Below are 144,179 nucleotides of genomic sequence, written 5' to 3'. Positions count from 1 at the left end.
CCTGGTTCATGCAGTGAGTGCTCCATGCGCTAAACTTCCTCTCACTGATGGGTCTCCCACCCTTTGGACACGCAGCCACGTTAGCCTTTGAGTATGACAATCACTAGTTTGCACAGCCTTGGCCCCATTGGCTACAGTGAGGTACGTCTGAAACCTTCTGAGGAGTGTTGCGTCACCCCGGCCCCCCAGTTCCACTTCAGCTCCTGGAGAGGCTTTGGGGGCCACTCCAGGTCATCTCCTGTGGCACCTGCCCATCAGACTTTCTCTTTTTCCTTGGTTGCGGCAGTCACTAAGCACCTGTTTCCCTTGCTAGATCACAAGTCCTTTAAGAGTGGGAGCAGGTCCTATACCATGGCCACCTGAGCCAGTGCTTGCCCACGGCTCAGCAGATGCCAGGGGGGCCTAGAGAAGGAATCCTGAGTCCTGCTTAGGGTTATAACAAGGCTATGATAGTCACTGGGTTCTGACCTCTCTTTAAGTGGATTTGGATTCGGTCGGTCACACAGCACTGCCTGGCAGTCCAGAGACCCAGGGCTATCGGGTGCATCCTACTGAGCAGAAAGGGGGATGGGGGAAAGAGACACCCTTCCCTTTCCCAGTGGCGACCCCAGGCTTTCTGCAGGCGGGTCGGCTGGGGACAGTTGAGTAGAGTCTAGGCCAGTATACACTGGCAATGGGGATTTGGGCTATTGCCTTTGTCAGGACAACAGTGAGACGGCTAGATCTATATGGGAGGACCTAGACACTGGGCAGGGTAGCACTGTCCACATTCCCACTCAACCTCCATCAACTGCCTGACTCCTCTCTGGATCGCTCTAGCTGAGTCAGCAGTCCACGAACCCAGATAGAGACCAGCGTCTGTGCAGGCTGGGGTCTTGAGAAATTCTTCATTTCTGCTCCAGGTGCCACCAGCTCTCAGGTCTCTGAGATGTCATCTGTGTGGGCAGCTTCCCCAGCCCTCACCTCTGTGCTTTTCTATAGTTAATCTAGTAGCTCCCTGGGGGCAGGGAGGGCCCACCTGGTTCCTGCTGTGTCCTAAGGCTACTTGCAGGACCACACAGGTGGGTCTCAGGGAGAGGAGGGACTGTTGAGGGACACTTCCTGCAGATCCCTTCCTTAGCACTCAGCTCACCATGAGTCTCTTCGAGTCTCCCAGAGGATACGACAGGGGCTGAGAGTTTTTGCAACATGTGACTCACGATCTGGAAGCTGACGGAACTTCAATCCCTGCTGTGGTCCCTCGCTGTGCAATGTTGAGGAAGTTATGCAACCTCTCTGTGCAATGGCCCCTTAGAGACGGTAGCAACTCCTTCATCAGTGCTAAGGATGTGGGATTACACAAATTAAAGACCACAATGAGTATGGCTGCAATTGCTATTGCTGGAAACGAGTCAAAATGTCCCTCTTTCCAATTAATATCTTTGTCCTTTAGCAGACAGAGCCAAGGTCTTGCTCAGAGAATTGGAAAGGACTGGGAGGTAAGCCAGCGGCCAAGACTGCAGCTCAGAGGACACTGGGTCATGTGACCTGAAGGAAGTCACTCTATCTCAACTGCCAGGCAGATGAACAGTAGCAGCAGCAACCACGTTTCCTGATTTACTACCTGTCAGGGCTGTGGGGGAGAGGAGAGGATTGGAGGAGGACTGTCCCCCACAAGCAGTTGCTGAGTACCTACTATGTTCTGGGGTTTGGAGGGAGCCAAGGCAAGCAAGGACTTGATGGCACAAGCTCTCTTCCAGCACCACATCTGTAGGGCCAGGCGTCGCTGCAACTCAGGTCTATCCCTGTTGGGCCTTCTTCCCACCACGTGACCTGGGGAGCTCCCCTGAGCTCAGTGCCTGAGTCTGTGACTGAGATGGATTTTGCTGTGGACAGAGAAGTGCACCTTCCTCCTGGCTCTGGTGTGAGGATGAAGTGAGTTCATTTGCGTAAAGGCTCAGCACTAAGCCAAACAAAAACAAGGTCACGCCTACTCCAACAAGGCCATGCCTCCTAATAGTGCCACTCCTTATGTGCCAAGCATTCACACACATGAGTCTATGGGGTCTGTTCTTATTCAAACACCACATCCCACTTCCTGGCCGCACAGGTTTGTAGCTATACTATAATGCTAAATGCATTTAGTCTAATTTCAAAAGTCCCTATAGTTGCCGGGTTTGATGGCACATGCCTTTAATTCCAATACTCTGGAGGCAGAGGCAGGCTGATCTCCGTGAGTTCGAGGCCAACCTGTTCTAAAAGTGAGTTCCAAGACAGCCAGAGTTGTTACACAGAGAAACCCTGTCTTGAAAAACAAAACAAACAAAAATAAAAGTCCCCATAGTCTATCATGATCTTAACAATGTTTAAGAGTTCAAAGTCTCTTCTAAGATTTATGCAATATCTTAACTGTAATCCCCTGTAAAATCAAAATTAAAAAGCAGATCACATACTTCCAGAATATGATGACACAAGGTGAACATTACCATTCCAAAATAGAGGAAAGGGAGCATAGTAAGGAAATATTGGACCAAAGCAAGACCAAAACTCAGATGGACAAACTCTAAACTCTGCATCTCCATGTCTGATGTCAAAGAGTTCTTCAGACCTCCAACTCCTTTCAGCTCTGTTGACTGCAACACACTTCCCTCTTGGGCTGACGTCCCACAATGCTGACAGCTCCAACAACTTGGGGTTTCCAAGATAACCCATCTTTCACCTTCACAGATTCACACAATGGCCTCCCTAGGCCTCCATGCAGGGACACCCCTGACACATGCCTGGCCTCAGCAGCTTTCCTTAGATAGAGTGAGATTTCATAGCCCCTTTCTTCTATACTTGATTCTTTTATTTTTCTGTTTTTCGAGACAGGGTTTCTCTGTAGCTTTGGAGCCTGTCCTGGAACTAGTTCTTGTAGATCAGGTTGGCCTCGAACTCACAGAGATCCGCCTGCCTCTGTCTCCCGAGTACTGGGATTAAAGGCATGTGCCACTATTGCCCAACTTGATTCTAAAGCCAGAGCCATATGGCCAAAGCTGCTAAATTCTGATGCTTGTTAGGACTGGAACATGGCTTCTGTAATGCTCTGTCCTGTCTCTTTAAGAGACTAGCCATGCCCACTCCCCCCTCAGCTGAGGTGGGCAGATCTTCCTTCCTGCTGGTGGAAGCCTGAGTCTCTTCCTTTTCTATCTCCCTCTCCAAAAGGCAGCTCTGTCTCTCCCTTCTCTCTTTCTCTCTCCTCTCCCTTCTCTCTGTCTCTTTCTCTCCCTTCTCTCTCTCTCTCTGCTCTTCTCCTCTTCTTCCTTACCCCTCCATAACACACTAAATAAATATCCAACCTCACTCTGCATGGCGTGCCTATCCATGTCTCTGTCTCTTGCCCACTGGCACCACATGGCTTGCCTGGGACCAGCCACCTTTGGAGACCTGCAGCATGGTCTCGTGCACCATCCCTGCCTGGGACTGGCTGCTTTCAGGACCTGCTGCCCCCTGCCTGCCACCACATAGCCCTCTGCCTGCTGCTGCTTGGGGACCTGCAGCGTTTCTGCCACTGCAGCTACTGGGAGATCTGCAGCAGTTTTTATTAATCCATTACAGCCTCCTCATTCAATTACATCTTCACTAGTTTTTTTGTTTTCAATGGTTTCCTTCACTGCCTAAGCTTGGCTGTCCTGGAACTTGTTCTATAGAGCAGGCTGGCCTTGAACTCAGAGATATGCTTGCCTGTGTTTCCTGAATGCTGGGATTAAAGGCATATACCATAATGCCTGGACCTAAGCTGTTCTCTAATTCATTTTCACAAGTTAGAAGTTTAACTGGGTGATGTCTTGCTCTGAGGTCACCACTCCCTTTATTCCAGTTCTTAATCTGTTTATCTCCTTGAATTTAGCTCCATTCTACTTCCTGGTGCCCCTTTTCTCCTCAGTCTGTACATATTGTATTTTTCCTTGCTTAGCTTGCTCCTTTTCATTATAGATATTCATGAGAGTAACCACTAATAACCACACAACAGAGTGAACACTAGGCTGGTTTGGGATTTCCTCTGCCAAAGGAATTAATCCAAATCTCTTCACTTTAGCCTCAGGCAGACTCTTTAGACAGGGCAATAAGCGGCCACATTCTTTGTGAAAATATCACAAGAACAGTCTGTAGGCTACATAGTAAAATTCTTCTCTTCTGAAACCTCTTGAGCCAGGCCCCCACAGTTGAAAATCACCCTCAGCACCAGTGTCTTCCATGCTCCTACTGGTATGACCCATTATGCAGCATTTAAAGCATCCCACTGCTCTCCCAAGCCAAATTTCCAAAGTTCAAATTCCTCCAAACAAAAGCATAGTTAGGCCTATCACAGCAATACCTCAGTCCCTAGTACCGACTTCTGTCTTAGTTGGGGTTTCTATTGCTGTGAAGAGACACCATGACCACAGCTCAAATATTTAATTGGGGCTAGTTTACAGTTGCAGAGTTTTAGCCCATTATTATTATAGCAGAACGCTGCGGCATGCAGGCAGACATAGTGCTGCAGAAGGAGATGAGAGTTCTATGTCTTGATTCACAGGCAGCAGAAGGAGACTGTGTCCATACTGGGTGTATTTTGAGCATAGGAGACCTCAAAGTCCACCCTCACAGTGACACACTTCCTCCAACAAAGCCACACCTCCTAATAGTGTCACTCCCTATAGGCCAAGCATTCAAACACATGAGTCTATGGGCCGTACTATTCAAACCACCACAACATGTGTGCCTGCATGGGTTTCTATATACCCTAGGAGGCCAGCAGGTATTGTGCCCCTGGAACCAGAGTTATGGGCAGTTGTGAGCCAGCTGATACTGGTGCTCAGCATCAAACCTGGGTCCTCTACGAAGGTAGCAAGCACTCCTAACTGCTGAGCCAACTCTCCAACCCTCCACCTTAGTTTCTGAGACAGTTTTTTGACTCTCTCGGGCTTTCAGCTAGACTGGCTGGTGACCAAACCTTAGGGATCCTCCTGCATCTGCACTCCCAGCACTGGGATTCTAGGGGTGCTCTGCCATGCCACGCTTTATGTGGGTGCTTATGTTTGTGCCTTCTCACCCGAGCTGCCCCCATCCGTGTGATAGTCATTTTTAAGTGTACAGTTTGGATTCATTCACACTCTTCTGTAGCCACTGCCGCCTGCCATCTCTAGGACTTCCTCATCTTCTCCAGCTGACACCCAACACTGAGTACTATTCTCCTAGTCCCAGGGAACATTCATTCCTTCTACCTTGGGCTATGCAGGGTGCTTCACATAAACAGGACCATACAGTGTGTGTCCTTTTGTGTCTGGCCTTAGATTGGTGCCCTCAAGTTCATAAATCTAACAACCTGTGCCTGAATTTTATTCTTTGTAGAGCGTGAATAATATTCAATACATTACTCTTGCAAAAGATGATTGGGGGAAAGCAATCCACTGAATGCCTTTGAGAATCTGCCCCGTTGAGGGCAAGGAGGAGGTGGAGGACTCCCTGGAGTGGCTAGAACTTGTGGCTTTGTGATGGGAGCCACAGCTGAAGAGCTGACATGGAGGCAGGTGCCTGTAATCCAGTCCGGGATCTCGTCAGACTTCCCACTAGAGTTCCAGCCTCCCTGTGCCGTGACCTGCGGACAAAGAACCTCAGCCGAGGGCTGTGACTCACAGGTGACCGAAGCCAGACAGGGCCCCCGCACTTGGTCCTCGTGGCCCCTGCCATTCAACCTGGGTAGTGACCAGTTGTCTTGCCTTCTCCAGCTTGGGTCCCCAGGCTCTAGGGATGACCCAGTTGGCCCAGTGAGTAAGGCCCCTGACAATTCCTCCTTTCATAAGCTTCCTGCTGACTAATGCCTCTCAGCTGGGCTCATACTGGGCCCTTCCACTTTAAAACCAGGCCTGCCCTGGAGCTGACCCTGGAGGTTTCTCCCCTGGTGCTCCCCTCCTCCCGAGTTCCTCTTGTCAACCTTGACCTCTGTAGAACTCTCTCCTCTCTGGACCTTGCTGCCAAGCTTTGGGCTGTCCCAGTGGTAAGAACTCCTTGCTGAGGGGCTCCATGGGCCCCGCCTTCCCAGTTGGTCATCCTTAGGGCATGATGGCCAGCTGTTCACATCTGACTCCATTGAGGGGACCTCAGGCACTAGGCCAACAGGGGAACTCTTTCTGAGCTACACCCTAAGTTCCTTTTGGAAAGACATAGGCTCTGGAACGAGAGGACGGGGTGAGGGTGGGAATGATTCTTCTCTACCAGAATGGATGCAAAGCACCTCCGGAGAGCAAGCCATCCAGGCCTTGAGTGGAGGGTGACAGCCAACAGGGGAGCTCAGAAGCGGACCCGGGAAAGGCCATGCTGGTCAGGAAGGGTTGATCTGGACTTGTGGAACTGGGAAGGCTGCGGGTCCGAAGCTGAACTGGGACAGTTGGTCCCATGGAAGGAAGGCAAATGGCAATTCTGAGGGCCCATGTCTGTCTTCCTGGAGCACAGACAGTATAAGACATCCAATGGTGGAGAAGATGGCTTGGGATAGACTCCAGTGACCGCCATGGCCTCTTGCTCTCACTATTAGATGACTTTGGTAATAACTTGGTATGTTCTGAGCGGTGGCGGGGGGGGGGGGGGGGGGCTGCAAAGCTCCAGCCTGGGAGGCCGAGGCTATGATCTGGTCCCAGCTGGCTCTTGCACTGGCTGTGTGGCCACAGCTGAGTCACAGTCTCTGAGTGACGCGTCCTTATCTACAAAGGATGGTAGTAAGTCGTGAAGCCTTTGGCGAAACCCCCCCTCCCCCCCAGCTCTGAGAGTCTGTAACTGCAGCCATCTTTAAAGATGAAAATCAGGGATGGTGAGCTGCAGACAGAGGCAGATGGTCGGGCCAGACATTTTTCTCTCCAGTGTCCCATGTCAACAAGGTCTTAGGTGAATTCTGGCATTTGTTCATTTTGGTAGGTAGTCAGGGCAACTTCTGTGGGCTGGTGTTTCCAGCCTGCTCAAACAGTTCCCACCTCCAGCTCTAGTTTCTTCGGGGACAGCCTGGTTGCCACAGGACCTTCAAATCCACAGGTTCCCTGATACTCAGCGGTCTCTTCCCCCATCCTCCCACGCTCACCCAGGGTCTGGGGTTGTCATGCCTCACATGTGTCTTCCAAGGGACTGGCACGGAAGCACGCTTTGGGAGACGCGTTTCCTGGCAGTGAGATGACATCAGCTAAGATGGCCGGGCAGACACATGATGTGCTCTGTGGGTGAGAGGTGACAGCTGCAGCCAGCAGGTAGCCCTACAGGTTTAATCTCATTCTAGAGCAGCCCCTCCCCCAGCTCCCCAGCACAGCCCTGGTTTGTTTCACCAAGCTGGTCACCTAGCCTCAAAAGTACACCGATGTACCTTTGGAAACCCCCTCTCCCCAAGACAAACGCCTTTTCCCTCGCCACTCTGCTCAGAGCCTGGACAAAGTCCTGTGCAGAGAAGGTTCTGGAGATCCATGTGTGGTGCCTAAGGTGTTTGAGAGGCAGCACAAAGCTACGCTTCAGAGAGGGTCGCAAGGCTCAGTGGCAGTCACACAGAGTCAACAGCTCCACTTTTTAAGAGCCTGGGATGTGTTTTTCAGCTGTGACTGTCTAATCAATGGCTCTTTGCCCGTCACTGGCGCCCAGGGCTCCAAGCATCTGGACCTGGAACACGGATCTGTGTGGGTGGGATGGGAAGCTGCGCAGGCTGCCTGGGAGAATCAGTCTTTGTCTTCATTTCATATGCACCTGTCATCCCCAAACCTTCGGAAAACATTGTGACTTTTACCTTCCAAACTTCTCTGGGCCTGGGGGGATGGGGGTGCAGGCGGGAGCCCACAGAGCTGCATTCCAGCCATTCCAGCCTCCTGACAGCTCCTGGTACTGTAGCCACTTGAGCCTTCAATGTCCAAAAATTCCAGCTGACTCATGCGTGGGTGAGCAAGGCCAATTCAGGGGGCGGGTGGAACTCGTGGGGCTATCTCTGTCGAGGTCCCCAATTCAAAGTGAGAGCCGGGCATGGGGTGATAACCTGGATCTGAGTCATTTCTGTATGAATGACATTCAGGTGTCATTTGAGACGGAAACATGTGAAGCGTGACTGTGACCTCAGATCCCTGGATGGTTACCGCTCTTGTGGCCCCCTGCGAAGATGGTTGTGAGGAGAGGTTCCCAAGCAATAGCAGTGGGGAGATGAAGCAAGAGTATGCAAATGAGCACTTTCCCTGACACCCTGGAGTTGCTCAGCAGTGATGACCTGGATTGGGATGTCACCCCTTTGATGCAATGACGTGAGACCTGCTTCCGGGTGGGCAGGCGGGTGTGTAATCATAGCTCACTTGGTCCCATGGGATGAAAGCCTGCCAAATTACATGGTGGTGGGAAGTCCCCGCCTGTTTTGGGATTCAGAATGGCATTTCTCTTTGAATTTCCCCATCAGACCAGAGTAGGGCAGCTGAGCCTCCCGTGCACAGAGGGCTGTGACCACAGACAGGGAACAGGGCTGAGGGGAAAGGGCAGTGGCTTTTCTAGTATCCACAACTCCAGATGGTTTTTCTAGCGTTCCTCCAGATGGCTGATAACCAGATCCCTGCCAAGTTCCTCTTGCCTCTCCCCAGACTTGTCCGATGCCAAAGTGTTTCTCAAAGCGGGAAATACAGGGCTTTCGTCACTGCCTCGCCATGGCCTCACCAAGCCCCCAGTTTAGCCCTGCCTTCCAGTTGTCTCCCCAGGGAAGGTCTCAGGAGGTTTACTGGGACCGTGGTGGGAGCCCAAGGCTTGGAAACGGGAGAGGATATGGAGGGTGAAATGTTACTGGGGTTTTCTTTCCCTGCCTACAGAAGACTCTCAAGAGGCCAACACAAAGGGACAGTAGCCTTTCCCAGCAGGCTAGCACTGGGCTAGAGAAACAACCAGTTCTGGGTTCACACTCTCACCCTGTCCCCAGACCTAGGCCTTGTCCTCTCTCATTCTCTTAGGCAAAGTGGCCGTGACAATTGCCATCTCTGCGTTGTCTTTAAGCACTGAGACGGCAGCATGGTGTCACACACTCAGAGAATGACACCTTAATTTTGTCCTACAGATGAGGGCTTGTTTAACTTTGCTGAACTTGTCACCTTCCAGACAGAGAACCTGAGGTCCAGAGGCAGTTGGTGGGAAGAGAACTCAGACATTGTTTCCATGCCTCAGCCAGTGTACCAAGTTAGCTCCAGAAGGAAGCCCGATAACTCAGGGAAGACGTCTGGCCGTCTGCTTCAGACCCCTCGGGCGGCTCTCAGGGCTCCGGCCAAGAGCTGGTTTGGCTGCTGCTCTTCTTCTTTGTACCCACCAGCCTCGGTCCAAATGTTAAGGCAGCAGCCCTGGGAGCACTTCCAGGTTTTGCCTCTATGGGTCTCCTTCCCCAGAGCCTGCCTCTCTTTCCGGTTTTCCCCCAGTGGTCTCTGTAGCTTTGAACATGAAAACCTACAGTTCCAGTGGCATTAGCAATCTACCAAACATAGTTTCTTTTTCAGGTCTTCAGAAGTGTCTCAGTTAGCCAGACTTTGCAAACGGAGAGGGCTGGAGTGTCTGGATAACTTGTAGCATGCACCTCGGAACAGCTACAACTGCCCTTAGTGTTTTCTGCTTTGATCTCATTAGCTCCCAATCCCAGCATGCCCAGCATTCTGCAAACTGGGAGCCTGGGAAATTCTGGTGATAGCTCTCTTCTGAGCACTGCTGGTGTGTGCCGCTTCCTTCATCGACTGATCCCATCTTCCTGACTCCATGAGACAGGTGCCCTCACCTCTTTTTCTGCTTGAGAAATGGAGACTCGGAAGGCCATGTGACTCACAGTGGCCACTGAGCTAATGTGCTTTCTCCACGATGGGTGGCTGGAGCGGCTCTGTGACCAGAGGCTGCTGATCTGTGCCCAGCTTGTGAGTTCAACTGTCACCTTGAAATGGAAACCCAGTCCTGTGAGAAGCCCTGGGCTCTGTGTTGTCATTAAAGAGAGGGCCAGGTCCTTCACTTACATATAGCCTTGTAAGGAGCACAGAGAGACTGCCGACACCGTACATCTAACATAGCGGAACCAGAAGGGATGTTACTAGTGAGGGTGAACTGTGTTTCCAGGGGGGAATGTAAGGACGAGCCCTTACAGTTGCGTCAGGGGGTATGCAGGTACACGTGTGCCTAGGGGTATGAGGGTGAATGTGTGCACACTGATGGATGTGTGTAGGTGTAAACACATGGGCGTGACAAAGCGTGCATCTGGGTTAGACAACATACATGTGCGCTGGGTGGAGAGAAGGCAGGCAGACGATGGACAACGTGGCTAAGGCGGGCAGGACACTATCATCTCAAGAGATTCATCTTTGACTTTTGAGATCTCCGTGGTGTAGAGCACCAGGGATCTGTTTCCCAGCACCAGCTGTGGGTTTAGTTTTGTTTTGTTTGAGACAGGGTCTTGTGTAGCCCAGGCTGGCTCTTGGCTTTGAATTGGCTATGTAGCCAATGATGACGTTGAACTTCTGATCCTTTTGCCTCTATCTCCTACAGGCTGGGATTACAGGCAAGGGCCATCTAGAGCTTTGAGGATACTGGGCAAGTGCTTTACCATGTGAGCCTCGTCTTCCGTCCCAACCATACCGACCCAACCACAACGACTATCCTGGAACTATCTACCTAGACCAGGCTGGCCTTGAAACTCAGAGATCCACCCGCTTCTTTTTCCGCATTTAAATACAGGGATTAATGGTGTATGCCACCACAGTGGGCCTCCATAGATCTTTTAAAACACATTAATTTATCTCTACAGACGATCGATCAATCAAGAGGCAGCAATCAAGCACCCAGTTCCCTTCCTCGGTAACTAGCCACTCCCTCTTGGGCCCTGTGGCTTCATCAGGCCCAGGAAACTGGGCCTGGGTGCCCTGAGCCCACAGCTGGCTCTGTACCTCAGGGAGTGGCCCTTCTCTATCCAGGGCAGATTAACTTCCCTGGGACTGGCTTTGTCTTGGCTCACAAAGTAACAGCATGGGCTGAGAGTTGAAAGCAGAGGCCTCTCCCTCCCACCCCAGGGCCTGGTTCTGCTGAAAACATTTGATTTAGGCTTCTCAATTTGCTTTCCCTGGCTGGGTATCCTGGGTCGAGGGGAAACACCTAGGGCTTCAGCTATTAAGTCGGCTGCAATTTGGGAGAGTGATTTGATATCCTCGTGGAGGAGGTTCCAGCCCCAGCAGCGGGTTTGGGCTGTTTGTTTGTTGAGTACAGGGTGGGTGGGGTAAGGCTGTAATTGGAAGCAGGAGAGTCCATGCTGACACTTGTGCAGATAAAAATTCTCTGCTGAGGGTCGTTTGTGTGATAGCGTGAGGGAGCCTGCTAGTGTGCCTGCGTCCTGCCAAAGCATGCTTGGATTCATTTAAATCTGGTGTTTAAAGCTCCCTCCCACGCTCCACCCCAAACCTTTCCTTCATTTACATATTGCTTCTTAAGGATCATAAAGACCTTGTACTTCAACCCTGAAATCCCGGAGCACGTGCCCAGCCATCTGCCTAAAACCTTTCAGGGCCCACCGGCAGGCTTCCTGAAGGGCAGGCCTGCAGCTCTTAGGTGTCTGTCATTGTCCTGTTCCCTGGCACATAGCAGTTCTTGTACATATTTGTCAGATGAGTGAAGGATGAGCTAATTCACTGAGGCTCTGGGTACACGGCCTTGGTAGACAGTCGTATTTCAAGGAGCCTTTGGATCTTCGAGCCAAGCTCAACTTCCCTGGGAGTGCCATCCCTGGAGCGCTACTGATTCCGTGTGCCAGGAAAGCCCTGTGATTGCATGACGGTGGACACTATGCTCCCTCAGGGTCCTCCAGCCGCGCTGGAAACAGTCCTCACAACCACTTCCTGAGGGAGACGGCCCTTTATGACGTCGCCCCTGTCTGTCATCAGAACACCAGCAGATTTTTCGATACTGAAATGCAGTCCCCAGATTATAGTCTGGGCAGAGATAAGAGCACTGGAAACCATGAGACTGTGCACCTTCCGGCACCATGGGTTGACATCCTAATTCCCAGGCGCTGAGAAGGACAGAAAGACAGAGAAAATTATGGCAACATGGGACGAGAAAGGGCCCCTCACCAGTTTTAAGCTTCTTGTGAACGAAGGCTCAGAAATCCCAATACGATTAGTAACATCTGCTTCAGGCCATGTTTCTTTCCCAGCCATAAACCTACAATTTTCTAGGAATCTCAACAGAAGCCTCATTTACAGTAAAAGACACGTCCTAAATCCCTTGTGCAACCCTAGTGGCTTCTGGTTTTACCTTATCAGATTATAATCCCACCCTATAATCTCACTTAGCAAAAAGGAAAAAAAAAGTTTCTTAGCACCCTTTCGAGATGTACTGAGAGCTGCCAAAACAGAGTTTATGGCAAATGCCAACACCTGATTTGTATATGGCAAATGCCAACACCTGATTTGTAATGGCAAATGCCGACACCTGGTTTGACTCTCCCTTAAGCCACACTCACTCTTGAGTGCACTTTATTCTTCCTTTACATGCCTTTCTATTTTTAATAAACCCAACTGCACCTCGTCCTTGTTCCTCCTGAGAGACTGAAGGCACTCCTCAGGTGTGGCGGGGGTCAGTATGGAGTTGTGCACTGTCCCAGCAATGGCTGGCGGTATCTGTGACTACGACCTTGTTTGTTAAGTGGAGTTTTGCGAGATGTAGTCAAGCCAAGATGAGGCCATAAAAATCAAGGCCTGACAGCCTTATGAGGGAGAGATTTGGAGATAGACACCTGGGAAAAGAGCCATGTGAAGATAGAGGCAGAGCTGAAGTGATACATCCACGAGAGACTAGCGTGACTGCCAAGGATTACCAGCAGCTCCTGCCAGCCCAGAGGGAGGCACCCAGTAGACCTGCGCTCAGAGCTTTCAGGAGGAATTAGCCTGCTGGCATGTTGACTTCTGGCCTCCCGAACCAAGAAGGAACATACATTTGGTTGGAACTTTTTTTTTTTTGCTTGTTGAATTTGAGATAGGCTCAAGTTCTGTGCCCCACACCGAGTTTGAATCCACAATCCTCCTGCTTTAGCCTGGTGAGTGCTGGGGTTACAGGTGTCTGACCACACTTGCCCTACTTATGGTGCTTTAGACTACCTTGTTTGTGGACCGTTGTTACAGCAGTCCTGGGACATGAATACTTGGATCACTACCTGCCTTGACTTTCTATCAACATAAAACTTGGTTCTTTGCAATCACGTGGTTGCAGCCTTAAAAAATTTCATGAAACCCAAACGCTCCCAAGTAAACACAAAGGCTAGAAAAATGATTGGCTGTAAGATGGACAAGAGATAAACAAGCTGGGGCATTCAGCGAGTCCATAACCACAGTACTCTGACTACAATAGCATCCGAGACCGTGAATCTCCTAGCAACCAACTTCTGTAGGATCTTGATAAAGAATGAAAGGCAGAGTGAAGGGAGGGGACACTGTAACCAGGATATTTTATGTGAGAGGGGGAAAAAAACTATTTTCAATAATAGGAGATTTAAAGAAAATGGGTATTGTAAAATAAGAAAATTAAATTTATAAATTGTCCTCAGCTCCAAATTTCAATAAAAACCACCACAGAATTTGCTGATTTAAAAATCCATATTTAGCTGGGTGGTGGCGGCGCACGCCTTTAATCCCAGCACTCAAAAGGCAGAGGCAGGAGGATGTCTGTGAGTTTGAGGCCAGTCTGGTCTGCAGAGTGAATTCCAGGCTACACTGAGAAAGGCCGTCTCAAAAAACAAAAATAAAAAACCAATCAACCAACCAAACAAACAAAAAAAAATCCATATTTAATGATCCAGAGAAAGTGACAAAAACAATTCTGAAAAACGGGGAGAGGCCAGTTCTATAAATCATCAGAACATGCTAGCCAAAGTACTGACAGTGCCCACCCAGAGGGTGCTATCCCCTTTCAGAAACAGACCTGAGTGTGGTGGAGAATGTGGAGAATTGGGGCTTATATAGGTTGAAGAAACCCCCTTCCTATGTGCTTGATAGACCACATCTCAGAGTGCTATCTCTGTAACTGCCCCAGCTAAATTTTCTCTGCCACTTGCCATATTACCTGAGTGAAGTTTCATAATCAAATCACCAGGGCAACTTTTTCTTAGCCCAGTCATTTAAATTTCTGGAACCATTTTAACTCAGGGAGATACCCCAAATTTACAGACTTTATATTCTCAGTTTTATTAAAAGTTTGCTGAATGTCTAGAATAAGCAAAGCTCTACCCTAGGCCCTGAACACTCTCGAAGATTAGGGACACATATTTATTTCTACAAGATGGATTCCTAAAATGATTCTTAGGAAGCCAGCACACAGATTTGCCAAGCAAGCAGTCACGTGCCACTGAACCAACTTGGCTTTTCTCGCTTTGCTACATGAGAAAGACTAGATGTGGTACAGACGCAATGAAGTTTGGTGAGAACGAAGGAGCGGCTAGAATGCTACCACACCTGAAAGCATTTTATAGGGGTGTAGTAATAGGAGCGGCGGCGGGGCTGCGTTCCCAGCACCCCGGCCGCCTGCTCGGCTAGCTTATGCTCCGAAATAACAACACACAAACTGTATTCATTTAAACACTGCTTGGCCCATTCTCTTCTAGGCTAATTCTCACATATTAATTTAGCCCATTTCTAATCATCTGTGTGTAGCACCCCAAGGTGCGCTTACCGGGAAGATTCTAGCCTAGTCCATCCCGGGTCGGAGCTTCATCCCAGGAGCGGGGCATGGCGTCTCTCTCAGGCGTCTGCTCCCGAGAGGAGAGCTGTCGAGACTGACTTCACTTCCTCTTCCTCCCAGCGTCCTGTTCTGCCTACTCCTCCCACCTATCTTTCAACCAATAAAATGGGCCAAGGCAGTTCCTTTATTAGCCAATGACCTTCCTCCATCATTCCCCCTTTTTCGGTTTAAACAAAAAAAAGGCTTTAACTTTAACATAGCAAAATTACATATAACAAAACAGTTATCAAGTAAAAGTTACAATAATCTTTATCATAACTAAGGAAAACTATAACTATAACTAACTATTCTTAACTCCATCAAAGACTCCAGAAAGATACAATACTACCTAAGCAAACAAGAAAAAAGCAACTTTTAAAACTCTAGAAATGACAGAGACATCTCACTGCCTGGACAGTCACCCAAAGTTCCTCTGTACCATTGGGGCATCCATCTTCAGCCTTCAGGCCCATGGTATCCAGCAGACATTTCCATAAAGCAGGAAAATTCAAAGTCAATTCAGTCACTATCTGTTGTGTCCTGCAGAATGTCTCACAGACTCTTTCATGAATCAGGAACCCCGAAAGGCCATCTCACCTTTAGGCAAGTTTAGCAGTCCTCTCTCTGCGGGTTCTTTGTGTCCAGTTCATGCATCAGTCCAGGCAAGAGCAGTTTCTTGCCCAAATGGCTATCAAACTCCATAAGGATCCTCTTCGATGCCCATCTTCCTCTTGAAGTAGATTGGTGCTGCCAGGAGCAGAGTGTCTCATTGTCATGAAAAGTCCTCAGTTATTAAAACATTAAATGTCCTATTCTGTAATCTTTGAAAGACATGAAGAATGTCTATCTAAAATATATCTCTATATATCTAGAAAATCTAATTAACATGACTACAAGCTTTATTATTATCGATGATTATCCATTAACAACCTATATTTCTTAATTATACAGTACATATTTAAATGAACTACACAATCACAATACCTTAATCAAAATCAGAAACACTTATACATATAACAAAATTGACCTTAAATTTAAATCACTAAAACAAAATGCATATCAATGTAAATTATTCATATCTCTATCATATCCCCCTTTAAATGTAAAAGAACATTTATAAACCATATTTGGGAACATGGGCGCAGTTTTTTTCTCTCCAAACTGCTTCCTGCTGAATGGGGGCGTCGTTAATTAGGTCTTTCATGGTATAACCTGTGTGCTAGTTTCATCTCAGTTGGCAGTTGAGCAAAGCAATTTTCTGAAGATGTTCACAACAACCTTTCAGGAGGGCGTGGTCCATCATACCATATCGGGATAAATGCAATCCACAAGGTCTGATCCTCTGTGAAAACAAAAGAAGAATCTCTTTTCCAAAGTATCATATCCTTAGATCCAAAATCAAAATATCTATGTTGGATTAGTTCAGCAGCATTTATAAACAAATATCTTTTAGCAGCCGTTGCTCCTTCCTCAGCATTCAAATAATTCAAAGAGAGCATAATAGCATACAGTATCAAAATTCTCTGTGTATTTTCCATCTTTGTGCAGCTTTGTTTTAACCTCTATTTTGTTTATTTTTACTTTTAACTCTTTGCTTTTTGAGATAGGTTCTCTGTATCTTTGACCTGAAGTAACTCTGTAGACCAGGCTGTCCTTGAACTCTCAGAGATCTGCCTGTCTCTGCCTCCCAGGCATTGTGATTAAAGGCGTGTGCTACCACACCTTGAAGTCACAGAGGTCTATCTCCCTCTGCCTACCAAGTGTTGGGATTAAAGGTGTGTACCACACACAACAACTCTCTTCCTTTTTTTTTTTTACTTTAAGAACTTCAACTTTTAGCTTGCATATATTTTTAACACACAGTAAACCATTTAGAAATTTTCTTTGTCTTTGAATCTCTCTTTACTGTATATCTCTCTTTTTCTGACCACATGAGCCTTTAAATTACTGAGCAATATGGGTAGGATGAAAGGCGTGGCTTTGCCGGCTAGATGTAGCCCATTCCTTAGCTTTCCAGCCTCATGGCTGAGGTACTAGCTGTAGCCATGTTTACTGCCCCAACTCTATGGCATTTCAAGGTCCCTGCCAGCAAGCGAGCTTCAGCAGCCTGTGCTTGCAAACCGCACGAACCGCCTGAGTAAAAGAGTCAGAGTTTGCCCTGGCAGGACAGCCCAGAAAGCTGGCATTTTTAAACGGCGCAGCTTTTTTTCTGCTAAGGCTGAATACCGAAAAGCATGCGTTCAGCTTTTCGTCAACACCATTTAAGTGTTTCGTGGCAGGACCTCTTAATGAGCTGCAGGCTTTGCAGCTAAAGCTGAGTCAGGAAGCCTCTCTTAGATGAGGCGCTTGCTTGCCTCTGGCAAGCAGAGCAGACCCGAGAACACAGCGAGTCTAGTTGCCATCAAACAAATCGTAGCACTTTACTCCAAATGCTCTATTCAAAAGCTCTGTCTCCTGTAGGAGCCAAACAGAGATCGCAATGGCGGCACAGTCCCAGGAAGTCGCGCTTTAAATTGACACAGCGTTTTTTCTGCTACTGTTGCCGAATCAGGAAATCTCTCTACAGCATGCCACCAACAAACAGCAAAAATCTGTGTTAAACTCTCTCTCCCTTATTTTTAAGCATTCTCAGGTTTTTTAAGTGGGTTTAGTCCATCACGTGGGGTGCCAACTGTAGTAATAGGAGCGGCGGCGGGGCTGCGTTCCCAGCACCCCGGCCGCCTGCTCGGCTAGCTTATGCTCCGAAATAACAACACACAAACTGTATTCATTTAAACACTGCTTGGCCCATTCTCTTCTAGGCTAATTCTCACATATTAATTTAGCCCATTTCTAATCATCTGTGTGTAGCACCCCAAGGTGCGCTTACCGGGAAGATTCTAGCCTAGTCCATCCCGGGTCGGAGCTTCATCCCGGGAGCGGGGCATGGCGTCTCTCTCAGGCGTCTGCTCCCGAGAGGAGAGCTGTCGAGACTGACTTCACTTCCTCTTCCTCCCAGCGTCCTGTTCTGCCTACTCCTCCCACCTATCTTTCAACCAATAAAATGGGCCAAGGCAGTTCCTTTATTAGCCAATGACCTTCCTCCATCAAGGGGGTTTGTTTTCCACAGTATGGACACAGAGGCCTCATCCCAGATGCTGATATTTAGGGTAGAACTAGGGTTAGGAACAGGAAGGCGACACACTAGTACCCGCTTACAACTCTGGAAAGAAAGGCTGGAAAGATGGCTCAACAGTTAAGAGCACTGGTTGCTCTTCCAGAGAACCCAGGTTTAATTTCCAGCACCAACATAGTGGCTCACAACTGTCTATAACTCTAGTCCTAAGGGATCTAATACTCTCATCTGGCCTCTTTGGGCAGTGCATGACCACGGTGCACAGACATACATGCAGGCAAAATAACTACACACATAAAATAAATAAACAAAAAAAAAAAGATGATGGAGAGAACTGGCATGTGTGGCTTAGTTTTGTGGACTGACAAAGGGTAGTTAAATCATAGGATAGGCCTAACTCAGAGGTTATGGCCAGAGATCTAGACTCAGACTAGAACCACCTAGACACAGACTGTAACCACCTGGATGCATATTATAACCACCTGGACACAGATTATAACCACCTAGACTCAGACTATAACCACCTAGACACAGACTGTAACCACCTAGACATGGACTGTAACCACCTGGACACAGACTGTAACCACCTGGATGCATATTATAACCACCTGGATGGACACAGATTATAACCACCTAGACTCAGATTATAACCACCTAGACACAGACTGTAACCACCTAGACACAGACTGTAACCACCTAGATACGGACTGTAACCACCTGGACACGGACTGTAACCACCTGGACACAGACTGTAACCACCTGGACACGGACTGTAACCACCTGGACACGGACTGTAACCACCTGGACACGGACTGTAACCACCTGGACACGGACTGTAACCACCTGGACACGGACAGTAACCACCTGGAGACAGACTGTAACCACCTGGACACGGACTGTAACTACCTGGACACAGACTGTAACCACCTGGACACAGACTATAACCACCTGGACACAGATTGTAATCACCTGGACACAGACTATAACCACCTGGACACAGACTGTAACCATCTGGACACAGACTATAACCACCTGGACACAGACTGTAACCACCTGGACACAGACTGTAACTACCTGGACACAGACTGTAACCACCTGGACACAGACTATAACCACCTGGACACAGACTATAACCACCTGGACACAGACTGTAACCACCTGGACACAGACTATAACCACCTGGACACGGACTGTAACCACCTGGACACGGACTGTAACCACCTGGACACGGACTGTAACCACCTGGACACGGACTGTAACCACCTGGACACGGACAGTAACCACCTGGAGACAGACTGTAACCACCTGGACACAGACTGTAACTACCTGGACACAGACTGTAACCACTTGGACACAGACTATAACCACCTGGACACAGATTGTAATCACCTGGGCACAGACTATAACCACCTGGACACAGACTGTAACCACCTGGACACAGACTGTAACCACCTGGACACAGACTGTAACCACCTGGACACAGACTGTAACCACCTGGACACAGACTGTAACCACCTGGACACAGACTGTAACCACCTGGACACAGACTATAACCACCTGGACACAGACTGTAACCACCTGGACACAGACTATAACCACCTGGACACAGACTATAACCACTCAGTGGACTTTAAAATGGAGGGTAGGGCCAGACTCCAGGCCAGCTTAGCTCAACCAGAATCTTAGAGGAGGCCCTTGCACACTCAGTGTTTGCTGCTGTGTCTAACGCTCTGCAGGTTACATGCTTGTGAAAATGGAGGCTAGAGAGCAGATCTCTGGCCTCTTAATTGCATGTGGGCCGGTACAAGTAAAAAGCACACTCACTGGTGCATGTATACACATATGAATACATCCATAAAATTCTTGTTCAGTTGTAGTAATTTCATGCTTTGAAGAGTCTCATGTAGTCCAGGCTGACTTCAAACTTACTACATAGTTGAGGATGACTTTGAACTCCTGACCTTCCCGTATCTAACCACCCCCTCCTCTGCTGAGATTGCAGGAATGCACCATTCCCAGTACGTGAGGTCCTCAGAATCAAACCCAGGCTTTCTGAATGCTAGGAACTACACCCCAGGCCTACACTACTGTGATTTTAAGGAAACAAACCTCTCGCACATATGCTGCTGAGCACCATGGTGGCTCTTGGGAATGTGTTCATGACTTTTGACTAATTGTTAGGGCCTATGCACAGTTGTTGGCTATTTTCTTTAAACAAAACAAACAAAACATTGCTCCTTCTTTTTGGATATGTTGGAAAAGAGAAAAGAAAGACCCGGAGAAATATACTAAATAAACTGGGGTGTCCTATCCCATCATCCCCTCTGCTGTTCTTCCCTGGTTTCACTTACTAATGATGAATATATTTTTTGTAATTATTTTTATGCATATGTTGTTTTGCCTGCATTTGGGTCTGTACAGCATGTGCCTGCAGCTCATGGAGGCCAGAAGAGGGTGTTCAGTCCCCTGGAACTGGAGTAACAGAGAGTTGGGCGCCTTCATACAGGTGCTGGGATTGAACGAGGTCCTGTACAAGAGCAACAAATGCTCTTTACTGTGGGGCTATCTATCCAGCCCCATGATAGATTTTGAACTTTTTCCTTGTTGAGGGCCTCTCTCAGCAGTTTCTTGGCAGGGGGATCACTGTACTGATACCTTTTGAAACGTTTGTCTGTATGGTGTGGAGATGGGGAGCCATGAGGTTTTCTTTTCTAGAAATTTCTCTTCTCAGACATTTGCTCTATAGCGGTATTATCATGGTTCTGCAGTAGGCTTACACCTGTTGCTTGTTTGGCACCTTTTTTAGAGGCCTTAGCCTGATATGTGAGTGTGAGCTGGGCATTATTGAATAATTCTCAAGGAAGAAAGGGCATCTCCAGGTTCGGGGATGGGTGTGTGTGTGTGAGTGTGTATTAATTTCAATTCAGATTAAAATGAAGAACTTTAGAGGTACCCCACCCTCCACTCCTATGTAGCTCTTGCCAGCCTAGAAACTAACCTGCCTCTCTCTCCCAAGTGCTGGGCTAACAGGTGTGTGCCATGACACCCAGCTGAGAGAGTCCGGGTCCTGTAAGGAGATGTGACCACGTCTTGTCCCTGAGCGGCCCTTACCCCATCACCAGGGGAAGCCTGCCTTAAGGCTTTGGCGCTAAGAAAAAGCCTTAGTCAGAAAGAAACCGAGAGAAGAAGGAGCTAGACTGGAGATAACCAGACACCAGTCCGCCAAGCAGCTAAAGGGTGTGGGGGCGGGGGGGGGGGGGGGAGAGAAGAGTCCTCATTTACATAGAAAATAAACTTCCTGTCCTATTAAACAATGAGGCATTCAAAATCTGCCCGAGTAAAAGTCCCCTGATGCAATGAGAGGGTGAGCAATTTCATGTCAGGCTGTTGTTATGGGATTTAAACATGTCCTAGCTAGGACTTGAGGTGAACGTCGGAGCCAAAGACAATAGCCCTAAACCCCACATGCGCAGGAACCTCATTCCAGGGCAGCTTCCTTAAGAGAGCAGGGTAGACTTTTTACAAACAAAGTGACTTCAAAGGTGGGCCTGAATCACACGCCTCCCTCCTTGACTTTAGCCCAGACCACTGCAGCCCCTTGTTTCTTTGTTTATTTTATGAGATTCTCACACACACCACAATGCAATTATATGAGCTCACGGACCAACAGGAAAGCAGTCCTCACTGAGGACTTTCTTTGTCAAGCCCAGACCCCTGGTCACTGTAAGCCGATAGGCATACTGGACAACTGGGCACCCGGGGGCATGATGCTCCCCCACGTCAGAACACCCAAGGCTCTCGGCTGAATTCCCCGGGGAGGAGGTGGCCAGGGGCTAGAGAACGGGGAAATTTTCTTACATCACTTGACGTGCTTGCTTTCACTCACAGAATCCTGAGTCATGACTGGAGCTGTGTTGCCTCGGGCTCTGGCTGAAATCAGAGGCGATAGATTTGGAAACCTGACTCCTCCGGCTGACTCTTGTCCAATTCATAGGAAATGTGTATTAGCTCAGTCGCCCCTCTTCAGGCTGAAGTGCCTTCTAATTGAGGGGATTATGTGAGGAAGGCGGCCGCGTCCTGGCTTGGTAAACCGATGCCAGCGGAGCCCAGCCGAGCTGGTGAACAATGGCTGACGTTCGGAGGGTTTACAAAAAGGGCAGTCTCTCTATTTGTTTGAACCAAGATTAAGTGAAAGGAAAAGTTTTTCTTTCCCATCCCAAGACAAATGGGAAACACATGTTCTCCCTTCTTGACTTTGTAAGTACAAGGCTCCACACACTTCTCCCCACCCCCTTCAGCCAAGTGTTCTCTCTTCAGTGGCCAAAGCCAATACACTGTGAGCCTTTATATTTCCAGACAGCAGAACTCATGGCGGGGGCCTGATTCCAGGTCACCACACGGGATCTTCCTGAGCCTATGATTTTATGGGCAGATAAGATGATAAAACTTAGTGCCCAGGAGCCCCAGGACCTGCCCACATGACCCCATTAGACGCCACTTTCTTTGTTTGTAAAATCATCCTAAATGTCTAGGTTAATTTCCAGCTCTGGAAAGAATGTTCATATTTAGGTTTTTTGTTTGTTTGTTTTTGTTTTTGAGATAGTGCCTCACTCTGTAGCCTGGCCGACTTGCTAAATATCAGGCTGGCTTTGCACCTACAGAGATCCACCTACCTCTCTGTGTCCTGCCACCAGGAATGGGCTTGAGCCACATGCCCAGCTGCAGTTTTTTCTGGTGGGGATGTATCTGGTCGGAGGCACCCTGAGTATGGTCTCAGGACAGTTCTCAGACCTGAGTGGTGGGAGGCCTCACTCTGGAGCTGCCCTGGCCTGGACTCAGTGTGACCTTGAAGGGTTTACTTCTCCTCTTGTGAGCCTTCTTATCTGAGCTGAGACTGGACAGTTAGCCCTGCTGTGGCAGTTCAGCCGTGTGACAGGCCTCGCTGTGGCCAGAGTGTGCGGCACTTGGAGTCCTTAGAAAGTCATTCATCTTAGAAGATAAGCTTAGAAAAGTAATAGCCCATACACATTTGTATTATCATAAGAACAAAGAAAAATCAATTTTTAAAACGTTTTGTTTTCATTGAGTTGCTACTTGTTCTGCCTAAGTGTTATAATTTATTTAAAATCTGTGGGAAGGAGTCACACCACCCAACAGGCTCACATGGGAGGTTTATCGGAAGAGGAGAGAAAAGGCGCAGAAAAGGGGGCAGAGACTAGAACCTGGGGACAAGAGTGGAGGAAGAGAATGAGAGAGGGGGGAAGGGAGGGACGGATGGGATTGGAGGTGGGCAAGGCCCACCTTTTAAAAAGGAATGTAGTTGTCGGGCAGTGGGGGCACTTGCCTTTAATCCCAGCACTTGGGAGGCAGAGGCAGGTTCTGTGAGTTTGAGGCCAGCATGGTCTATAGCTCCAAAGCTACACAGAGAAACCCTGTCTTGAAAAGACAAAAAACCCAAACCAAAACAAAGCAAAACAAAAGGGAACATAACGAATGTGCACAGGTGGTGCTCTTAGTGGCTGCAGCTGAGGATGTACCTTGTCAGGGCCCCAAGGGCAGGCCAGTACAGATGCCTGAATGCTATCACTCTTGTCAGGACCCCAAGGGCAGGCCAGTACAGATGCCTGAATGCTAACACTCCTCCCTTTTTATTTATTGTAAAAAGGTGAGGAGTTTAAAAGGGTAGCAGGTGAGGCGGAAATGATGACGCCATGTACTCAAGACTACTTCCTGCTGACCTGGAGGGTGTCGGAATCTTGGGGGATCTGAGAAAACTGTGGTACTGACCATGTCCTGGGGTAGCTGGATATTTCACTTCACTGTCCAGGCTCTGTGAAACTGGCAGGCCCTGCTTTGGAGCTGGCAAAATGCTGTTGGAGGTGGATCCAAGTCGACTCCCTGGAGTTCACAAGAACTCTTTGAGTTTGTGAAAAGATGGGCATTGCGTTGAATCTGTTTAACAAGGGTATTTGCTGTTTGTAATCTGTACCGAAATCCACATTGCAGAAATGGTAGTATACTCACAGAGAGGTAGTACGCTGCCAGATTAATAGCCCATCAGAATTCCATTGATTAATGTTGAGACTATGACCTTTTGGAGTCTTAATATCTTTTCCCATCACCATAGCATCACCTGGACACTCTCTAGCCAGTTTACCAGGAGACACAGAAGGTTGATTACTGAGGGCAGTCATTGTAGAGTTAGTACCCATTAAATAAAGGAATGGTAAAGAGTTACATGAGAATCTGTTCTGTGAGTCTCTTTTCTGAATCTGGGGGAGGTGGTTACCTCTGGGGTGCTGTTGGTTCTCACCTCCTGGACATGTGTACTTCCCACTTTCTCTTCTATAAGGTTCAGTGTGGTTGGCTTTATTTTGATTTGAGTTTTGTGCACAGTGATAGATATGGATCTATTTTCATTTTTCTACATGCTGATATCCAGTTATGCCAGCACCACTTGTTAAATATGCTTTCTTTTTTCCATTTGATATTTTTTGCTTCCTTGTCAAAGATCAGATGTTCGAAGATGTGTGGATTGATATCTGGCTCTTCTATTTGGTTCCATTGGTCCTCCTGTCTGTTCTTATGCCAATACCAGGCTGTTTTCAGTACTGTAGCTCTATAGTAGAGTTTGAAGTCAGGGATTGTGATATCTCCAGAAGTTCTTTTATTGTAGAGGACTGTTTGGCTATCCTGGGTTTTTTGCTTTTCCATATGAAGTTGAGTACCATTCTTTCGAGGTCTTTGAAGAATTTTGCTGGGATTTTGATGGGCATTGTGTTGAATCTGTTTAACAAGGGTATTTTTTTAAGGATCAGTTGTTGCTGGGTGGTGGTGGTGCATGCCTTTAATCCCAGCCCTTGGGAGGCAGAGGCAGGTGGATCTCTGTGAGTTTGAGGCCAGCCTGGTCTACAGAGCTAGTTTCAGGACAAGTTCCAAAACTACAGAGAAACCCTGTCTCGAAGCAGTTGTTCTCTTTCCTGAGCATTGCCTCATCTCTGACTCCCATGCTGCAGCAAACCTAGACAGAACATTCAGAGAGGCAGAACAGACAGACACAAGCCGGTTTTGGAGCAATGAAAATGAAAGAAAGTGAAGTGAAAGAATTCTTTCTCAGTTCCCTCAGTTCAAGGAATACTGAGGCCAGATTTGATCTAAAGGAGTGTTCAGTGGGTCTCCAAAAGACATCCCACTGGGAACAAGGAGGTGCATGACACAGCTCCCAGGGATGAGGCAGAGGAAGATTGAGTGGGCACAGCGAGTGAGGTAGAGAAAGATCCAAAGGGCTGAACGCACTGGTGTCCAAGGGAGGATCAGACTGAGTGGGCACAAGCTGTTTCAGTTCGTCATCACGCAAGAACAGGGGCCCAGGGCTCTGAGCCTGAGAGGCACAGTACCCGGACTTTGAGAAAAGCCAGAAATCAAGGAAAGAACTGTGCTCAGGAAAGGGAGCCTCACATCCAGGAGAATGGTCAGAGGCGGGTAACCGCGCCCAGAGACTCAATGTTGGTATTGGATAGCAGGCCAAGCCCTATCAGCAAAGGAGAAAGCAAATTTGTTGCAGGTAGAAAAGGGCTGATCTGTTGAGGGTGGAGCAGGTGGGTAGGATCCCAGGGTGAAGTGGTTGCCTTTTGATGAGCCCTGCTACTAACCAAGCATGCTGCACACAACAGAATTAGTGTAAGAGGCTTATTGGGGGAGGGGGAAAGCAGAAGAGTGAAGGGTAACACCTCCTTCCCTCTATTGGATCGCTGGCAGAATGCTCCAAAGGCCCTGCAAAGCACTGGGATATAGAGTGCTTGGAAGCAGCCATTTGGATTGATATCTAAGGGGTATTGAGACCAGGCCTAACTGCAAAAGTGGACACAGTTCTCATGAGTGAGGCAGAGAAGATCCAAGAGTCTGCAATTCCTAGTGTCCCAGGAATTCAGAGAGGGTCGGATTAAGTAGGCACAGGCTGTCCCATGCATCATCATGCAAAGAACAGGGGCCAAGAACTCCAAGACCAAGAGAGCCATGGTTGCCCAGTACCAGGACTTGACAGGCCAAAAGGCGAGAAACCACACTTGAGAGATGTGTCCTCACTCATGGGAAATGGCCAGAGGTTGAGAAGAGGGGGCTCACCAATCATATAGGTATTGGATGGAGGGGCCCAGTGATCTGTTAGAGAAGTGAGGATGTCGTAAGTGGACCAAGTTCCTGGGTCCTTGTGCACCTCAGGGTGCTGGGAAGGCTTGCTCAGTCTTGATGGGGGAGAGTTTTCTGTTTTGTGTTAATTTCATTGGTTAAATAAAGAGACTGCCTTGGCCCTTTAATTGGACATAAAATTAGGTAGGTGGAGTAAACAGAACAGAATGCTGGGAGAAAGAAGCTGAGTCAAGGAGTCACCATGATTCTCTTACCAGACACAGACGCAGGTTAAGATCTTCTCTGGTAAGACACCAGGGAATATTAGAAATGGGTTAGATTGATATGTAAGAGCTAGCCAATAAGAGGCTGGAACTAATGGGCCAGGCAGTGTTTAAAAGAATACAGTTTCCATGTAATTATTTCAGGTATAAAGCTAGCCGGGTGGCGGGAAGCAGCCCGGTGCTCCTATTACTACAGAGTGGCGCCCAGACGTGATGGACTAAATCCACTTAAAAACCTTAAAAGGCTTAAAAATAAGGGAGAGAGAGTTTAACACAGATTTTTGCTGTTTGTTGATGGTGTGCTGTAGAGAGATTTCCTGATTCGGCAACATGATGCTTTGGAAAAGAGTTTCTTCTTTTGTTTTCACAGAGGATGAGACACTGTGGATTGTGTCTATCCCAATATGGTATGATAGACCACGCCCTCCTGAAAGGTTGTTGTGAACACCCTCAAAAAATTGCTTTGCTCAACTGCCAACTGAGATGAAACTAGCACACAGGTTATACCATGAACGACCTAATTAACAGCGCCCCCATTCAGCAGGAAGCAGTTTGGAGAGAAAAAACTGCGCCCATGTTCCCAAAATATTGTTTATAAATGTTCTTTTACATTTAAAGGGGGAAATGATACAGGTATGAATAATTTGCATTGGTATGGATTTTAAGGTCAATTTTGTTATATGTATATGTATTTCTGATCTTGATTAAGGTATTGTGATTATGTAGTTCACTTTTAAAATGTAATGTATAATTAGGAAATATAGGTTGTTGATGGATAATCATAAATAATAGTCAAGTTTGTAGTCATGTTACTTAGATTTTCTAGATATATAGAGATATATTTCAGATAGGCATTCTTCATATCTCTCAAAGGCTGCAAAATATGGCATTTAAAATATTTTAATAACTTAGGACTTTTCATGACAATGAGACATGTCTGCTCCTGGCGGCACCAATCTACTTCAAGAGGAAGATGGGCATCGAAGAGGATCCTTATGGAGTTTGATAGCCATTTGGGCAAGAAACTGCTCTTGCCTGGACTGATGCATAAAATGGACACAGAGAACCCACACAGAGAGGACTGCTGAACTTGCCTAAAGGTGAGACGGTCTTTTGGGTTTCATGACTCATGAAAGAGTCTGCGAGACATTCTGCAGGACACATCAGATAGTGACTAAACTGTCTTTAAAATTTCCTGCTTCATGGAAATGTCTTCTGAATACTATGGGCCTGAAGGCTGAAGATGGATGCCCCAACGGTACAGAGGACCTTTGGGTAACTGTACAGGCAGCGAGATGTCTCTGTCATTTCTAGAGCTTTGGATTTCTTGTTTGCTTAGGTAATATTATATCCTTTTGGAATCTTTGATGGAGTTGAAGAATGGTTAGTTATAGTTATAGTTTTCCTTGGTTATGATAAAAGATAAAGTAGATATAAATATTGTAACTGTAATTATTGCTTGATATCTGTTTTGTTATATGTAATCTTACTATGTTAAAGTGAAAGCCTTTCTTTTTTGTTTAAACAGAAAAAGGGGAAATGATGGGGGAGAGTCTTCTGTTTTGTGTTAATTTCATTGGTTAAATAAAGAGACTGCCTTGGCCCTTTAATAGGACATAAAATTAGATAGGTGGAGTAAACAGAACAGAATGCTGGGAGAAAGAAGCTGAGTCAAGGAGTCGCCATGATTCTCCTACCGGACACAGACGCAGGTTAATATCTTCCCTGGTAAGACACCAGGGAATATTAGAAATGGGTTAGATTGATATGTAAGAGCTAGCCAATAAGAGGCTGGAACTAATGGGCCAGGCAGTGTTTAAAAGAATACACTTTCTGTGTAATTATTTCGGGTAAAGCTAGCCATGCGGGAGGCCAGGTGCTGGGGACGCAGCCCGCTGCTCCAATCACAACAGAGTCTCATGGATGCTGGGAAGGCTTGCTGAGTCTCATGGGTGCTAGGAAGGCTTGCTGAGTCTCATGGGTGCTGGGAAGGCTTGCTGAGTCTCATGGGTGCTGGGAAGGCTTGCTGAGTCTCATGGGTGCTGGGAAGGCTTGCTGAGTCTCATGGGTGCTGGGAAGGCTTGCTGAGTATAACATTGATGCTATAATTTAAAAATCACCAGGAAGAGAATCATGCCACCAACATGGGAGGTTTATTGGAAGAGGAGAGAGAAGGGGCAGAAAGGAGAGCAGAGCCTGGTACCTGAGGACAAGAATGGTGGGAGGGAGAGAGAGAGAGAGGGAGAGAGGGAGGGAGGGAGGGAGAGAGAGAGAGCAAGAGAGAGAGAGAGAGAGAGAGAGAGAGAGAGAGGAGTGGGCCCACCTTTCGAAAGGGATTGTAGGGAATATGCAGAGGAGGTGCTCTTAGCAGCTGCAGCAGAGGACGAATCCTGAGGATACTAACACTAAGGACCTAAATGCTGAACACAGAATGTAAAGAACCAGAGCCATGACCTTCCATCTGACAGGATGAATTTCTCAACTTTCTCCATGATTCCTGCCTCAAAATTCCACTCAAACCCACCTGACTTCGACTTGCATTATTTCTGCTAATTCAACCCCAGAATCCACTGGGAGCTCAAGGATGCTGGGATTATCCTTATGGCTCTAAAGTTATGGGCCGGGAGGAGGGAGCGGTGTTTCTAGATGTGATAGTAGGAGAAACTTCTGGTACTCAGAGCAAACCAGACTTAGAAAAAATTTTTGCATATGAGCCTGCATGTAGGTATGTGTACTGTGTGCATGCCTAGTGCTCACAGAGGCCAGAAGACGGTGTCAAATCCCTTGGAACTGCAGTTACAGGCACACGTGAACTTCCATATGGGTGCTGAGAATGGAACCTGGGTCGTCTTCAAAAGCAGCAGGTATTTATTTATTTATTGGTTTTTCAAGATAGGGTTTCTCTGTAGCTTTGGAGCCTATCCTGGACCTAGCTCTTGTAGACCAGGCTGACCTTGAACTCAGAGATCTGCCTGCCTCTGCCTCCCAAGTGCTGGTATTAAAGGCATGGCCACCACTGCCTAGTTTATTTATTGAAAAAAAATTTTTTAGTGGTTTATTTATTCTTATTTTTTATGTGCACTGGTGTTTTGCCTGCGTGTATGTCCATGTGAGAGTGTTATATTCCCTGGAACTGGAGTTACAGACAGTTGTGAGCTGCCATGTAGGAGCTGAGAATTGAACCTAGGTCCTCTGGAAGAGCAGCCAGTGTTCTTAACTGCTGAGCCATCTCTCCAGTCCCCTGGGCTTAAATTTATTTTATTACATAAAGTGTGTGCTCACAGTGCATGTGCACATATACCCACATGTATATGCATGCACTTGCCATGGTGCTCCTACGGAGGTCAGAGGATAGCACACAGGAAGGAGCCAGTGCTTACCGCCACTAAGGGGATTGAACCCAGGTCCTCAAGTTTGGCAGCAAGCATCTTTACTCATTGAGCCATTTCACCGGCCTAACCTTTGGGCTTTTTAAAGTCAGTCCTCACAACAGAAACCTCAACTCTACACTGAGTAGAATCTACTTCATCATAAATCCTAACTGTTCACGGGTCCCTGAGTGACCTGAGTTCAGTCTCACTCATCCTGTTTGAAGACAGTAACAGGGAAACCCTTAAGTCATCTCATTTTCAGACTAAATGACCATCTTTTAGCAGGTTTTAACAGACTCAGCTTTCAAATTCCGAAGTTTCATTGTTATGTTTCTCTGGGCACACTTCAAATTGCATGTCAGTGTCTCATAAGGCAAATGACTCTTTGGACTGAGTGTAATGTCCTAAATGTAGAGTGTTTGGTGACACTAGCTCTCTTCCTGTTACTTTTTTAAAACATCAGTTAGATTAGGTAAGAGATAAGACAGTAACTCAGTCTTTTAAAGAACATAACTGCTCATGGTGACTGAGGTTAGCACGTGGCCCTGTTCTTCGCTGTCATTATGTGGACCAGGCCCCTTCCAGCTGGGGCTCTGCTTCTCCATGGGGTTCTCCAGTCCAAGCTAGGTCACTGCCAAGGTCCCGGATGGAAAGGGACTGGGTTTCTTGTTAGCATTCTACTCAGGACATCTTAGGCCCATGCCCAAGTTCAAGTACAAGAGAGTATATAAAATGCAGCTTAGTTTTTAATGCTGGGTCAGGTCAGAACTCCCATTACTAGGGAACTCTTGGAGAAGGGAGAGTGGCCTAACGGGCCAGCTTTACTGTCCGCAGGTCTCTGAGCTACCTAAGTCCAGTTTCATCCATCTTCTTGTCTGCAGACAGTAAGAGGGCAACCCTTAAGCAATCTGTCTGTTTGTCTCTCTTTTTAAGACAGGGTTTCTCTGTGGCCCTGGCTGTCCTGGAACTCACCTTGTAGACCAGGCTGACCTCAAACTCACAAAGATCTGCCTGCCTCTGCCTCCCAAGTGCTGACATTAAGGCATGTGCCACTACTGCCCAGATAAGTAATCTTTTTCCGAGTTTGTACCAAACTTGGCATGTGCTGCTTCCCACATTTCCTGCTCGTTTGTCTGGCCTCAGCTGAAATGTCATTTCCTCAGAGAGGCCTACCTACCTCATGCAAAGGGGCATCTTCAATACCCCCTGTAGCTAGGTTTTTATAGACCCCTGCATGAGGATTCAGTTTTTACGTTTCTCCTCTTCCCCTAACATTTTAAAATTCTTTGTGTATGTATGTGTGTATGCATCTGTGTGGGGAACGTGCATGTGAATGTGTGTCAGAAGAGGACATAACATTCCCCAGAGTGGGAGCTAAAGGGGATTGTGAGTTACAGAACATGGATGCTGGGAACCAAACTGAACCAAATTAAGAGCAGTATACGCTCTTAATTGCTGAGCTGTATCTCCAGCCCCTGTGGAATATTCCTTTACACTGTGTGAATATATGTCATTGTGATCAGTTTAATAAAGAAGCAGACTAGCCTACAGCTAGGCAGGATAAGGTTAGGTGGGAGAACCAGACTAAGAGGATGCTGGGAATAAGAAGGGAGAGGAGTTTCTCAGGATCATAAGGAGATGCAGAGGAAGCAGGAGATGAACTTGCTATACTGAGAAAAGGTTCCAAGTCATGTGGTAGAGGGTCGATAAGCACCATGGGCTAATTTAAAATGTAAAAGTTAGCTGGTAACAAGCCTGAGCTATTGGCTGAACATTTATAATTAATAATAAGTCTCTGTGTGGTTATTTGGGAACTGGCCTGAAGGAGTGAAAAGTCCATCTACAAGCCCCACTTTACCCTGTGGTTGTTTCTGTCTCTCACTAAGCACAGGCTGTGTGAGGGCAGGAATTCTGTCTCATGACTAACACAATGCCCGACACATGCTAAATAAGGACTAAATATGTACTGGTTCAATAAAAAAAAAATGGTGACTAGGCTGGATGTGATGGCACAGGCTTTAATCTCAGCACTCAAGAAGTAGAGGCAGAGGATCTCTGTGAGTTGGGGGCCAGCCTGGTCTACATAATGAGTTCTAGGCCCTCCAGGGCTATGTAGTGAGACTGCATCCCAAAACAAAAACCAGTGCAAGAGACACAATTTGTATACTAAATACAGTCCTGTATGCCAAATGCCTCCCACGGCTGGGGCATACAGTAATCAGCTAAAACCCTGCACCTCTGTTCATTTCAGCTGTGGGAAAGATCAGTTTCTTTAGCTGCTACTGAGAATCTGATCCTAGATATAGTTCCTTACTTTTACACCTATTGGATTTTAGATGCTTGTATTTATCAGTCTGTTCAAAACATTTATTTTTTAAGATTATGTGTATGTTTGAGGGTATGTGCATATGAACGTATGTGGCATGGAGGCCAGATGATGTCAGACCCCCTAGAGCTGGAGTTACAGGCTGTTGTGAGCCACCAGACATGGGTATTAGGAATCAAACCCAGGTCCTCAGTCCCTAAATGATTGCATCTTTTTCTTGCTAACTTTTTTCAACTCAGAGGTCTTTTATTATTTTAACATATATAATGCCATAAGTTCACAACTCAGGCTGTTTTCTATTGGTTCTCCTCAAGTGGGAATCTCTAGCTAGAGCAGACTGGTTCTCAGTATAACCAGAGACCTTTCTCTCAGGTCCCTTTCTTTTTCTTATTGTTCTCCATCTCGACTCAGGGAGCAGTCTTGGGTTTTTGGTGCTTGATATGCTCCATATGCATTTTAGTCCTCTTGACAAAAAATATGCCTTGTTTAAAATGCTGACAGCATGCTGCGTAACTGTGGTGGCTTGAAATGAAAATAGCTCCTAAAGGGAGTGGCACTATTAGGAGGTGTGACCTTGTTAGAGGAAATGTGTTACTGTGGGAGGACTTTGAGGTCTCTTTTGCTCAAGCTTTGTTCAGTGTGACACTCAGATCACTTCCTGTTGCCTGCAAAATATAGGACACAGCTTCACAGAGTTAAGCAAATGCAACATAAAGGAATTCAACACATTAAGCAAACATTCCACAGCATAAACAAACACAACACATCTTTTTTTTAGTGTAATACATCTTAAGATAATATTCTACAGCAGATACCTTTATTAGATCTTGTCTGTTTTAAAGGGATATTGTATAAAGAGTGATGGGTAGGTAGGGTCTTGGAATAAGATCTTAATTGGGGGGGGGGGGGATGATAGGAAGCCACAGAAGAGAGGAGGTGCCCCATACTTTTGAGTCAGTGAGGGAGTCTGGAAGAGAACAGGGTGAAGCGTTAGTGTCAGCTGGTGAACAAGAAGGCTCTTCGGGAGCTGGAAAGAAAGAAAATTCCAGAAGGAGCTGGATGAAAAGGAAAGACAAAGTGTGATTTAGCCATGAAATCAATGTTAAACATGGGGTTGGGCAACCAGGCTTGATGAAGGAGTGAGTCGTTAGGTGGCCCTGGGGGAACAGAGTAGAGCACCTGTAGCCCTAGGAGGGTGGAACTGGCCATCAACACCCATCAGAGGTCAGAAAAGGATAACTTTTACCAGATGAGCAGGAAGTATAGCCCCAGAATCTACTAAAAAGCAACAGAGACTTCATCTCCTCTTGGTTGCTGGAGGCTGAGGTTTCCAGGGCAGCATCAGTCTTTGGCTGCCAGACCCAGAAGATCAGGAAGATTGTGCTGTGGAGGAGGAATCTGGGGACCGGCTCACCTTGGCAAGGCAGAGAGAAGCAGTCAGTCCATGCTTCGGGCAGGGTCCTGATGTGGGTGAGGTGAAGTGCAATTCTTCGTCCAGTGACCAGTGTTGCCAAACTTGAAGAAGGCTTCAGGTCTGTTGGTGCCCCATCACCTCTTGAGATGGCCACAGGAATGCCGCCAGAAGCTGGTATTTCTGTCTATCATGGGCGGCCTTTTTCATTCTTTCCTGCTTCTCCCTTTCATTAAACACCTAAAATACCATATTCAACAGATCTCTGAGGGGATATAACCACATTATAGTCTCTTAAGTTTTCTCTCTGTCTCTCTCTTGACACCAGGTCTCTCTACATTCCTGGTTGTCCTGGAATTCACTACAGAGACTAAGCTGGCCTTGAACTCACAGATCTGCCTACCTCTGCCTACTGAGTGCTGGGAATAAAGGCATGTCCCACCATGCCTGGAAAGTATTTGCTTACCAGACCTGAACTTGAATATTGTTTTATATTAAACAAACTTTTAAGTTTATTTTTAGCTACTTGCTTTATGCTTAACCTTGTTGGTCTCTCCCTCCCTCTAAAGCTTATCCCTGTAAATGAATTACATTTGTACTTAGCATGACTAGAAACATAGTTCTGAGTACATTAAAAAAACTTAGTCAATTATAAGGTGGCTGGCTGACTATTAGCTTCCATGTCTTAACTACCCTTAACAGTTTATAACAAGTTAGTAAGATTAGGATTTTATAATTTTATTCTTGTTAAATTTGAGCCTTAAAATTTATAATTTTGAATTGAAGATTCTTTAGCCAAACAAACTTTAACCCACAAATATAGTCAATAGAGAGGCTGGGAACCACATTTCCTGAGCCTTTCATAGCATACTTTTACAAAATATCAGTTTTTTATATGACTCAGTTTCCTCAAACAGCTAAAGCTTTAAAGATTAGTGAAGGCGTAAGTGATTAGATATATATCCTTTCCGTCAGTTTCTGTTAGCTGGAATAGATAACTGGACCCCGAGGAATTTATAAGCCTTCATCACCAAACATTTGCTGTAAAATCCTATTTTTTATAAACCCTTTACAGGATTTTGTCCTCATCTGTTGTTTTACTCTTAGGACAAAAATCATCATAAAAAATCCACCCTTATCCCAAAATATCTTAGAGGCCTGGTGTTGTCTTCTTGGTCTAGGAAAAATAAAATAAAGCAAACCATTGTCAAACATCTTTATTTTTCTAAACAAGAGTTGAATCCAAATTACACATATGATATGCTGTAGAAAATTAAGATTACCTATACATAGATTTTTAACTATCAACCCTCTTATTTATTTGCTTATTTATTTATTACAAGTTTTAAGGTAACCTTTCCTCTGTTGGGATTTTACACTCCCCCCACCTCTGCCCCTAAGGGTTTCTCTGTGTCCCTGCCTGTCCTGGAACTCAGTCTGTGGACCAGGTTGGCCTTGAACTCACAGAGATTCGCCTACCTCTGTCACCGGAGTACTGGGATTAAAGGCGTGCGCTGTCGCTGCTGGGTATTACACATTTTTAAAAGCACTCGTAAAGGATTTTACAAATCCTGAGATTAAAGAAAGTTTACATTTCAGCAAAAGCTTCAAAGATAGCAAACAGAGCCAAGCCAAAGGGGGTGGCAGCAGTGACTGCATTCACCATAGTAACTTCTGTTGGGAACAGTTTACCTCTTAGTTGTTCTTGGTCTTTTTCTGAGCTCTTCTGTTTTGTTCTCCTTTCACCGCCCCCCACCTCCGTCACAGGGCCAGGTGTCCCACCTGCCCAGAACAAAGGCTTTGGAAGAAACTTTTAAACAAACAAGCTTGGATCTGTAGTGGACAGGTCAAATTCCTCCTCCAGACCTTTTCAGTAGAACAGGACAGCATGTGACAACATTCCAGTATTATCCATACTTAAAAGACATTTAATCCTCTAAATTAGAATCAGTGATCAGAGGGAGGGATGAGAGTGAGCTGTAGAGCAAAGAAGACTTATAGATAAGAGACTTTCAGAGCGGACAGTAGAGAAAACAAGAGATAAAGGGATTTTCAAATCACTTGTGCGATGGCAGAAGTTCTCACAATCTGTAAAAGTCTGGAATCAGGTGTGCCATTTCTGGTCATTGGGACTCATTACTTAGTTTGTACTGAGTTCACGTTGTTTGTAGCAATACAGTGTGGCTCTGAATCTCTGAGGAGGGAAGGAGATTAGAGAAGGCAGGTGACAGGAGTCAGGAGTCTAAAAAGAGCACACGGTTAGTTCAGGCTCCAGAGGCAAGTGAGAGAGACAGCAAGCTTCAGGAGTGGGCAAGAGACAGAGTAGGCAGAAAGATGAGGTACTTGGAAGGGTGGCAGGAAAGAATTTTCGGGAGCAGAGCAAGGAAGAGTTGGGAGAAACTTAGAAATGGATCCTAAGTAGGAAGGAATCCTGCCAGAGGGAGGAAGGAGGATTCCCATAGCAGGAGCCACAGGAAGGCAGCACTGTATGGGGAAAGCATTGTGGGATAGAGTCTCAATTTGAGAGCACCCCAAGCAGACGGAGACTCTTCAGAGAGATGCTCAGGATTAGTGGAGAGGCGTCCCTTCTCTGCATGATAGGCACCCAGGAAGCTGCCTAGTGTGCCAACAAATCCGAGAGAGAGAGAGAGAGAGAGAGAGAGAGAGAGAGAGAGAGAGAGAGAAATTCCAGCAAGTCAACAAAAATTAGAGAGAAACAATGAAGGCAGCTCCAAGAGGATACCTAACCAAGCAGTCAAGAAGAGACAAGAGGTAGACTAGATGGGGAAGAGAAATGCCTGAGGAGATGGAATTATGGAGTTGAATGTGGTGGGAAGCAGAAGCCAGCATAGAGGTGGTGGTTTGTTTCAGTTGGGCAGGACAGGACTGTTTGAAAAGGGGCCCCACCATTCTGCACCAAATTAACTAAGGTGCAGTGAAACAAACTGGACCACTCTGTGGGTGGAAAGATTTATTGGGGATCAAACTGCCAAGGCTATCTGGGGGTGAGGGTGGGAGCAGAGAGGAGTAAAATGGCAGAAAAGCAAGAGGGTTTATATGACAGTCAGCAGGGGTGAGGGGGTGGTCTTTGAGCGGACACAGGCTGTCTGATTGAGAACTAGACGCTCTTGCTAGAAGTAGCTGACCTTTGGGGGCAGATTAAGGGAAGTTCCTGGTAAAAAGAAACCTGCCTTTAGACTTTTTCTTCCCCAATAACAATTCTTTGCCCAGCCAATGACTTTTTGTTTGGACATTATCACCAGCACTGCCATTTTCGTGGCTGTTGTGGACCTAACAATATGTAGTCACAGGAGCAACCCCATGTTTTATGAGAGGTTTAAAGTACACACACACACACACACACACACACACACACACACAATTTCTGAGTGGTTTAAAGAAAAAAAAATGTCCACATATGAACATCTTACCTCACCTCTTTCTCTTCTTGTGTACCTTTGGTAAATTACTAGAAGATGGTAGCTCAGACTGAAAGGAAGTAAAGCCTTCTTCTGATATGTCAACAAATGCATTTATTTATCCCTCTCTCTTTCGTACCATCTGAAACTCTGGTGCACGTATGTATGCCATGTGTGTTTCCTATGCCATTAGCAAACAGCCGTGAAAATGGAAAAAAGAAATGGGCCAAATGGAGTTGTTATTGCACCGGTCCTGCGTCTGTCCTGCCCTCAATCCATCATCAGTCTTTGGGGATGGATGTTTACTTGTACCAGGAATATGGCAGCCTATGGCAGCTGCCCTGCTGAAGTAAGAGTCACAACAGAACTCAAACCATCCTGCTTCCTTCTGCACAGAATTACAGAAACTTTACATAGAAAGACCAGGGATGGCAAGATGACTTAGCATGTGAAGGTACTTATGCCAAGGCCTGAATTTTATCCCCAAGAAGGAGAGAACTGACTCCTGCAAGTTGTCCTCTGACTTCCATATGTGCACCGCCCCCTACTCTCTCACACACACAATATAATTTGAAAATCAGATAAGACCAAATTTATAGTCAAACCCAAGCATCGTTTAATGAAAACAGAAATAACCTTATAAAAGCTAAAGAAATGATGGTTCAGGATATTTGACTGTTTTTTATATTATTCTTATTTATGAGTATTTTATCTGCATGCCTCTATGTGTGCTGTGTTGTGTGACTGGTGCCCAAGAAAGTCACAAGAAGATGCTGGATTCTCTGGAATTGAAGTTACTGATGGTTTGAACCATCATGTGGGTGCTGGAAACTGAAAGCTAGGTCCTCTACAAGAGCAACAAGTGTTCTTAACCTCTGAGCCATCTCGCTACCTCTCCAGCCCTCAGAGTACTTGACTCTTAATACTTATGGTCTCTCACAAATGTTTACAATTCTTAAAAAAACAAAAACAACTTGCTTGCTATTACTGTCATTGTTGTTAGTGTGTGAGGGCAAAGGTCAGAGGACACTGTGGTGTTGGTTCTCTCCTTCCAGATTGAGCTCAGGCCATCAGACTTGACGGCACGGCCTTTCTTGCTGAGCCATCTTGCCAGTCCAGTGTTTGCAAACACTTAACTCATATTTTGTCCTCAAATTTTTCCAGTTCCTTCATTCTGGAAACCCTGCCACACTGGCCCGTTTGTCACCCTTTTTTCATTTCCACATCTCTGAAGCTGCATGCTCCTTTCTTCCTATCCATCATCTGAACCCCTCTTCAGGGCTTGCTGCTGCTTCCTATGGCGGCTGAATAAATGGCACGACCCATGCTGCCCAGCTGGGGCTTTGCCTATAGCATTCTTGCCAACATAAGCTCTCCCTACAACAAACACTGAGCTGACCACTGAAAAATCAGCCTCAACGTATGCGTAAGAGCTTGCCCACAGCTGGGCAGTGGTGGTGAATGACTTTAATCCCAGTACCCAGGAGGTAGAGGCAGGCCGATTTCTGTGAGTTCAAGGCCAGCCTGTTCTACCGAGCGAGTTCCAGGACAGGCACCAAAGCTACAGAGAAACCATGTCTTGGAAAAAAAAAATCTGCCGCCCACATTGAAACTTGCCAAAGCCATGCTCACTCATGTAGTATCTTCTAGTATGTTTGGAAATTGAAAAAACAAATGAACGAAACAACTGCTATGTGAAAAAGTAAAAACTTATGAAGTCCTAAGGAAACCTCAGAATTTTTTTCTAAGTCTAAGGGAATCTACTCTGTTTAATATCAGTTCTTGGAGAATAAAGACAGGAAAGGAAAGACAATTAACCTAAACTACATTACATTTTTTCATATAATGAACGGTCTAGCAGCAGAAGAGAGAAACCAAAATCCAGAGCTCTGAGCACAATGTTTCTAGTCACTTGATAGAACTATACAGCCATCCCTTGATACGTTAGCTGTTTTTGAGTAGCTAGAAGCAGTTCTGAGGAAAGATTTGTTTGGGATTATGGATTCCAAGTGTCCATAGCTGCTTAGCCTGTGAACTTGGCAAGAACAGGACAGGGAACACAGAAAGCATTTTACCTCATGGCAGACAAGAACCAGACAAAGGAACATGTAGGAAGAAGACAGGAAAGACACATCCAAGGATTGCTCTCCACGCACCCAGTTCCTTCAGCCTCTCATTTTCTCCGTTCCACCACCACCTTCCTATAGCAGACTCCATCCATGGGATGATCCATTCACCCATCTCTCTGTGGAAACTCCTTCACAGGTGCTCTCAGAGGCATGCTTTATGAACGTTCTATGCATTCTTCAATCCAGTTGACAAAGTAACCAGCATATTTGGTGTCCATGGAAGATGAATGAAGCCATAACTCCCCTGGGATCTTTAGATGTTAAAGTCAATATGTTTAACTCTCTTGTATAAAACAGCACAATATTTGTCTAAAACACATGTACATTCTTCTGTATAATTTAAATCACCTCTATATTATCATAACTCATGGAGTGCAAAGAGATGAACTGATATAGAAATGATAAAAAAGTAGATTATTAATCTACTTTAATCCAAAAAACAACTGTTAAATTCAAAATACTTTATATTGGTATGGTTTTGGTTTATTGATACAAATTTAAGGTCAATTTTGTTACTGTATATATATTTTTACTTTTGTTTAAGGTATTATATTTATGCAGCTTATTTAAAAATGCAATATATAATTTAAAATACAGATTAATAGTCATCTATAATAGTCAAACTTATAGACAAGCTGGTTAGATTTTCTAAATATGTAGAGATATATTTCAGATGAATAGGTAATCTTTAAACACTTAAAGACCTACAGAATATGGAATTTTTTTTTTTTTTTTGCTTTTTCGAGACAGGGTTTCTCTGTGGTTTTGGAGCCTGTCCTGGAACTAGCTCTTGTAGACCAAGCTGGTCTTGAACTCACAGAGATCCACCTGCCTCTGCCTCCCGAGTGATGGGATTAAAGGTGTACGCCACCACTGCCCGGCCAGAATATGGAATTTAAAATGTTTTAACAACTTAGAATTCTTTGGATGTGAGATGTCTTCTCCTGGCAGCACCAATTACTTCAAGAGGATGATGGACACTGACGAAGCCCCTTATGGTGTTTGCTTTCAGTGTGGCAAGGCTAGGCATTTGGGCAGGAAACTGCTCTTGCTGGACTGCTTGACAATATGCTGGATGGACTGGACATGCAGGACCCACAGGAAAATGACTGCTAAACTTGCCAAAACAAGGTGAGACAGTCCTTCAGTGTTCCTGCTTCATGAAAGAGTCTGCCAGACATTCAGCAGGACACAAAAGAAAGCGACTGTCAAATTTTGCCAAAATTGAAGGGATAGTTCTTCAAATTTTTCTGGCTGAAAAACCTGCCAGATACTTTAAGATTGTAGGCTAAAAATGGATGCCCCAATGTTACAGAAGAACTTGGGTGGCTGTCCAGACAGTCAGATATTTCTGTCATTTCTAGAATTTTTGAAGCTGCTTAGAATGCACTTCCCGTATCAGGTAATATTATATCCTTCTGGGTTCTTTGATGGAGTTGAAGACTAAATAGTTATAGTTTTCCTTAGTTATGATAAAAAATTAGATATGAAACTTTAGACTTACAAAGATAAATAGATGATATTTTCTTTAATTTTGTTGAATACAAATAGACTAAATATTACAACTGTAATTCTTGTTTGCATAACCATTTTGTTGTATGTAATTTTACTATGTTAAAGTTGAAACCTTCCTTCTTGATTACAGAAAAGGGGAAATGATGTGGAATGTTTTTCTGTATGCTGTGAATATGTTTTATTACCATTGGTTAATAAAGAAGCTGATTTGCCAATAGCCAGGCAGAACAGAGCTGGGTGGGAAATCTAAACAGAGATGCAGGAAGAAGAAGGGCGGAGTCAGAGAGACACCAGCAGCCTCTGGAGAAGCAAGATGTGAGGTAACAAACCATGAGCCTTGTGGTAAAATATAGAATAATAGAAATGGGTTAATTTAAGCTGGTTAATAATAAGGCTGAGCTAATAGCCCAAACAATTATAATCACTAGTAAGCCTCATAGTGGTTATTCGGGAACTGGTGAGTGGGAGAGAACCTTCAGTTACACTGAACAGTAAAGTATAGGGAACAATGGAAAGTCAGTATAAAAGCAGCTGTGGGAGTCTACCAGCATCTGTGATCTGGAGTTCCTTGAATATAGACATAGAACCTGTGAATACAGAGGGCTGACTGTTACAAATGACTTCCAGCAGGGCTTCCCTATCTACCTTTGTAGACTTAAAACAATTTAATTTACATATAGACTGTTAGTGTAGTAAAGACCACCATGTAACTGGCAGAGACAGGCCATGTCACCTCACATTAGAGTGGGAAAAGGGAAAGTTAACTATCAAGAGCAAGTGAAAACTACTGGGGGAGGAAGACTAGGAAAGCAGAGGGTGCCCTTTTGGACTGCAGACTTGCAGAGGAAGGCCCGTCTTCCAGGCTGCCTCACTCAGAGAATTTCAGACAGAAATCCCTTTTTCTATCAAAATGCTGATGACTCTCCTTGCAGAAACGTCTCATTATAAAAGCGCTCTCTGCTGCTTGCTTTCTGAGCTTTAATAAATCCTGGATTAGCATGAAAACCACCCAGGCACTGACTCCCCACATTTCCCGACGAGCTGTCTGGAGTTGGCTTCTTCTTATTGAGTAACTTCCCCAAGTTGGAAAACTGCCCAGTGCCTGGAACTAAGGACTACCCACTAAACTCAGAGCAGGGCAGAAACATCCCCCCACGCCAGTCCTGCAAACCCAGACCGGCCTTTCTTCCTTCTTTCTTTTCCCTTGCTTTTTGTTTTCTCACTCATAGCAATTCACACGGTTTTTGTTTTTGTTTAGATGGGTACTGAACCTGGGACCATGGACACGCCAGAGAAGTACTCTACTGCTGAACGACACCTCCATAACCTATGTTGCTGTTCTTTTTAAGGAAGGTGGAATTGAGTTCCTATCCAGCCCTCTGCATTACAACACCTGGGAGTCTAAGCTGACTTCGCTCTGCTCTCTAACGGCTTCTACCACCAGAGAGGAGGCAGCCTCTGCTCCACTCCCTCTTTCAGCATTCCGCTGTCTGCAAACGTGTCCCCAGATCTCTAGGACACTGCAGTGCTACAGCTGTTCTCTGTGGAGGGCCACGCTGATGTTTCCAGCCTTAGCAGTTTTGTTGGCTGGCATATCATGTGACCTCACATATACTCTCAAAGTTTCCAAAATGTCATTCTAGCCTCCACCTGCCTTTCCCCATTTTCTTCTGCTCTTCCTCTCCACTGGCTAAGCTTCTAAAGAGCCAGAGTCCTCAGTCTTACTACATTACCCATCAGCCTCTTAGTAGTTGGCCCATGTCTGTAATCCAAGCACTCAGGAAGTTGAGTCAGAAGGCTAGAAGAGTTTGAGGCTAGCCTGGGCGAGAGTGTCTTTCTACCTACAAAACAATAAATGAAATTTGCTTCATTTTGTTTTTTCTTAATTGTAATTTACACACACACACACACACAATCACCATTTTAGTCAGGGTCAGTGGTCCTGACATCACGACATTATGCAGCAATCACCACCATGCATTTCCAGACTGCTTCATGCTGTAAAATTGAAACCATGTTCATTAAGCACTAGCTCCCCATTTCCCCTCTCCCTGGCTTCTGGCAATCACATTTCTACTTTCTTTGAACTTGCTTCTTGATACTTCATAGGAGTGGGATAATACAATTATCATCCTTGTCTGACTGCCATACCTCGCTAAGCACAATGCTTTCAAGTTTTATCAATATCGTAGTACATATTAGAACTTTATTCCATTTTAAAGGTGAATAGTATTCCAGTGTTTGGACATTTCCTCCTCTGTCTGCCCAGTGCAGATGGATGTCTGTGTTTTGGCTAGTGAAGCTTTGACAGTGAGGGCGGGAAGGAGTCAGCAGAGTTGTGCCTATAAGGCAGAGAAAGAATGGTTTGTATGTGTGGAGAGTACTGAACTGGGGTGGTCTCTGGGGCTGGCCTGTCTCCAGTGACCCTGACCAGATGGCTCCGTCAGAGCACAGAGAGATGAGAAAGTGCATCAGAACCCACTGGGTACCTGGAAGGAATGCAGACTCCTTGACTATTCCCGGAAGTGAGATCTCAGAATTCATATTTCCTTTTTTTCTGGTTTTTCGAGACAGAATTTCTCTGTGTAGCCTTGGCTGTTCTGGAACTCTGTGGACCAGGCTGACCTTGAACTCACAGAGATCCACCTGCCTCTGCTTCCTGAGTGCTGGAATTTTAAAGGCATACACCACCACTTCCCGGCTAAGTTATCAAGTTTTTAAATTATTCTTTAATTTTAAAAATGATTGCTTTCATAAATTTAGTTTGTTAATTCTCTTGCTTTGATTTAAAATAGGTTGTTCTTATTTAATTTTATGCTGTATCAAAGCCTCCCAAAAAACTTTGGGGTGTTCTTCTGCCAAGAACTTTGGAGTGTTCTTCTGCCGAGAACTTTGGGGTGTTCTTCTGCCGAGAACTTTGGGGTGTTCTTCTGCCAAGCTGCTGATAGCACATTTCCAAAGGAGATTCTTTTCAACAGCCGTTATTCTTGAAAAGAATCTAATATTTATGAGTGTGTGTGTGTGAGTGAGTGAGTGTGTGTTCACCAAGGCTAGAAGAGGGCACCAGATCCCATAGAACTGGAGTTATAAATGATTGTGAACCATTCATGGTACTGGAAACTTCAAAAGCAGCAAATGTTCTTAATCACTGAGCTGTTTCTCCAGTACATTTTCACCCAGCAGATATGCACTGTAAAATGCACATTTTAGTCACACGTCAAAACTGTCTATTCTCAATATTTTAGTTCTTGATTGAAAAATATTTTTTGACTTTAGATAGTGAAAGATTCTTAGTCTCTTTAAAAATTTTAAAAGCACTTCACTTGTTTGTTTGTTTATTTATTGCATGTTGTATACATGGGTCAAGGTCAGAGGACAACCCGCAGGAGTTGGATCTCCCCTCCTACCACGTGGGTCCTAGGGATTGAACTCAAGTCCTCAGGTTTGGTAGCACCCCTGCCAGCTGCGCCATCTCACCAGCCCAATTCCTGCCGTCTTTCTTTGCTCTCAGACAAGTCCCTTAACCTTTTCGAGCAGAACCTCTGAGAACCTCCTCCCCTCTCAGCCCCAAACCTATCTCCACATAACAATGAGACTGGGTCTCTGTCACGGTCAGTTCTTACCCCTGCCCTGCCCGCTGTGGACACCTCCCATCTGACACTGACCTAGTTAGCATTAACTGTCAATTTGACAATCTAGAATCACTGAAAACAACAAAACCCCAAAAACATTGGGGAGTGTGTGTGTGTGTGTGGGGGGGGGGTTCGAGACTGGGTTTCTCTGGAGCTTTGGTTCCTGTCCTGGAACTAGTTTTTGTAGACCAGGCTGGCCTCAAACTCACAGAGATCTGCCTGCCTCTGCCTCCCAAGTGCTGGGATTAAAGATGTGCACAGTCTGTGGCTGTCTTAATCGCCTCATTTGATGTAAGAGGGCCCACCCCACCGTGAGTGTCATTTCCTAGGCAGGGAGTCCTGGCCTGGGTAAGGAAGGCCTCAAGCCAGAGAACAAGCCGGTAAGTAGAGTTCTCCCATGGTTTCCGCTTCACTTCCAGTCCCATCTTCCCTCAGTGATAGATTATGTCCTGGAAGTGCAAGCCACATGAGCCCTCTCCAAGTTCTTTCTCACAGCAACCAAAGGAAATGAGAGCAGTGTACCGGAAAAGGAAAAACAAGGTCCAGGAGGGAATGGATGAGACACTTGCTGCCGAGCACAACTACCCGATCCTCAGGACCCATGGTGGAAGGAGAGAACTAACTCCCACAAGTTACCCTCTGACCTCCACACACATGCTATGGCATGTATGATGCCACCCCATAAATAAATAAAAATGTAATGACAATTATAAAAAGAATAAATTCTGTGTGGGGAGAGAAGCAGAAATAAACCTCCCAGAAACCTTGGGTTTCTAAAGCACTAGCCTCTATCCAAAAACCAATTACATGCTTGGACTCTAGGAGATACCTCCATTGTATCTCTATCTTTCTTTTTTCTCTTAAGCTAACTCACAAGGGTTTCTGATGTTTTTAATTTTAGACTTAAAATTAATATACTCAGAAATGTGAGTCCAATCCAGGTCACAGAAGTATTTTAAGAGTCAACTAGGATGCCTATAATATGCCACAGAAGGACGAATGCTAACCATGTGACAATATTATTGCCATTACCAGAGTCTTCCCTTTCCCTTTTTGCATTAAAAAAAATACTGTATTTTTCTTTTCTTTTTTTCTCTTTTGTTTTTTGAGACAGGGTTTCTCTGTGTAACAGCCCTAGCTGTCCTGGAACTCGCTCTGTAGACCATGCTGGCCTCGAACTCACAGAGATCCACGTGCCTCTACTTCCTGAGTGCTGGGATTAAAGGCAGTGACTACCACCAACCAGCTAGAAATACTGTATTTCTTGTTTAAGCTTATTCTTCCAATTATTCTTTTATAGAGAGCAAAGCAATGATGATTGGGTTTTGAAAAGCAAAGAGCATGGGGAATTTGAAATGCAAATATTTTTAAGAGTAACGTGCTTAAAAAATAATTGAGCACTGTCTATGTTCCAGGAAAGGTGCCAGGAATTCATTCACCCCTTCTTCCTCACTTGCCCTGAGGCAGGAGGTAGGGCAAGGACGCCTCTTTAGCTACCTCTTCCCAGGGAGCTTACAGGGCAAGAGGAGGGGCCAGTCAGCCAGAACTATGTTCTAGTTACAAGATGAGGAGATGGGTGGGAGAGGGGCACAAAGGAGGGGATTTCTGGCCCACATCAGAAAGGCTTCCAGAAGGAAATAATGATCAAACTGAGATCTACGAAAATTACTTGACGTTGGAAAGGCCACCAGCAGAGAAGAGTGATGTAGGAAAAGAGCCCAGCCTGCTCCAAACACAGGAGGTAGAAGGGAGCTGACATATATGCCAAGGGTGCAGAGGCCAGAACATACAGTGCTTCAGCAATGCTAACCCGACTCTGGGAGCTGCAACAGATTTTAGGCAGAGAATAAACCTACACGGATTTATACTCTAGAAAGGTCCTATCCAAGCCCTAGCCCAGTCTGGGAAAGGTGTTGATGCCCATGTTTGGAAGCCAAGAGACTGGTTCATAGACTGTGTCAGAAATATGGGCAGAGGGTCCAATACCCTCAAGTTTGCTTTAAGAAAGAATGGGTGTGTGTGGAGAGATCACTCTGTGGTTAAGAGCATTTGCTGCTCTTGTAGAGGAGCTGGGTTCAGTTCCCAGGACCTATACAGCGTCTTACGACCATCCTTAACTCCAGTTCCAGGAGGTCCTACATCCTCTTCTGACCTGTAGGATATAAGGCTTGCATAAAGTGTACACATACAAGCAGGCAGAACATACACCTAAAATAACAAAAAAAAAGTGATTTGGAGGGCAAGAGGAAATTACTTGATATATATGGCATTCCAAATTATTTCACTGTCTCCTAATTTCTGTTCATTCACAGATGACTTTTTAGGGCTAATGGCTTGCTCATGCTTACACAGCTACTAGTGATCCTTAGGGCTTTGGGATATTACAATAGTATGTCATTGCCTGTTTGCAGTCTCTTAGCAGAACTGGCCTCTATGTAGAGAGAAAAGGTGTAGGGCAAATGAATTTAACTGTGGGGAAAAAGTATCTAGGTTCCAGGACAGCAGGCATGGAGGGGTCTTCGGGAGTCCTGGAGGAGTGGAAAGCAAGGTGTGAAGACACAAGGTAGCAGATAACAGTGGGCTTCAGGTCAGAGCTTCTCAGGAGAGGGCAGAGGCCAAAACTAACAACTGGACCCTTTGACTAGACTTTACGGAGGCTACAGTAGAGCTGGCTAGGTGTGGAGGGAGACTCAAGGTGAGAGGAGAGTCAAGCCACAGGACACACACTGCAATATTAGCTTAGGCCCTGCCTCCTCCATAAACCGTGACTGGGGCAGCTGGCTCAGGCTCTCCAGGCTATGGAGTAAGCTGTAGAGTTTCGTGTCACTTAACAGGGAGGCAATCTGAGAAATGTGTGGTTAGGCAATTTCATCATTGTGCAAACACAGAGTGTTCTTACTCTCAGTTGGAAACCATGTGAGAACGCGATACAGTCTCATGGGACCACCACTGTAAATGCAGTGTGTCCTTGGACGAAAGGTTAACATGCAGTGCATCAACCTGTGCTAAACTAACAGAGCCTTGTTACAATCTTCTCTGCAAGGACTATGCTTGACAGTCACTGATCCCCAACACTTTGGCTCTTGCCTGAGAGGAGCAACTTTGGAGTCTGAAGACTGACAGAGTTGTGAACTTCAACAGAAGAAGACTGAGGCAGAATGGCTAATCAGTCCTCTGCCCCAGTGTTTTGTCCCCCCTCCCCCTTCACACACACACACACACACACACACACACACACACACACACACACGAGAAGGGAAGACAAAGACAGAAAGAAGTATGGTTGTTTTCAAAACATTACATGCAAGATTTGGCCTTAGTTTTAGGGCTAAAGATAAATTTCATTTCTCTGCCTGGTCCCACATCTAACCCCCAAATTGCTCCTCTTGCATCACTCCCAGGGTTCCAGGGACTGGGAAGTGGAAAAAGTGTTTTAAAGGGACAAATAATAGGATAAGGGAGGATATACAGCTCCTATTAGTGTTAGTTTCCAAGAAGAAAAAGACTTGACTTAGTAAAATATGCACTGATTTTCTGGTAGCACAATTTAAGTGTGAACATTGGACATGCAGTTAGAAAGAGCAACTCAGTGGATGCAAATTCCAAAAGGTACTTACTGTGGAAATTTATGTACATATGAGAGTAATTCACAGAGAAGCACTTTGAATGCCTGCCTGGCCTCTCCATGTGCCCACCTGAGAATGGGTAAGCAACGCAGGGATGCAGCCTTCATTCTTTGCTTTTTCCCCAAAGATGGACATCATTGGCTTTTTTCTTTTTCTGAGAGTTGTTGTTTGTTTTGTTTTTCCCTTTGTCTCATTAATTAGAGTCAGGAGTGGCAGTATGTGTCTGCAGTCCAAGCACATAAGGATCTGAGGCAGGAGGAGGACTGTTTGAGGCAAGCCAGGGACATACAGGAAAACCATGACTCAAAATGGAACAAGTAATAATAAATTAGCAAGTGTTATTCAATTAACAAGGGAAACGTCTTTTTCTTTTGCTGCTTCTAAGGATAGGTCATCACTCTCTTATGCTGTTGCCTTCTGACTCTAGACAGGATGAAATATAACTTGGCTAAAAGCTGTGATCTAGGGTAGCAATGACCTAACAGTCTTGGCCTTAGAGCCTTCTCTTTAATGCAACAGTAATATAGTAATAGCTTTATTTTCTAGGCAAATGGACTCCACCCCCAGCAGTTATCATCATCACTGCAATCAATAACAATAAAAGAAAGAAAACGGCCACATTAAGGTACAATCTGAGGCCACTGTGCTGTATCAAGGACTTTGAGTTTCCTGTTGACTAGCCTACATTTTTCTTCATGCACACTGACCTTTCTCCTACTTCACAAATAAGAAACTGAGCCAAAAGAAGTGTTCAGGAGGCAAAATACTTCAAAGGAAAAAGTCATAAAGTAAAAGCTGGGCATAGCGGAGCATGTCTATAACCTAGACAATGGGGTGGTAGTGGAAACAGGCAGATCCCAGGGACTTGTTGGCCTCTGAAACTGTGAGTTTAGGTTCAATGAGAGACCTTGTATAAAAAAACAAGAGCAATAGAGGAATATACCAGCATCAACCTTGGCCTCTGTTATGGATATGCATAGGTGAGCACACCTGTACACACACACACATGCACACACACACACACACACACGCACACGCACACACACACAAAGAAACAAAGTAAGTTATTTAGAAAATGATATGAATATTCAGTAAAATCAGTCTCTTTCTGTGAGAGTATATTTACAAATTATAATGAACTGAAAAAATCAGAAAGTGTATACAGATATAGCTCACTAAATCAAATATTTACACACATATGCGTGTGTGCATGGGAAGTACACTAAGATGGATGATGGAGATTATGGATAATTTGTTTCATTTTTTATGTTTTTCTTATTTTTCCAAGCTTTCTTCTATAAGCATGTGTTATTCTCATGCAGAGCATGGTGATCAAAAGCATGTATTTGGAGCCAGACTGCCGGGCTCAAATACTCACTGTACCATTTCCTGTGGTGACTTTAATTACTCAACTTCTTTGTATCTTGATTTCCTATCTCTAAGTGGGAATAAAGGGCTATAACTTATCTCAAAAGGTTGTTATAATTAAAGAGTTAATATTTATATCACCTATCACATGGTAAGCACTGTACTAAATAAGATATTTTTAGCTTAGTCAAATTGTGATTAATTTCTCTGGCATGCTCACTATATATTTCTATGACATTCATATTTTGTGATGTGTGTTATTAACTTATACCTACCTATGTTTGTCCCCGACAAACAGACTGAGGATGGATGTGTGACCTTTTGGTGGGTGGATAAACTCTCAGTTGTTTTCAGGTAAGGACAAAGAACAGAGATTTCCCAAGGATATACTATAACTCCCATCATCTGGTCCTCGGTGAATTACGGAAAAGCCTAATAATTCCCTCCTAAACCATAGGTTTACTGTCACCATTTGATTAGTGACGTTCACAGTCATGGATACACCCTTGACCTTTGGTGAAGTCTGCCCCTTTCTTAGAAGTTGCAATGCCTTTGGCAACCCTGTGCTCTGTAATACTTGCTTCCCTTCCTCACGTAGACCTGGGAGGAGCAGAGGGAAATGAGAACCAGCTTGTGGGAGGCAGTCAGGTGGTTGTGAAATTGTTCACGACTGACAGGCAGACATGCAGGATGCAGTGGCAATGCTGATGGAGTTTGCAGGGGCTGCTCTTACTACTAAGAGAGCATTCATGTAAAAGTAAATCCAGTAAAAGGACTCCAATGTGTGAAAAATGAGGAAACACATGTTTTCTGTTGTCTTGCAGACTGTAGAACTGAGTGGCTGAAACACATTTTTATTTTGCAATAAAAATATAAAGTTGGTAAGGTCTAACTTAAGGATTGTGAGAAGGAAGTAAAAATTGAAAAAAAAAACTCACAAAAGATGGGGTTCTTCCACGTGGGAGGAACACCAGGGTATCACTGGAAATCGGATGAAATCAGTACTAATGAAGTTTCCTTCCAGCCAATGAAAAAGGAATATAGAAAAGGAAACTCCAAACCTCTTGTTTACCCAGCTGTCTGTACAAAGTGAATTATTCATGATTCAATGTGAATAATAAACCTATGCAAATATTTGTTGTATTCTCAGTTTTGAGGGAGCAGCAGGAAATGAAGTCACTATAAAATGATTTAGTTAACTCTTGCTCTTGGAAATAAACTGAGAAAATAGATGCTGATGGATATTTACATATGCCCCTCTGGAGGCTTCCATCCTGCTGGAAATATCAACTTATAACTCTGCTAGTACCATGACCTTTATATGATTTCCTTAGAAACTAATTACGAAGGGTTTTCGTTTTTTCTTAGCTGTAGAGGGTTAAAAAACTCACAGCAGAAGTTCTGTAAGAGGAAACCTTAACGGACAAGTTTCCAAGTACTTGCTGCTTACTGTAAATTCTTACCTATAAATTTCAGTCACAGGGTTTTGATAAAGGGAATATTACAATAATACTGATACCTGACAGCTTTTGGTTGTTCATCTTTTCACTACAGAATTGGCTGAACAGTTTCCGTCAGAAGTGCTATAGACTAACGAGCTAAAGCAGTGGTTCTCAGCCTTCCTAGTGCTGGGACACGTTAATACCTACAGTTCCTCACGTGGAGACCCCAACCATAAAATTATTTAGTTGATTCGTCATAATTAATTTTGCTACTGTTATGAATCATAATATAAATATCTGATGTACAGGATACCTGCTACTTTGACCCCAAAGGTTGGGAACTGCTTCTTTAAAGCTAGAGCCGTGTTGGTGTTTATGTTGCTTGTCCACTCCAGCGACTGCTGGGCATTGAAAGGTGTATCATCATCTTGCTACCTCAGTCACTTTTCACACTGGGCCATCACCATAAGCTGCCCCACCACTCCACCCCTATTTTTTTAAATTTCATTTTATTTCTGAGACAGAGTCTGATTATATATCCCATGCTGGTCTTGAACTCATGATTCCCCTACCTCAGCCTCCAGAGGGCTAGGGTTACAGATGTGGGCCCTAGAGCCCTAGTTTACCACAATCGTAAAGAGTGGTGGTAAACCAAACTAAAGCACAAGGATGACTGCTTGGTATGCTATGCTTAGGAATGGATCGCATTAGCCGCAGACTAAAGGCTGCGTTCCAGTTAAACTGTGACTAGGTTCAGAGGGATCACACTTTTCCTCAGCAGTCGTCCCAGAGCCTCTAGAGGAGGAGCAGAGAACTGGTCGGTCCGAGCATCTCTGGTTCTTGTGACCCAGGCTCCGTTTGGACTCATGGATGGGTATTCAGGCTCTCCCCAGAAGCTAACTAGCCCTCCTCTAAGCCGCTCGAGAGCCCAGGAAGAGGTCAGACCAGTCTCAGAGAAGACTTTCAGCAGGGCTCATGCTTCTACCACCTGGTTGGTTATAACTATGGGTGGAAAGCAGGAAAACTTCACATTTTGGAGCTAAGATACAGGGATAGACCACTTCTCTCAAAACTGAAATGCTGGCAAGTGCACATGCACTCTAATATCATTCTCGTTCATTCTGTGCTGACTGGAAGTATCTTTTTAACTTAAAAATGGTATTAACATTGTATCTCAGAGTTAACCGGGAATACAAATAGACAGCAAACTTTGGTACAAAATATTTGAAATGCTTGGGAAAATCAGATCTATATTTAATAAAACCCACTTGAGAGTGAAAATTGGTCCCACTATTCACATTTAACTATGCTGTTTTTTGTAGGCTGAATCTCTACAAGAAAAAAAAATATGAGGCAGGGTGGCCCTCTGTAGATGAGGCTATTCTTAAACTTGTAGCAATCCTTCTGCCTCTGCTTCCCAAATGCTGTGGTTACAGTCATGACCTACCATGCCCCTCACTCACAGGACAGATGATAACAAATCAGTACTTCTTTGACGGGAACTTATCTCCATTATAGTTTAGTTCAGTGAATTCCTTCTGATACTGTTCCACCTGAGGAGACATTTCCATATGTTGGGACATTTCTTAACATTAATGCAGTTCATTCCTCTCATAGGTTATTCTGTAGGGAAGGCCCATTGTTGGACATCACTATGAACTAACATCTTAGTCCAAGAGGAAGGCTCTTTGGAGACAACAGTGAAACTGATAAATCTTTGTTGAGGGATGACCAGGGGACTTAACCACATTCCTTGTGGTTTCAGAATGACATGGAACCCATAGATAGGCAAAGATACTTGTCATTCTTAGTAATGACCTGACCACATCAGTTCTTTAACATAAAGAGGTGGTTCTAGATTTTATAATTTCTTAGAAGCAGCCAGGCTAGTGTGTAACAAATGAAGTGAAATTCTGTTCACTGACAAGCACCTATATAGGAAGGCAGTTGGTTGCTTTTAGCACTTGAAGGTTGTAAACAAGTTCTTCTGATACTAGCCTAAGATCCCCCACCCCAAACATACCTTTGTTAAACTGCAACAAGGTCGTGTTGGAGCCTGAGTGTCTTCTTGATTAAAAGTTGCCCTGGTCTCACGGTTATGACTTTGGTATTGACTAGCTGTGCTACGCTGGCCACGTGATCTCTCTCTGTCTTAGCTACTCAATTAGTTTATGAGAGTACTGAATGAATTAGCACATGGAGCAATGCTGTGATTAGCCCTGCTTACAAGTCCTCCCAAAGTCGGTAGGTCCTGTACTCTAATAAGGAGAGGGGTGGGTCTGTGAGCCCAGTGAAGTAGACTAGTTTGCTAAGGGACACGAGAGTATTCCTTTAAAACATGGTAGAAATGCTTTATGTCTTGATAGTTATCCTAGTGTAAGTGAAAAGAATCTTCACATGAGTCTTTCCCTGATCACCCTACATGCGTATCAACGCTACTGATCTCTGGTTGACTTTTCTGTCTCTGAGTGCCTTCTGTTCTAATTCCTCCTTGCATGTTCCCACTCACTCCACATTTGCAGCCACCTCAATAATCATGCCTAGATCAGTGCATGATGCTATTTGTTTAAACAGAGAAATGAGTGTGCGTAAGCAAGCATGTTTGCTTGTCTATGCCTAAAATAGCCCTGGAAAGCTATATGAGAAAGTGGTTATGCCAGTTACCTTTAGGGAAGGGAACTAGATGATTAGAGGGCAGGAAAGCAATGTCTTTTTATAGATATCTCTTTATTCCTTTTGAATTTTAAGTCATGTGACTGTATTACCTAATCACAAACAAGCAAATAAAATGTAGGAAATAATAAGAACTCTGCCAAGTTCATCAATTTATTAAACAAATATTTACTGTGTATCTACTACTTGCCAGACATTAGCAGGGCGACTGTGTTTCATCACCTGTGTGCCAGAGATCCTACTGCTTGTTGCATTAAAACTTGCTCAGAGGAGATTCAAAGAGTTGGTTAATATCACCCAAGACTGTCATTTGATTAGCAAAATAACTAAGTCCAGGTTATTTATGCTACAAAGTCCCCTTAATATATTGAAAAGTTGAAAAAAATGCTTAGAAGAAGCCAGAGTGTCAGATGATACACTGTAACTGACATTTATTGAGCAGTTACATGACAATCTGCATGCCATCCAGTCTTTTGCTTTGCTATAGTATGGGGACTCACTTAACTGAAAAAGATTCATTTTAGACAGGGAAACGGAAGTATAGGGAGAGCAGATAAATAATTTACCCCAATAACTTGGACTACTAGAGGATGCCCAACCAGGCTGTGAACTCTAGAACCTCGGTTTTAAACTTTGTCTTTTGGGGACAGGACCTTGAAGTATTCCTGTTTCCAAGAATCTCTGCTGAAATCCTACCATTAATACAAAGTGACACAGAACTTTGCAGCTGCGGATTTCAGTACTGAACTTCTTCTACTCGCATGCAAAGGAACAACTTCCTAGAAACTGTGTTTAGAAGCACGTTCCCGCCAGAAGCAGTGAGCACTGGCAGCTCTAATTGCTAATAAACCAGGAAGTGCTGCATGCCTTCCATGTGCCACACACTCTGCTGAAGTACAGAGGAGAAACCCTCACTCCCTTCCATTTCCTTCATCTGCTCTGTGTCTGGTCACTGGAACACAATATGTCTATGGTTCTCTTTAAGTGTTTGAAGGTGGAATAAAGCTCTCCTTAAACTTTCCTCTTTGTGTATTCAGTCTGTTTTCATATCACAGTCCTTAGGGAACGTTCATTTTCTTAGCTTCTATTTAAAATGTGTGAGGGCAGCTTGCTTCCCTTCCAAAAACTGTCCTGAAGGAAAGGGAGTTTCTATTCTGAGGAGAGAGGCAAGGAGATGCCATCGGGAGCAGGCAGGATCAAGGGTCAGCTCCAAGCTTAGAAAAGATGATTAGTAGGGAAAAAAAAGACGTAGCAATTTGAGGACTTTAGAAAGTGTTTTAATAGCAAATGCTTGCTGTATAAGCATGAGGACCTGAGTTTGTATTTCCAGCATTATCCTCATTTGTTACACAGTTGTTTATTGTCTTGGTCTTTAAGTTAGATAGATATTGAGAATTATATAGATTAATAGTCATCTAAAGTTTGTCATTTATAATTAGACTAATCAGGTTCTTTAGATATATAGAGATTATACTCAGTATAGATAGATACTTGCCTGTAATCCCAGTGTAGGGGAGGTGTACCAGGCAGATTCCTGGAGCATGTTGTCTAGCTAGCTTAACTGAATCTGCAAGCTCCAGGTATGCAAGAGATCCTGTCTCAAAAAATGAGGTGGACGAGAGACTAAGGAAGACACACACATGCACACACGCATGCACATGCACACACATTGAGTAGCTATGGAGCCCTAGCTATATGCTTACTTGGCAGTTTGCTTGATTTTCTTGCTTCATCGAGAGGTAAAATAACTTGTCTAGAAAATAGTAGTCAGGTTTGAATTTAGTATCCTAGGCATGTGATTTTTTTCTTTCTTCTTCCTTTCTTGCTTTTTTTCTTCTCCCTCCCTCCCTCTCTCCCTCCCTCCCTCCTTCCCTCTTTCTCTGAGATGGAGTCTTGCTGTGTAGCTTAGACTGGGCTTAAGCTCACAGTCCTCCAGCCTCAGACTCCTGTGTACCATCAGGCCTGGATAACTCAGGCTTCTTCTTTACTAGCTTTCTATAAGGAAGATGGGAAATTGTTTTATCTTGGATCCAGTTAATATTCATTCAAATGGAACCAAGCTTCTACAGCTTTTAGGAGTGTGGAAGAACCAGATGTCAACATTTCAAAGACATTTTTACACTAGGTTTCTGCTCTGAAGTATCTGAGACCCCTAAAGAAAGCTTCTGTGCTTCAGTGCCTTCCAGATGTTTCTGGCTGTTTCATTCAGCTTGTCCCTCTCCTTGGGGAGAAGGGCTTGTAGAGCTGAACACCAGGGTCAAGATGAGGTCAGTCTAGAACAATGAGTGAGACTTCACTGAAGGTTCAAAGGTATTATACTGGAATTACAGAAAAATCCTGACCCTGAATAGGTCAGCCTATTTTCCTAATTGCCGGGCAAGATTTTTCAGGGTTACCGTTAGAGCAGGTCTTCCCTGCAATTCCCAGCTGGGTATCAGGACAGTTTTCCTGACTTTGTACACAGTGAGCCAGGGACACCTGTAAGACATCATCTCCCACAAGAAGGAATCTCAGCGGGCATGTGGGCGCTTGCCTTTAATCCCAGCACCAGGGAGGCAGAGGCAGGCAGATCTCTGAGTTCTAGGCCAGCCTGGTCTACATAGCAAGTTTCAGGACAGTCAGATCTACGTAGAGAGAGAGAGAAAAAAACAAAGCAACAACAACAACAATAACAACAAAAAGGAAACAAACCCCCAAACTACAACACAACAAAAAAGAGCAACTATGCCCTCAAAGTGAAGTCCTATCTGCAGAGTCACTCACTGTCCACTCAGCTGGGCACTGTGGGAACACTTGTGCTCTATAGCTCCTTTCAAGTCTCACTCTCGGGATAGAAGCTCAACCTTACCATGGCATTTAAAATAAAATAAAAGTTTTCAACAAACAAAACAATTATGCCCTCAACTATACCTGTAGTCTATGGATACTGAAAACTGTATATCATATCTCAGCAAGGACCTCAATATACAAATCACAGTTAGCATGTTACCACAGAAACAAACTAGTACTTTCCAAAGAGGACACGATTAGGTATTCACTCACGTGTGCAGAGCTAGACTGTCACTTGGGCTTCCTTCCAAATGACATTCATTATAATTGAACATTGCTTTTACTATGAGAATCTGTGGAAGTCACTGAAGATCTCATACTGTTGGTTCTGAAGCCATAAATCAACAATTCTCAGTTACACTCAAAATGAGCTCTAATGTTTCTAGAATTTTAAATACCACAGAAGTTTGAACTTATCTCAGTGCAACTTTGACACTGATACCATTTCCAGCCTCTTCCTGGCAGATGTGAGCTGGAGAGTGAAAGAGCCTAGACACCAGAGGGACCTGCAGGAGGGGAAACGAAGGTGTGGTTTTGGTGCCTGGCTTCAAAGGCTAGAGGCAACGCTGAGCCCAGCCTATTTCTTTTTAGCTAGACTAATTTCTGTACAGAGAGCAAACCACTCGCCAAAGTCAAACTTCCCCACATGAGTTTTAGTTTAACAATGCCCCAGTTTCCAAGCTATCGTCTTCTAATCTTTGTAACTGTGCTGAGGAAGCAAGCACAGCCAGGGTGAGTGAAGGGCCAGCAGAGCACTATGCGGCGTCCTGCCCTGCAGCTGGCTTCTCATGGAGTCACCGCTCCTTTCCCCACCGTTCTCTCCCTCCTTCCCTCTTTTCCTTTTCTTCTAGTTTTTGATGTAGTTGTATTTATTCATTTTCTGACAGCTAGGGACAGAAATGAAAGACTAAAAGATTTCTTTCCTTTAAATAAATCTTTCAGTGAATGAAACTGAATGTCTTCAGTCCTTGATAACTAGCTAGCTATTTTACACGTTCTTGTTTCTCAGATCTTCTTGATAATAGAGCCCCTTCCCTGTGCGGCTACCAAGGACAGGTATCCAGTAACTTCTCTCCCACCTCATGTACTCACTGCATCAGAATCACACTGGACCCAACGGCAGTGAGAAGCTCTTTAGTTGAGAATGGGGGAATTAAAAGATAAAGTCAGATCACTACAGACAATTTTTAAACTTTAAGGATCATTGTCAATTTTAGGCTAAGTTTCTAATAAAAGTAAACATAAATTGCGAGCTAAATTCTTTTAAACAGAATGGTTCCTTCTGAAATCCAGATTGACTAATTACTCTGTACAATTCATTTGCTCTGTAAATCAAAGACCCTCGAGATGTGAAGTCCCTGTGTGTTCACAGCTCGTGGTGACTCAGCTCGTCAACTGTGAGACAGCCCCCTGCAAAATCCTGACGACCTGCGCAGCTCAAGAGCTCTTCCTTACTCTTAGCCAAACTGACCTCTTGACGCTTTTACAGATTTGGTCTTGGATCTGCCCTCAGGAGAGACACAAAATAAACCTAATCCCTCTACTAGACAGCAAATCTCCTTATGTTATTCTCTTAAAAGAAATTATGATGACTCAGGCTACACTTCTATCAAGGATATAATAAACCCAATTACCTTTCCCCTCCTGCTCCTTTTAGTGGCAGAGCAGGCTTACATGAAACTACTTAATACACTAGGCAGGGAAAATCCAACCCCCTCTTCCACCACAGTCTTTGGTGCTTTACTCAGGTTTAAGGCTTCAATTGATACTCAGCCCTATGTCCTCAGAAACAAACTAAAGTCCAGCAAAGGGCAGTGCTAGACAGGCAGGCTACTTTGACTTTCCTCTGTACCACAGATTTCTGCAGACTAAGGTACATCCGGCCCAGAGATACTCTTTTGTCAAAGGTCATATGATCTCAACTTCTATGATAGAATCCTAAGAATTTTCCACAGGACTCAGCCCTGACAGTTTGGTTAGGTTCAGTTAAACCATACTGTGTGATAAGCACTCAAATGCGGAGAGCCACACTGCCTTGGAGAAATACTGATCTAAGGGAGAAGAGCAGCAAGTGTGAGATACGACGAGAACGCCCTGCAGGCCTGGCGAATGGCTCAGTGCATAAGGACACTTGCTGCCAAACCTGACGACCTAAATTCAGTCCCCAGAATCCACATGATGGAAGGGGAGAACCAACTCCAACAAGTAGTCCTCTGATTATCACCCATACACCATGGCAAGTAAAACACACACATACACATTTAATACTTATCTATCCCATTTATTAAGTTCAATTATTAAATTCAATGTTACATAAATCATATAACAATTCTTTAACTCATTTATTGTTCATAGCACATTAATTGTTAAGCCTATCAAAATTCTTCTAGAATAGGGAGAGGACAAATAGAATCACCTACAAGTTACAGACTGATAAACTCAAATATTTTTTGGAAAATATTCAACATAGGTCTTACAAGGGAACCAAGCTCCTGAATTGTTGCATGTCAGCTGTTTGGGACTGGCCAACAAAACAGGGCCTAGGCCCAGAGCTGAGGAATTTCACAGGGAGGACATCTTGGTCCACATGCTGCTGGCCAACTTTGTGATTGAAGTCAACATGTAAATCACGTCTGGCTAATCACCTCCATGCATATCCTATGCTATTCTGTGCGAGTTTTAATAAATCTATAGAAGGATTCCAACACACAGGGTACAGCAAGTCAGAATATCTCTCAGTAGTCCAGATATCTGGAGAGTTTAATTATGTAAAGAAAAACCCTCTTCTTTAAGAACAGCAACTTATTTCTTTTCAAAATAGCTGCTGTGGTTCTTTTGCAAATACAAAGTCTGTCTCATCTCTAACTTGGCCGTGAGATAATGCCATCCCACAGAAGCCCTGGTGATCTTGTTTCCTTCTGGCAAACTGAACCCATGTCCTTCTCAGCAGTTTGGCAGCTTAGTAAACTGAATAAAAAAAGTTGAGCAAAAACTTAAAAAAAGTTTGGTGATAAAAACTTACTTTCCTGTTACACTATTTCATACATGTTTTTGCAGAACAGATGTAGTTAAAGGCACCGAAGTTTCATTTTCTTTTTGGGATGAGGATTTTCACTGGCTCAGTGACCTTCCTCTTCTTCCCGGAGCTTTCAAAACTTGACTCAATGTGCACAAAATTCACTCTTTGAATCTGTGAGAATTACCAAAGAGAGGTATAATTCAGCAGAGATGTGACATCTACACAAGACATGTAGAAGACAGGAAGACTAAGCGTGCATAATGGATCCAAACCTGCTGCTCTCCTGTGGTCTTGTTTGGCCTGGCACATAACCCTGCTGCCAGTATCAGAATTTGGCATTCCAAGTTTCAGGACTGAAGTCCCCTGGAGGCAGCCAGTTTCTGGGACAGTGTCTTGGCTCTTTCTAGTGAATTCAGCACATACAACTCTTGAGGGAAGGCTTGTTGATCAAGGTGTGGGGCCAACAAGGAGCAAGTAAGGGTCAAGGGAGATCTAGGGCACTGATTACTTAGAGGCAGACATAATGTAAATCCCTTTTTTAACTAGCAGAGAATACAACCTTGTCTTTTCTGAAACTGTTTAGACAAAGGCTTACAAAGGACAGTGACTCCTTCAGCTGCAGAAAAGGATATATTATTGATTACAGGGGAGCTGATCAGTGAATTATTACTAATCATCAACAATAAGACAATTTTAGTGAAGATCTTAGGGCTTATTTTTGCTCAACTGAATGAGTAAGTGGAGGTATATATGTTCTGCCAGACAACCCCTGATGCCTGGAGTTCCAAGAAAGGTATAAAGGGCATTGTATATTATTCAGCTGCTAGAAAGGAATAACGTCCCCCCACCCCCACATCTTCTGGTGCTGTGGAAGGAAAATGTAATCCAGTATATTTTAAAGCCAGACTTCTCAGAATGAATACAAGAGGCTCCAACATTATCCCTCTTTTCTATTGTAGTAGATGCAGGTTATTATTGATATAGTATAACTGTTGACAGAGATTGCTGCCCTGCCCTATCCCGTAGCCATTCAGCCCCAAATAAACACACAGAAATTTAAATTAATGATAAACTGATTGGTCTGTTAGCTCAGGCTTCTTATTAACTAATTCTTACATCTTAAATTGGCCCATTATTCTTGGGCCATGTGGCTTGGTAACTTTATGAGTGAGGCAGTCCCATCTTGCTTCCTCTTGGTCTGGGTGATAACTGCAGACTGCGTCTTTCTTCTTCCCAGAATTCGCCTGTTCTCATCGCCCCGCCTCTATTCCCTGCCTGGTCGCCCCTCCTATCCTTCCTGCCTGGCTACTGGCCGATCAGTGTTTTATTAAAATACAAGTGACAAATCTTTACAAAGTACAAGACCATTGTCCCACAGCATTTCCTGATGGCCCATATGTCTGAGTTCTACATCCAGAACAACCTCAAGACTGCTGGCCGAAATGATCAAGCCTCACAGGATGGCTTTAATTTCTCATCCTCTTGTCTCCATCTCCCAAGTTTTGACATTTCAGGTGTATATCACTACAGCTAGCTGATGTAGTGAACCTGAGCCACATCTCTAGCCCTGCTGTATTTTTAAACATACAGTAGTTCTTAAGGCGTTTCTTAGCTAAGCATGTTGGCTCATATCTCTAACCCCAGTTCTTGAAAGATTGTAGGATTATTGTAAATTCAAGGCCACCTTGGACTTCAGTGTCTCATAGAGAATAAAACTTAAATCACAAAATTCACATGGGCCTGAAAAAACTCACTTTCTGCTGTGCAGTACTTCACTAGTTTCCATTGTTAATTTAGTAACATTCTCTGCTTAAGAAGCCTAAGAACAGGATTTGCCTTATGCACAGATAAGACAGCCACCCGATCTGCAGTATTTAGATAGCATTGTGAAAGGTCTTTTCTTTGTAAATGACTGTTATACTTCCCTGTATATTCAAAATGCTTTTTATTTGAACATTGTTCCATCTTTTTCTCTTTAGCTGTCTTTTCTGTTTTCTATCCCCCACCCCAGTGACTTTATTATCTCCTAGGAATCAATTACATTTCATAAGCAGCAAGCCCCTATAGTTAAGCATTCAATGTAGACCTCTTCTAAACCCCACACTTGCATGTATATCTAACAGCCCACTATAAGTCTCTACATAGTCATTCCAAAGAAAACCCAACCATACTATGTCTTAGATTGGAATTCATCACCTGCTTCTATAAGCCTTCTTCCAATCTTTGTTTACACCTAAGGTATTCAAGTTAAAAGTCTGAGATTGGGGAAAAGCTCATGAGGCCTCAACCCTAGGCAATGAACTAAAGGTTACTAAGGGATATTGAGTGGGAGAAATAGTCTTCCCCAGGGAAGAGTACACCAACTGGTTATCCAATACCAAATGGTCAGCCCTGAAAACACACATACAAGTAACATTATATGAACTGATCAAGCTGTCTTTATATATTTAAGACTCCATCACCCCACACACATACCCCCACACCCTCACACCCCACCATGCATTCATGTGCCTAATGGCAAAGAAAAAGAGAGCATGAATTTGAAAGAGAGCAAATGGGACGTCTGGAGGAAGAAATGACACAATCATATTCCAATCTAAAAAAAAAAACCCTAAATTAAAAAAAATTGTGATTCAACCATGGCCACCTTGTCATTCTCACTCTGCTATATTAAATCCTGTTGATTTTATCTTAACAGTGTTCAAATCCATCTGTGTGGCCAACAAAAACAAACTTGATGGCATTTTTATAAACTTTTTGTCTCATACTGCTTTGAGCTATTTTTTGTCTGGTTGGTTTTTTGCTTGTATATTATGATTTCTGATTTTGTGTTTCTGTGGTTTTGTATGTGTGTGTTTGTTTTTTGGTTTGTTATCTAAAGAAAGGACGGACTTTGAGTTGAATGGTTAGGGAAGTGGGGAGGAAGGGGGAGGGGAATGCATGATCAGAATATATTATATGAAAAAATTTTCCACCCATCTGTGTTTTTCTACTATATCTAATTTAGTGCAGGCCAATGTCATTTCTTCCCATTTATAGTTGCTGTTTGGCTGACCAACTCTTCAGTCTTCAATATAAGCAGTGTTGTATCCACCTCATCTGACCAGTCATTCTTCTGTATCACTATTCACTCCTAACAAGTCCCCACTCACCAGGATGAAGCTCAGTGTTTTCCTGCCTCGGCCCTTCTCTACAGCTTCCACTTGCCCTCATGCAGATCTCTAAATGTGCCCTTCTCTCCCTTCAGACTCTGCCTTTATGCTCAGTCCTACTATTTTCTCTTCCTTTCATCTGGCACAGGGTAGCCCTACAGCTTCTACTATCTTCCTTGCCATCCTGACAGCTGTACTGTGTTCTTACCCCTTTGTAACATTTACTACAAAGAATTACCAGTCCTTCTTACCAGTCTTCCTCCCAGTCCTTGTGATAAGAAACAATATTTTAGTCATCTTTGCATTCTTAGTTTCTAGCCTCAAGCAGGAACCCTTTAATTTATTCCCTGAATGGAATGAACACATGCAATACTGAAATTGACCAACTGAGTGTGTGTGTGCATTTGTGTTTTTGGAGGTATACATGTATGTATGTGTATATGTACCATCCATCTTGTTTGTCTTTGAGGCAGGGTCTCTTACTGGCCTAAAGCTTATTGATTAGACTTGGCTGGCTGATCAGCAAGTCCTATAGGGATCTGCCCGTTTCTGCCTCCTGCGTCCTGGGATTATAAGCACATACACCATGTATGGCTTTTATTAGTATTATTATTATTATTATTATTATTATTATTATTATTATTAAACAAGTGGGTTCTGGGGATTAGACTAAGGTCTGTGTTTGACAAGACTTGTACTGAATGAGATATCTCCCAGTCTTTGAAACTGATGTTTTAGCCAGGCACTAGAATAATATATCTAGTAATATAAAGAAAATAATCAAAGTCAATTTTCAGGATTAAGCTTTGTGAAGAGTCATTAAGCACATGATTACAATATAATACAATGCTATATTATCCAAACAGACATCCATCCTTTCAGCAATTACTGTCTATGACACAAATCTAAGTGAACAAGAGTGATAAAAGTCCCTGTCCCATGGATTGTGTAATCTGATTACATTACTTTTTGGCTTAGTAATTTCCAATGGCATCACTTCAGGTTTGGCTGTCTGCTTGGAAGTAATGCTTCTTTACAACTCCTGTTTCCTCAGGAAAGTGTTCACAGTGCTACACACTTTGGCAGGCCAGGTGAGAGCTTACTGGACCCCTTGAGTGAGTATCTCCTCACTTCTCTGGTCACGTCTGAAATGCAACCTTGTGCTTTGATTTCATACCCCGCTCCCTTTTGATTCTAGTCCTTTGCATGTGATACTTCATCCTAAAATACTTTTTCTTATATCTTCACTTGTAGGTTCTGACTCTGATGAAGAATTATTTCACCAAAGAAATTTTGTCCATCCCTGTGATATCACTACAGACATATATCTAGTTCTCTAGTTTCTAGCTACTAATTAATGCCTCAAGGCATGTCACAGAAACTCAAATCTTCCGTCTTTCTCTGACCTTTTTCTGATAGTAGATGATAGGTAAAGAACAGCAGATATTATCTTCATTTCAGACAGTGATCTGTCTCATAACTGGAAGCTGCAGAGAGAGGTCAACAAGGCTGAACGAAGACATAACAGTCTCCTTCATCTAGTCTGTTAGCATTATATTCCCAAATGAGCCCTTGAGGTTCCTGACCCATAGAGAACATGCAAGCTTTGTGCCCCTTCTCCTATACTCCACCATGGGCACCTTCTAATACCCTTTATAAACATAGTGTGTCCCCACAAATTCTATGAGCCATTCAAACAAATTATTTGAACTTCAGGGAGCTGTGGGAATCATAAATTGTGCCAATGGGTCAGGGGCACAGGAAAAAGAAATATCTGTACCTTGCAACTGGTATCTGAAGTGTGTGTGCTTGGGGGCTCAGGATTCACTTTACATAGACAGTGTCAGAATGGAATTGAGTTAGAGGACACCAGATTGGTTAGAGCAAGCAGAAATGATAGCTTGCTTTTTGGTGAAGAGAAATCCTCATACCTTTCAAGTCACAACAGTCTTCTGCGTTGGAGCTGGGAGATGGCTTAGTGGGTAAAGTACCTGCTGCTCAAGCATAAAGTCCTGAGTTCATGTCTCCAAGCACTCATGTAAAAGCGGGGTACAGTAGTAACATCTATAACCCCAGTTCTGGGTGAGGGTCAAAGATAGGTGGATTGCTGGAGCTCAATGGTCTGCCAGTCTGGCTGAACTGGTGAGTTCCAGGTCCTAATGACACTGTCTCAAAAAATAAATTGGAGAGTAACTGAGGAAGGCACCAGATATTGACTTTTAGCATGCATGTGCACACACAGAGAGGCACACATACATATACATGTATCCTGGAACACATATGAACACATACACACATATAATGTACACACATACACAGAAAAGGGGGAAGAAGTCTTGTGTTGAGGTGTGAAAGCAAAGAAAAATAGTTTGCTTTATTTAAACAAACACAATCCCAATCAAGTTAGGTTTCACCAAACATACAATCTATAGAATTCTAGATTAGAAACATGCCGTTTTTGTCACATTTGAATCAGCAACATCTAGGAAGTGCCCTGAATGTATAAGAGACTAAAGAATGAATGAATCTGGGCTGGAGAGTGCCTGCTCTTCCAGAGGTCCTGAGTTCAATTCCCGGCAACCACATGGTGGCTCACAACCATCTGTAATAAGGTCTGGTGCACTTTTCTGGCCTGCAGACATACACACAGACAGAACACTGTATACATAATAAATAAATAAATACATATAAAAAAGAACGAATGAATCTTCAAACAGCACCATGTTTGCAATGTAGAAATGTAGCAGAGGCATCAAGTGAGTGCAAGATGATGGACCTGCATACTGTTGTGATCAGGTGATAACTTGAGTGGCAGTGGAGATGTACAGAAGTCAAACTTGAGATCAATAATTAGAAGCCAGAAGATTGGTCGCTGCATGTGATGGTAAAAGAGATTTGGAACATCAGCAATAACCATAGGCTTCTAGTTTGCTTAATGTATAAACGAAGGTGATATTCTCTAAACTAAAAAACAATGGGGATTTTAAACCTGGTGAGAATAGAGAGAGTACCTACAAAATTTCCACAGGGACATATTGAACAGAAATAAGCAGAGGTTTGAGTATCAGGAGAAAACTCTGGTTTAGAGATGTAAATCTGAGAGTCAGCTGCCTGAATAATTAAGGCCCTGGGTGTGGAAGTGTTTGCTTATTAGGAGAGCAGAGCGTGAGAAGGAAAAGGGATCAGGACACAGCCTTAAGGAATCCCAACATTTGGAAATTAGCCAGTAAGAGGAGCCAACAAACAAGACCGAGGGAAGAAACTGCCAGCAGACTGTCAAGAAACCCAGGTGAGAGCGATGCTGAAAAGGAGATGTAGAAAATAGAAAGGGGGTGGTCGGCATTATCAAGTGCCGCTGAGAGTAAAGGGTGATCAGGACCCCAGAGACTACTGGGTGCACTGGATTGGTCCGAGTAGAAGTCATCTGAAAAGTGAATAAATAAAAAAAACAATAAAACTTTATGAAAGCCAAGAGCCTGGGGAATAAGGAGAACAGAGGAAAGATACTGATTTGTGTCGTGAAGAATGGGCAGCCGTTTGCCAGGCTGCAGGTGGCAGAGACAAAGGAGAGGTCACTTGCAACAGAGTTCAGCAGATTTAAAGTTGCTGAGTTATAAAAAAACAAGGAAAGAAAAAAAAAAAGACAAGAAAAGTATATGGGAGAGTGAGAAATGTCCCTCTATAAGAGCAGCTCTCAGGGCTAGGTTTTATATATCCTCCAATTATTACTCAATATTATGTTAGTATAAATTAACTTATCAAATAATCTCCAGGTGTCAGCCAGCTGGAGCTAGGTCTTTCAGGCTTTGGAAAGAAAACGATATATTTCCATACGCAAGAGAGAGCAGTTCAGGCCACGGTAATTCCCCTGCATCAGGAGGTAGACCTGCATGGGGAACCAAGGGATGGGCTGTTCCAGGCATCCAGGAAATACAGAGAACTTTACATGCTTTGGATGAGAATGCAATGAATTTTGTTTACTCTAAGCTCATTATTCAAGTCAGATTTGGCAAAAAATGTTTTTTCTATAAAATGTTATTTCTCTGGTGTGAATTCATAACCAAGCCTTAACTACGAATTCTCTGTCATTTCCCAAGTTAAGAAGTTCTATAGTCCAGAGTTTGTGCCCCTATAAGGAAGTTGCAGCATTGATATCAGTTTGATTCTTCTCCCATTTATCTTTCTGGCATCATGAAAAGATTAACAGTAATTTAAAAATAAATGATATTAGCATAAATGTAGGTCATGTTAACATTATAATGAATGTACAGTGTCAAGGCAAATGCTTATAGAGAACACTTATCTCTAACTTCAGGGGAGCTATGGAAATGCCGATGTGTTACGGGGCCTTAGGAAAGCTTTGTTCATTTGTTTAATTTCTTTATATTCTATTACAGAAAAGGATTCTGAACCAAAACTAGTTTTATTTAGGAGATTAATGTGTATTCTTCATAGCGCTTTAACTAGATAATTGCATTTACCTCAAGAAGCTGTTATATAAATTATCTTTTCATGTTCTCTAAGGTAAAAGTCTTACAATGAACTCAGGTGTGGTGGGTATATGTCCTTAATTCCAGAACCACTGTCCCTAGAAAGGCAGATATCTGTGAGTTCAAAGCCAGGGCCTACATAATCTGTTTCAGGACAGCTAGAGCTACATAGTGAAACCCTGTCTAAATAAGTAAAGTTTTATAATGACTGAATCTGATAAATGCTGTTTGAGAACTCTTTCTGTTGCAGACACTGTGCTAAGTACTATAGAGCCAAAGGAGATCAAAATGCACCCTATGTCCTTAAAGAGATCCTGGGAGGAAAAACAGACAGGATGGATAATATAACAGCCATGTTTAAGGCCGGACAGTGTTGGCGCACACTTTTAATCCCAGCACTCAAGAGACAGAAGCAGGCAGATCTCTGTTCAAGCCAGCCTGGTCTACAGAGCTAGTTCCAGGACAGACAGGGCTGTTACACAGAGAAACCCTGTCTCGAAAAACAAAAATAAAACAACAACAAAATGTTCCAAAAAGATCTTAATCATTTTTCTTCTGGAGACATATCAAGGTTTCAAAGACATAAAGCTTGAACTAAGAATTACAAGTAGACAGACACTCACCAGACAAATGGCACAGGAAAGAGGGTTGCAAAGGTGACATTCTAGACAGAAGGAACACAAGCACAGGAAGGGATGAGGGCAATGGACTGCAAACACCCTGAAATGGTGTGTAGACAAATGGTTCCCAAAGCTCATCAGTTTTAGACAGATATCTAGGTCAGTATTGTGAAGGGTGATGGGAGAGGTTGAGCTGAGAAGCAATGGCACTACTTCAAAGGAGAAGTGATCTGCAAAAGCAAGAGTAGTAGCAAGGTTACCGGGGGAATACTGACAGGCCAGAAGGGTAAGGCGAGAATGAAAGCCTAAACTTAAGCCCTACTTGGACCTACCTGTTCATTGGAACCAGCACAAGAATGGAAAAGCAAAGAATGAAAAAAAAGGACAAAGTAGCTGTGTCTGGTAACGCTACTGACCACGGTGAGAGACAGAGAAAGCTAAGGGTATAGGAGCTGTGAACAGGGTGACTAGGATGGGTGGGAAAAAACTTAGTGCATTTTCAAGATTCTGAGTGGAAGATGAGATATCCCAAAGAAAGACACCCGTAAGAGTGAAATAAGTGGTAGAGGAGACTGTACCAGCAGGACACACTGAAAGAAGTATTCGGACAAAGGAAGGGAGAGTGTTTTCTGACATTTGGAAGAAAAGAGATAAAGTGGATTTATAGATTTTTCTCCTCCTCTTCCTTCTCCTCTTCCTCTTAACAGGTTGCTTTGACTAGAACTTGCCATCGGGTAGGCCCTTAACTCACGGAGATATGCCCTCTGCCTACAATGCAGATACTTCTTGATTGATCATGGAGTTTTATTATGACAAATCTGCTATTATGCTGAAAATATACTAAGGTAAAATGTATTTAAAACACCCAAGCTAATGAATGTCTCAGCTTAGCAGCACAGTACACTACAGAATATCAGTTGACTGTGGTCAGCCGAGAGCAGTGGCTTATGGCCCTGTCCGGCATCACACAAAAATGCAGGCAAAGGAGGCAATAAAAGACTTGTGAAAATAATGTTCAGGTGACTTAGGACTCAGATAGTTTTAAGATATATCACTTCCAGCCTACTTCCATCTCTCTGGGACTCACTTAGCCTCCTGGTGCTAACACAAGGTCCCCCTAGTTTTTCCCTACTACCCCTTTCTAGCACATCTCCATTCCTTCGTGACTCCACATTAATCCACAGAATGGTGCCCTATAAGGGACTGACAGTCCCATCCTTGGCTTTATCCTCCTTTCCCTCCTCTATTCCAGTCTCTGCATACTACTCTTAAGACCTGCTGCTGCCTGATTGCCTGGGCCCCCTCTCCCTGCTCACCTCTTTCCCCTTTGGACTTGGCCTCTTGGTATGGAGTTAGGGTTCCCTAGTTCTTCCTTGCTGCCCCTTTCAACCTTTCTTTCTAGCCCATCCCCATTCCTTTGTGACTCCCTGGGAATCTGCAGAACTGCTTTGTCTAACAAAGACTCACAGCTGCCATACTTGGCTGGGACTTGGGGACACCTATTGCTGATACACTTGACTGGGACCCTGATTGGGGCAACAGCAACCAAAGATAGGAACCCATCCATCAAAGGCTACCCACCCATCGATGGTAAGACCATATATCTACATCAAGAAACACTTCAAACATAACTACAGATGTCTAGATTCTAGTGCTGTGGGATATCTTTCTGCACGCTGTGAATATGTGTTGCTTTCATTGGTTCATAAATAAAGTTTCTTTGGTCTATGACAAGGCAGGATAGAGCCAGGTGGGGAATGCAAGCAGAGATACAGGAGAGGAAAAGTGGAATCTGGGAGACACCTTCCAGCTGCCAAAGGAACAACATCCCAGCAGACCAGTAATGCTATGGCCATATGGCAATACTTTGATAAATAGAAATGGGTTAATTTAAATGTAAGAGCTAGCTACTAATAAGCCTGAGCCATCAGCCAAACATTTGAAATTAATATCAAGCCTCTGAGTGGTTATTTTAAAAGCAGCTACAGGACCAGGCAGGATGAACCAAGACAATATACCTCCCCAGAAGACAGCAACTATATTGTAACAGTCCCCAATAAAAGTGATTTAGTTGAAGCACAAGACAAGAACTTCAAAATAGTTATTAGGAATATGTTCAAGGACCTTAACAATATGACAAATAAACGTCTTGATGAAGACCATGAAAATTAAATATGAAAACAACATAAATACATAAAAATAGAACTCAACAAAGAAATAGAATCGCTAAAGGACAAACTTAAATAAAACTCAAAATGAAAATCTCAGGAAACCTAGCAAAAACCTCACAGGGAAGCCTCACTAAGAGATTAAAAGTCATAGAAAAGAAACTTTCAAGTCTTGGAGACAAAGTAGAAGAAATAGGTGTCTCAGTCAAAGAAAATGTTAAATCTAAAAAAAGTTCAGGCACAAAACATCCAGGAAATATGGGACACTATGAAAAGACTAAACCTGTATATAATAGAGGAAGAAGAAAATCAGGTCAAAAGCATAAAACAATTTAAATAACAGCATAGAAAAAAATTTCCCCAATCTAAAGAGATACTCAATAAGGCATAAGAGGTATAGAGAACACCAAATAGAACCAGAAATGAAACTTCTCACAACACATAATATTCAAAACACTAAATGTACAGAAGAAAGAAAGGATTTAAAAACCTTCAAGGGAAAAAGGCAGGCTCATTAGAATAACACTTGACTTTCCAGTGGAGACTTTGAACACCAAAGGGGCCTAGACATATATCTTATGAGTTTTCAAAGATCACAGATGACAACCCATACTACTATACCCAGCTAAGCTTCCCATTACAATTGATGGAGAAAGAAAATAAGCTTCATGATTAAAGATAAATTTAATCAATTTTTACAGAAGGCACTAGAAGGAAAACTTTAATCCAAAGAAAAGGTTAACAACACCCAATAGGACATAAACAACAAGTAATCACAGAACAAATAATCAAAAAAAGAGGAGGGGGCAAACATACCACCACAACAAAATAACAGAAATTAATACACACTTCTCTGCTCAATATTAACTCTCAATAATAACTATCTCAATTCCCTAATAAAAAGACATAGAAAACATGATCCAACTCTTTGCTCCATCCAAAAGACACAGAAAGAGAATCCAAATCAGAACAATTAAAGATATAAAGGCAGACAGTACAAGAGACACCAAGGACATTCTGAGAAGCATAAGGATATACTTTAAAAATCTACATTTCATCAAACTGTAAAACCTAAAAGAAAAAGATGAATTTCTTGATATATAATAAAAAAGTAAAAAATTATACATACTTATAACCCCAAGTGAAATAGAAGTAATCAACACTAAAAATCTCAGGGCCAGATGGATTCTGCACAGAATACTACCAAACTTCAAAAAGAACTAATGCCAATCCTCCTCAAATTATTCTGCAAATTAGAAACTGAAGAACCATTAACAAATTCTTTCTATGAAGCCACTGTTACCCTCATACTAAGACCATGAAAGGCCCAGTTTCTGTACAGCAAAGGGCACCATCACTCAAAGCATCAGACTACCAAATGGGGAAAAATCTTCACCAACTATACATTTGATAGAGGGCTAGTATCTTTAGAATGTACAAGGGACTGAAAAACAAAACAAATAACCCAATTAAAAATGGGGTATATGCCGGGTAGTGGTGGCGCACGCCTTTAATCCCAGCACTCGGGAGGCAGAGGCAGGCGGATCTCTGTGAGTTCGAGGCCAGCCTGGTCAACAAGAGCTAGTTCCAGGACAGGAACCAAAAGCTACGGAGAAACCCTGTCTTGAAAAATCCAAAAAAAGTAAAATAAAATAAATAAATAAAAATGGGGTATAGATCTAAATAGAGAGTTCTCATCAGATAAAACACAAATGACTGAAAAACACTATTAAAAAGTTCAGCATCATTATTCATCAGGGAAATGAAAATCAAAACTAATTTAAGATTTCATCTTTCTCCAGTTGAATGGCCAAGATTAATAAAACAAATGGCAGCAATTGGTGGTAAGGGTGTGGAGAAAAGGGAACACTCACTCATTCACTGCTGGTGGGAGTGCTCACTGGTACAGGCACTATGGAAATCAGTGTAGAGGTTTATCAAAAAGTTGAAATTAATCTACTACAAGATCAAGCTATCCTACTCTTGAGTGTCTTTCCAAAGGACTCTCCATCTTACTGCAGTGACACTTGCTCATCCTTGTCTGTTGCTCTTACATAATAGCTAGAGTTGGGAACAGCCTGGTATCTATCAGCTGATGAATGGATAATGAAAATGCGATGCATCAACAAAATGTGCTGTTATTCAGCTGGTAAGAAAAATGAAATTTGCAGGTAAATAAATGGGGCTAGAAACAATCAACCCCAGTAAGGTAACCCAGACACCCCAAAACAAATGATTTTTTTATAGGTGTAGGTTAGCTTTTAAGCTTTGGATATGTGTATTTCAATTAGAATGATCACACAGATTAGGTAGCAAACCCTGTCTTGAAAAGCCAAAATAAATAAATGAATGAATGAATGGGAAGCTAGGAGTAAATGGGGGAAGGAATAAAAGGCAGGGTAAAGAGGGGAATATGGGGAGAGATAACTAACAGCAAAGCTTTTGAAGTCATATAGTCGCCCACTACTGTAGAAGCTTCCTATATATAATATAAAGTTAAATGAAATCACCATATAATGGCAGGGACAATGTCCCAACTAGACATTTTTTACCACCATATGGTTATTTACCATTTGTATTATCATCTTTTGTGAACTGTTTATTAGACTATTTATTGGCCAGTTGTTTGAGTTCTTAATTAGGTTTTAAAAATTTTTTAGTTGTTTGGGAATTTGATTCAATGTTATTTGGTCATTTTTACCTTTGGTTTCCAGACCAATCCCCTCTCCCTGCCCACACAAATCTGTGTGTTCTCTCTCTCTCTCTCTCTCTCTCTTTCTCTTTCTCTCTCTCTCTCCAAGTCTAATGTGTGCTGCCCATATACTCTTGGGTGTGTGGCCATCCACTGGGGTGGCCAATCTATTAGGAGTCACATCCTTGAAGAAAACTGATTCTTCTCCCAGAAGCTATCTATGGTCAATCTTAGACATAAGACTTCACGTTTTAATCCCTCTCAGTGCCGGGATTTTGTCTAGGACTTATGCATGCACAACTGATTTCAGTTCACATGCGCAACTGCTCTGTCATATCCAGAAAACATCCTTGAAGTCATCTGTAACCTCTGACTCTCACAACCTGTTCTAGTGCTGTGAAGAGACACCATGACCAAGGCAACTCTTCTAAAAGAACATTTAATTGGGGGCTCTCTTACACTATCATCATGGCAGAAAGCATGGACGTACACAGGCAGATATGGAGCTGGAGAAGGAGCTGGGAGTTCTACATCCTGATGTAAAGGCACCAGGGAGAGAGACTCAGCCTGGCATGGGTTTTTGAAACCTCAAAGCCCACCCCCAATGACACACTTCCTCCAACAAGGCCACACTTTCTAATCCTTCTAATTCTTCCAGAGTTCCACTCCCTGGTGACTAAGCTTTCAAATATATGAGCCTACAGGGGCTTTTCTTATTCAAACCACCTCACATCTGTTCACTCCATCTTCTGCAATGACCCCGGAGCCTTGGGAGGAGGGGATGTGATGTAATGCCTCATTTAGTGCTGAGCATTCCAGTCTCTCATTCTCTGCACCTTGACTTCTGTCATCCCCTGAGAGAAGTTTCTCTGATGAGGGTTGAAATATGATGAATCTATGGGTATAAGGACAAGTCCTTAGGAGCTAGTTTAATATTATGTCTATTTAGCAGAATGATGGTGGAATTTAGCAGAATTCTCCCTTAGGACCTGTGACCTTTCTAGCTACAAATTTTAGCTTTCATAATGGTGCCAGGTATGGATTTCATCTTGTGGAATGAGCCTTAAATGCAAGAAAAAAAGTGGCTACTCCCATGACATTCAGGTCATTTATTGTACCAGTAAGCATGTCTCTCTAGGCCACAACAACTGAGTAAACCTGATGTTCACTTTTCTCCTCCAGTAGCACGTGGAGTGCCTTCTAGCACGATGAAAGCTAGCCAATACGGATGAAGATCTCAGGTCTGTACCAGTTTGATTTCTCCATGATCCATGACACAAGTACACAGTGTCTTCAGCAATACGGCCTTACCATCAAGTTCTGGAAGGTAACCAAGAGTACTGGCAAGAACCTGTAATGTTTGGGATTCTATGTACCCTTGCTAGCTAACAACTACAAAAGTGGAACACTCTTAACAACTTTTAAGAGGAAACTAACATCTGGCAATGTGCTTTTTCTTAGCCTGTGGTATCTAGTAGGAGCATTATTGCCCTGGCATAGAGTAAGTCTTTTAACTATTTTTATATATGTGTATATATTTATTTTAGAAAGCATCTACAGTAGTAGGTTTCCTTATGATTCTTCCAAAAGTCTTCAGTGTTAATCTTTATCCATATTCCTTCTCTGTCCTCCCACCCCCACCATATTTAGCCTTTCCTGTTCCATATTACTCCTTTCATATCACTGCAGTCTATCTCCCCTCCCCTTGGAACTGCCCCCCAACTACATTCTATCCTCCTTCCTTAGAAGACTTCCATGTCTCATTATTAGCTTCCTGACCTTTGTGAGTATTCCAAATGAGACATAGATATTTGAAGATTCAAAAGCTAACATCCACAAACTCTCGAAGTCATTCAGCACTTGTCTTTCTGTGTCTGGGTCACCTTAGTAAAAATGGTGATTTTCAGCTCTATCTACTACTTGTGAATTTTGTAATTTCATTTTTAGCAGTCAAACAACATTTCATTGTGCAAAATACCAGCACTGAGAAGGAGAAGTGGACACAAAGACCCACCTCTAGCCAAGAAGCTGCTTGCAATTGATACCTGTTGACAAAAAGAAAATTAGTTTTCTCCAATGGCAAAACCAATATTCTTCCAGGTTCCATTTTGTGTGTGTGTGTGTGTGTGTGTGTGTGTGTGTGTGTGTTTGCTTTTAAAGAATAAATACATGCAGTTGGGTACAGGATCTCAGAGGAGTTGGGGAAGAGAAAATAATATAATCAAAATGTATTATATAAATTTAAGTACAAATTTAAAAAGTCCATTGTTAAAATGTACCACATTTTATCCATTCCTTAGTTTTAACTCCTTTTATATGTGTTTATGCATCTATTTTAGGAAGCTTCTACCATAGTAGGTTTACTTACACCTTGTTTCAAAAGTTTCTAGTGTTCCTTATCTTTCCTCATATTCCCTCCTGTTTCCATTTCCTGGCTATTGTGAATGCAGCAGCAATGGTCCTGGATGAGCTAAGTATCTCTATAGTAAGATATAGAATCCTTTTGGGAGTAGATCCAAGAATGGTATAGCTGAATCATGGGGCAGATTTCTAGCTTTCTGAGGAACTTCCACACTGATGTCCATAGTGGTTGTACCAGTTTGCACTCCCACCAGCAATGAATAAGTGTTTCCCTTTGTTTATATCCTCATTTCTTGTGTTGCTTTTTTTCAACTTGACACAAATGTAAGGGAACCACAATTTTGAGATTATCTCCTTCAGACTGGCCTGTGTGCATGTCTGTGGCAGGGGGTATTTTCTTTCTGCTAATTGAAGTAGGAATACCCAGCCTTCTATGGGCAGTACCATCTCCAGGAATGTAAGCTTTAGCTATATAAGAAAATTAGCTGTGTGCTCAGTGGTTAAAAGCACTGGCTGCTCTTCCAGAGAACTTGGGTTTGATTCCCAGCATCCACATGGCTCACAACCATCCAGTTTCAGAGGATATGACACCCTCTTCTGAACTCCCTAGGTACTACACACATATGCACAGACATATATGCAGGCCAAAACACCCATACACATTGAGTACAAATAAATAAATCTAAAAAGTAAACAGTAGTTATATGAGCCAGAGGAAGCAAGCTAGTAGGTAGCATTTCTCTGTGGTATCTGAGTCAGTTCCTGCCTCCAGTTCTGGCCATGGCTTCATTTGATGATGGATTGTAACCTGTAAGCTGAAATAAATCCTTTCCTTTTGGTTATGGTATTTACCACAGAAAGAAAACTAGAAAATTCCTCTTTTACAGATGTGGAGACTGATGATCAGAGGATTGACATGGCATATCCTATCCACTTCACACATTTAGTAAGTATAATCCAGGTCTCCTGATATCAAACTCAGTGTTCCTTATAATTTACTCCTTCAATCCAAAAGGAGGGAAACAAAAGTAGGGCATTTTAGGAGAGGTCATCAGAACTCTATGTTAGGGCTTCCAGGCTGCTACAGGGGATCACTCCTTTCTTGAGCATAGTCTACTGTGACCTAAACACAGATGAAACAGAATTACTACTCTTATTTTAAACCCAAGTTTTCCTTATGACTCTTAAATTTCTGTTCATCATTTCCCTGTCATCAAAATGGTGTACACAGCATTCTTGTAATGAGTAAATGGAATGACACAGATAGAATGCCTAAAAACAAAACAAAACAAGACAAAAGAAAACAAAAAAACAGGATCTCACATGTACAAGTCATCCGGTGACTGACAGTTGCAATCACTCTCACTGCCTCAAGATGCTCCTGTCATACTGCATTCCTTGGCAGGCTAAAAATTGGGTCCCAAGAGGTGTCTATCTCCTAAGCCCTGAAACGTGTGACTGTTCCTTTATGTGGGAAAGGCAAGTACAGAGATGCTGATGTCATTAACAATCTAAAGATGGAGAGTGCAGTCTTAATTACCCAGGTGGGTTTAGATGATCATACGTGTGCTTAAAAGAGGGAACATGGAGGGACATGAACAGCGAAGACACTGGTGAGCACACAGGGAGGGTGCAGTGCTATGGCACAAGTCAAAGAAGACCGCTGGCTACAGTTCTGCAAAGAGCCGCTCTGTAGAGGCTGTCCGAGTACAGCATATATGCAGAGCTTCCTAAGGATCACAGCGGTAGCAGAGATATAGATACAAATAAATAAGATTCCTTAAGACATGAAGATTATTGTAAAAACAATTGTTCCCAAAAGGAATTATTATATTAACTAATCCTGACCAAAATTCCAATAATATGCATGTTGGACCTTGTTACATGGATTCTAATAACCATACAGAAGAAAGAGACTACTGTAGAAACATTTAAAGAGGAGAATTATAAAGGGAAAGAGCTAAACTTCCACATGCCAAGACAAACCACAAAGTGAGAATTAAAGAATGGTAACAATGTCACAAGAGTAGATTAACAGAATAACAACTGTAAAGCATCTACTTGTGTCTAAGAATATGACATTACAGTTTTGTCAGGGCAGAGTAGACTGTTTGAGTGGTTATCAATACAGGGAAAAGTCTTCCTACTAGAAAAAAATTCAGATATCTTAAAAAGTCAATTTTTTTTTAAAAAAAAGCAAATTAAAAAAATTAAGCTGGGCAGTGGTGGCTCACGCCTTTAATCCCAGCACTTGGGAGGCAGGGGCAGTTGTATCTCTGTGAGTTTGAGGCCAACCTGGTCTACAGAGTGAGTTACAGGACAGCCAACGCGACACAGAGAAACCCTGTCTTGAAAAACAAAACACAAATACCAAAAAAGTGTTAGAAGTAAATATAGAATATTTTGATTATAACTTTAGCATTGAGTGTTTTCCTTATCTTTTCTTCTCTCCCTCCTCCTCTTTCTCTTTGTTTTTCTTCTCCTCTTCTTTCTTCTATATAGGCTAGCTGTCCTGAAACTCACTCTGTAGACCTGGTTGACCTCAAACTCACAGACATCCCCCTGCTTCTGCCTCCCCACTACTGGGATAAAAGGTGTGCATCACCATGCCTAGTGGGAAGAGTTTCTTATAAAAATATATCAATGAAACAATGGAAATACATCCACATTCAAGGGTTGTAAGACTTGATATTAACAATGTCAATACCATAGATTCAAAGCAACTTCTTTCAAAATTCCAATAATGGGATTGCTCATTATTAAGTGAGATGGCTCAGCAGGTAAAGGCTTTGCCGCTGCACCTGATGGCCTTGGTCCAACCCCTGGAACCAACAAGGTGGAAGGAAAGGACTGACTGCCAAAAGTTGTCCTCTAAGTTATACATATGTGTCATGGCCTCCTCCCTAATAAACAATGAAAAAAAGTCCAATAATGTTTCTTACATAAATAAAAATAGGACTATTCTAAAATTTATAATGGGGTATAATGGCATAGCTCATAGTGGAGCCTTTCTCTACCGTCTGATATGTGCACACCATTTATAGTATAACTCACAATAGCAAAAGTGGAAGCAATCTACATGTCTGTCCTAGTCAGGGTTTCTACTGCTGTACTGAAAGATCACACCTGAAGGAAAAAGAGCTATCTGGGGAAAAAAGGATTTATTTGGCTTACACTTCCAAATCACTGTTCATCATTGAAGGAAGTCAGTACAGAAACTCAAACAGGGCAGAAACCTGAAGGCAAGAGCTGATTGCAGAGACCATGGAGGAGTGCTTACTGGTTCACTGGTTCCTCATGGCAGGTTCAACCTGTTTTCTTTCTTTTTTACTTTATTTTATATTTTATTTTTTGGTTTTTTGAGACGCGGTTTCTCTATAGCTTTGGAGCATGTCCGGAACTAGCTCTTGTAGACCAGGCTGGCTTTGAACTCACAGAGATCCGCCTGCCTCTGCCTCCCAAGTGCTGGGATTAAAAATGTGTACCACCACTGCCCGGTTGGTTTGTTTATTTATTATTTATTTATTTATTTTTGTTTTTCGAGACAGGGTTTCTCTGTAGTTTTGGAGCCTGTCCTGGAACTAGCTCTTGTAGACCAGGCCGGCCTTGAACTCACAGAGATCTGCCTGCCTCTGCCTCCTGAGTGATGGGATTAAAGGTGTATACCACCACTGCCCAGCTATTTAGTTTACTTTTAAAAATCATAACTTATTCTAAAACATTACTAGATGCTTTTCAATATAAGTCATTTTTTTTTAAAAAACCAGGCAGTGGTAGCATATGCCTTTAATCTCAGCGCTAGGGAGGCAGAGGCCGGTGGAAGATGGATCTCTGTGAGTTTGAGGCCAGACTGGTCTATGGAGAGAGTTACAGGACTACACAGAGAAATCCTGTCTTTTTTTAAATTTTTTTTTTTTATTTTTTCGAGACAGGGTTTCTCCGTAGCTTTTTGGTTTCTGTCCTGGAACTAGCTCTTGTAGACCAGGCTGGCCTCGAACTCACAGAGATCCGCCTGCCTCTATGTCCCGAGTGCTGGGATTAAAGGCGTGTGCCACCACTGCCCAGCAAGAAACCCTGTCTTGAAAAACAAAATAAAACAAAAAACAAATAAAAATTATTTCTCTACTTTCAAATAACTAAGTAATTCATTTTGCATTCTGGTGGTAAAGATGGACACACAAAGCATAAAAGCTCTCACACGCACATACTTAAGTAGTTATAAAAAAAGAAAAAGTTTGTGTTTGGATTGTAGTATGAATAGAAGAAACCTTCAGGCAATGAATGATAATGATGACATTATTAGATGTATCACATCTGATATACATTTGTTGACTCTTCTAACAAAAGAAGAGGGTTGGGTGGTGGCACACACCTTTGACCCCAGCACTCAGGAGACAATGCCAGCCAGATCACTGTGAGTTTGAGGCCAACCAGTCTACACAGGGAGTTTCATGACAGCCAGTACCACATATCAAGACTCTGTCTCAGAGAGAAAGAAGAAAGGCTGAAGACAACTGTCAAAAGAGGAGTAGGCACCTAAACAATATTCTTTTTAAAAATATTAAATTATATTTATTGATTGGTGGTAGAGGATATATCAAAATGCTCTTGTGGAGTTCAGTGGACACCATGCAAGAGCAGATTCTTTTTTTCTACTTTGTGAGTCTCAGGGTTTGAATTCAGGTCGTCAGGCTTGGTGGAAAGCACCTTTACCTGCCAAGCCATCTCACTAGTCCTAAACTTAATTTTTAAAAAAAAGGATTTATTTATTTTTATTTTTGTGTGTGAGTGTTCTACACTAGTACTCATCGAGGCCAGAAGAGAGCACTGGATTTCTTGGAACTAAAATTGCAGACAGTTGTGAGACACCATGTTGGTGCTGGAAACTGAACCTGGGTCGTCTGCAACAGCAGCCAGTGCTCTTAACTGCTGAGCCATCTCTTCAGAGCCCACATTCAACATTCATATCAAAGTTTTTGACACAAAATGAAAGCCAGTCTAGGTAGCTCACCTCCTGATTCTAGCTCTCAGAAAGCAGAGGCAGGAGGATCCTGAGTTCCAGGCAAGACTGGGATATACAGTGAGATCCTGTCTTAAAAAAAAAAAAAAAAAAGCTGGGTATGGTAGTCCACTTCTTTAATCCCAGCACTCAGGAGGCAAAGGTAGGTAAATCTCTGTAACTTCCAGGCCAGATCCAAGCTAGCTGGGGCTACATAGCGAGATTCTGTCAACTACATATATCCCAAAATTGGAAAAAAATACTCAAAAATATTTAAAAAGAAGTTCCTAATAAAAAATTAAAACAATTATACTTTTTTTCTTGATCAAATTTATTAATACATTTAAACCACTTCCTATATAATCAATGAGTTTTCTGCCATTAAGTTTGTTGGGATCTATTTAATTTCCTGTTTAAATTTTTGTATTATTTATCTATTTCTATGTCTAGTGCATTCACGTAGTATGAACACAAAAGCTAATTAGGAAAAGTCTACAGTGGGTCTGTATCCTGGAGTTACCTACCCAGTTACCCTGGTAAGAGACTTATGTCTTGAAATTTTCATTTTCATGAATCTTTGCAGAAAGTACCTATTCAGTTGGGAGTTCTGCTTCAGGCTTCCTCCATTCTAAACCTTGCCCCTCACAGAAACCCACCAAGCAGTGGCTCCTCCCACGAAGCTGCTCAAGACCATGCTGACAGGGTATTTAAGCTCCAGTCCCTAGACCTGCCAGTGATTTATCTTCTTCCTCCCTCCCGCCTCACCTCTGGGGGTCTTGAGAGTCACTCAAGAGTGCTTGGCTCATTAAACCTGGACTTTTAAGTAAGCTTGATCTGGCTTATTGTGTCAGCGGAGAAAGCCACTATGGCGATACAAAAATACCTATCAGTACCTGTTCTCATTTTTAAGTCATCTGCACAATTAAAAACTGAATATAAATAAAATAAAATTGCTATATAAAATTCATGTTATTCTTTCCAAACTGTTAATGTAAAACTATATCAGACCTCGTTACAGTGAGATATGCAAGGCCGAGGGTCAACAGAGATACTCTCGGTCCCTGAGATGGAAGTTTCACTTTTCTCATCTAGCAACCACATGGTTCCCCTAGCTAAAGGAAATAAAAGGGAAGGTAAAGGAGAGAAAGGCAGAAGACTCAAATTTCCTAGCTAAGTGCTGTGGTGGTAAGCAGGGCATGGCGGCAGCAAGAGGGCAGGGATTGACACTAGAGCATTTCAAGGTAGTAAGACTTAGAAACCACAAACTCTAACCAACATCTAACACAAATAAAATGAAGAAAGGGCTAAAAAACAGTACAAGCACTATGCTTTAGGAATGCAGAAGGGCAAGGAATGGAGGGAAGGACTTCATAAATTAGCCTGGAGCTGGCTGAACATGTCTGACAAGATTCTCCTCAGAGTGCACAAGTTTTCTCTGACTCATGAAAACTGAGCTGAGACTATGCCAGAGCAGTGTGCAAAGACTGGGAAGGAAGTCTTTTGTAATCAACATGGAAAGGGAAAGTCTAAGAAAACTTCAAACACACAAATGTAGAAATAACAATAAGAGACCCACTACTGGTCTTCAGCTGCATGTCAGAGAATTTTTGAAGCTTTATTGTCTAGTTAAAATTAGGGCTGCCAGACCTTGTTCTACTCAAGAGATGCCCAGTTACATTTCTATGTTTTAGGTGTCCCTCAAAGTGTGCAAGATGAATCATCACAGCATGCATGGAACCCTGCTGGAGAAAACATAAGTGTTATTTTGCTGCTGCCACTGTTTGCACTTTTGAGAATCAAACCCAGGGCCTTACACACAGTAGACAAGCACCCTACCACTGAGCACACTCCTGGCCCTGAACATCAGTTTTTAAAAATACATTCTAATCCCATCACTAAGTTTTTGTTTGGCATACAAAGAAAATCCCTTTGTCTAGCATTTCCTATAACAGGAAATACTGTTTGCAGTATTTTGAAAAGTTCTTTAAAACCTAAGGCTGTTGAATATTCACTGCAATGCAGCAATGCTTCAGAACACAGCTACATTACACACCTAAAGTGTGACATATGTTTTCCAGACTATAAAGATTTTCCATGATGTGTCTAGGCTGCTCAGTTTCCAGTTAAACACAATTTAGATGCAGGGCCATTTCACATCTAGCATAGCTGGGGAGCTGAGTGGAACAGAACTGTTGCAGGGCATTTGACATTTTGACTCTGAGGCTTTCGGGATTTACTGACGCAGACTGGAAAGTTTCCACCAGAGTTTAGAAGAGCATCTCTCATTTTTACCTACTGTCTCTCAATCTAGTACCATGCCCAAAGCCACCCAAGTACTAAGAACGTGACATTAGGGTACACAACAGTTTTAAAATGGGATGAGATACGATTTTTTGCCACTATAGTTCACAATTCTGAGTTCTAATAATCCTGCTCAGAAGTTATCTATCCAAGTGATATGAAGAAATACTTAGCCTTAGTGTCAGCTGTGCTCCTTTCTCTTCTCCATGCTTTCCACTAATTGCACTGCAACTGACCTTTTGAGTTTTGACTTTGTGGGTATAGAGCTAACTCCGGGCAATTTTTATAATTTACTCAAATTTTTGTGAAAAGTTACCCTTGAGATTTCCACTAAGGTAATGAAAAGTTAACTGAGGGAGTTCTTTGGAGAAGGGAGATATATCTTAGGAGATATTGCTATAGCACCTCTTTTAAAATGTGTGGTGCGTGCGTGCGTGTGTGTGTGTGTGTGTGTGTGTGTGTGTGTTGCATGCTGTTTATGTGGAGGTCAGAGGAGAACTTATAGGAGTCAGTGCTATTCTTTCACCAGGTGGGCTCCAGGGATTGAGTTAACTTGGTAGCATGCCTTCACCTGCTGAGCCATCTCGATGGCCCTCAATTTTGATTGTTTCACACTGGGTGATTTTTGTTTTTTTGTTTTGTTTTGTTTTTGTTTTCAGTTTTGGAGACAGGTTTCTCTATGTAGCCCTGGCTGTCCTGGAACTCACTTCATAGACCAGGGTGGCCTCAAACTTGTAAGATCTACCTGCCTTTGCCTTCTGAGTATGGGAATTAAAGTCATGTACTACTCCCGTGTGACTCTAGGTGAGTATTTTCACACATGTAGGACTTAAAAAGTTTTCATGCAATATTACATATGTAAATAAGATCTTATGTTTGCAAATGTTTGACATAAAGGCTAGTATACGTTGAACATTCAATACAGATTAGTTGCATCTAGTTGAACATTATCTGATTTTGTTGAACATAAGACGACTATAAAATGAAATACACTCTGAGTTGGGATGGTGACTTAAAATTAACTTTATTTGGGGGATGAGAGTGTAAGGGATCTCTGAGTGGCAAGTGAAAGTCCACGTCCTATTATAAAGTTTCTCATTTTAAATCCCAGCTGCAAACTTCTACTCTTCCCATATTACAACAGTGGAGGTAAACTACACATGCTTGAGCATGCTGAACCCACAATGAAGAAAATTCTGAGAGGAGAACTGAAACTGGAGACACCAAATACCAGACAGCATACAAACGGAGACATCCTTTTAAATCCCATCAAGAAGCAAGAGACATTGTGGAAAGTTAGTCCTCTGGCTCTTTTCATGTTATAGGATATAAGGTAAGAATCTGGGAACTGGGTTCTATAACTGACTTGCAAGTTTCCACACAGAAAAAATAAAAAAGGAAAGAGACTCATATTTGCCATGTTGCAACCAGGGATGCTTTGAGGATTAATGACATAATGTCTGTAAAGAGGTTGGAGTTCCTCGGAAAACAGACTCTACCATAAATATAAAGTTATAATATTTAGGCTTAGTCCACAATGTGAGACCTGGTTTCTTTGGTACATGAGGTCATCAGCAGTTCTGTAGAATGTGCTCAAATACTCACCAAGCAATCTTTTAAGGCCCTCATAAGTAGACTGCCCAGCCAATATGAGCCACCTGGTTGGAGAAAAAAAAAATCACAGAGCCAGTTTTCCTTCTTCATGGCTCCAAGAGGATACATGTGGGGAATGTTGATTCCAAAAAGGAGAAAGGTGTAGCCAAGACAACAATTCCACAGCATAGGGCAGTGGTTCTCAACCTTCTTAATGCTGTGACCCTTTAATACAGTTCCTCATGTTTGTGGTAACCCCCAACCATAAGATTATTTTGTTGCTACTTCATAACTTTAATTTTGCTACTGTTATGGATTATAACATATATATGTGTGTGTGTTTTCCAATGGTCTTAGGTGACCCCTGTGAAAGAGTCATTCAACCCCAAAGGGGTCAAGACCCACAGACTGAGAATCACTGATTTAGGGTTTCCAAGCAATGCAGTAGGAGTTTGGCTCAACAAAATTCTTATCATTATTCTGACTTAAAGACTAATTTATGATTCACACAAGGAAACCTTGGAGTAAGTATAGGAATGAGAAAGCTTCTTGGAATGGTTGGCTTATATACTGAAAATATTTGGAGGCAAACTTAAGGGTGTTAGCTATTTTCCTGGGCTAACTGTAATGTCTAAGAGTTTAATGTCTTTGACTGCAGGACACTGACTCCTCCTCATTTATTTCTATGGTAAGGTTATCAGGGTTATCTTGCAGATACTTTAATTTTAACATTCCAAGGAACAGTCAATTCAACATAGGCATAGCTTTGTAAAATCTTGTGGTATACTGAATGATAGTAATGTTATTATGTAAAATATTTGCATTTCTCAGTTTTGAAAGATAAAATGAATTGTATTCCAAAAGCTTCAGGCATCAGATCTTCAAGATTTGAGGTTCATAAACATAACTCTCAATATCATTATCTCTCAATAGTAATGCCGAGACTGTTGTAATACCACAACATTTAACAGAAGATGAAAAAATACAAACGAGCCTTTTATTTGGCTGCTTTGCCTCTACATTTATTCTAGTTAGTTGTTCTTTCAATGGCTTCACTTTTTACTGACTAGTATGGTATTTTGGACAGATTGTTGGTAAGCACAGAAAAAAAATTTTAAGGTAAAGGGAACAGAAAGGGTATAGCCTTCTCAACATAGTAAAGATATAATTTCTAAATAAAACATTGACCTTAATTCTTCTTCCTCTTTCTAATCTTTATCAGCTCAGTTCTGAAGCAGATGTGAGGTGTGTCTAAGCAACTGCATGAAAAGAATGGAGCCTAAGCAATATATAGAGGATTCACAAGGAAGACAGGATTGGTGTAAGGAGGTTGGGTGTCAGAACATGACCAGGTTTAGGATTCCTTTGTAGAATTAATCTACATAAAGAAAAGGCTTATTGTAAAGTATCAAAGATCAAGTGGGGTGAGAAGCAGTTTGCGTGGAGAGTCAAGAGTCCTGGGGTGGGAGGGAGTGATACAGGTATATGTGAATGTGTATGAAAAGTGAAGATAGGAACTTGGTTACATTCCAGGGCACTAACTAAACATGTTATGGACTGACGGAGCCCAAGCCCTCACTGATAAAAAAATTACAAATATGAAAAGTGAGAAAGCCAGAATGATCTTTATAGATCATTCACACTGAGTTGGCAGTGTGAAATCATGGACTTCCACACAGATACATAAACATAGGTGTGGGTGTGTGTTTGTATTCATGCATTTGTGCACTGACATGTATTCTCAATATCTGTCCACTGAAAAAGCCCACAGCTTTGCTACTAAAAGAAACCACTACAAACCCAGGAGTTTCAGAGAAGTGGCTGATTCTGGGACTGGAACAGGTAAACTATAAATCTGGGACAGCTTGTTAAGCCTGATGTAAGGAAGTACTAAAAAAAAAAATTAGGAAAACACTTAAGCCTTCCTGGTAGGATAATCAATCACTACCAAATCTCAGAGATGATCTGAGCATAAAAATAGTCAGCAGTGGATAAAATAAAGACTCATGAATTCATACTGATATAAATGAATAAATGAGAAGTTTGATGAACATAGAGATAATGTACAGAGTTTCAGAGCACTTCCACATACTGATCAGTTGCAAAAAATTAAAAAACAAAAAAGACTGACTTTGTTATAGAGAAGCCTGGCAGATACCACCTTAATCAAATTACCAAGTAAACATATTAACAATGGGACAAATCAAAATCATTTGCCACTTGAAGGAAATAGTGACTATTCAACACTGCTTCTGGGATATTTAAAAAACACACATACCCTGAAACTAATCCTGAGGAAACACCAGCTGAATGCATAATGAATGAGCAGTTAAGTTTGTGCTGTTAAAGCATGCCAGTATCAGGATGGTCAAGGAAAGACTGAAGACCTGTTCCCAACTAAAGGATGCTTAAGACATTTAACAACTAAATGAACCACCAGGAATCTGACCTGAATCCTTTTGCAATAAAGAACATTAGGATAAGTGGAAAAACTTGGGTCAAATAAAAGTAATCCATAGAAGTTTATTTCTAGCTTTGATGGTTCTGTTGTGACTATGTAGAAGAATGGTCCTATTTCTGGGAATTGCTTAAGTTTTCAGGGGTGATAAAGCAAATTGTTCAAGAAAAAAAAAAAACCAAAAACCTGATTTGGGATAAACTTGCAGTTTCTCTATAAACATGGCATTATTTCAAAATAAAAGTAAATAGAAAAATGTTGACTTTTTAAGGAAAATATTTTTAGGAAAAGGACTTGTCTTTTCTGTTACACACATTTTTTGACAAATATTTTGGAAAATGAAGACACTTATTCTTTTCTAACCTAGCTACCGACTGCTCTGTGATAAGTACATGCACAAGTCAGGTGTAAAAAGGTACAGCACTAGTAGGGCAGTGGTGGTGCATGCCTTTAATCCTAGCAGTCAGGAGCAGGTAGATCTCTGTGAATTCAACCTGGTGTACAGAGTGAGTTCCAGGATGGCTAGGGCTACCCAGAGAAACCCTGTCTCAAAAAACAAAAACAAACAAACAAACAAAAAAGCACAGTGCCAAACAAATTGGAGACAATGAGAAGAAATTGGAAGGATGTAAAGTTATAGTCTGGACTGGAGCCTATCAGAAATGTCTTTTAAGACCATAGACATCTTTAAAAGACAATTCTGGATGTTTTAGGTCAACTAAACCATGCAAGGAAAAAAATAAAGGCAGAGAGATCATTACAGAGGTGTTATGTACTATTTGCTTTGACTGGCAGTAGATAGAATTGGTTTGATTTAAAATATATCTTGAATGGAAAGCTCAGGGGATTTCCTGATGAACTAGATGTGAGTTATGAGTTAAGCAGGATGACTCCCAGGTCTTTGACTGAAGTAACTAGATGAAAGATGGTATTATTTACTGGAAAGCAAAGGACTGAAGAAGTGTGATGTTATCTTTAATTGTCAACTTGATAGAACCTAGAATCACCTGGGAAAGCAGTCTCAGGGACTGTCATCATTGACTTAGGCAGTGTGAATGTTTCAGTTAATTAGTAGGGGAGGCTCCAGTCTGAGGTAGGAGGGACATCTGTTTATGCGTTATTTTCATTGGTTAATAAAGAAACTGCCTTGGCTTTTTGATAGGGCAGAATTTAGATAGGCGGAGTAGACAGAACAGAATGCTGGGAGGAAGAAGGCAATGAGGCAGATGCCATAGCCCTCCTCTCCGAGATGGACACAGGTTAGAATCTTCCCTGTAAGCCACCACCTCGTGGTGCTACACAGATTATTAGAAATGGGTTAAGCAAGATGTGAGAATTAGCCAATAAGAGGCTAGAACTAATGGGCCAGGCAGTGTTTAAATGAATACAGTTTCTGTGAAATTATTCTGGGGCTAAGCAAACTGGGCGGGAGCTGGGTGGGACGAAAAGCAGGCCTGCTTGCCTTATCACTACACCAGTCCACTGTGGGTAGTGCTATTTCCTAGGCAGGGGTTTCTGAATCCTATTAGGAGTAGAGAAATCAAGTTGAGCACCAAACAAGGGAACATATGTGCATTCATTTTCTCTCTGCTCGAGATTGTAGATGTGATGCTGTTTCAAGCTCCTGCTGCCGTGACTTCCCCACAATGACAGACTCTGGCCTGTATGTAACTGGTTTCTCCCCTCAGCTGTTTTCTGTCAGGGTATTTTATCACAGCAATAGAAATGAAACTAGGACAAGAAGTGAATAACGATAGGAAAATGAAAAGAATTGAGGACTAGATAATGGAGCTGTGGAGATGAAAGCCCGATTAAAATGGGTTAAAAAGAACAGAAAGCAGAGAAGTACATACAAGACCTTAAGGAAATATCATTCAAGGTGGAAATAGTTTGTATATGTAGTAAAAAGGACATTTTGGACAAGATAAAATACATTTGTTAAAATAAGGAAGCATAAATGAGCTTGACTATTTTCTCATGCCAGTAAGAAACCAACCTGACTCCAGGAAGGAGAATATGTTGGGCAATAGTGAAAAAGAAAACAGGTAGGGTGGAACCAGATTAGGAGCAGCCTGAAAGCTGGGTAGAGGTGTTTAGACTTGATGTAGTAGGAAATGGGAGCCATGAGACTTGTTGATTTGAGAAGTGATACAATCAAAGTTATAGTTAAGTTAAAGCAGATCAGATGGTGGTGAGGAAGCTGTAGAGGGTCTGGAGGCAAAGGAAACAATTCACACGGGAGTAGATGAATGTTTGGACTCACATTTTTTCTGTAAGATCACACTGGAAACTAAAGGCTTGGGGGAAAATTTGAGACACTGAGAGCCAGGGATATTGGGCAGGAAAATGTGTTCTGGGTGTGGAAGGGGATGGGTGGTAGTGAAAAAACTGATGTGCATACTGAATTTAACGTGGCAGTGGGACATACAGGGAGAAATGCTGAATAACAGCTTAAAGATGCAGAAATAAACATTTGGGACAAAGTGACCAACTTCAATCTAGTAAATCAAGCACTCCCTCAGATGGATGTGGGGAAGAACAGAAGCAAAAGAGAAATGTGTGCAAAGTCAGACAAATGAAAAGGAAACGAGAAGCCTATAATTCCAGAAATAAGGGATGTTTCAAAAAGAACATAATCAATATCATACAGTAGTTCCAGAAGAATGGAACAGGAGCAAAGATTATACGACTTTTTAATTTAAAAAATTGCTTTAGTTTGAAGAAAACGGCTACAAAAGTAGCTGCAAGAAGCAGCTCATTTTCTGCATGGAAGAACTGGTAAGGAGGAGCCAATTTAGAAGGAATCTGTAAGGCAGGGAAAGAAACAGGACGACAACTAGAACATGGGTAACCAGGGCTGGCTGAAGGCTACATTTCTTGTTTTACCTACTGAATCTTACATCAGTGTCTTCAAATTTCCCTTACGTTCCTCTTCTCTGAGAATTTCAAAGTCTAACTTTTGAATAATTTCAGGTTTATGATACAAAAGTAAATGGAAGAATTTGACCTCTCTGTCCTTATAAATCAATCGGAAATTATTTTTAAGATTTTTTTTCCAAAATTAAGCTTAGAGTTGTTCTGATAAGCTCTCAGAAAATTCTGAATGTGAAAACTTTTAAAGCCAAAGGTTTTGTTTGCTTGTTTGTTTTGTTTTTCTGAGACAGGGTTTCTCTGTGTATCTTTGGAGTCTGTTCTGAAACTTGCTCTGTAGACCAGGCTGGCCTTGAACTCACAGAAATCTGCCTGTCTCTGCCTCCTGAGTGCTGGTATTAAATGTGTGTGCTGCCACCATCCAGCTCAAAGTTTTAAGACAATCTAGTTTATATCCAGTGGCCTTCTACCAAGCTGAGATACTTATTTCCAAATGTAGCACAATGTATTAATAGTTTCTCTTCAGGTCATTCAGGCTTATTCTCTAAATATATTTGTAGTATTTTTACACTATTTTGAAGTCTATTTAATATAAAATTTTATTTAATCTTTGGCAATTCTTAAATCCTGTACAAAACATATTTATATATTTATTCATTCTTCAGATAAAAATACATAAAAATCTTCCAATACTATGTTCTCTAACTATTTCTTGAAGTATTTTCTGAACCAAAATGATGAATTGACATTTCCTTTACAAACCTCACTAGAGCACACTCCCAGCATTCCACAGGCAAAGGTAAGAAAATCTCCGTGAGTTCAAAGTCATCCTGGTCTACAAAGTGAGTTCCAGGACATCCAGGGCAACACAGAGAAACCTTGTCTTGAAAAACAAAACAAAATAAAACAAAACAAAACAGGAAAACTTCACCAGAATGTGATAAATTTCAAAGGCAAAAACTTATAAGGACAGAAAGCATAAGAAGACAATAGCTGGGCTGGAGAGATGCTTCAACAGCTAAGAGCAGTGGTTGCCCTTCCAGAGGCCCTGAGCTCTGTTCAGTTATCTTTAAGTAGGTAACGAGAAAATATGCACCACCCAAAATGTGGGACAAATCCAAGAGCAGGAAACAAGATACCCAATATCGGCAAAGAATTCCCTGAAAGCTGACAAAGGATGGTTTTAGGATGAGAACAGTACCAGCCAGAAAACCTTAGATGCTGATCAAAGATGAAACTGATGTTTGCGACTGGGAGAATTTGACCAGCATTGTGTACCAGAACCTTCTATGATGATGGGAGTTTTCATAAGCATACTGTCTAACACAGTAGCTACAAGCAAGAGTTTGTCAGATGTGCAAACACAAACATCAAAGACTGAAGCCATTATTTTATTGCTCTAGCAAAATTTATTAAATCAATCCTTCTCTGAGGGACATTCAGGTTATTCCTAATTTAGAACAATTATAAATAAAACTTTAATCATAATACTATGAATTAGGGGTTAAGATCATTTGTTGCTCTTCCAGAGGACCCAGATTTAGTTCCCAGCACTCATAGCAGTTGGCTTACAAATGCCCGTTATTCCAGCCCCAGAGGGTCAGATAGCCTCTTCTTGCCTCTTCAGGCACCACACACATGTGCATATGTTCTCAACACACACACACACATAAATAATAAATCAATTTTTTAAAATAAAAATACTATGAATAACTCCTTTTTCACATTCAACTGTAGGCAGGTGGATCTGTGAGTTCAAGTTCAACTAGTGTACACAGAGAGTTACACCAGCCAGAGTTACACAGTGAGACCCTGTCTCAAAACAAACTCCATGGTCATGAGGAAAACCACAAAGAAATGCACAATTAAATGCATCTATTTTAAGTGTATATATTTTTCTGTTTCGATAAAAGGTAATCATAGCACAATGAAGATATAGAACATTCATCATTCTAAAAATGTTCCCTTATGTCATCTCATCAACCAACCCAGACAAATATAGATTTGCTCCCTCTCATTATAAATCAGTTTGCTTTTATTTACATACATATTTTAAATAAGGTCTCACTGTTTAGCTCTGGCTCATCCTTGTGTAGACCAGGCTTGTCTTAAAGTCAGAGATCTGCCTGCCTCTGCCTCCCAAGCGCTGGGATTAAAGGAGTGTACCACTTAGCTAATCAGAGTTTACTTCTTTTAAGTTGTACAAATGTGTTCTTTTGTTTGGCTAACGTATAAAATTCATAAAAATTGGCCTGTATCAGTTGTTTTTTATTGCAAGCAATAATTCATTTTCCAAAGACATCAAAATTTGCTTATTCTTTGATGTACTACTGACATTTGGGTTGATTCCAGTTTGAAGTTATTATAAATAGACTTGTAATGAATGTGCACATAAAAGCCTTTATATGATTATGTGCTTTCATTTCCTTTGCTAAATACCAAGAATAAAAACTGCTACATTATGTAGTAAGTACATGTTCATAAATGCTGATGTCACCTCACAAAGCACTAAGACACGATTATTTTGGGCTTTTGTTTTGTTTCCTTCACTATGTGTCAACTAAGTTTCTCTTGTTGTACAATTCAAATTCCCTGACCTATTATGGCCTCTTATCTGCTAAACCTATCCAGTGATGTTTTCAAGTTGCAAATATGGTATTTGTCAGATCTGTGGTTCATTTTGTGCTTCTCTCTTTAAAAACAAACATTTCATATTTTCTTTCCTCATTATATCATGCTTTTCTTTAAATCTGTGATCACACTCATAATAGCTTTCTTTTAATTTATCTTATTGAGGTCTAATCTGCATAAAATAAAAACCATCTGTGAATTTTGATAAATGCATACACATTAACTACCAAAGTCAGTTCTATTAACAAACTCTTTTGTTCTTAGGACTCCGATTCAGCTTTCAAATCAATTTTCTATCTCTACAGTTTTCTTTTGCAAAATATTGTATAAGAGGTCGTCAGCTTCTTGAGTATCCATGTAAGGAACTCCATAGACTGCTCCAGCAAAGCTGAAATAATACTGTTTTTAATAAAGTCTCAGTCGTACTTGGAAGCACATGCATGTCATCCTAGTCCTGAGGCAAGCGAATCACATTTTTTTATTGATTTTTATTGAGCTCTACATAAGAATCACATATTTAATGCTGTTTCGGCTTCACAGAGAGATCCTGTATTAATAAAATAAAGTCTCTTGAAGCACCCCGAGTAATACAACAAATGAAGAGGTCTTTATTCAAGAATAGCTACTAGAAATTGCTAAGAATAACAAAAATCTAAGATATTTGAACTAAGACCATTTCCCCCACCATCTCAGTTCAATGAGACTTTATTCTGCTCTATTCCATTGCTGACTAGCTCAACCAAGAACAGAGGCTCTTGCTGCTAAACTCTAACACTGAGGGCTATCATCATACCCAAGAAACATCAACATTTACTTTATTCTCAGATACGTACTGCTGGCCATAAGAGCCAAGACAGTACAGTCATATGGAGGCATCCTTCTTTCACCCAACCCACATGGATGAGTTCTGTGTACAGCATCACTGAAATTCTGCAGCCCCTCTTTTGCCTTGGCAGTGAGTGCCTCCATGATATGATATGCAAGTAAGGAAGATCTGGGTCTACTGCCCCCACTCCACCTAGCACTGTTTTGGTATAAATGTGAAATGCCCACACAGGTTCATATGTTTAGACAGCTGGTCCCTAGATGGTCTTGTTTTAGGAGGTTCTGGGCTCTGGCTGGCACTAGAAGGCTAGTCTCAGGAATGGGCTGCTGAGAGTTACAGCCTGGCCCTCCTTCCAAGTCTTCCTGCTTCTTGATCTACCAAGATGTGAGGAGCTGCAGAGCATCCTGCACCATCACAGACTAAATCCATGGACACTCCAAGCCAAAATAAACCTTACCTCCCTTAAGTTGTCTCCATTTGAAACATTGCCACAGTGATAAGAAATACTAACCCAATACAGCTTCTGAAGCATCACTGTTACTCAGAGAAACATGGTATTGTCCTCACCACTAGCCCCAAGGCTGTGAATCAAAGACCGTTTTAAGGAAGTTAAGTAAAAGCTGAAGAGAGATTGGCTGGTTTACTGTTGATAAAGGTAGAAGACACTGTAAGATGATTCTTTCTTGGGGAAGACTCAGAAAATGGGTCATTTTTTTTTTCTGGAGTCAGAAACAATTTTCAAACACAAAACCCCAGACACATCTCTTCAAATGAGTTCAACCATGACTGAATTAGGCTAACAACTGTGACTGGGGTAGGGAATAGGGCACTGTGGAAAACAGTATTATCAGTCTCTAGCAATTTTAAATCCTGAGTGTGGTCTTGTAAAGAGACAGTGGAAAGTCATATTAAATTATTCTTATCCCAGTACACCTTTAAATCCCAGTGCTGAGGGGCAAAAATTGGTGGATTTCTGAATTTGAGACCAGCTTGGTTTTCACAGGAAGTTCCGGCCAGTCAATGATAAGCCACCCCCACCCCGCCACCACAACAGAACAGCCTACTATCACCAGTGTGACTATGGACAAACCCATAGCAGAATCCCTGAAGGGCAAAATCAGAGATAGTACTGCAGATGAAAAGTCAATTAACTGTAATAATCTAGCCAGTCATTAAATAAATAAACAGCAATAATCAGCCTTAAGGAGTAGGGAAAAAACCAGAACTTGAGTTGTTACTTTATCTAAAAGGTCAAATTTCAAACAGAAAGCTGTGGAACATAAAAAAAAAACAAAAAACAAAAAAAAAAAAAAACCATGACCTGAACTGGCAAGGTGTCCAAGTGACCAGATGTCAAATAAAATGCAGACTTCAAGATGCCCATTATAAATATGTTCAAGGGGGCTGGAAATATGGCTCAGTGGTTAAGAGCACTGACTGCTCTTTTAGAGGTCGATTCGCAGCACCCACATGGCAACTCACAATTGTCTGTAACAACAGTTCTAGGAGACCCAACATCCATGGCAAAACACCAAAGCACATAAAATAAAAGAATACGTTCAAAGAACTAAAGGAAACTATGATTATAAAAGTAAGTGAAATACAAAAGCATAAATTAAATAGACAATATCAATAAAATGATAGAAATTACTAACCAAATGGTAATTCTGGAGATAAAGAAAATTAAAAAAAAAAAATCACTAGAGAGATTCAGTAGCAGTCTGAACTAGTGAAGAAAACAATTAGCAAACTTGTAGATACAGTAAAATAAATTATAAAATTAAGAAAAATGTTTGGAAAATGAATGACAAACTATATCTATTTTGGTGCTCCATCAGATTATAATAGAGTTGTAACATGCCTAGTGAAGGCATGGACGAAGAAGAGAGAAAATTGCAGATGAAAAAGAGCCACCAGACAATGAATAATGATCAGTTTAGCAGAAGCGTTTGCAGGCCTTAACAAGTTCTTAAAAAGCTTAAGAGCCAAACAAAACAAAACAAAATAAGAACTTAAAAACCTAGATAACAAAACTGAAAGGTTTTCATCCATAATGACGAATATTTGTGTGCATATAAGCAAATCTATAGGGAAATAAATAAATAAGAAAATCGGTCATAGTTTTTAAAATGGTACATTCTCAGCTGAGCAGTGGTGGCCCACACCTTAATCCAGGACTCAGAAGACAGAGGCAGCAGGATCTCTGAGTTTGAGGCCAGCCTAGTCTACAGAGTGAGATCCAGGACAGCCAGGGCTACACACAGCCCTGTCATGAAAAAAAAAAAAGCAAAGAAAGATACATCCTCAAGAAAACCCTCAGAAGGTCTTTTAGGAAGGATCCTGGAAAAAGGCAAGTCACAGGAGTGGACAGCTCCCAGAGAACTGCTGACTCTGAAGCCCCAGTAGAGCGATATGGAGTAAGATGATGGACAAGATGTGGAGTGGGAAAATAATGATACCAATTATTCTGATCTGGTATAGTCCCTAGGCTCATGTATAAGTTTGTGTTTTTGTTTTCATAAACAAATTTCCAAAATAAAATAATAAAAACAAATTTTAATAGAAAAGTTTCTGAAATATATAGAAAGAAACACTATTATGGCTATATAAATGAGTATAGTAAACTGAGCGTTATTGTAAATAAGTCAAAATGTTTTTTAAAGTTTATAAAGCTAAAATGTTAAAGCAAACTAATTGACCATCAAAAGAAGAAAAAATTAGTGTAGTCTAAGTGTAGAATGGCTATCAATAGTTTGCAGTAGGGTGAAGTAATGGGGGCTGTTAGTCACTTACCACTCAGGTCTGACTCACTGAGAGCAACTTGCAGCCTGGCAAGCTTCTTTGTGGTAAGTGCCCTACGGAAGCACGCCATTCTCAAGTCTGCCATACCATATTTTTACTGTAACTTTTCTATGTTGAGATACGTAAATACTCACTACTGTGCTGTCACTGCCTACACCAATTAGTAGAGTAACATCCTTTCCAGGTTTGCATTCTGTGATAATAGGCTACACCACATTGTTAAACTATGTTGTAGGCTATCTCATCTAGGTTTGCTGAAGTACGTTCTGATATTCATACAACAGTGAAATCACCTAACAAGAGTTTCCAGCAATGTGTATGACTGTACTATAAAAAGTTCTTAAACTGAAAATAAAAGTCCCAGTTATTTAAATAATCTAAAGAAAACAGTACTGCTAAAACTGCCCTTAAATCCAATTTTCAAAAGCAGTATAAATGTATAATTTTCTTTCACCTATTAAAAGAAATTATATAAAAAAATGTGCATATGATATAAAGTTTCATCTATAACACAAATAAATATATTTTTTTGCCTGTACGACACAAAGGAGTCAAGTGTCAATAAGAAAGGAGATCATCAGCACGCTTTAACCCCAGTACTGGGGAGGCAGAGGCAGGCCGATCTCCGTGAGTTTGATCTACAGAGCAAGTTCCATGAAAGCCAGGGCTACACAGAGAAATCCTATCTTGAAAAAAAGGAAGGAAGGAAGGAAGGAGGGAAGGAAGGAAGGAAGGGAAATCATCGTGTTAAATAAGTTGGTCTCAGAAAGGGTAAATATCATTTGTTTTTATTTTTTTCTCAAATGCAGAGCAGTCGTGACAGAAAAGCAGAAAGTGACTATTTTGGAGGAGAAAGCCTAGCAAAAAGACTAAGGGGAGGCAAGGAGGGCAAGAGGGGGAATATGAGCAAAGCACAATGATAGACATTTATAAAAATGTCACAGCAAAACTGGGCGGTGGTGGCACACGCCTTTAATCCCAGCAATCGGGAGGCAGAGGCAGGCGGATCTCTGGGAGTTCGAGGCCAGCCTGGTCTACAAGAGCTAGTTCCGGGACAGGCACCAAGGCTACAGAGAAACCCTGTCTCGAAAAACCAAAAAAAAAAAAAAAAAAAGTCACAGCAAAACCTGTTATTTTGTATGCTAATTAAAATTAACTAATGAGAAAAAGAGATACTGGGGGATAGGAAGATGGCCCAGAAGGCAAAATGTCTATTGTGTAAGCATGAGGGCTTGTGTTCTAATCCCCAGAACCCATATAAAGCTGGATATGGCAGCCTCAAACCTGCTATCCCAGAGCTCCTACAGTGCCCGGGAGGAGATAGAATTCCCAGAAGATTGTAAACCACTGGCCTGGTGTACACAGCATCAAATGACAAGAGACCTCACCTTAAATCAAGTAAAAGAAGGGACTGACATCCAATACCATCCTTGACCTCCACACAAGTGCCATGGCACACATGAATCTGCACACACACACACACACACACACACACACCGTACATATACATACACACAGACACAGACATTAAAGAAAAAAGAGGCACTGGGGAAAAGTTGCACTTAGCCAGGAAAATGGCTATGGCTACAGGTAGAAAAGTAATAATTATAACAATGGTTGTACTTTTAACTTTAAGCAGTCTAAAGTATATAAAGCAATAATACCACAAAAGAAGAAGAGTACTGGGTCTATGTAAGGGTAACACTGAAATATCTCACTGGAATTAAACTAGTATGTAGTTGAAGCTGACAATGATAAATTGGTGTATGTATATATATATGTGTGTGTGTGTGTGTGTGTGTCTACTCCAGTTTCAGTAATGAGTAGGATGACTAAGTAACTGAAGAGAAAACCCTCAATATCATAATGTAAGACATCTTCCAGCATCAACTGTAAGCTTGGTATTTTTTAAAACAAATAGAAATAAAGCAGTTCTCTAACTACAACTGAATGAAATTAGAAACCAATAAAGAATAAAATTTGGGACATTAAAAAATATGTGGTGATTAACTCCAATGAGGAAATGGCCCCATGTATCTGTAATCCTAGCATGAGAGGCTGAAGAAAAAAGGATTATGAGTTTGAAGGCATCTTAAGCTACACCATAAGTTTTAGGCCAGCTTGGCCTAAATACAGAGTGTCATCTAGTTTATATAAAAATTAAATTGGGTTGGAGAGATGGCTCAACAGGTAAAGGTGCTTGCCTTCAATCTTGATGACCTAAATTTGATCCCTGAAACACACATGGTAGAAGAAAAGAACAGACTCCTGTAAGTTGTTCTCTGACCTTTAAACACACACACACACACTAAATAAATATAAAAAATTAAAATACAGACAATCAAGGCTGGAGATATTGTTCAATAGTAGATATAATACTTGCCAAGCACACAGAAGTCCCTGGGTTCAATTCCCAGTTCTGCAAAACAAACAAATAAATAAACAAAAGCAAGTAATCAACATACTCCTTTTTAAAAATTAGTTCATTGAGAATTTCATACAAAGAGTTTTGACTATACTCCCCTTTCCGAAAATCTTCCCAGATCTATTCACCCTCTGCTTCCCTTCCCACCCAATTCTCTTTTTGTCTCCCCATCAAAGACAGTTTGTGTTGTCCAAATCTGCAACCAACATACTCTGAAATATTCAAATATATCAGAAAGAAAGCAGAAAACACTGAGGCAAAGTAAATTGAAAACAACAAAACACATGCAGCTACCACTCTGCTCACAGGAATTTACTACTGCACATGTAGCAGAAATCTCATGCCTTTAGTGTATACATGTGTGACCCACCAAGAGGTGCCTGTCATTTTCTCTTTTATCACAAGAGACACAACTAACAAAAAAGAAAACCAGGCACAGGATAAGAATATCTACGACGACATTGCCACAGAACTGTCTCTTATATGAAAATCTCTTTAAAGCAAGAAGTTGAGATTCTTTAAAAATACCACCCTCTAGCTGGGCACTGCTGGTGCACAACTTTAATCCCAGCACTCAGGAGGCAGAGGCAGGTGGATCTCTGTGAGTTCGAGATCAGCCTGGTCTACAAAGCTAGTTCCAGGACAGCTAGGGCGTTACACAGAGAAACCCTGTCTCAAGAAAGAAAAAAGAAAAAGAAAAAAATTAAATTTAAAAACCCACCTTCTTCATGATCTACCTAACAAAGTAGACTACCTTACCACCTAACAAAATCCATTTTTTTTCTTTGTTAGCAGACAGCTTGAATCTCAGACAAACAAAGCTATTTCTTACTCCCTCACCCACTTTGCTTTCAATTAAACTTTTCCATGACAGTGTACTGTCGCCACCACAGTCATTTCTGTAATTCCTGGGTCAAAGTTCTCTTTTGTCCAATATGATCCTATGAGCCCTGCAGAGAAGTATGAGGGTATGCAAGAGTTGTTCAACTTGGAGCCCCCAAACATGATTTCCACCAACAACTGAACAGCTGCCTGAAGTTCCCTTCTCCAGAGTGACCATAACCAGTATGCTGTCTCTGGGAGTCACCGACTCTGTCAGTTCTTTCATCCCTGCAGGCAGAAATTCCCTCTTCTTTACTCTTCCCTGTACTTGTAAGTGGCAGTTGGGCAGTGGAATATGCCATTACTGGGACCTGGTGAAGTTTCTAGAGTCCAACTGTATCAGGGTTTAAGTTTCTTTTATCTTTTCCTCTTAGCCCTCATTTAAGATGCTGGTCCCATAAGAAGACCTCCACAGGGTCAGTCCTCCTAGCTGAAAAATCAACAAGTGGTTAGTATGTCATCTGACAGGTTCAAATCTTCTGTCATGTTTTGTTGTTATTTATTTAGTGTGGTTATTTTTCCTTTTCTCTTCTTCTCCTTTCCTTCTTTCCACACTGCTCCATCTGTCTTGGAGCCCTTTAGACAAACCTGTCTGTGCCCCTACCCTCTGTACTTTGTTTTTTGGGGAAATTCTCTTGTTCTACTCTGATGGCCCAAGTGAGTCCTTTCAGAGCTAGGCCAATCTTATTGAACATGGTACTACTATCTCAGCTACACTTGCAACATCTCTCTAGAAAGCCACCTACCACCTCAAACACATCATTTGCTGTTTTAACCTTGTATCTAAATTGGACTGTGATTTAGGTTTTGATGAGAACTGGCACAAAAATCAACATCTTTTGGGTCAGAGAGCTGGCTCTGCCTATAAGGCAGGCTCACATTTAAGACTCCTCATCTGTGGACTGGAGAGAAGACTCAGGGAATAAACTGTTTTCTGCACAAGCATGAGGACCGAAGTGTGGACCCGAAACACATGTAAAAGCTAGGAATGTGGTCCATATGTAATCCCAGTTTCCAGAAGGCAGACCGTGAATCTCCTGAGGCACCTAGCTAAACTAGTTGGCTGGCAATCTTTGAGTGTAACTGAGAAATCCTGCTCAGTCAATAAAATGGAGAGCAGCCAAGGAAGACACACACCAGTTCTGGGCACACGCATCAACACATACAAATACTCACTCTGCTGGCTAGGTTTTAGGTCAACTTGATACAGGCTAGAGTCATTTGAGGGGATAGAGCCTCACTGCCTTCATAAGATCTGCTGTGGGGGGGGGGAGGCTGGAGAGATGGCTCAACGGTTAAGAGCATTGCCTGCTCTTCCAAAGGTCCTGAGTTCAATTCCCAGCAACCACATGGTGGCTCACAACCATCTATAGTGAGATCTGGTGCCCTCTTCTGGCGTGTACATGTTAATAAATAAATAAGTCTTTAAAATATTAAAAAAAAAAAAGATCTGCTGTAGGCAAGCCTGTAGGGAATTTTCTTAATTAGTGATTTATGGGCTGGTGGCCCACAGTTCTATAAGAAAGCAGGCTAAGCAAGCCAGGAGGAGCAAGCCAGTAAAACAGCGATGAAAGGAGACAGAGACAGAGACCCACATTGGAGCACCGGACAGAAATCTCAAGGTCCAAATCAGGAGCAGATGGAGAGAGAGCACGAGCAAGGAACTCAGGACCGTGAAGGGTGCACCCACACACTGAGACAATGGGGATGTTCTATCGGGAACTCACCAAGGCCAGCTGGCCTGGGTCTGAAAAAGCATGGGATAAAACCGGACTCGCTGAACATAGCGGACAATGAGGACTACTGAGAACTCAAGAACAATGGCAATGGGTTTTTGATCCTACTGCACGAACTAACTTTGTGGGAGCCTAGGCAGTTTGGATGCTCACCATACTAGACCTGGATGGAGGTGGGTGGTCCTTGGACTTTCCACAGGGCAGGGAACCCTGATTGCTCTTTGGGCTGACGAGGGAGGGGGACTTGATTGAGGGAGGGAAATGGGAGGGGGTGGCGGGGAGGAGGCAGAAATCTTTAATAAATAAATAAATATATATATATATATATATATATATATATATATATATATATATATATATATATAAACAGCATTCCTCCAGGGCCTCTGCACCAGCTGCAGCCTCCAGGTTTCTGTTCTGTTTCAAGTTCCTGTCCTGACTTTCTTTGATAATGAACAGCAATGTGGAAGTGAAAAGCAAATAAACCCTTTCCTCCCCAAGCTGCTTTTAGTCATGGTGTTTCATAACAGTTGTAGCCCTAAGATATCCACGCACATATGGATACACATAACATATATGGACTGAATACCTATTAGATTTCCTTAAAACTAAATGGAGAATCAGAATAGATTCTTTAGAGATCCAGCCTGTACCGTCTCAGGCTACCGTTGTCCAATTGGGACAGATCTATAAACATAGCTCGTAAGTATGTGGGAGGAGTATCATTCCTGGGTTTTATACCATTATATTTATAGGAGTCCTAGGTATAGAGGCTCTGAAATTATTCCAAAAGATAAAGAAAAAGAAGAAGATAACTGTCTTTTGCAATACTGCTTGGCCTCAATATGTGTTTTTTGTTTGTTTTTTATAGATAGAGTTTCACTATATAACCCTAGCTGATCTGGAATTCAATATGCAAACCAGGCTGGCCTCAAGTTCACAGAGATCCTTCTGTTCCTGTCTCCCAAATGTTGAGATTAAAGGATTATGTCACCACACGTGGCTCAATATGGTCTTAATGACAAGAAAAGATGGCCTCTTAATATCTCTCTATATTCTAATGACATTTTACCATGAACTGCTGCTGTAAGAGACAAGAAAATGGGAAATCTGTACATACAGACTTTTATGTTCAGTCATCCAAGATCCAAAAATTAAAAAAAAACATAGCATCTACATAGCTCACAATTGCCATTTTAAAAACTTCTTTCAGAAGAGACAGATATTATATTCTATATGACACACTCTATACCCTGTGCCCATGGCTGGATTTAGGGCCTCCTGACATCTTGCCCCCCACAGTGTTTTCTCTATTACCACTACTTCCATGTGGAACTGGTCCACTTCTGCATTGCTAGACTCCTCAAGAAGCTAGCCCTTACTTTTCCTATGGGACTCGTGGACAAAGCTGGAATCAACTATTAGAATTTTCTCATTAAGGGATATATCTACTTGGAAAGGTGGGGTAGCTTTTATTAGAGTATATGTCTTCTTCTCTATTTCATATTTAGGACATGAAAAGAAAACTTTGCCAAGCTTTCACAATTACAGTAAGTTCCAGGATGAATTAATAAAATTCACAGCTTCTCCTATTTCTTCCCCTAGCATGTGTAATGACAGTTTTGGTTCATTACTGCATAACTGCTATAAAGACTAAATTAATTGTGATGTTGTAGGATATTCAGATCACACTTTCACACTCCCAAGGCTGCCAATAAAGTTTACCTTGAATCATAGACAACAACATCCACATAAAACCCGAGAGAAGCACAGCTTCTTGGTAGCAGCACTTTCTTGGGTGGGCTCTGTTTGCTAAGGCAAGTGTGCCTCATTTAAGAGAGGCTTCCTGACTCAGCTTTAGCTGCAAAAACCTTGCAGCCCTTTTAAGAGGCTCGACCACAAAGCACTTAAATGGTGTTTATGAATAGCTGATAGCATGCTTCTTGGTGGTGGCAGGGACCTTGAAACTCCACAGAGTTGTGGCAAAAAACACGGCTCCCACCAGTACCTCTGCCATGAAGCTGTACGCTCAGAAAGCTAAGGAATGGGGTAAATCCAGCCGTCAAAGCCATGGCTTTAATCTTAGCCATATCACTTAGCAAATTAAAGACTCATAGTCAGAAAAAGATACATACAGTAAAGGCAGATTCAGACCAAAAAAAAAACTCTCTAAACGGTGTACAGTGTGTTTAAAAATATATGTAGTTCTGGGAGAGAAAAGGAAAAGGATAAAGTCCTTAGAAAAAAAGAAAAGAGAGAAATTGGGTGTGGTGGCACACAATTTTAATCCCAGCACTTGGGAGGAAGAGTCAGGCAGATCTCTGTGAGTTCAAGGACAGCCTGGTCTACAGAGTGATTTCCAAGACATCCAAAGATACACAGAGAAACTCTGTCTCAAAAAATCAAAATTAAAGAAATAGAGTAAAAAAATTAAAGCCACATTAAGATGGAAAATACACAGAGAATCTGGATTCTGTATGTGTTTGTGTTGTCTTTGAACTGTATGACTGCTGAGGAAGGAGCAACAGCTGCTAGAAGACATTTGATTATAAATGCTGCTAGATTAATCCAACATATATTTTTAAAATGCCCTGACTTCAAATTTTAAGCCAAAAGATATGTTACTTTGAAGAAGAGGTTTTGCTTTTGTTTCCACAGAAAATTCATTCTGAGTTAAGAAAAATCAGGTTTGATCAATGAAGATCTCCCCCCCCCGAGAAATCTCTGATAGAAGCAGATGGTCCAGGTGTCTGAGTTCTACATCCACAATAGCCTCAAAACTGCTAGCTGAGATGAAAATGCTAAAGAAAAAAGAGAAAAGGTACCAAGCCACGTGGATAAACATAGATAAGAATTATGGGTTAATTTAAGTTGTAAGAGCTAGTTAATAATAAGCCTGAGCTAATAGACCAAACAGCTTTTAATTAATATAAGTCTCTGTGTGTTTCTTTGTGGCTGAAAGGCTGCAGGACCAGGAGGGACAGCAACTTCTAACTACAAATGGCACGCAATGTGGGGCAACTACATCCACATAAAACCTGAGAGATCTTGGGAAGGAATTCTAGACACAAAAGAATAGAGTTAAGTACGGCTTCTTGGTAGCAGCATTTTCTATGTGGGATGTTTGCTAGAGGCAAGTGTGTAGTCTTTATGAGAGGCTTCTTGACTCAGTGTTAGCAGCAAACACCTTGCAGCTCTTTTAAGAGGCTCTGCCACCAAACACTTAAATGGTGTTTATGAGCAGACACCAGCATTCTTCTTGGTGGGGGCATGGACCTAAAAACTTCACTGAGTTGTGATAAAAAAATATGGCTCCTTCCAGTATCTTTGCCATGAAGCTAGACCCTCAGAAAGCCAAGGAATGGGGTGGATCCAGGTCCCAAAGCCTTGATGTTAATCCTAGCTATATTGCTTAGCAAATTAAAGACTCACATGGTCAGAAAAAGAGAGATATACAGTAAAGACAGATTCAGATGAAAAAAACTCTAAACAGTTTACAGTGTGTTTAAAAATATATGTAGGCTTAGGAGAGAAAAGATAAAGAATAAAGAAAGTCTAAAGACAGACAGAAAAAAGAAAAAAAGAGAGCAGTTGGGTTTGGTAGCATATGCCTTTAATCACAGCACTTGGGAGATAAAGGCAGGTGGATCTCTGTGAGTTCAAGAGCAGCCTGATCTACAGAGTAAGTTACAGGGCAGCCAAAGATACACAGAAAAGGCAAAAATTAAAAATAAAAATAAAAGAAATAGAGTAAAAAAACTGAAGCCACATAAAGATGGAAAATACACAGAGAATCTGGATACTGTAAGTGTTTGTGTTGTCTTTGAATTGTTTGACTGCTGAGGAATGCCACTGGATTAATCCAACATATATATTTTAAAAGTGCCTTGACTTCAAATTTTAAGTAAAGATATGTTACTTTGGAGAACAGGTTTTGCTTTTGTTTCCATGGAAATGAGAGGCTGTGGATTCACTCTTGGTTAAGAAAAATCAGGTTTGATCAAGGAAGACCCACTGGAAAATCTCCAGCAGGAACAGATGACACATTATCCAACATTTCAGAGCAGCTCTGCTGCAGTTTTCTCTGAGTTCCACATCCAGAACAGCCCCAAGACTGCTATCCAAGATGATCCAGGCTCACAGAATACTCCAGTCAGGACTTGATCATAATCTTAAACTTTCTTTAGTCCCCATAAGATTATCAGCGCCCCCAATCATCAGCAAGTAGCCTAGAAAACTATACCCACAATCCTAAAAAAAATGAATTATGGACGTTTGTCTTTGTTTAGAATGTTGGTTACAAGTTGTTATTGATAATGGTCAGGAAAAAAGCTCAAGAAAGGAAAACAGATTCAGAGTCCTTGTTTTGAAAAGAAAACAAGAGGAAGTGCTATGGGATAATGCTCTTGTACCCTGTAAAGATTTGTCAGTTGTATTAGTTTATAAAACACTGATGGGCCAGTAGCCAGGCAGGAAGTATAGGCATGGTGACCAGACTAGGAGAATTCTGGGAAGAGGAAACACTCAACCTATAGTTGCCACCCAGATGCAGAGGAAGCAAGATGAAAATGATGCACTGAGAAAGAGTACCAAGCCACATAGCTAAACATCGATAAGAATTATGGGTTAATTTAAGTTGTAAGATCTAGTTAATAATAAGCCTGAGCTAATAGGCCAGACAGTTTATAATTAATATAAGCTTCTGTGTGTTTCATAAGCCTGAACTAATAGCCCAGACAGTTTATAATTAATATAAGCTTCTGTGTGTTTCATAAGCCTGAACTAATAGCCCAGACAGTTTATAATTAATATAAGCTTCTGTGTGTTTCATAAGCCTGAGCTAATAGGCCAAACAGTTTATAATTAATATAAGCTTCTGTGTGTTTCATAAGCCTGAGCTAATAGGCCAAACAGTTTATAATTAATGTAAGCTTCTGTGTGTTTCATAAGCCTGAGCTAATAGGCCAAACAGTTTATAATTAATACAAGCTTCTGTTGTTTCTTTGGGACTGAATGGCTGCGGGACCAAGCAGGGCAGAAACTTCCATCTACAATTAGCTCTTTGCTACAGCACCATGCCTGCTTGCCTGCCTGATGCTTCCCAACATAATGGAAATAGACTAACCCTATGAAACTGTAAGCAAGACCACAGTTAAATGCTTTCTTTTATAAGCTGCCTTGATCATGGTGTCTCTTCACAGCAACAGAACAGTAACTAAGACACAGACAAAAACCCTAAATGGGATCACAGTTGTGATGCCCACAGGGAACAAACAGAACATTTTTTTTACCTGTATTTTGCCAAGGGTATAAAGAAGTGCATAATGAAACCAACTTATTACAAGGCTTAGGAGATCATATAGAAAAGGGATGAAAATCCAGTTCTATTTTTTTCTGGCTTTTCTTGACAGGATTTCTCTGTGTAATCCTGACTGTCCTGGAACTCATTCTATAGACCAGGCTAGCCTTGACCTCAGAGATTTGCCTACCTCTGCCTCCGAAGAGCTGAAATTAAAGGCATGTGTCAATATGTCTGGCTATTTTTTCTTTTTAAAAAACATTTATTTCTTTGTTTGTTTATTTATGGAGGTTTTTCCATGTGATAGGTAAAAGGACCTGACTCTTTGTTGATACCGAATCTGTTCATTTTGCTCACTGGCCTTTTTGAAATTGATATTCAGAACTGCCACTGCCGCCACATTATATATCAGAGACTAGCCTTGAACTCTTGATCCTCCTGATTAAGCCTCACAGCTGGGATTACAGGTATGTGCCACCATGCCTAGATTCCAAGTCAATATCTTTATGTATTTTGAGTCCTGGGAAACACCACCCCTCTGTTAGGAAGGGATCTACTGACTAAATGAGGAAGAAGCAGTTCATTAACTGGAAGCCACAGTTGAAGGTGCCCCTAAAACAGGGTGTTCATTGGCTAGTCCTTTTTAAAGAGAAAAAGTTCTCCTCTTAGTATCTTTCAAGGAATACTTGATTTAGCATAATTCATACTCTGGGATACCACAACCCGAGGGCATGATTTTAACTTTCCCCCGGTCGTATCTAATTAAAACTTTGGGTCCAATACTCTTAGAAAAGATAGTGCCCCTTAAGTTCAAAGTCCTTCATGGAATACAGACCCTACTACAAAAATTCTTGGCCACCAGTTTATTTAAGCCATGCCAATTTCCATTAAGTTCTCTAGAAAACGTCACTATGACAGGATCTTAGAGATATAAGTGAAGTTGTTGTTCCCCATCTATCTTATAGTCCGAGAATTCTAGACTTTATTCAAATAAAAGCTAAATATTTTACTATTTTAATATTAAACCACTTATTACTTTACACACTATTTTACTCAGATACATGGTTTATCTTTATTTTTAAATGGAGGAACTCCAAAATTCAAGAAACTATCCAGTATACCTGGATTTGTAGCCTTAGGAATTTAGGGACAGTCTACCTGTTTGGTAATGCTATACCCAAGACCTAATGACATTATAACTTTAAAATGAATCCTATTATAATATAGTGATAATGACTTATTGATACTACCACTAAGATAGATTCAGACTACTGTACCATAGTTACTTTTTATTTTTCTTCTCCTTTGTGTGTGTGTGTGTGTGTGTGTGTGTGTGTGTGTGTGTGTGAAAGAGAGAGAGAGAAAGAGAGAGACAGATAGACAGACAGATAGACAGACAAAGACAGGCAGAGTCACTCTAGCAATGGCTGGCCTGAACTTGCTGTGTAGATCAGGCTGGCCTCAAACCTGCTCCTTTCTCAACCTGCTAAGTGCTAGTGTTACAGGTATAAGCGCCTATATCAGGGCACCATAATGACTTTTAATTTCCTTGCTGATTACCTTTTAGAATCCAACATGTAGGATTCTTACCCTAGAAGTCTGCACACTAGGCCCCAATGGAAAGCAGGCTAATATTTTGTAGTCTAAATCCAAATCTAAAAGACATGTTTGAGGGTTTCTAGGCTTGAAAGATTTCTGCTAAATATGGGCCCTAAATTATATCCTCTTGTAAGAAACTCTAAAGGAAGAGTAAGGAAGACCTCTTTGCTAGGCTAAAGAGTGTCAGAGGGCATTTGACCAACTGAAGACCAGACTAAGTCATACACCTCCATGTTAGGTCTCCAAATAACTAAACCTTTCATGTTTTCTATGTATGAAATGCTAGGTTATTTAAAAGCAGTAGCTACAACTACTTCAGTTTAAAAGGTTTACAAATTAACTTTGAGATATGATACGAAGTTCAGAAACTGCCCAGTTTAGAGTTTCAGAAATCAAGGGGCACCATTAACTTGCCAGAAGACTGACAAAATATCAAGCCCTGCATGTGTGTTAAAACTTGAAATTCAAGTCAGGCAGTGGTAGCACACACCTTTAATCCCAGCACTTGGGAGGCAGAGTAAGGCAGATCTCTGTGAGTTTGAGGCCAGCCTGGTCTACAGGAGTTAGTTCCAGGACAGGCTCCAAAGCTACAGAGAAACCCTGTTTTGGAAATAAATAAATAATAAATAAATACCTTAAAATTCAACTACCCTGCTCCCAATTTTGATTTCTCTAGATTATAAATATATAGAGATCATTAGACAAATCTTTCCCAGCCAGTCCTACTTGAAAGGTATGCTTCTGATTAGAGTTAAGGCTGACTGTTGACTGAAGGCAGCAGTTTTGTAGAAGTTGGTTAAGCAATGGTGCAGTTGTTGACTGCCATGATACCATAGAAGCAAGTGCCCTTCCTCCTTATGCCCTGGCCCCCAAAGCAGAGCTCCCTTGCCCTTCTCAGGTCCTACAACTAGGCCAATAAAGGATCTTAAGTAGCTACACAGACTTGATGTAAGCATTTCTAGTACTGCAAGTCCACGGGCTTCTGGAAGAGAATATTAATGGTTCTTCAACAGTTCAACTCTCTAAACAAATTAAATAACTTATTACAAGGAACATGAACAGGATGCATTTTTAGCAAGCCAAAATAATAGCATATTACAGATAAGATTGCAAAGAATGTAACAAAACCCAAGCTCACAACATAGGATCTCACAAAACAATATAAACTAATAGTCTTAGTGCTAGATTTTCCTGACCTAATCAAAATGCTGAATGCTTCTTGATCAAGTATATAAAAATGGAATAAGTGGGGATTATCTATCAATGACGCAAGCTATTTCACAGATGAACAAAAGGCTGATTGTAGAGGCATATTATTAAATACTGGGATAAAGCCACTCACCAGAGAAGGCATGCCCCCAGGGACCTAATAAAAGGCTACCTCTATAGAAAAAGCACTTCTAAAATTACTTTAAAAAAGTGTTTATTGCTATCAAATTTGCATATAAAATAAGGCTCAAACCCACTCAGCACCTCTACAACTTGGAACACCTGTCCAATACCTAGGTACCTAATAAGGGGAAACTGGCAATTACATTTTACTCAAATGCCTCCTAAAGCTGGACACTTATTAGTGTCTACAGATATTTTTACAGCATGGATATAAACTTTCCCTACTAGAGTAGAAAAGACTATAGCAATATCAAATGCCTCTTAAATTATTCTTCTACTTAGGCTATCAATATCCCTCCTAAGTGATGATGGGCCTACTTTTATTGTCAATGTAACTTTCTACAACTTTTGGGATTAATTATAAGATGCATTCTGCCTGTCATTCCCAGTGCTTGGGAAAAGTGAAAAGTGTCAATTCTAACTTAAAACAGTCTTTCGAAACTGGACGGTGGTGGCTCAGTCCTTTAATCCTAGCACCTGGGAGGCAGAGGCAGGTGGATCTCTATGAGTTCGAGGCCAGCCTAGTCTACAGAGTGAGTTCCAGGTCAGCCAGGATTGCTTCACGGAGAAAGTCTATCTCGAAAAACAAACAAACAAAAAAGTGTATGTATAAGTTTATAAGTCTATGTATCTATGTATGCATTAATGGAGGTAAGCAGAATCACAAGGCAGTCAGATTTATCAAACAGTTGTAATCAAAAAGCCATCCTCAGAATGCAGAAAAACTAGAAGCTTCTGAAAAGTGATTTGATAATATTCATTCAAGAGCTATAAAAATTTTAACTGTAAATTTCATTCCTGCCACTGTGTATCCAATAGAAAATAAGGAAAGGAGCTTTCACACCTGTAAAGGCATTTATTACAATGCTATTATAATACCATTATCAGGAATTAACCTATCTCTCTGTCACTAAGAAATGGTTGATTCTGATTTACAGCTTTGGAGGGTCTAGTACCTGACTGATTAGTCCCACTTTGAGTCTATGACAAGGAGTACATCATAGTGGGAGCATGTGGCAGGACAGATTGTTCACTTCATTACCAGGAAGCAAAAAAGAGGATAATTTTCAAAGGATGCCTCAGTGACCCACGGACCTCTTACTAGGTTCCACCTCTTAAAAGGTTTCATCAGTTCTCAATAATGCCTGCCTGCAAACCAAGCCCGTAAAATACACAGTACTGGAGAACATTTAACAGTCAAGTATGCCAGCCTAAATATTTTAAAATGAGAAATAGCAGAAAATTCAAATGAACCAACAAATTCAGTGAACTTCACATATAAAGACTAGGGTAGGACACGTAACATAAGTGCTAAATAAAACTATATATGCATGATTGAAATAATATACAAATAAGTCTATCCATTGGAAAATATTGGAAAGGATGGGGCAAACAAAAGTAAAATTTGTTTTGATAGGACAGTAGAACAAGTAAAAGATTTGAATTTTTAAAATACTTTAATGTTGTTAACTGCATTGTTTAAAAAGTTCTTTCAGCCAGGTTGTGATGCCGCACGCCTTTCATCCCAGCATTCGGGAGGCAGAGGCAGGTGGATCTCTGTGAGTTCAAGATCAGCCTGGTTTACAGAGTGAGTTCCAGGACAGTCAGAACTGTTACACAGAGAAACCCTGTCTCAACAAACAAACAAACAAACAAAAAGTTTTTTTCAGACTATGGATAAAGTTCAGTAGTAGAACATAAACCTAGCATGTACAAGGCCTGGATTCCGTTCTCAACAGCAAAACTAACCAAAGAGTTCTATTGAGCCAAAATCAACCTCTTCCCCACCTATCTGCTCTGCTCACAACTGCTATTTTCATCCACTGTATCCTTATGCCACAGAAACTACATAAAAAATACACTTGAAGTATGTGAAAATGATAATTACCATTTAATTATTTTAATTAATTTCGTTTTCTGGCCCTCCTAAACACAGACTGAATGTTAAGAGACCCAATCAGGATCTGTAGGTATCTAACACTAAGAATGCCTCACACAGTTCAGTCAGCACAGCTGTGGTAGGGCCAGGCTTGAGAAGTATTTCAAAGCATAATCAGACTGAAACATATCCAAAAGGATATGCAGTGCAAGGAGAAAATAAAGATTGAATATGTTCTTGGGAAGGCTGCTCGGAAGAATGATAGTGCCACAGATAAAAAGCATGAGAGGAAAATGATGTTTTGTCAGACACTGAAATTCTATTTGAAGAGGAATACGACAGATCTGTATGTAATACAAGTCTGTATATTGATGGTACTATGGTACTGTGGTGGTTTGAATAAGAATGGCTCCCACTGGCTCATATAACTGGAGTATTTTATGCTAAGCAAATTACAGACTCAGAAAAACAAATGCCATGTATTCACTCATATGGAGACTCTAGATTTGAGTGTGTGTGTGCACGTGCACACACGCGCATGTTTAGTTATCGGGAGTGGCATTATTTGAAAGGATAGAGGTATTAGGCAGTGTGGCCTTGTTGGAGGAAGTGTGTCACTGTGGTCACATGGACTTTGAGGTTTCAAAGAGCCCATGCCAGGTCCAGAGTCCTCTCTGTTTGCAAACCAGGATGTAGCTCTCAGCTACTCCCTGTCAAGATAATAATGGACTAACCCTCTGAAACTGTAAGCCCCAATTAAATGCTTTCTTTTTATAAGAGTTGCCTTGGTCATGGTGTCTCTTCACAGTGACTAAGACGGGTATGCAGGTCTGTACACGGATGGAACTACGAGGAATCTGTACATATGCAGTGCTATATACTAAAATGAATAACCTGTAGTATACAGGTCTGTACATTGATGGAAAGATCAATGTGAAGTCAGAGAAGACAAAGATAAAAGAAACCATGAGCTAAGTAGAAAACAGAAGCAACAGATGTGAACAGCACAATCAAAACATGACTTTTTAGCCAGGTGGGTCATGACACACACCTTTAATCTCAGTACTATGGAAGCAGAGATAGGTCAGTCTTTGAACCTGAGGTCAGCCTGGTCTGCGAGTTCTGGAATTGTCAAGGCTACACAGAGAAAACTGCCTCAAAAACAAAACAAAAGATGACTTTTTGAAAAGATTGATAAAAATACTGGTTTGGGGCATGTATAATAAAAAAAATGGGACTCAAATAAATAGCACTTGATACAAAAAAAAGAAACAACTACAGAAACATAATACATTTCTAAATTGTGAGCATCCATAAATAACTCCACATGGTCAGACACCTATATGTTCATATGTGTTCATATGTATATACATATGTATGTATGTATATATACACACACATAAATATTTATGGTGATTTTATTTCTGTTCCTCTCAACCTCTATTCCAGTACTGGGGCAAACTGAAGCCAGTTCCTCGAGGGTGCTCAACACATACTCTACTATGGAATGACTCTACCCCCGCATAAACAAAGAACAAACTACTTCTTTCCCTGTAGTTACTGTCCCCTCCCTTTTAGTGAAATTCAAAGAGAGTAGATCTCTGTAAACTCTGGAGTAAACAAGTATTTATTTTCTTTAAGTATTTTTTTTCTGTGTATATATGAGTGGGTGGTGCCCACAATGCCCAAAAGAAGGCACTGGATTTCTGTCTAAGTTTCCTAAACAAACATTTCATAAGCAGTATTCTAAGATGCTGACTGTAACTGAAAAGACTAACAAATTGGATTTTTTTTAATAAAAAAATTGTATTTACTTAGAAGCATTCAGAATGTCAACAAAACAGCTGCAATTTTTTTTTGCAATTACAGAGTGGTATTCAGTTAACAGAACAACAATTATCTTCGTATAAGCTGCATCATAGACAACTGAAGATGAAAAAAAAAACAAAAAACAAACAAACAAAAAAAACCTACCGTCCCCATATATAACTAATTTGTGCTGTGCACCAACAAGAACCTGCTTTAAATTTCCATGCCAATTTACAACCCCCAGACTGTACCAGGCAAGGTTAGTGGCTATTGAAAATACCACTAGGACAGGGCTATCTAAAGACACATTCGGTAGTGTGTTAACTATACAAAAAAAGACACTGTACAGTTTAAAAACAAATCTTACACAGCCTTACATTTCAATTTTTTTTCTTTAAAAGGAGTGAGTTGTGTACAGGGGGGTTAAATGCTTTATAGACAAGAAAAAAAACTGCGCTAGAACCAACTTATTCATCATCATCATCTTCTTCCTCATCTTCGTCTTCCTCTTCTTCCTCCTCTTCATCCTCTTCGTCTTCCTCATCTTCTTCCTCTTCCTTCTTTTTCTTGCTCTTTTCTGCCTTGACCACCCCCTTTTTCGCTGCATCGGGTTTTCCTTTAGCTCTGTAAGCAGCAGTATCCTTTTCGTACTTCTCCTTCAGCTTGGCAGCCTTCTTTTCATAGGGCTGCTTGTCATCTGCAGCAGTGTTGTTCCACATCTCTCCCAGTTTCTTTGCAACATCACCAATGGATAAGCCAGGGTGTTCTCCTTTGATTTTGGGGCGATACTCAGAACAGAACAAGAAGAAGGCCGAAGGAGGCCTCTTGGGTGCATTGGGGTCCTTGAACTTCTTTTTGGTCTCCCCTTTGGGGGGGATGTAGGTTTTCATTTCTCTTTCATAACGAGCCTTGTCAGCCTTGGCCATGTCTTCAAATTTCCCCTTTTCTTTAGCAGACATGGTCTTCCACCTTTCTGAGCACTTCTTGGAGAACTCTGAGAAGTTGAGAGAAGCATCCAGGTGCTTCTTCTTGTGTTCCTCCCGGGAGGTTTGCACAAAGAATGCATACGAGGACATTTTGCCTCTCAGCTTCTTAGGATCTCCTTTGCCCATGTTTAGTTGATTTTCGTCCGCGAGGCACAGAGTTGCCCAGTGCCCGTCCGGCTCTCGCTTGCCCCGGTGCTGTCTCTATGGAGCTCAATGTACTGCAATGGCTGTGAGAGCGGGAGCCAGCTGGATTTTTTTAAATTAAAAAATTCTGCTCAAAATTTTGGTAATATAAATTACTGATCCACACATTTTTTTTTTTACCCTGAGTAACTTTCCAGTACTTGGATTACTGGTTTAACAGAAGTCAAGAAAATAATCTTATAGTACCAAATGCCATTCAATTGCGTACAATGTACTTTATTGTAAATAATGGTGAACAGTGGTCAAGAGATAGTTTTATATTTCTTTTAAAAAGAACTGTTCATAAAACATCTCTACAAAACAATTAAAAAGAAATTTATAAAGGTAAATAAGATTTTACTATACGTTTGGCAAATTACATCTATGTACAATGTTTCTGTATAATTCCTACATATCAGTAAGTCAGACAAATGTGCTGATTTTCACTATTCAGTAGTAAAGGAAAATGAACATTAAAGTCACAACAACATACCCTGCACCTCACCATACCCTGCACCTCACCATACACTGCACCTCACCATACCCTGCACCTCACCATACACTGCACCTCACCATACCCTGCACCTCACCATACCCTGCATACTCACCATACCCTACACCTCACCATACACTGCATACTCACCATACCCTGCACCTCACCATACCCTGCATACTCACCATACCCTGCACCTCACCATACCCTGCACTTCACCATACCCTGCATACTCACCATACCCTGCACCTCACCATACCCTGCATACTCACCATACCCTGCACCTCACCATACCCTGCACCTCACCATACCCTGCATACTCACCATACCCTGCACCTCACCATACCCTACATACTCACCATACCCTGCACCTCACCATACCCTGCATACTCACCATACCCTGCACCTCACCCTGCACCTCACCATAGCCTGCATACTCACCATACCCTGCAACTCACCATACCCTGCACCTCACCATACCCTGCACCTCACCATACCCTGCATACTCACCATACCCTGCACCTCAACATACCCTGCACCTCACCATACCACTGCATACTCACCATACCCTGCACCTCACCATACCCTGCACCTCACCATACCCTGCACCTCACCATACCCTGCACCTCACCATACCCTGCATACTCACCATACCCTGCATACTCAACATACCCTGCATACTCAACATACCCTGCACCTCACCATACCGTGCATCTCACCATACCCTGCATACTCACCATACCCTGCACCTCACCATACCACTGCACATCACCATACCCTGCACCTCACCATACCCTGCACCTCACCATGCCCTGCACCTCACCATACCCTGCATACTCACCATACCCTGCATACTCACCATACCCTGCATACTCACCATACCCTGCACCTCACCATACCCTGCACCTCACCGTACCCTGCACCTCACCGTACCCGCACCTCACCGTACCCTGCACCTCACCGTACCCTGCACCTCACCGTACCCTGCACCTCACCGTACCCTGCACCTCACCGTACCCTGCACCTCACCGTACCCTGCACCTCACCGTACCCTGCACCTCACCGTACCCTGCACCTCACCATACCCTGCACCTCACCATACCACTGCATACTCACCATACCCTGCACCTCACCATACCCTGCACCTCACCATACCCTGCATACTCACCATACCCTGCATATTCACCATACCCTGCACCTCACCATACCACTGCATACTCACCATACCCTGCACCTCACCATCCCCTGCATACTCACCATACCCTGCACCTCACCATACCCTGCATACTCACCATACCCTACACCTCACCATACCCTGCACCTCACCATACCCTGCATACTCACCATAACCTGCACCTCACCATACCCTGCACCTCACCATACCCTGCACCTCACCATACACTGCACCTCACCATACCCTGCACCTCACCATACCCTGCATACTCACCATACCCTGCACCTCACCATACCCTGCACCTCACCATACCCTGCATACTCACCATACCCTGCATACTCACCATACCCTGCCCCTCACCATACCACTGCATACTCACCATACCCTGCACCTCACCATACCCTGCACCTCACCATACCCTGCACCTCACCATACCCTGCACCTCACCATACCCTGCACCTCACCATACCCTACACCTCACCATACCCTGCACCTCACCATACCCTGCACCTCACCATACCCTGCACCTCACCATACCCTGCACCTCACCATACCCTGCATACTCACCATACCCTGCATACTCACCAGAATGCTTATCACTAACAAGATAAAACACACTCAGTATACAAAACATACCTGGAAAAAGTGATGGAAATAGCCAAAGGAGATGAAGATGTGACATGGCCGCAGCTACATTAAGGAATGTAACTTGGCAAAAGCGCTTTGGAAGCTGCTTTTTACTACCTATCAAAGCTAACTGCACACATATCCTTTGGCATAGCAGTTCTACTCCTATCAATCTGACTTCCACTAGAAATGTGTGTGTATCTGACTGAAAAACATGGTCCATAAGTCTCAGAAGTACTGGTCCCAATGACCCCAAGTTGAAGCATATTCAAATGTACACCAGCAATAAAATGAAAAAATATCTGCTAGCAGAAGGAAGGGTGGCAATGTTCTTGTTAACTAGCATAGGAACTGTGAGGTTAAAACTCTTTCTAAGCAGGAGGTACCCTACTTTTTGATGTGACTGATGTTATTATCAGATTATTCAGTAGTGCCAAGACATGGTGAGACTAGCAATAATCCATGAAGCACAATTTAAGGAGGCTCTCATTTTTGGCACTTGAGGGCATCCAACTCCCTGGACATGTTTTATGTTGGTGGTATAGTGGTGAGTATAGCTACCTTCCTAGACATCTTGCTTGCCTCACCCATTTCCCAGCACAACTGTTCAGTTTGTGGGTATTTACTGAGATATATATTTTTCTGCATGTATATAATACTTTGACTTAAAACTGTCAAGAGGTCTGATCTATCTCATATCATAAATAAAATAAACTTCAAGAAGCATATATATTAGATTATTATTCATCATCTTAAATAGAGAAGGATTTCTTAAGGGTATCAGAAGAGTCTACATTAAGTAAACAGCTTTTCTTTCCCAAAGGCCTTCTAAAGACAGTGAGAAGACAAGCCACACATGTAGACAAATAATTACAACACTACTAAGTAAAAAAATGGCTATAAGAATTTTTTCTTTTAATTATGTGTATCTGTGTGTGTGCATGTGCACATGCACATGAAGACAGGTACCCTCAAAGGCTAGACAATGCGTCCCTTTGGAGCTAGAGTTCAGGCAGTTGTGAGCCACCTGACGTGGGTGCTGCGAACTGAATTCAGGTACTCTGGAAGAGCAGTATACAGTGTTAGCCACTGAGCTATCACTCTAACCTCCCAAACATTTTTACATCAATGAAGAAAGATAACTCTTATGCGCCAGAAAACTAGGATGACTAATGAAAAGATGCTCAAGTATCAGCAATAAGGAAATATGCTAAAATCATGCAGTGTTAGCATGTCAAGCAGACTACAAAAAACATAAATTCAAGCAATAATAAGTACCTGCAAGAATACAAGATCTCTCTTCCACTGTTGGTACAATAAATACAGGTACAGCACTATTTTGTGCTTTTTATCAAAGTTGAAAATGTGCAAGTCTGTGGTGGTTTGAAAAGAATGATCCCCATAGGCTCATATATTGTATGCTTATACATCAGGGAGTGGCATTATTTGAGAACAATCAGACCAATTAGGAGGTAGGACCTTGTTGGAAGAAGTGTGTCACTAGGGATAGGCTTTGTGTTTTCAAAAGCCCATTCGAGGCTTAGTCTCTTCCTCTTTATGGATCAGGATGTAGCTCTCAGACACTGTTCCAGAGTCTGCCTGAACGCTGCAATGCACCCTGTCATGATGATAATGGATTAACCTTCTGGAACTGCACACAAGCCCCCAATTAAATGCTATCTTGTCACAGAGACACTTCATGTTGCCTCTTTATAGTCAACAGTGACTAAGCTAGTATATTTCCTATAGACACTCCTGCATGTGTACCAGGAAGTGTGCATATAAAAGCAGTACACACCTTTTTAATCTCGGCACTCAGAAGGCAGAGACAGGTGGATCTTTGTGAGTTTGAGGCCAGCCTGGTCTACAAGAGCTAGTTCCAGGACGGGCTCCAAAGCTACAGAGAAATCCTGTCTACAAAACAAAACAAAACAAAACAAAAAAAACAAACAACAACAACAAAAAGAGTTTTGGGCCAGCTAGACTACAATATCTAGACGAGGGAGATCTTAACAAAAGGGGCAGGGAGGGGAGAGGAAGGAAGGAAGAAAAACTAGTAAAATACTAGTCAGGCTTAGTGACCCCTATTTCTGGTTCCACTACACGAGAGGCTAAAGCATATCTCCACAGACCCAGGGATCATTTGAAGTTAGGAAAATGAGATTAGATTAGGCAACACAGATTCTGTTTCAATAAACAAAAACAAGGGCCAATCTGAGTGTTATAAAACAAATAATCCCAGCACTAGAGAGGTAAAAGCAGGTAGATGTCCATGAGTTCTAGGCCAGCCTGGTCTATAGTGCAAGTTCCAGGTCAATCAGGGCTACATAGCAAGATTCTGTCTCAATAACAACAAAAATTTAAAAAAAAAAACAAACAAACAAGAGAGTAGGTCACACCGTTGGAAATGAAAAAAATATGCACAGTAATGAAATCACATTTTTTGACAGTCAAGCAAAAGACAGAGATCACAGAGTACTTGATTTTGATTACTTCTATATATTTACATTCTCATAGAGAGTGAAATTACAAAGAACCATCAGAGCTATAGAGAAAGAACTTTCTCAAAAACCTATTGTTGGTTTTAAGGTAAATGTTCTATGTATTTGTGTGAATATGTGTATAATTGTGAATACTTTCTAGGAAGAAAAACAATAGAAATACTTAGTAGGAAAATGTCAATAGGACATAACCTACTAAATTCTCTAATATAACTAGATCACTAAGAGAGGAAACTGAATTAACCAAGTTACCACAAAATCTAGATCCTTGTAAATACAGTTTCCCCTGTCAGGCTGTCCTGCTTACATTTATTTGGCAAAAAGAGACAAAAAAGAAAATCTCTTTTTTTTCCTTTTGGCTTTCTAAAACATGGTCTCAGATAGCCCAAGTTGACCTTAGACATATTATATAGTTTAGGATGGTTTGAACTTCTCTTATTCTTGCCTTTGCCCCTACAGTTGGAGGCATGTAGAACCTTGTAACTATGTAAACCTTTTAATTTATTTATTCTTTTATTTATTTATTTTTAATTATGTGTATCCTATAAAGAAAGTATTCACATTCACACACACTCACACACATATAAAGGATATATGCATGTATGGACAGGTATGTACATGTGAGTGCAGGTGCCCATGGAGGCTAGAGGTGACAGATGCCCCTGAATTTGAAGTTATGGAAGGTTTTGAACTACCAAACATGGGTGCTGGAAATGAAACTCAGGTCTTCTGTGAGAACAGTATGAGCTCTTAACCATGAGCCATTTCTCCAGTCGCTTGAAAAAAATTTCCTTTCTTTCTCTCTCTTTCGTGTTTTTGTTTGTTTGTTTGTTTTGAGACGCGGTTTGGTCTATAAAGCAAGTTCCAGGACAGGCTCCAAAGCTACAGAGAAATCCTGTCTCGAAAAAACAACAACAACAAAAAACCCTATTGTTTGTTACATTTGTCATATTTATTGAATCGAAACCAGGACTACCTCCCTTTCAATATACTACATACAATACAGAATTAAATATTTGGAAGGTACTTTTAGAAGCTACCCAGCATAGTCATCCAAAAATATTTCTGTAATAATAATAATTGTTGTTGTTATTGTTGTTATCATTATTATTCATATTGGTGTTTTGCCTGCATATATGTCTGTTGAGCATGTGTATGCCTGGTAGTCACAGAAGCAAGAACAGGGTGTCAGATTCCCTGGAACTGGAGTTACAGACAGTTGTGAGCTGCCATGTGGATGCTGGGTCCTCTGGACGAGTGCTCTTAACTCCTAAGCCATCTCTACAGTCCCTATAATCATCTTTTTAAAGTAGGATTCTAAGGCAAAAAAAACAAAAAGTTATTTTAATTTCAAAATACCTCCTGAATTATTTTTATAATATCCCTTCCCACTAAACAGCCTGAAAATGATTTTGTTCCAGAATCTTTTTAACTACAATGTCAGCACAAAGCAAACATTATTATCCAGACAACGGCCAAGGTCTCAGCTTTAAGTCTCTACAGAAAGAAAGTCAAGTGCTCTAAGCAATGCCTTTATCAGCCCCACTGGCTGCAAGCCCACCAACCCCTCAGCTTTCCCCAATGATCAAACCGCAATGCTTGTCATAGAAGTTGGTTTCATTCTTTTTTTTCCTCTGATTCAGGTTAATCTGTAAAATTTTCTTACCTAACCCTCTTGTGCCCAGTTACTACAGTAATCGAGTTAATGTATACTTTTATTGACTATAAACTTGCCAGATACTTAAAATATTTTAAGTACTAAAAATGTTACTTTTGAAATGTGAAAAAAATAAATATATAGGTACCTTTTAAAAAAAAATAAAGCACACTGGGATTTTTTTCTTATTGCTAGACAATAAGAAACATGTATTTCCTTCTGGAAGACTTTTTTTTTTTTTTTTACTAAAAAGTTCTTGACGTCAGAGGCTAGTTTTGTTTCAGTTTTCATACACGCCATGCTCCGCTGGACTCTGTTACAGTGACATGACCTGAATACACACTGAAAATGTCAACTGTGTTTAAGTGAAGCAGTGAAGGAGCACTAAAACTTGGCCTTACTTGGTTGCTGCTGTCCTCTTCTTCCTCGTCACAGTCAAGACCCTGATGGGCTATCTCGGTAGTGCCATTCTCCTGAGTGGGACTGTTCTCCCCATCAAGCATTCTGGTGGCCTCGGTTGTAACTTTTACTTTCATGCTGTGAAAGCCAGAGGAGACTGAGCCCATGCGAAGGCTCACAGGCTCCCCATCAAACAGCAGGAAGTGTGAGTTACCCCCTTCTTTAAAACCAGGGGGTTGGTAATCATATGGTGTCACTGCAGAAAGGGCAGAAAAAATTAAGTTTCAATAGAACAAGTGACAGTAATACTTCACATATAATACAAACATCTTTCGAATGCTTATAAAATCCTTCTACTTATAGACAGCATCACTTTAGTACTTAAGAAGGAATTTGACCAAAGGTCTTTACCTACCTGAATTATAATAATGGAGTCTCATGGTAAGTATAACATCATTAGGAAGGGGTCCAAGGTTCTGCATCAGTATATACAATTGACGGATTAGTAGGGTACAGGCCTTCTTAATATCATCACTGTTTATTCCACTTTCGAAGCTTGTACTACTACTATAATCACAGAAAAGTGGTACTTTCAATCATATATAGTATTTACAATATACTCCAAAACAATACAACTATTGACTATGTCACCTAATAAATTAAACATGAGGATATTTTTGTAGACAATTTTTAAGAGGTAACTTAATGGAATGATAGTACTTTCTGTAATGTACATGCAAAGGATTTCTGAATAATAAACACCCCTAAGGCATTTTAAATATGATCATTTTAAAATTTTGGCTTTCAAATAACCACATCTCACAGTAAAGAGAATAATGGTCTTGTAATTAGGTGACCTAGCATCGAGTAACAGTTGCGCTGTTAACCAGCTGAATGACCTCAGTCAAATCGTTTGCACCTATTCTAGGTCAGTTAGCCCATTTGAGAGATAAGTTTATGGACATTTCTGCAGCTCTTCAAACATGAAATCAGTCACTAGTGCTACACTTATCTACCATATGATTGTCTCTTAAAGAAATCCCCTCCTCATTCTTGCATGGATTGCTAAAGCATCTATTCTTATTTCTTTTTGTCTACACTGCAAGACATTCTCCATAAATTAATACTCCCAATAGGAGAGTCTCTGTTCATGTCACCTTCTTAAAACTCGTCTATTACCTCCATCACACAATCAAATAAAAGAAATGGTGTACATACAACTAATTATTTTCACCTCTACCCTCCCCTGAAGCTACGCCCACATGTATTTGCAGATGCTATTCACGTCGGCTGTACTGTGCTGATGCCCTGCTGCACCTATCCAGCTCATGTGCCATCTCATCTCTTCAAGTCTTCCCTATACTCTTCATCTTCCCCTCAGAAAAATTATTTGTCCCCGTATAGACTACGAATGGCTAACTCATTTCCACACCACTAGGCTTGGTCTCTAGCTACCTAGTAAAATTTGCTGAACTAATAAATGAGTGAGAGTTGGGCTAATTATCTTCTAATTAAAAATCTTCATTTCCCTCCAACGATTTCTTCCCAATTAGTCTCACATTTAAGTACCTTCAAGGACGAGCTACAACTGCAATTTATTTGCAGTACCTTGAACATATTGGCACTAAGCAATGAAAAATCATCCAAGTAATTAAACTGTTAGGTCTTTCCCTGATTTTTGGAGAAAGTGAGAAATCACAGCATAAACATATATTAAGTAGATATTTTAGCTCCTCTATCAATTTCCAACAACTACAAGTTTTGTCTACTAGGATTTTTAATCAGTCAGAATGAAGGAATATAAACATAATAGTCCATGGGGCCAGATCATATTCAGGACCCTCATTTAAGCAATCATTCTAGAAATATATGCTATATATTAACTTCTCATTTCCTTAATATCAGAAAGATTTACCTATTTGCTTTACTGTTAACCTTTCAACATGTGTCCCTAAAACAAACAAAAAAGGTTAATCTGGTTGCTAAAAATACGTATATTGAAGTTTTGGAGAGTAAGAGCAACTGTTTGTGGTGGGGGAGAGTGTGAAATACAAGGTTTGCAGCTGGGCTTCGTAGAGCAAACCTTGCCACATGTTAAGTTCAAGGTCAGCCTGAGCCACATGAGACAATACCTCCAAGAAAATAGTATATAAATACTAGTTAAATGTGGCTGATACTTTTATTTTATTTTATTTTTTGGTTTTTCTAGACAAGGTTTCTCTGTGGTTTTGGAGCCTATCCTGGAATTAACTCTTGTAGACCAGGCTGGTCTCGAACTCACAGAGATCCGCCTGCCTCTGCCTCCCGAGTGCTGGGATTAAAGGCGTGCGCCACCACTGCCCACCTGGCTAATACTTTTAATCTCCTTTCTGGAACTGACTTTTCCTCTTATATCTGAGTACTTTCTGCAAGTCTCAAATATGAGAGGAAAATTAAGGAAGTATTTGTGGTAGTTCAAACGTAATTGGCCCCCATAATCTCATAGGGAGTGGCACTATTAGGAGGTGTGGCCTTGTTGGAGGAAGTGTGTCGCTGTGGGAGTGAGCTTTGAGGTTTCCTATGCTCAAGATACTGCTCAGTGTCTCAGTCATCTTCCTGTTGCCTGCAAGATCAAGATTTAGGACTCTCAGCTACTACTCAGCACCATGTCTACCTGCATGCTACCATGTTCCCCATCATGATGACAATGGACTGAACTTCTGAAACTGTGAGTCACCCCAATTAAATGTTTCATTTATATGAGCTGCCATGGTCATGGTGTCTCTTCACAGCAATAGAAACCCTACAACAGTACTGGAGAGAAACCCTCAGCTCTCCAGGAAAACTAGAGAAAAGGTAGCATTTTTGCCAATTTTTTTCTTCAGAATTGTTTCTTTCAGGGTATCTATCTCCCTTATTGGAAGCAGTTTTCTACCCGTCTTTTTACAGTATCTATTTCATCTACTTCTACTACATTTCATCAGCAGTCCTTAGTTCACCATGCCTGTTGACTGATCTGAAGTCAAAAGCTTCTGAGAGAAGAATGTTGTTCCTTAACAAACATTCCATGTGCACAAGGGTCTTCCTTGGTTTTGCTCTTTGACTTGTTATTGGATCTAAAACATGGATTTTAAGACTTGATAGGGAAACACAGTGCATATGAGTTTCCCAAAGAGTGGCACACAGAAAATGGTATGTGTATGGATAACCAGATGATAGTATATGTAGGCAAATTAATCTGCCAACATTAAAGATGAAAAAGATCAACAGAGCCAACAGATTAATACCAACAGAGCCACTGAAACAATAGCCAGAGACAGTCATATAGGTTCTTTTCCTAACATCATGTTGACAGCCTTATTAATATATTTTAATTATGTGTTGTTTGTTTTTCAATATTTATTTATTGTTATTTTTGGTTATGTGTAGGCGTGTCTGCATGTTGGTATGTGCACATGAGTGCAGGTGTCCTCAGAGGCATGACTTCACTTAGTCTATAGACTTCAGATGTTAAAACAACTATTATCATTTCTACTCATAATAGTGGGGTTTATAGGGCTTATGAGAAAATGATTTAAGGCTTTCCTCTGGCCATATAGAAACTTATTTTACTTTACTCCTATACATTTCTTGAGTTCATTAAACAATTAGATTCTACCTGTCAAAGTCCATAGTGGTTCCCTTTTCTGTGTATTTGAATTTGAATTGGTATATCTCAGTTACTTTCTAGAAAAAACAAAGAGAACAGAGAAAGAGGTTAATTGTGAAACAAAACCACATTTTTACCTGATAAAAAGGAACATTTCATTGATGCTTCCTCCGAATGTTTCACAGCATTACTTTATCCAGGAGAAATGATAACTTAATCTCCCTCCTCTCAGCTAAAATTAAGTTAGGTAGCAAATATTTCCATTAAATTTTACCAGTTGAGGAATTATTCAGTCATGTAATGAATATTTCATCAAATGTCTACTTTGAGCTAGAAGGTGAACAAGGCAGAAAAGATTTCTTTCCCACCGAATCTACAAAGATTCTAGCTCATAAACAAAGAAAAGATAATTTCAGATAAAATAAGTGTTATGAACAATATAAAGTGGTGGTAGGAAGTACAAAATAGAGAAAGAAGTGCTAGATTCAGAGGGGTCAAGGAAGACTTGCCTGAAGATGTGGTATTTTGAGATGAGCCTCATGACATGTCAGTCATATACAGACACGTGGGGTAGTGCCTTGGGTAGACAGAGCAGTAATGCAAGAACTCTTAATTGAGAAGGAATGTATTTTTTTTAGAGTCCAAAAGAGGTGTGGTTGTGAAACTGTTTGCAGCAGTAAGGATTTTGAATTTTATTCTAAGATCATCAAAGTCTACTGAAGGTTTAAACAGGTCAGAGATCCCAAGACCTGATCATCTGTATGCCTTAAGAATACAGACAGTATGTTGGTTTGAATAAAAATGGCCCTCATAGACTCATATGTTTGAATGCTTAGTCACCAGTGAGGGAGTGGAATTATTTGAAAGGATCAGAAAGGTTAGGAGGTGTGACCTTGTTGAAGGAAGTGTGTCACCAGTGATACCAGGCCCAGTGTCTGTCTGTATCTCACCACCCCCTCTTGGCCTACAGATCAGGATGTAGCTATCAACTACTGCTCCAGCACCCCCTTGCATTCTGACATGCCCCTCACCATGATGATAGCAGACTAAACCTCTGCAAATGTAAACAAGCCCCAATTAAATGCTTTTTTCTTACAAGAGTTACCTTGGTCATGATGTTGCTTCAAAGCAAAAGAGCAGTGATTATGACAGACAGGAAAGGACCAGGTGTGGTGGCATGTGCCTTTAATTCCAGCATTTGGAAGGCAAAGGAAGGTAGATCTCTGTGAGTTTGGAGCTAGCCTGGTTTACACAGCATGTTCCAGGACAGCCAGGGATACATAGAGAGACCATGTCTCAAGAAAAGGAAAAGAAAGGGAGGGTGGGAGGGAGAGAAGGAAAAAGGAAAGAAGGGAGGGAAGGAAGGAGGGAGAAAGGGAAAAGGAAGGAATACAGACAGAGAAGTCATAAGAACAGCTAGAAAGTCACTGTGGTAATTTAGGGAAGGAGTGAATGGCAAGAAAGATTTAAAAAATGGAAAAAGGAACTATGGCTTATGGCATCAAGTCTTATTTCCTGCACTAAAAACTATTATTGCTATCTGCTCTTAAGGGTTTGGTAGAATACAGGGAACAAATTTCCTCATAAGAAATATATACTATTGAAAATAAACTAGTTCTTTTTATTAAACTGGTTCAGGCTGGTGACATGGCTCAGAGGTTAAGAGCACTGGCTATTCTTCCAGAGGTCCTGAGTTCAATTCCCAGCAACCACATAGTGGCTCTTGACATCAGTAATGAGATCTGGTGCCCTCTTCTGGCCTGCAGGCAGACCTGCAGGCAGAACACTATGCATAATAATTTTTTTAAAAAGTGTTTACAGTGCAAGCCTGATGACCCAATTTTTAATCCAGGGACCTACAGTGGAAGAACTGACTCCTGAAAGTTGTCCTCTGTTCTCCCCGCTCTTGCTGTGCGAAAGCACATATACATGGATAAATAAAATAAAAATTAATTTAAAAGATTTCCGCTTAAAAATAAATGTTTCACTCAGATAAATTTATAGTTTGTAGACAGAGCTGAAGATGCTAAAGGCAGATAGAGTATAAGTTAAAATCAGAACACAGAATATGACCTTCATTCATCTGGTTCAGAATAAATCCTTGACAATGTGGAATTGAGGATGTTAGCGTAACCAAGAACAGCGTTAGTGTTCCTGTTACCTTTCTCTATGATTTGGTCTCATAGATCTGCTGATCTTATACTTTGGCATACAACTTAATCACAGGTGAGCAGGTCCTGGGAAGTTAGCTCATATTGCCTGAACCTAAAAGACTGATTGTAATAAGTTAATTTTAAAAGAGAATTGCTTTTACTGGTCAGCCTATTTGAAAAAAATCAAAGGAAGCTCAGAAGGCTGTTTTGTGAATACAATAGAAGAGATGGGTCAGATTAGACATAGCTGCAGGTGCCTAAAAGCAACAGGTTCCCTCTGGATGGGCTAGATACACAGTGTCCTCTTAGCCAGTGGGAAGTGTAATTGTTAAACAAACAATGCCTATTCTTCTTGCCTGCCCACATTTCTAGTCAACTCTAGCCTCTTCATACCATGAGAATGTATTTTGTAAATAAAATGGACCTTTAAGTAGTTGGTAATTTTTTATTATGTGACTCCTAAACTGATTGTTTTACTGTAGAGATATATAACTGCTTTACAAAAGATGTTAATCGCAAGGGTAGAGAGAAGGCTCTGGTTAAAAACACTTATTACTCTTACAAAGAAGTTGGGTTCAATTCCCAGCACCTGTATGAGTTCTGGAGACCTGACACCCACTTCTGGCATCTAAGGGCACTGCACACACATGATGCACATACAGACAAGTAGACACAAATGCATGCAAATTTAAAGAATAATTATTTAAAAGTGTAATTCTTGATAATTTCAAACATACTCAGGCTGCTTCTCACTCTACATTCAAATCCACTGGAAAGACTTCTCAAGTCTGTCTCCAAAGTGGATCACAAATCCGTGTGATCTTTATTCTCTGTTGTCCAGCCAAGAGTTTTTGAAAGTACAAATTAGGCCAGGTATAGATTACACATACTTGCATCCCCAGCTAATCAGTATGCTGAGGCAGGGAATCACAATTTAAGGCTGACCAGGATAACTACAGATACCCAAACTCAAAATAATGTTTTTAAAAAAAAGCCAGGGTTGAGTTCAATTCTGAGGACTATAATAAAACAGTAAGATTGCTAGTCTCACAAAATTCATACACATAGTTCTTAATGATTTATAACAATTTAAGACTTATTTAGCTTATGTGCCTTATTAATATTCTCCTACATTTCAGTCTGTGCTTGTAGAAAAAAAGCTCATTATCACTTTATATTAATTTAGTTACTTTTCTCAGGTTATCTCTTTTTTGTTTTGTTTTGATTTTGTTTTCATTTTTTGAGACAGGGTTTCTCGGTCTAACAGTCCTAGCTGCAATGGAACTCGCTCTTGTAGACCAGGCTGGCCTCGAACTCACAGAGATTCACCTGTCTCTGCCTCCTGAGTGCTGGGATTAAAGGCGTGTGCACCACTGCCTGGCTTAAGTTATCTCTTTAAAGAAAGCAATCAGAACAAAACTGTGAGTGCAAATGTACCACAACTGTGCACACTTACCCTACTTCTGTACAAATGTACCACAACTGTGCACACTTACCCTACTTCTGTACAAATGTACCACAACTGTGTGCACACTTACCCTACTTCTGTACAAATGTACCACAACTGTGTGCACACTTACCCTACTTCTGTACAAATGTACCACAACTGTGTGCACACTTACCCTACTTCTGTACAAATGTACAACTGTGCACACTTACCCTACTTCTGTACAAATGTACCACAACTGTGTGCACACTTACCCTACTTCTGTACAAATGTACCACAACTGTGTGCACACTTACCCTACTTCTGTACAAATGTACCACAACTGTGTGCACTTATCCTACTTCTGTACAAATGCACTACAACTGTGCACACTTACCCTACTTCTGTTACTTCTCAACTAAACACATTGGGATTTAATCTATGGTTCAATTATTGTACTATTATTGTACTATGATCTCAGGAGTGCTGTTAATTTTAACACCATGTGTAAAGTCTATTTTTCTTCCAAATAAATAAGAATAGTTTTATTTTGTGCTATTTTGTTTATGGAAGGTTATCCTTTCAGGGGTATGACTCAAACTTTTGGCACAGTATCAATAAATGCCAGAGACTGTTTATCTGAAAATGTTGTTTCATGAGTATTTATGAGAATGAGATCAGAGAGCTACACAATTTTCTCAGTGCCTTGATGTTAGGCAGTAGCCAAGAACACTGTAGAACTATTGTAGGAGTGATAATGTAATCATCATTGCTATAGTGATTTGAATGAGAAATGTCCCTTATAATCTTAGGTATTTAAACACTTGGTCCCCAGTTGGTGGCATTGTTTAGAAATGTGTGGAACCTTCAGGAGGAACCTTGCTGGAGGAAATGTACCATTGGGGGTGGACTTTGGTAGCTTATAATCTCATTGCCTCTTCCAGTTTGCTCTCTCTGCTTTGTGTTTATGGTTGAAGTTGTAAGCTCTCAGCTTACTGTTCCCGCTGCCATGCTTGTTCCTTGTTCCTCCCTGCCAAAAGGAGCTCATTTCTCAAAAACTGTAAGCCCAAAAAAACTTTCTCTAAATTCTCTTGGTGACTGTGTTTTATCATGTCAACAGAAAAGTAACTAATACAAATGCTTTGTTTTGAGTTGGTTTGTTTTGTTTTTAAATTAACCTGTGGTGTTTGAAGTTTTTTATTTTATTTTTATTTTTGTTTGTTTTACTTTTTATTTTTTGTTTTTCAAGACAGGGTTTCTCTGTAGCTTTGGAGCCTGTCCTGGAACTAGCTCTTAGAGACCAGGCTGGCCTTGAACTCACAGAGATCTGCCTGCCTATGCCTCCCAAGTGCTGGGATTAAAGGTGTGTGCCACCACTGCCGAGCTTCCATTTTTTTTAAAGACTCAACTACTCTATCATTTTTTAGTAATGAGAAGTGTGCCATGAAAACCTAGTACTTAGGGATTGCTACTATAGTGTATAACTGGTTAAGTATTCAAAGTATTTTTGTTGCGTCATAGAGAACTTGGAGAAAAAATTAGGGGTCGGATGGAGCTCAGCTGGTAGAGGGCTTATCAAGCATACACAAAGACCAGGTTCCATCTCTAAGACGGAGAAAACCAGGCATGTGGTGCCTTGTAATCTCAACACACTCACATAAACAACTAAGGCTTTTGGTGGAGGCAGGAGGATCTAAAGTTCAAGGTGATCCTCATCTACACAGTGAATTCTAAAAACAGAGGATTGGGGAAAGAGATTCAGGAAGCAGAACCTAAGACCAGTTTGGCCATTAAGGAATTGCTACACACTTACTCGTGTGCAGCCATTTCCCCTTTACTTACATGGTTATTTGTAATCTTGCAAAAAGAAAATACTCAGGACTTAAAAACAATTTAGTCTTGAATATCACCAGTTAAACTAAATCCACTGGCTTAGAGAAGGAACATTCAAAGCAAGGGGAAAAAAAGAAAAAAAAAAGCTAGGAGAGACAAAACAGAATGAAAAGCCAAAGGGCTTTCTCGCTCCATCTCTGTGTCACAGGTACAAAAGTCATGACAGTGGCGCAGTAACACGTGTTTAAGGCTGTTCTACGCACTCTGAAAGGTAGAAAACAACAAACACCCTTATCCTCAAGAACTCCAAATAGTCTTAGGAAATATATGAATCAACTGAGAGGGTTAAACTATGGAGCTCTTCTGGGAAAGAACTTTAGAAAAGATAGAAGTTATTACAGTGAGTCAAAGAGGCTTTCACAAAAGACTTGAATACCAGCAGGCCAGCGAAGTTTAGGAATCACTAAGCAAGTTGGAGAATCTAAAGATAGGAATAAAGACTAATGCTCTCAAGCCCAGTGTGGAGGAGGTGTACAATTTTAATACCAGCACTTGGGAGGCAGTGGCAGGTGGATCTCTGTGAGTTCAAGGCCAGCCTGGTCTACAGAGCAAGTTCCAGGACAACCAGGGCTACACAGAGGAACCCTGCCTTAAAAAAAAATTAAATTAAATTAAAAAAGAAAGAAAGGAAGGAAGGAAGGAAGGAAGGACGAACGAACTAATGTTCTCAAAGTCTGTCAAAACATCAACAAGGAGAAATCTGGTGGTAAAGAGCTCAGAATTATTCTGAATCTTTTATTTTTCCAAAAGATCATAAAAAGAAATAATTAAAATAGATAAAGTATGGTCACTGAACATTTATATTAATGTTGAAATGTTACAGAAAAGTCTCAGCTCTAATCAATGTTGTTTTTCTTTTTTCTAACACTCTTACACAGTTTCTTAAAAAATTACATAATAAAAGACTAGTTCCACATACAATAAAATATAAAGTTCACGATAAACTGCTCTGTTCCTGTGGTTGTCTAGTAACAATCTACAGCCTCAACTCAGATAAACATACCTATATATGATACATATATTACCATCTTACCTCAGGTTCCTTGGGATTTGTGTACAGCTGTTTAAGAGAAAATATAGAGTACTTAATTTCCAAAATTTACTAGATTACTGCTCATTCAATACACCGTCTATGTAAAGGATTCAATTTGTGCTGTTAACTGAGTACTACCTGGGCATATTTCAAGCTAGAGATAGGATTAACCCTTACTTTATTAAGAACACAGAATCTTTTGTTTGTTTTTTTCAAGCCAGGGTTTCTCTGTGTATCCCTGGCTGTCCTAGAACTCTGTAGACCTGGCTGTCCTCTAATTCACAAAGATCTGCCTACCTTTGCCTCCAAGTTCTAGAATTAAAAGCATGTGCCACCACACCCAGCAAGAACACAGAATCTTTAGATCTATGAACACTAAATATGAGAAAGTTTCTTTTTTAAGATTTACTAAACTATACAGTGTTTTGCCTGCATGTGTGCCTGCACAGCAGAAGAGAACACCAGATCTTATAAATGGTTGTGAGCCACCATGCGGTTGTTGGGAATTAAACTCAAGACCTCTGGAAGAACAGTCAGTGCTCTTGACCTCTGAGCCATCTCTCCATCCCTCAAGAAAGTTCCTTAAAATTGATGTAAAGTATCCGTAAGAAAAATTACAGATATGACTGAGCTATAAAATAGTTAAATAATTAATATATATTATCAATGGTATCTCAATTTTCTACCATCATTTTATACCCATGGGTATATAAAATTTCAAAAAAAAAGTCCAAAAAAACTTCAAAACAATAAACTTTAAATCTGTTACATAACTAAAAAAATGAAATTGTGTCAATAATGGTATATTCTATATGTTCTCTCATGTAATATGTCAAAGAAATATACTGAATATTTATAATATCTTATTAAAGCTCTGATATATCCATTTTTTTCCTTGTTTTTGTTTTTTGAGACAGGGTTTTTCTGTGTAGTTCTGGCTGTTCTGGAACTCACTCTGTAAACCAAACTGATTTTGAACTCACAGAGATCTGCCTGCCTCTGCTTCTTGAGTGTTGGGATTAAAGGCATGTGCCACCCCTCCTGATTGATATATTCAATTTTTAAATGTTAAAATGCCATAAATCTCAAAAAGGGAGAAAGAGAAAGATTACTGTCCTAATGCTTCACTTGCCAAAAGTCAATGCAGAGTCAGAGATTTAGTCTTCAGGTATGTACTTACTGTTAGCACTGCCATGTGAAGCTTCAAGAGAAAAGAAAACTGCGTTATTATATGGTTGTACTATTGTATTGTCATTTCTGATGGAGACTAATTCAAATATTACTTCAGAGAGGTTCCAAACACTTGGGTGGGAAAATATTCAGAGGGCCAGAAAAAGGAACTAATAATTTCACTCATTCAAACAATGTCTATTACAAACACTGTCTTTACTGGGACAGAAGAAGGATACCAAAAAGAGCTGTTATTTTTCTAATTTGGGAACCAACTATATGCAAAACAATTCATTATTGATCAAAATATACCACAAGAATCTCTTAAAAGTACTTTTAAAACTAATCTAACAAGTTAAAAATATTAGAAAGTCTGTTATATCTTACGAATTCTTATCTCTCTATATTCCACACAACTATAAAGACATTTTCTCAGCTTTAACAAATTTTTAAATATATAGACATATATACAATCAAGTCTATGATAAATTTTTAAACCTAAAATATAAAATTTGAGGACCATTAATTCCATAGCAATTGACTAAAACTCTTTAGTGCCACCATGTGGCTATTTTTGTATATAACTGATTTTCATAGCCACATAGTAAAACTATTAATCATTTATTACATTATAAAATGTAATAATTTTTTAATTATACATTAAAAATCTGATCACTGATATCAAGAAACATGCAAGGGAGACAATAAGAAAAAAAATCACATGGATACACTATTATATTCATGGTTGGGTTTTTTTTCTGTGAAGAAACAATACAAGGTGTAAGGAGAACACCAGATGGGGACAATTTTAGCTGCAGGAAAAAAAGGAAAAACTGGAGTTAGGCAGGACATACACATGGGGTCTGGACAGAATTTTTCAAGCAAGAGGAACAGTATTGCAAAGATAAAGTAACTGACATGCTCTGGAGTCTCTATGTAGCTCAAACATGGGAGTGAGGGGCTATTTTGGAAAAGAAAACAGGAATCATTCAGCCTTCTTGATTATTTGAAGGACTTTAAACTTTATTTTAAAATTCTCAGAAAATTTTTAGGCATAAATAATAACATGATCAGACTTCAGTTTCTGAAAGAATGTAGTGTGGAAAGTGGGCGGGATTGTACAAGATGAGAGTGAAAATAAGGAGAAAATTATATAATTCCTTTTTATAAGAATTATTTTAATATACACATGCTTATTTTAAAGAATTCAAATTTTAAAAAAAATAATTCAAATTTACCATAAAATAAAAAGTACCCAGAGTTTTATAATTAGTAATATCATGGTCTTCAACAGAACACCTTCCAAGGGCTCTAGTTAATCAAAACTTGAAACTACATTTTTTTATTTTTAAAGAAACAGAGTCTTGTTTCATAGCCTGGATAGCCTTGGTCATGATCTTTCTGCCCCAATCTCCCACTGAACTACTTAATTTTATATACTCCCTGCAATAAGATCATATGAGAAAAGTTATAAAGCACTAACAATCAAAAATAATGTCAGTACTATTTAAGAGTCCATCAGGCATGTCCACCTTTTGATACTGTGAAATGACATTGTCATCTACAAAGTGCACACTGGAAAACCATGTAACTGAATTACAAAAAAACTACAACTGTCTGATGCTTTAACTGTTTACAAATTTGAATTGGACCACATTCATAGTTATCCTGAGCCACACGGCCCACAGACTGTGGATTGGACACAACTGTATCTAAGGTTTTGCCTATTCTTTTTTTTAAGACATATTAACTTGTGTGTATATGTTCTTGTCTGCATGTATATCTGTGCAGTATTGCATGCAGTGCCCACAAAGGCCATAAGAGGGTGTCAGGTCCCCTGAAACTAGTTACAGATGCTAGTGAGCTGGGTGCTGGACGCTGGTCCTCTGGAAGAGCAACCAGTATTCTTAACTATTAAGCCAACTCTCCAGCCCCAGAGTTTGTGTTTTCATGTTCCCAGAACAGTTCAACTACTGTTTTCTATTATTAACTCACTCAATATTTTTTAATTTGAAAGTTTCATTTATTATTTCTGTATATGTGTGTAAAATTCAAGTGTCTGGAGTACACATTCCATAGAATGTAAAAGTCAGAGGACAACTTTGTGGAGTCAATTTTCTCCATTTTTACATACATTCCAAGGATCAGTAGGTCGCAGGCTTGTGTGACAAGTACCTTTATCTGCTGAGCCATCCTGCCTGCCTCTAAATCACTCCATTCCAAAAATAACTTTCACAAGGTAGGTTCTGTTATGTCACATTTTTTGTTGAAAAAATAAGATACTGTGGTAGGCTGCTTGCCCAAAGTCACAAAGATATAAATAACAAAATCAGGATTCACCTCAGACTGACTATAAGAATGCTGATCTTTTTTAGTATTATTATTTTTAAATTTATTTTTATGAGCATGAATATTTTGTCTGCATACATGTATGTACACCATGTGTGTGACTCTTAGAGCCAATGGAATTAGATGGATGGTTATGAATCACCATGTGGGGGCTAGAAATTGAATTCTGGTCCTCTGTAAGAGCAACAAGTGCTCCTAACCACTGAGCTATCTCTCTAGCCCAAGAATGCCTGCTTACATTGTAATGCCTCTGGATAATGAACATCCAGGATATGATGCTAATTAATCCTGTGATGACCCTCAACCCATTCTCAACTTGTCCAAGTGCTCAGAGGCTTCAAAGATCGATAGTCATTTTTTCTTAAGCTAGAGATATAGTTTGCAGGCACAGCACTAGACTAGGATGTGTGAAGCCGTCCTGTACTCATCCCCAAAGATTCTTTCTTATAAAGATTCCCCTTAAATTTCTCTGCTGGGTTGAGCCCCTCTATTGTTCTGTTTTCCTGATGCATAGATTCTCCATCTTTCCTTTGGCATGCACAGTTAGGAGTAGTACTGTTTGTTACTTGTACTGTGACAAGGTGATGTCAAAATCTCTCTGCATTTTTAAGTTATCAAACTGACATGGAAAACATCAAGTCCAATATGACAAAAGTACTGACCAATCAGAAAGGGTGCAAACTTAACTCTCGAGTTGGGTTCCATGAACAACTTTTAGACTCTTTAATTGGTGACCTTTACAGAAGTCTGGGAAGTCTCAAAAGAAACTCTGGTGGGGCAAGGAGGAAAGTGTTGGTAGGAATTCACACTAGGACACCAAAAAGCAACTTCCCATTCATACAGAAGTACTGGCCAATAGTTTAACAACAGGTACAGCTGGGCAAGTGTGTAACTGCTAACCATCAACACTCACATGGGCACTACTCACCTTTTGTAACAGTCTATAAGCCCTTCCCTTATCTGTCTTATCTTTGTATATCTCTGTATATCCTCTAGGTCAACATGGAATAAATCATGAATAATAACTTCACTCAAGAGAGGGAATGTATAACTACACTAAATAATTAAATAAAAGCTTAGTCACCCCAACAGTTCTTAAATTGGAGCTGAAGAGTAAAGACACAGGAAAAGTGAAGGAGCATAAAGGCAGCAGTTTCATTTATATGCATCTGATCTCTTCAACCAGGCCTAGAGCCTTCGTTTTTCATGCTCTTCCTAATTGTCTAGGGAAGCATGAGAGATCATATGTATGTAAAATTTGAGCTGTGTTTTTAAAAAAAAATCAGTTATACATGAGTTATAGAATAGAATAAAATAAAATAGGGTAAAAACCCATTATTTAACTATTTTTTCCTTTCCCTACTGCAAACTGAATTACCACTATTCTGAACATATCCAATGTGCTACCAGATTGTTGTCTTCCCTAACCCACATCCTGTGGATCTTGTCCAGTGACTTCAGAGGAAATTTTGTGGTTAAAAAGATATGAGTATATAAAAAAGAAGAATGGAACTTTCGTTTCTAATTGATGTTAAGGGAGACATCACTGGGACAACAAAGACAAAATAAAAGAGAGTTGACTGGTGAATACAAAGGTAGGCACTGTTACACTGTTAAACACTACAAGATACAAAGTCTAAACACTTTGTAAACTTTTTTAAAGGTTAAAAGACAGTCTTTAATCCTGATGTAAATTTTAAAACATTCTTACGTATCTCTTCTCCAAAGCATCAAAACAACCTTGAATCCTGTTAAGAAATAAATATCCAATGTCACTTTGGACCACATGAACAGCCAAAAAATAAATCCAAGTATATAATTAGTTTACACTTCTATTTTGAAGTATATAAATTAACAATCATCTTGCCTTTTCTGTTTAGCCACATTTTAATTCTCCCAATACTTTTCCATATATTAATGGAATATTATAAAAATAGACAAGCAGTTCTGAAGCAGAGTCTTTTCTCTTCCTGTAACCACAATGTTAGGACACAGATATACCTATGATGAATAATCAAATTTAGAATTTTTTCTTCATACAAGTCCATTTTCTTCTAAAACTAAATCAATAGTTTAAAATAATACTGAATAGCTGCTACATTTTCCAGGAAAGAGGACTAAGAAAAGTGGTTTAAGGAAATTATTTTACAAAATAAAGTCTTATGGGTAATTTCAGCCATGACAAAAAATGTTGTTCAAATTTTACAGAATTTGCTTACCATTTAATAATATGTAATGACCCAGGGCACTTTTTGTCTTCCCGGAGAATTTTTAAACTGAGGTCTAAAAAAATATAAATGCAACTGTTGTACTGAAAAATCCATGCCAAATACTGCATTTCCTGCATATTTTTCTCTCTCTCTCTCTCTCTCTCTCTCTCTCTCTCTCTCTCTCTCTCTCTCTCTCTCTTGTTTTTCAAGACATGGTTTCTCTGTGTAGCCTTGGCTGTCCTGGAACTCACTCTATAGTCCAGGCTGGCCTCAAACTCACAGAGAGCCACCTGCCTCTGCCTCCTGAAAGCTTGGATTAAGGTATTTACCACCACTACCAGATACATTTTTAAATTTCTAAATACCTACTTTAAAAATAAATTCTATGTTAATAATTATCTCAGTACAAATTTTGGAAGCACTTTGGCAGACTTCCCATTCTACAGTGTAGCCCAGCCGAGTTTATTGCAAAGTTGGTTTCTATTACTTCATTGTTTCCTTCTAAGTAATCTAAGCTATCACTGAGATAAATCTCAACTGACAATTTAAACATAGTCCAAATTTAATTCTTTATTATTTCTTTCCCTCTCAATGAAAAAATTAAACACAAATGTATATATTATTCTCAAACATTTCCATGTGAAATATAACTACTTTTCCATAACAGGAAAGAAAAGAAAGACATTACAATTTCGGGTTAAAATTAGTATAAAATCATTGATTCATATATGATTTAACAGGAGCTTCTTGAATTTTGAAATATTTATTAATTTATGGATTTTTGTATATGTATGTACAAGTGCAAAAGCATGGGCCACGTTGCATGTGTAGCAGTTAAACAACTTACCGGGATCTCTTCTCATGATGTGTTGGTCTCAGAGATTGAATTTATTATCATTACCTTTGGCAGCAAGTACATTTATATCTGATGAGCCATCTCACCAGCTTTCCGTCTTTCATCTTTTAATATTGTTTTCCTATACTAAAGTTAACATCACTTCCACTATTGTTGAAGGATATGAAAATTATCCTAATTTAACAAATACTTAGAAATTATTATTTTTTTTTGCGAGACAGAGTTTCTCTGTGGTTTTGGAGCCTGTCCTGGAACTAGCTCTGTAGACCAGGCTGGTCTCGAACTCACAGAGATCCGCCTGCCTCTGCCTCCTGAGTGCTGGGATTAAAGGCGTGCGCCACCACCACCCGGCCTAGAAATTATTTAAAAAGAAGAGTGTTGTACAAACATGGAATATGGAACAATCTTTCTGTACACAGTGAATAGGTAATATTCTCATTGGTTAATAAATAGCTGACTGGCCAGTAGCTAGGCAGACAGAGAAGTTAGGCAGTACTTTCAGACCAAAAGGGTGCAGGAAAGAAGGAGGGCAGAGTCTCAGAGGAAGAGGAGAGAAGCAAGATAAACATGCTGTGCTAAAAAAAAAAGTATCACCACGTAGTAGAGTGTAGATAAGAAATATGGGTTAAATTAAGTTGAAAGAGCTAGTTAGTAATAATGCTAAGCTATAGGGTGATCATATATAATTAATAATAAGTCTCTATGTGGTTATTTGGGACCTGGCCAGCAGTCCCAATGAAAAATTCCACCTACATATGAACATTTTTGTGACATGTCACTTTAAATACAAAAACATTGAGGAAGACTCACTTCTACTATAAGTCATAAAAAAATGAAACTATGAAAAATGATTTTGTCTCCATGCCTACAGAAGTATGAGCCAAAACTCCTAGAAAGAAGCTGCCCTTTACAAGGCTGACTGGTTAAAACTTCAATGATTGTGGAAAGCTTGGAATGTTGCTGGTCCAGAGTCTAACTACAAATATCTTCTGCTGTCACTAGTCCCCTTAATACCCATTTATTGCCTACATGTTTATGAGCTAACATCCTTGGGTATATTAGGTGAGTCTTTTGGGGAATGTACTGACAGACTTGCTAGCTTACACCAACACAAAAGCTGAAACTGTCAGCAGACAGCACCTAAAGCTGATAAGCAGAGATTTCCCCCACTTCGCTATACCCACTACCATAAAAGTGTTTGAAAAGTGCCTTGATTAGTGACTTTCTTTTTCTGTCATAAGAACTTCATGAAACTACTTCCATACGAGAACATGGAATTTGGCTTTGGCAGCAACATAAATTTTAATCGCTCATAATTGGCTCGAGAATAAACTCTTTTAACTTTTTTTGTTTTGTTTTGTTTTTGTTTTTTTCAAGACAGGGTTTCTCTGTAGCTTTGGAGCCTGTCCTGGAACTAGCTCTCAGAGACCAGGCTGGCCTTGAACTCACAAAGATCCGCCTGCCTCTGCCTCCTGAGTGCTGGGATTAAAGGCGTGTGCCACCACTGCCCGGCCCTCTTTTAACTTTTGAGGTTAAGAGCTGTGTTTTTCTTTTTTTTTTTTTTTGTCAACAGTAATAATTTATATATAACAAGTATTTAATTTTCCAAAGCATGCCTTCTTTTATAATTCTGTGTTCCAAACAGGAGGGGAAGCTAATTATATGATACCTGTAAACAGATCTGTAAGATCCAATTCCATAAGTTTAAAGAAGTCATTAACACAAAGAAAGGTGCCATGATTACAAGTACCAAGCTTATGTGTTTACAGCAAACATGCATTTCACTAGTGTTCATTTGGTGAATCAATATTGTTAAGAAAATTACACTGGAATGAAGTCATGGTATATTATTAAATATAAACATGAGAAATTTCAAATTAAATTTTGAAAAAGTAGCATCTTAAAAGGAAATGTGTGGTTCTCTATATTTATTTCCCAAATGATAGTTCCCATTTTAGTGATTAGCCAACAAGACTAATCTTGTTATAACAATGCTTTTTAAAATTTTATTTTATTATCTTTATGTGTATGGGTGCCTTACCTGCAAGTATGTCTGCACACCATATGTGTGTCTGGTGCTAGGGAAGCCAGAACAGAGTGTTGCATCCCCTGGAGCTAGAGTTACCGATGGTTGTGATGTACCATGTGCATGCTGGAAATTGAACCAGGTCCTCTGGAAGAGTGCTTTTAACTACTGAGCCATCTCTCTAGCCTACCAGTTGGTGCTACAGCGCATATGGAGAGGTAAGAGGACAACTTGGAGAGCTGGTTTTCTCCTTCCACTGTGTGAGTTCTGGGGACTGAACTCAGGTTATCAGGCTTAATGGTAAACACCTTTACCAGCTAAGCCATTTTGCTAGTTTTTTGTTTTGTTTTGATTTGGGGTTTGTTTTTGTTTTGTTTTGTTTTGTTTTTTGAGACAAAATTTCTGTCTCAAAACAGCTCTGGCTGCCCTAGAATTCACTTTGTAGCCTAGGCTGGCCTCGAACTCATGAGATCCACCTACCTCTGCCTCCCAAGTGCCAGGATTAAAGGCAAGCACCACAACATCTGGCTTGATTTGTATTTTTAAGACAGGGTCATCTATGTAGCCCTGGTTGGGCTAGGATTCTGTAATCAACCAGACTGACCTTGAACTCAGAGCTCTTCCTGCCTCTTCCTGAGTGCTGGAATTAAAGATATACACCAGCACATGCGACCCACAACTCAGGTTTTCAAACAATCATAAGATTTTTTTTTTTTTTTGGTTTTTCGAGACAGGGGAGAGCCTCTGGTACAATTTATTCTAAGGAGCCAGATACAGCTTGAAATATAAAGTCATAATAGGGTAAATTTAAGGTCACAAAGAAACAGAAAAAGTAAGAGTTGAAGAACTTGGGGCCAGTGAGATAGCTCAGTGGGTAAAAGTGCTTGCTACACAGGAGTGAGTTCACTCCTGGGATAACCACAATGAAAGGACAGATTGACTAAAATTGGTCCTCTAACCTCCATGGTCGCATATGTCTATATATGAAATATACACACACACCAATAATAATAATAATAATAATAATAATAAAATGAAGAGGTAGGACTGGCTATTTTAAAAAGAACATAACTGATTAAAATAACTGTCTAAATAACCATACTAATCAACAAATGGATTTGCCTCTCCCACGCATATTTGTATATGTTAATAAGGAGAAGTTTCTTAACGGATTCCTTTGAACTTCCTCAGGGCAAAATGCATACCTCAAAGGACAAATTCAACCAAGGCACAAAATAATGTAAATCTTCACCATTAAGACAGATTTTTGTTCTGACTTTTATAGGGATGGCTTAGAATTAGTAAACTTAGCTCTACGCGTTTCTTTTTTCATTTGATAGCTAGCTAGAAGTGAATGGCTCCTTTAAGTAAAACCAAAACAAACAGCAAAATTGAAGTGGAAAATGAATTAGTAAATTGATTCTGAAGAACATGCCCCTGAGTTAGAATTAATGCACTCTGTGGAAGAGAGAAGGTTTGCTCTTGCTAAGAAGAAAAGGGACACTAGCCAAAACAATCATTTAATTCCACTTTACCATCCAAATGGCGATCTCTATAAGAACTCTCTGGGAACAGGCCCCTCAAATATGTTATACATGAGATGGAAGTAGCAAAAAGTTTCTTCACCATTATCAGTGACTCATGTTCATTAGTGATTAGGGCTGGGAAAATTGTGCTCTGGAAGAAAAACAAAGATGAAAATAAATCAGTATTCATGACTATATTCAGCCCACCAAACAATTGCCACAGGTCAGATGGAAAGACTTTTAAGATTTCAAATCTGATACATTTATAAGTAATCCAAAAGAAAACAGGGCTCTGGATACTGTGTTAAAATAGATCTTCTCACAAGCAAGGCAAAACAGAAAGGCAGGCAATTACTCAAATAATTCAGGACTAAAACAATTTATTTCAATGATCCATTGACCTAAGGCAAAATAGGAAGTTTTACTCTAATTATATAACCTCATACAATTATATAACTTTACACTCACCTCAGGCTTCTCTGGAATCTGAATTTTATTTACACTGCTCTCTCCAAAGTAACTATGTACGTCTATCTCACCCCTGCTTCTTCCTATCCCATATCAATGTGTAGCTTCTTGGCAGCATTTTACACTGTATCCGTATTTCTCCCACAAGTTACCTTAACACTACTTTGTTTTGTTGTTTTGGCAGAACTGGGAATCAAACCTAAAACCTTGTTCCATGTTGAACAAAAACCTGTTACTGAGCTAAACTTCTACCTGCTAAAACTATTTCAGCTCTCATCCATCCATACACACCTGACTCCCACCCCACCCCGAGTCTCATTTGTTTGTTTGAATAAGGTCTTCCTGTGTATCCCTGGTTGGCCTGGAATTCAGAATTCACTCTGTAGATCAGGCTGACCTCCAACTCAAAGGTCCTGTCTCTGCCTCCCAAGGGCTGGGATTGAAGGGTGCACCACTACACCCAGCCCATTTTTCTTTTCTTTCTTCCTTCCTTCCTTTCTTTTTTTTCTTTCTTTCTTTCCCTCCCTCTCTCCCTCTTTCTCTCTCTTTACTCCTTCCTTTTTTCCTTTTTTCTTTCTTTCTTAACCAGTTGTCCTCCCCAGGAGTCTGTTTTCAATCCTCTCCTCTACTCACAGTTCTCTTGGATAATCTCACGTCTTCTCACAGCTTCAGTTATAGCCTGTAGAAGACTTCAATTTCCAACTTATGTTTTCTGCCTACACTTTTAATATCTGGACATCTGTTCCTATACTGCTTTGTAGACCCTGAAATTCAATTTATCTCTGCTGCTCTAAGAATGTTGCCCAGTTTCATTCCTAGACAAGTAAATCATTTATTCCAGTTACCAGGTTGCGAATTTCATTCATCTTTGACTTTCCTCCATCATATGCCATATCTAAACCACCAAACTGTCTCTTTTTATAAACAATTTTTAAAAGCATGAAAAGAAGCAAGAAAAGTTCTCTCTGTGCTAAGTGTATGCCCCTGTGTGTGCAGGGACACACATGTAGTTATACAACCATGTATGTACACATGCATGTGGACACCAAAGGCTACCCTTAAGGTGTGGGTTTGTTTGCTTTTTTTTGTTATTGTTACAGGGTCTTTTACTGTCCTGGGATTCACTAATTAGGTGAATCCCAGTAAGCACCAGGGACCACCTGTCTCCACCTCCCCAGTGCTGGGATTACAAGTGTGCACAACGCCTAGGATCAAACTCAGGACCTCATACTTGCAGAATGTAAAGTTACAGGCCCTAGCCACTTGAGAGTGGCTTGAGAGTGGACTGGTAAGAGGGAGGAGGTGTGATGAAGAGGTTAAGGGCACAGACTCTGCATCCCAAGAGCCAGGTCCAAATCATTATTGTGTTACTACCATGATTTATGATTTGAGCAGAGGTCAGCAACCTTGTATAGTTGATGTCCAGATAGTGAATATTTTAGGTTCTGCAGTTAATTCTCTCTCTGCAATATAAAAGAAGATGCAGACACCATAAATAGGTGATTGTATTACAATAAAACTCTATTGCTAATAAATTGTTGCAGGTACCTGATTCTGCATTGATCCATCTCTCTTGTACCTCAATCCTTTTATCTGTAAATAGGCGTAATACTAAAACCTACTTTATAGAGGATTAAATAGAATAAAGTCTATAAAATGCTTCTATGGTCCCTATTTCAATCATTTATTGCTTTGGTTTTGTTGTTGTTGTTTTGGTTTGTGTCTGCATGCATGTGTGCATATGTGTAGTTTTACTTGTTATGTATTACTCTGTTAATTTGTAAAACATCAATTACAAAGCAAGTTCCAGGACAGACAAGGATACACAGAGAAATACTGTCTGGAAAAAAATAATAAAAGAAGAAAACCAAAAGAGAATGTATGTACTCTAATGGAATTTACAACCCAGGTGGAGAGAGAGAAAAGACTTGGACTAAAAGAGCAGAGACTGGGTTTCAAATGAACAGACAGACACTAAAGGTTGCACATGAAAGACAAGAGGAGCAGAGGCTGCACATGCAAGACAGGAGCAGTGGTTTACCTGAATAGGAAAGCTGTGGGAAAGCGAGACTACACTGGGCCCTACGGACAAGTGGCAAAGACAAGGAATGCTACTAGTACAGGCAAGGGGGCAGAAGTGTTGTAGTCATATCAGGGGCATGACTGTCAGATCAGGATAACCAATGCTGAGTGTTTAAGAAGGGTAGATATGGGAGAGAATCAAACAGAAGTCAAGATGCCCCAAATCTAGGACACTATACTAAAAAAGCTGTATTTAATCTTTAAAGCAACAGTAGATCCATGAAAGTTTGAAAATAATTTTCATTTTTAATTAAATATTTTTTTAATTCTGTCTTTGGGACTACCAGAAATATTTTAGAGAACTGCTGAGCCCTGCCAAGATTATAAACGGCAAAGTACTAGTCCTAAAAAGCTCACAAAGTTCTTCTTAAGAGCAAGTCATCCCTAGAACATTTTGTTGAAAGAAAATCTCCAAATAATACAATGTATTTGGTTAAGTTAGGGAAATTCCAAAATGTAGCAACAGAAAAAACTCTCTGAGCTGTTGTTACTAGAATGAGGCTACACTAATGTATGTCATCAGAACTTTAGAAATAAACACGCTAGAATTTCTGTTTCCAGGCCAGCAAAATTGTTCCTCGTATAAGGGCACCACACTTGATGGCCTTAGCTCCATCCCCAGGATCCACAAAGTGGAAAGAAATTCACTGGGAAGCCGGCAACTGATCTATGCAAGCACACATGGCACACTGCCCACTCTCCTCACTCAATTTCTTAGTTAGGGTTTCTACTTTTGTGATGAAACACCATGACCAAATCCAACATGGGGAGGAAAGGGTTTAACTTGTCTTATGCTTCCAAATCACTCTTCATCACTGAAGGAAATTAGGACAAGAACTCAAGCAGGGCAGGATCCTGGAAGCAGGAGTTGATGCAGGTCATGAAGGGGTGATGCTTACTGGCTTGCTCCTTGTGGCTTGCTCAGCCTGCTTTCTTATAGAACCTCCCTATCAAACACTAATTAAGAAAATGTCTACTAATTAAGGTCTGCTTACAGCCCAACCTTACAGAAGTGTTTTCTTCTTTTCTTCTTCTCCTTATTCCCTCCAATCTCCTCTTTTATTATTTTTCAAGACAGAGTTCCCTTCTGCAGTTCTGATTGTGCTAAAACTTATCCACCTTGCTCTGCCTCCAGAGTGCTGAGATTAAAGGTGTGTGCCACTACCACCCAGCTAGAGATGCATTTTTAAATTTTTTTTTAAAAATATATATATACTAGTCCCAGTTCCACCTCCCCACTTCTTCCACCCCCACCTTCCCCTATTCCACCTCTATCCACTCCTCAGAGGAGGTAAGGCCTCCCTTGGGGAGTAACAAAGTCTGGTATACCAAGGTGAGGCAGGA

The 144,179-nt window shown here is 41.3% G+C and overlaps 2 protein-coding genes across 2 annotated transcripts; both read right to left on the bottom strand.

The window, feature by feature from the left end:
* Positions 1-59,076: 59,076 nt before the first annotated feature.
* On the bottom strand, positions 59,077-141,646 carry LOC121436415 (HORMA domain-containing protein 2-like). Its single transcript, XM_041636276.1, has 10 exons — positions 141,599-141,646; positions 140,295-140,436; positions 135,887-135,950; positions 135,379-135,415; positions 131,329-131,349; positions 130,149-130,175; positions 123,653-123,720; positions 120,431-120,582; positions 120,018-120,271; positions 59,077-59,181 (listed from the first exon to the last, which is right to left on the bottom strand). The coding sequence occupies exons 1-10, from the start codon at positions 141,644-141,646 to the stop codon at positions 59,077-59,079; spliced, it is 918 nt and encodes a 305-aa protein (XP_041492210.1).
* Positions 112,064-113,110, bottom strand: LOC121436499 (high mobility group protein B1-like). Its single transcript, XM_041636462.1, has one exon. The coding sequence runs from the start codon at positions 113,105-113,107 to the stop codon at positions 112,463-112,465; it is 645 nt and encodes a 214-aa protein (XP_041492396.1). The 5' UTR covers positions 113,108-113,110; the 3' UTR covers positions 112,064-112,462.
* Positions 141,647-144,179: the final 2,533 nt, after the last annotated feature.

This window comes from Microtus oregoni, unplaced genomic scaffold (assembly GCF_018167655.1).
Source record: "Microtus oregoni isolate MIOR12 unplaced genomic scaffold, Mior012 000049F_ref0000343, whole genome shotgun sequence".
NCBI classification, from domain to species: domain Eukaryota; kingdom Metazoa; phylum Chordata; class Mammalia; order Rodentia; family Cricetidae; genus Microtus; species Microtus oregoni.
The sequence above is the reverse complement of the archived record's forward strand: the minus strand, read 5'-3'. Positions and strand labels throughout refer to the sequence as shown.

Coding starts and splice junctions, on each gene's coding strand:
- LOC121436415 (XM_041636276.1), bottom strand. CDS start 141,646: ATGGCATATGATGGAGGAAAGTCAAAGATGAATGAAATTCGCAACCTG. Junction 135,951..140,294: donor TAGAGATCGCCATTTGGATG/GTAAAGTGGAAT, acceptor ATATTTTTTTAG/ACCTCAGTTTAAAAATTCTC. Junction 131,350..135,378: donor ATGCTTTGGAGAAGAGATAC/GTAAGAATGTTT, acceptor TTTCTCTTGAAG/CTTCACATGGCAGTGCTAAC.
- LOC121436499 (XM_041636462.1), bottom strand. CDS start 113,107: ATGGGCAAAGGAGATCCTAAGAAGCTGAGAGGCAAAATGTCCTCGTAT.